The sequence below is a fragment of the Neolamprologus brichardi genome, chromosome 4 (genome assembly GCF_056152115.1).
Source record: "Neolamprologus brichardi isolate AB-2024 chromosome 4, ASM5615211v1, whole genome shotgun sequence".
NCBI classification, from domain to species: domain Eukaryota; kingdom Metazoa; phylum Chordata; class Actinopteri; order Cichliformes; family Cichlidae; genus Neolamprologus; species Neolamprologus brichardi.
The window spans coordinates 4,091,013-4,212,908 of NC_142107.1; the positions used below are offsets into that span (position 1 = coordinate 4,091,013).

Below are 121,896 nucleotides of genomic sequence, written 5' to 3' on the forward strand. Positions count from 1 at the left end.
AGTTAGAATGACGATGCACAGAGATGACACAGATAGTTTAGTTGCGACACTTCAGCTGACCCACTGTAAAGTGAAAACGTTGCTGTCGCCGTCAGATTTTTAGAGAATTAACACTCCGGTCACATGACAAACCGACCGGTCCCAGTGGACCGGGGGCGCGACAAGTTGCCGGTGTAAAAAATGTTGAACATCTGGCGAACTCAAGAGACTGCTTGAAGTCTCAATTACGTCGACATTCCCCACGGCAAAAACCACAAAAGTTTCTGTTCCTTGTGCTAAATGTGCTGTGGTGACTGTTAACAAATGAACAGTTTCATCTCTCTGCCCTTAGAGCCACAATTTGACAAGACAAGAAACAGACTTGACATCTTTTCTTTTTTTGTCCTGTTTCCTTTGCATGCTGCTGAGCAGACAGCTTGACCAAGGAGGAGTTTCATCTAAAACAGAACGTGGAGCCCTTCATTCACTACAAAGAGAAACAAGCCACTTTTGAATGCATCACCAGAGAAAACATAGAGGCTGTCGCTGCAAAAGTGAGTTTATATTGTGTGTGAAAATGCAACATCTTCTAATGCGTTTACTCCTTTATAAGCGTTACGGGAACACTTTAGTCAAAGGGGAGTGCGGAAGACTGACATGACTCCCGTTATTGTGGGAATGTTATTCCAATGTAATTAATCAGATTTGTAAAGTTAATAATGATCGAGACAACCTGACACTAAAAGACATACAACAAATGTAACCTGCGGTAAACCTGTCATATTCACAGGCCTAATTATCGCACACATAGAAACTATAAGGCTTTATTTGTTAACTTTACACTAAAGTGTACACTGTGTGTGATGAAACTGAAACAAACAAGCCTTAAATGTGCTATCATCCTAACCCCAATCATATAACTTACCCCTACTCCTCACCCTTTAAGAAATAGCTGTAAAAATGTAGTAAACATGCTATAGTAATGTAGCTGTCTATGTGATTACAGTGGAAATCCTGATGAATATATTAACAGCAAGATATATATATTTTTTGAAATATTGTTTCTTTTAGTAAGCGCACATATTTACAGGAATTCAAAAGTTAAGTTTAACCCTTTAAACCCTAAACTAATTTATCCTTTAAGCCAGGGGTGGGCAACTCCAGGCCTCAAGGGCCGGTGTCCTGCAGGTTTTAGATGTGTCCTTGATCCAACACAGCTGATTTAAATGGCTAAATTACCTCCTGAACATGTCTTGAAGTTCTCCAGAGGCCTGGTAATGAACTAATCATTTGATTCAGGTGTCTTGACCCAGGGTGAGGTCTAAAACCTGCAGGACACCGACCCTCAAGGCCTGGAGTTGCCCAACCTTGCTAAAAATGCTAACCGTCACCGGTGACGGGTTAGGGTTTAAAGGGTTAAATAATTCATTTATAAATATTTTGCTTGTTATTTGAGTTATTTTGTGTTTAGTGGTGCAGTGGTTAGCACTGTTAACTCAAAGTAAGAAAGGCCCGGCTGGTTGGAGCTGTATGGACTTTGCATGCTGGGTACTCGAGTTTCTAAAGTGGCTAAAGGCATGAATGACTGTCGTCTGGCTCTCTGTGTTAGCCCTGTGACAAACTGGCAACCAGTCCAAGTGTACCTATGGCTTTCTTAGGATAACACTGATATACTGTCATAATATGAAAACTTAAAAAAAAATAAAATAAATTGAGAACATGAGAGTCGCAGCATTTTACAGTAATAAACTGTTCATAGAGATTACAGGGGGGAACTAAAATAATAGTATAATGGTAACCAAACATCCTACAATATAGTATTACATATCTTTTATTCTATACAGCACGATTATTTAAAAACATATAAAAAACAAACCAATATTACAGTTCAGTTTTACTTTTATTTGTCATGTGTGATTTACGACAAACAATGAAATGTGTTTGATGAGATGAAAAACAAGATAATTAAGATAAAAGAAGTAATAAATAAGGTTAAAAAAGTAATGAATAAATAAATGTACATGGGATGGGGAGGGGGGGGGGGGGTTCGATATGAAGCATGTTGCACATGAGGAAACTGACAACTGTAAGCAGCAGTTGGGTGTTGTTGTAGAGGCGTCTGATGGCTTGATAATAAAACGTGTTCTTTAATCTGTTTCATCTGCTGTAAAAAAACAGTTAAAAGCTGGTAAATCCAGTTCCTACATCCAGACACACAATATTAAAACACAGACACACAATAAATAAATATGCAAAATAAGGAAACATTAAAGATGTAAAGCATAGTTGTTCAGTGCACGTCTCTGCCTTTTTTCTTCTCCTTTAAAAAAAAAACAAAGTCAAAGAAAGTCAACTGCTCTAAAAATGACATCGTTGTTTGTCAGTCCTATTCATACCTTTTGAAATAAAGTGGGTCAGTTAAGTGATACCCCCCCTTCCCTCATATGTTAGTGTGAGAATAAGAGGTGGAGGTTCAACAGTATGTTTTGGTTTTTCTGCCTGATAAAACAAATGCTGCTGTAGTAAAATACCCCCCCCCCCCCCAAAAAAAAAAAAAAAAACCCAAACAAAAACAAAACAAAAAACAAAAACAAAAAAAGAACCCAAAACAAAACAATAAAGCACATATTTTGATGTTGGGTAGTGAAACAACAGGACTTATCTTTTACTTAATTACTTAGGTTTAGTATGAATAGCCATGGAGGAGCTCTTTATCATTAGGAAAAGCTGTAAAACTTATAGGAATATACAGTTAAAAGTTAAAAGTCTACTTCACATACTCTAAAGGTATTCAGTGGGCTGAATGGAAATCTGTGCCAAATAGACTGATAAGACTATCATTAGTCAGTAAGCGGAAATGTAAAGCAACAAGCCTGGCTCTGCCAGAGTGTACCAAGCCCAACTAGTGGGATTTGTGAAGCTTCCTGACTGACAAGATATTTCTGTTTTGATGAGTCTATATCAAAGACAAAGAAAGAAAGATTGTAGCCGAGTACTGGCTTGCCTTATTTCTGTACTCCCACAGTAATGACAGTTGAATAAGTGGTGCAATTTCCCAGGTGAATATGCTGACTGACTGGCTGTAGTCCCGAGGTCCAAGTAGTGCTAGTTTGTCTGCACCTGTGCTTCATATGCCAAGCACGGAAACACCTGTAATACTCGAAGCAGGGGAGCTAAAATGGAAAAAGTGTGTCCAGTGGAAATGGGGTGCAGGCTTCTCAATCACAATGCTTCTGAGGGAAGTGTGAGTCAGAACGCAGGCCTGTAGGAAGCTAGTGCCCTCTGAATGAGCTGTCACCGGCTGTGGCTAATTAAAAAATAGACGTTATCTAAAGGCTAACCACAAGACACACATTTAGGTCTGATGAGCCTGTGGTAGGCCTACCTCAGCTGACAGCGTCTTGCAGTTAAAGGCCGAAACACAGCGGTGTCAAGATGTTAAGCCTTCAAGGCCGACCTCATTTAATTTATTCGTAGTGCAGAGAAATCAGGTTGCAAGACCAAGTCCTCACCTAACTCCTCAAAAGAATGAATAGATATATATGTGAAAGCAGTTAACTTTAAAATCTTTTAATGAGACTTCCCTGTTCATGTATGTACGTAGTAGATCTGTATTTGTCTGTAAAGGCTGTTTTTTTCCACCCGTCACCAGGGCAAACACTGCCTGCTGGAGGCTGAGCTGAGCTGCGTCAAGGACCTTCTGCGGAGAGAAATCTACCCAATCATCATCTACGTCAAGATCTGTGACAAAAATGTCAAGAAATTAAGGTAGACCTAGCAAAGCTTGTTTAATCTTGCATGTTTACCCTGTGACTCAAACCACACAGCTGCAAACCGCAATTCTTTTTTTCCAAGAACAAGAAAAAAAAAACAGTCCCTGATATTTTGATATATTGACACCAGATAAGAGTTGGCGTTGAGCCGAGGATGTCAGTTTAATGTTGTTGTTGCTTTTGAACTTTTAATTGTAGCTGGCTGCAATTACCTTTCTTTTTTTGTGTGTCCTGCCCAGAAAGGTACCAAGATCTAGATCATTACTCAAAATATCTGTGTGCGTGATACCCTCAATTGTCCGTTACGTGATTTTAAATGAAGCCAGGTGTTTGACGTGTGTTATGGTGGATTGTGTCTTTAAATAGCAGTCCAGCTCATGAACCCATTACCGTCAGCCTTATCTTTCTGAGAAGAAGCATGCAGACCGCTGTTGCAGACTGTCGACAGGATCTCATCAGAAACACTGGGTTCTAAACCACACTCACCACCTCATCGCTGCTTCCTTCCTGTTTCCTCTCCACACAGGAAGTTGCCTCTGCGCGTGGAGTCAGAGGAAGACTTTGTGAAGCTGTGTCGCGCAAAAGAGAAGGAGCTGGAGGGCATCCCGTGTCTGTATGCCACCCTGGAGCCGGAGGCCTGGGCAGGGACGGAGGACCTCATCAGGGTGATCAAAGACCGAATACTGGACGAGCAGAAGAAAACCATCTGGGTGGAGCAAGACCTGCTGTAGGCAAACACAGATACATGCAATAGCCTGTACACGTGGCGTTAAACACAGTAAAACACAAAAAGCCTTCTATATCATGCTTTCCTGCGTTTATATTTATGGTGAATCTCAAAAATGTAAGTGTGGAAATTGTTAAATAAATAAATGCATTATATATTTTGTAAATATGTCTTTTATTTAGAAAAATAAACAGTTTGAAAACATGAAAAAGAATCCTTTCTTTGCCTTGAATTGCATGTTAAAAATAAGATTAAAAAATGAAACTGAGCTGTGCTTTCAATAAGAGTGAGACCGGACCTACATGAGATTGTGCTGCCCTCTAGTGACTAAAATTGGAACGGCCCGATAAGCAGCTTCATTCATTTAGCATGAAAATGATCCCAAACGCACTGCCAGTGGAGTAAAATCAAACTTGGATAGAAAAACACAGAGTGGAACAGTATGAGTCATGGATTGGCCTCCCCGGAGTGCAGATCTCAAAATGATTGAAGCAGTGTTTGATCATGTTGATGGAGAACAGAACAAAAGGCAGAAACATCCAAAGAAAAGCTTCAAATGTCCTTTACGAAGCCTGGAGAACTATTCCTGAAGACTACTTAAACAAATGACAAGTAAGCTGCCTAAGAGAGATCAGGTTGTGTTGAATAATAATTACATCTGCCGTAAAACTAACACAGCAAAAGATCATCAGCAACAGTGGAACATGGTGGTGGTAGTGTGATGCTTGTCGTGATTGATGACAAGCAGCCCCTGAATGAATTCTTCTCTCTACCAGAAAATCCTGAAGGAGAACGTGCATCCATCACTTTGTGTCCTGAAGCTCAACCGTGCTTCACTTATGCAGCAGGAAAAACATGCCAGAAGGTCCGAGTTTGGGCTTAAATCCGATTGAGATGCTTTGGCATGACCTTAAACAGGCCGTTTATGCTTGAAAACCCTCCAGTGTGTCTGAATTAAAACAATTCTGCAAAGAGGAATGAGCCACATCCACAGTGATGTGAAAGACTCACTGGCAGATATCACAAATGCTTGATTGCAGTTTTAGCTGCCAATTGTAGCACAACCAGTTATTTGGATTAAGGGGCAATTGCTTTTTCACACAGGACCAGATAGGTTTGAACAGATTTTTTATCGAATATGAAAATCTGTTTGATGATCTGAAACATGTAATTGTAACAAATTGTAATGAAAAAAAATTAAAAGCTTTCTTGCCAACTAGAAAGACATAAAGAGTGGCTCTAGACTTGCTCACAGGTCCACGTGAAAAGAACTTCTCTTCTTTAACTCACTGGATGTTTATCATGTTATTTTCTAAGGCTTAAAATCAGTGTCTGGATGTTTTGGTTTTTTTTTAATGACCACATTTGGATTCAATCTAGTGAGAATGAGGCTGCCAGAAGGGGATTTAGAGTAAACTCTTTCATATGGATGCCGGATAATCTCCTCATCTGCGTGAAAAGACATGCTTGTGTCCACAGTAATGATCATAACGGGCACACATTGAACATAACAAGCTCACCAGACTTTAACTCCAGTGTATAAAATACATGCACATTATAAAATGTATAGAAGGAATACATGGCTTGACATGAAAATAATAAGGATGGATGTGCCCCCACCCCTTTCTTTTTTTTTCTTATAATCCACATCTATCTGTTCTTAGGAGTGATGTTATATATAATCTTAGTTGTGTGTATGCGTGTGTCCAACGTATAAATACTGGCAGAGTACAGAGTACAAGGTTATATTAAGTACATTTATGAGAACACAGGGGCCTAGGAGCAGGGTGAAATATGTGATGCTGATTGAAAACAGATGATTTTGTGTGTGTGTGTGTGTGTGAGGGGGATGCAAAGTGAATCAGCTGCTCTGTGGGGGCTCCTTGCTACGTTGGAAGTCACAGGATGAAAAGAGTTCACAAATAACTGGATTTTAACCGCATCAGCCCGAGGCAACGGAAATAATCACACGTACCCACGAACACATTTACTTAGGATCATTCTTAAGTGTGTTTGAGAGGAGGGTGACATTTAGGATTGCAGGTACAATATGTTATTTTCAGTACTCCGCTCCTGTGGGAGGTTGGGAGGGAGGGTGGAGAGGCTGTCTCCATAAATCATCCCCGAGCAGAGACACGGTATGCTGGAGCTGACCCAGAAAAGTGAATTTTCCCTTCGTGCGCTCAATCTGCAGAAAGCTCAGCTTGTGAACTCTCGCGGTGCTTTAGGTGCTCGCGCTCCTCCAAGAGGACAAAACAAGAAAAAGCGGCTGGCAGCACAGACAGGTTCAGCTGACGCGGCGCTGGGAGCTGGTGGACACAGAGCGAGGTGAGAAATGTGTGTTTTTTCCACGTCGTTCCTGTCGTTACATAGAAATCTTTAAAGTAACGCAACGTGTCGGCTCTTATTAAGCAGCTAAACAGTTTTGCGCTGACCTTTTCTCCAACGCCGAGGACTACTTTCACACCAAGACACACCGCTAGGCACACTATCAGCCCGTATTGATATACCCACAGGGTGTACGGAAGCTCGTTGCTGCCTTTGGCTTCTCTTCATTATTTCCCACGAAAAAACCCCATAAAGGACAAACAGCTGCACGCGACGCTTTAATTAACCGAAACCCCCTCGCGGAGAGCTTCCCGGCGCGAGGAACAACCCGTTCCCGCGGAGCTGCTTCGCGTCAAAGGCTACATTGTGTCCGGTCTGGCATCCGCTGGAGGCGGCTGCGGACAGGACGGAGTGATTTATCTGCCGCTCGGTCTACCGGCACACGGCTTTGTCTTTGGTTTACACCGGCGGGGTTACACCGGCGGGGACGTGCCGAGAAATAAAACGAACGCGAAAGAGTTTTGAAGCGACTGTTTAAATCGCTCAGAGGAAATGTTTCCAATAAGTCCGTCTAAAATCCAAAGCTTCAGCCTCCTGTCCACGGATAACAGTGCTGACTTGAATGAAAGAAATAACCACACATATTTTTCATAAGTTTTCTTAGACTTAACCAACTTGTTTACCATAAAAATGAAGGAAATACAATATTAAAAAACAGATTTGGGTAGTTTAAATAGCATAAGCTTCATATGTGAGTTCTTATATGGAAATCGTGGCCTCCTTGATATTCAGTATCTAATAGAAAAGATTTGGTAAATGTACTCATATAAATGTGATGTGATGCTGTTTGAAATGCACCAAAAAAATTCCACACAAACATACAGTGCAAGAAGATGAAGAAAATCCAGCGGATTAATTATAATAATAATAATAATAATAATAATAATAATAATAATAATAATAATAATAAAAAATAATCACAACGTTTACAAAATTCAGAGCAAAAATAACGCATATAATGAGTAATATGACTAGAAAAGTAGGCAAGCTAGGAATATGAAAACTGTATGAATATATAACAATAATAATGGACATAACAATACATATAAAATTAACAAATTATCAAACAAAGATAGTTAAGAGCTATTTCTTCTATTATTATTTAGTAATGATGATGATAACCCTGTGTGGCTTATTAATTTATGTGCTTTTTTGTGGGAGCAGGGTTTTTTCTAATGTGCTCGATCAGTTGTGAGTTTTTTTTATTTTGACCTTTATATATTTTTGTGTGTCAGATCTAGACTTAGAAGTACTGTAGCTGTGGTTTCAGAAAGTGTGCCTCTGATATGTAGTGCAGCAGAAGTGAAGTGCTATGAGACAGAAATACTGATTGGGAAAAAGAAGAAGTATGTCAGAACTGTACTTATTTAGCGGAATTAATGTACGCTCATTTAGTGACTGATGAACTTAATGCATTTGGGCTTATGATGTACATTATAGAACAGCAGTTAATTTGTTTGTGCACAGAAAAGTGCCATCTGCAGGCCGCCGAGTAGGCTGATGATGACTTTCCATGTCAATGGACCCCTCTTAGCTTCAGGAAAGAGGAAATAATATGAGGACTGTTGCAGAGAGCTCCAATTTTAGACGTGCGTAGGAATGGAAAGTAACGCCCTGCGACTTTTAAACTGAACATGAAGGAGCAGATAGACTGGCGGTGGATTAAAACACATGAATTGCGGCTGAATTAAGTCACGGGGAGGACAGATCCTTTATGTATTCCATCACTTCCAGGCTGTTTTTTTCCTGTAGCTATAGAAACAAACCCATTTTGTGCATCACTTGAAGACATAGGGCTTCAGTGTGTTTTGTATAAGCAGACTACATCGTGGTCGGGTGTGTAAAATATTTGGTGTTGACCTTTTTCACTGTGGGCTTTTACTTCATTACTTCACTATTAACGTGCTGTGCCCTAATCAGCTGGAAAGCTGCTATGGATACAGCTGGATACTTGTGCAGTGCAAAACTTTTATGGCGTGCAGAGCCTCCTAAAATGGAAATATTTGACAACCACTCGTGATTTTACTGCAGGGAGTGGGAGTGAGGTCAGCTCCGAGCACTGACAGAGAGATTGAGTGCACGCCTCGTCAAAAAAGCGAACTCAATAAACTGTCATGCTCGCTTGAGTTTGCTTTAGATTTCAAGTTCTTACTAATAGGAGAACCAGAATACCTTAGTAGGTTGTCATTTTACTTTAGCATCAACGTGTATGCTGTAGTAGGTGCGCTTAAATGTGGGGAAAAGTGGAAAAACGGTGAAAAGAGAGACAAAAGGAAGGGGATTATCCTATGAAAGATTTATTGTTTTAAAAAAAATTGTCAGATTTTTTTTTTGTCAGATACTTTGAATCTTTTCACTGTATGAAAGTAAAATCACTAGAAAGCTTCTGTCATCCAGACTGCGGTTCTGTGCTTTTTAACCAGACTTATTTTTTGAATTTGCAAAGCAACAAAATAATTAATTTAATAAATTATTGTGTCTGTGTTAGTGTCAGAACAGGTGTTGAACCCTGTACTCCAGCTGGAGATGAAAGACATGACTATGCTTTCTGTGTGTTTGTGTGTGTGCAGGTATGACACAGGTGAGTTTATTGATGTTTGACCACTTCTTCTCTTGTGCAGCGCGCTCCTGCAATGCACCAGCACCACAATAAGTCTGATGCTACCACAGACTCCGTGCATCTATCGCCATGGTGAGACAGAGAGGGAGAGAGAGAGAGAGCGCGCTCCTGGACCTTGACTCTGTTGCCATGGTGACCCTGTAGCAAGCAACAGTCACCATGGGAACGTCCAGGATGTTCCGCATTTTTGTAGTCCTGGGCTCGGCCTTTATGATCCTTCTGATCATCATCTACTGGGACGATGTCGGTGCCTCCCATTTCTATTTGCACACTCCTGTCTCCCCGGGCCCCAAAGTCCCGCACCCTGTTCCCCAGAAGAGGCCACAGACCTCTCGAGCCCCGTCCTTCCTGTCGGACATTGATGCCTTTGTTAACCAGTTCTTAGAGCCGGGGACTGGTGAGCCCACTGACGCTGCCCCGGCTGACACAAGCAACCAGTCAGAGAAAGCAGAAGAACGATATATACCGCGGCGGGAGTGGAAGATTCACCTGACCCCACTGGCTCCAGAGCTCCGTGACAGACAGGTTAACTCAGTTTTTATTGTTGTTAGTAGTAGTAAATGTTTACTAGTCGATTAAAAGTTTTACTGTTGACATTTTGAGATGTCTTAACAGGAAAAGCACAGTTGCTGCATAAAAAAATGAAATATTCTGGGTGCCGGTTTCTTGCTTCTTCAATGAGATAACTTAAATAGAGTCACTTAAGTTGTTCTTATTTCCACCTGTGTGCCTTCTCTCTGCTCCAGCACATCCAAATGTCTGTCATGTAACAAAGTCCAGTGAAGAAATCTGTACTAATGAGCAGAACTTTCACATTTCTGGGCTGTGAGTAGTTGACAGGAGCAGAGCCTCTAATTGAGACAGTGTTAACCTAATCGCAGATTTAAGAAATTCAAACTGGCATTAAAGAAAAAGAGCCTGCCATAACTCTAATCACGTGTGACAGCGGTAACCTTAAGGGCACCCACAGAGGCCTTTAACGTCAGGAACAAAAACAGTTACTGGAAACCTGTTGATGCTCCTTGCTGTAGATATAATTTTGGTTAATATCCCTAAGTATGTAAATGTGAGCAACAGTGAGCAATGTCTGAAAATGAAGTATTTATAACCTCGGTTGGTAATTGTTAATTTTCCTGTGCTTCACGAATGGAACGATAGGACCAGAGGCGGAGGTTGCTTCAGGAGATGTGCGCCAATGACAGCATCTTATTTCATGGCAAAAACCGTTCATTTGACGACATTCCCAACAAGGAGCTGGATCATCTAATCGTGGATGACAGGCATGGCATTATCTACTGCTATGTTCCCAAGGTATGCAGACACATGCTCCTGTAAAACTTAATAAGGCACATGTAACAACGGCATACATGGTTCCCTCCTGTCAGTGGTCACACGCTCATAGACGGTGTGTATCTGCCTGTTTCACTGTGACATCTGAGTGGACAATAAACTTTCCCTTCTCAGGTAGCGTGCAGTAACTGGAAGCGCATCATGATAATTCTCAGTGAAAGCCTGCTGCAGGAGGGCGTTCCTCAGAGAGACCCCCTGGCCATCCCCAGGGACCTGGTCCACAACAGCAGCATGCACTTCACCTTCAATAAGTTCTGGAAACGTTATGGCAAGTTTGCAAGGCACCTCATGAAGGTTTGTCCAAATTTCCCACCCTCTTGTTTTCTGTATGGTAGTAAAAAAATATAATTTAACTTGGTAAATGTGCTGTTGATTTCTTTTTTTATCTTTTGATGAATTTGCTTCGAGCTACCTGGAATGTGTTCTGAACCTTCTACCTCAGTTAGATGTTTATTTTTTTTTATATAAGTCCCTTCAATGTTATGGGGATGCATGACTGATCTCTCACAGAGACATTATTGATGCAGCACAGGAAGATGAATACTGCTCTCTGCTCTGTTCTTTTTTTTTTTTTTTCCACCTTTACAGTTTTGAAATACACATGTGTGTATTCAATAATTGAATGTTAAGAAAACTGTAATTTATTTTTCCCAGGTGAAGCTGAAGAAGTACACCAAGTTCCTCTTTGTGCGCGACCCTTTTGTCCGTCTCATTTCTGCCTACCGGAATAAGTTTGAGCTACCCAATGAGGACTTCTACCGACGCTTTGCGCAGGTCATGCTGCGCCGCTACGCTAACCAGCCAACGCCTCCTGCTTCTGTGGATGAAGCCTTTTCTTTGGGTATCCATCCCTCTTTCTCCCACTTCATCCAGTATCTCCTGGACCCTCAGACAGAGAAGGACATGCCCTTCAATGAGCACTGGCGGCAAGTGTATCGACTTTGTCACCCATGTCAAATTCAATATGACTTTGTGGGACACTTAGAGACGGCAGAGGAAGATGCTGAGCACTTGCTGCGACTGCTGAGGGTAGACAACGTGGTGGAGTTTCCCACCTCCAGCAGGAACCTTACAGCCAGCAGCTGGGAGTCGGACTGGTTCAGCACAGTTCCAGTAGAGGCACGCAGGGAACTGTACAAGCTGTACGAACCTGACTTCAGGCTGTTTGGATACGAGAAACCAGACTCACTCCTCAATGAGTGACTCGTGATTCTACTGAGCTGATGGAGCCACGCAGACAAGATGTGTTTTTTTTTTGTTTTTGTTTTTGTTTTTGTTTAATTAAATGTTGCCCCGAACCACAGTGACACATCCCTCCTTCTTCTGGGTTGTGCAGATGTTTTCTCCAGTGTTGCTTATGCTAAACTAAACGTGAAAATGATTAGAGACACTCAATCTTCTGAGGAAGCACACTAATGAGTCAAAGCCATTATCAGTTATGGTTTTTCTTAACAAAGCTAACAAGAAGCACAGAGGTTAGACATGAACAAACAGATGAAGTGTGTTCAGTGTAGTCCTTAAAGAGGACCTATTGTGTTCTCTCCTTATTTTCTTTCATATATGTGCTGATATGAAACGTGGCCAAAGTTTCAAACCCTTTTCAAGTCCTAATGTTTAATTTCAAACTGTGTTTTTTTTTTTTTTTTTCTTTCTCTCTTTTTCCTACTTTTGAATCTGAATGACATCAGTGGAAGCAGCTATTCCTAATGTTGGTTGTCTCATAGCCAGCTGCTCCACCCCTCTGCTGCTCGAACCTCCTGTCTACAAAGGGGAAAACCAATCAGAAGAAGAAAGCTGGCTTAAAGGGAGGTGAAAGGAGGTGAACAGCAGATGAGCTGAGGTTCTTCACCGAGGCCCAGTTTTTTTTTTTTTAAACTCTGAATCGTGTGTAGTTGTGGCAGTAACATGTCCCCTTTAATTCAAAACTCCATGCTGCGTGTGCTGCAGTCTCATCTTTGATGTCCCCTCCATGCCTGCCATTTGTGGCCACAGTTGTGTTGTGACTAATTGTGATGATCAGAGAGGCTTCTGTAGTGCGACGTTTGAAAGATCCCACCTCTGCGGGGGCACGGAAACCATGCTCGTTGTGATGCTAGCACGGCTGCAGCAGTTTTGGAAATTTTGGCCTGCTTTAAAAAAAAAAAAAAAAAGTCTGCTTGATTAGTTTCAATTGTAGTTTCTTTAATTGTTGGTCAGCTTATTTATTTCACATTGTAAAAGTGCAACGTTTATGTTAAGCATGAAAGGGATTTTTCTGTTGAAAATGCATACTAATGACAGTTCAGTTATACCTCATACACGGACACGAAGAATATGTTCATGTTGCTAACTCTTACAGAGAAAATCCTGCTGCGTTTTCACACCTGGAACATTTGCATGGCCCATTAAATGATACCAACAGTTTATTTTGACAACATTTTAGCTGCTTGCTTTATTTTAGCAGTTTCAAAGCATGATGTAGCCTCATCGTACAGAAGCACAGCAGCTCCAGTAGGCAGCACAGCAGGGAGATTAGTGGGATTTGTCTCAGCTTGTCTTTTAAAATATAAATCCCTGGCGTGAGGATTTTTTTTTTTTTTTTTTTTGGGTCTTCATGGTTGTACTTGTTCAAACGTGCCTATGTGTATTTAAACAGTTTGTAAAGGGAACATTTTCTTTTGTTTCATGTTGTTGCCATCAACACTTGCTTGGTGTTTCCATGCACAGTGTACAGTTGTTTAACACTTAATTATGCTGGGTAACCCTGAAGACTGCAACAGTGCCATAAAAGGCTGATGGGGTTGAGGGGGGTAACCGGGGTGGTGTGGACACCCAACTTTGTGAACACGAGGCAACTTAGGAATTTCAAATTGATACCATAGGTGATAACTGACCTCTTCTAAGGTCAGAGGTCAAGTTTTCTGAAAATCTTGTGAATGTGATAACTGAAGAAGGATACCATAGGTGCATCTAATAGGAGGCTGAGGGGTAGCATTGATAGGCAGTCATTTATTTACATTTTTTAAAATCTAAGGGCAGAATTTTCATGGGATGCATTGTTTTTGTAGCAAATGAGCTGAGCACATTATATGAAGCCAGCAAAACACAGTTTTCAGTTGTGCAACGGTACTGCGCTGCTGTGAGATGCATCGAGTTGGTTTGATGATAACATCAAAGTACAACTGTAACGTATAATGAGGCTATACTCGGCACTAGCTGAAAGGCGAAGGCGTGAACATGGTTAGAATTGGAGCTTCGCAGCGTGAGGCTGGGTCAATTTTAAGGGGGAAAAGTGCAAAGGGAAGACAGTGCCTTTGGTTGCAAAAGTTTACACAGCAAAAAAAAAAGTATTTTTGTAGGACTTAATTTTTACTTAAATCCAAATACAGTAAGAGCTGTATGAAGCCACAGCAAAGTATGCTTGACGTGCTGGCCTGTGTTTATCGTGTGCAATCATCATTTGGGGGGGAAAAAAGTAAACACAGGAGCCCTTTAGGAGAACCGTAAATGTCTTTATGTGTGAATTTGTATGGATTTGTTTCTCTCCAGTGTGCCTGTGTTTGGTTCAGACTGTATGTGAGGTCATGCTCTGTCCGACATTATTCTGCACGTTCTTATGTGTGTGTGCACTCACAAATACATACACACTGAGTCAGTGTCGTTTCAATGCTTTTTGGTTTGTTTTGTGCAACTGTGGGGTGTTGTTACTGTAAAAAAAAAAATTAAAGATCTAATGTCATCTCAACACCATTGTTCTAAATATACAAAAAAAGACGGTTTGTATGAAGATAATGGAAAAAAAAACTGCATTTCGTTCTTTGGTCTTTTTTATGTGAGTGTTCACATTCATTCAGTTAACAATGATATTTTTCATTTCTGTGAAAGTTCAAAGAATTGACTTTTATTTATTGGCAGAAATAAAACTCATGAATAAATACTGCTTTCTTTTTTCAAAGGGAGCCTTGAACACTTTGTTTAAACTGCAGTGCAAAAACCACAGCCTACTTCATCTCAACTGATGTTAAAAACACAAATGTCATATTTGAACTTCATGGCACATTTTAGAAGTATTCATGTAGCTGGAATTTAGAGAAATAATGTTGCGGGGCAGGAAAGGTTAATCTGCTCTTCTTTAGTGTGATTATGATACAATACTAACATTAATCTACCAGACTGCGAAAGGTTACGCAATGTAACGCACAACTATCACTTGGAATGAGAGCTGAGAATCGTGGTGAAAAATATATGGCTTGTAGGAGAATAACAGGAAACCAGTGCAGCCCACAAAAATGTTAACAGGAAATGCTGACCATGTCTCAAGTGTGAACACTTCAGCTCGCCGCTTGCTTTAGTTTGTTTATGCTTGTATATATTTGTGATTCATATCACAGGTGGGACAAAAATTCTAGTCATCAAGAATGTAGTTAAATATCAAGCACCTCTCCTTTTATTCCTCAAGGTGTCAGCGTGGACAAGTTTATCACCATCTTCCAGTCATTTTGTCGTGGCTGGCAGTGCTGATCTGGGCACCTATATACTAGAGCAAACCTAAATAATCGTGCCTTTAGTTCAAACTGAAAAGACAAAATGTATACCTTAAACATTGCATGGCTTAAACATGCTTCCTGACTATGCCCAGTAGATTATGTCAGGCAGGTAAGGTGCTGTGATGTAAGTGTGATTGGCTGGAAACCCATCTTGATGATATATCCTGACAACAAATCAACAAATCTAAGTTTAATGATGCAAGTTCCAGCTGAAGGACTGACCCTAGGGACACATGATGGTAATGTGAACAAGTGAATGGAAGAAAATAAATACTTTAGATGAGTAGAAACAAATGAACAGTAACCCTTTTTCTGCTTCTTTCATTTATTTTATATAACTCATGTCAGTCTGTGGGGACTGACATGAGTGGACATGAAATAAGAAGGGCTCACAGTGAGAATTACATTGAACATGTGTCCAAAAAGACGTTCTTATCATTATTGTTGCTGACTACTATAAACAACATTCACTTTTTATTCCAGTCACGGAATAACCAAAGCTGGATAAGGAGTCACTGCTGTTAGAGCATCAACGCCACGACCTTAAATGTGGAACAGACTGTATATAAAAGATGGATGTAACCCCCATGACGTCACCCATGGTGAGTGAGGGTCATGCTGCGTTCCATTTGTCTCAGAAGTGAGAACTGGGAGTGATTTGACACAAGTGTGGAAAAACAGCACAACGCCTGTTTTTGCTCTTCAAAACATCACAGCATGGATATTGGCTGGTCAGTGCTCTATGTATGGCTAATTTAGCGAGTCACAAATACACAACAGTGTATACACAACTTCAAATGGAGCGCACTGTTAGATTTAACCATGAAACTGACTTGTGAGTCGTGAGTATACGCTGATTTATCCTGTTTTGTGACTCTAATAATGGTCATATTTACAACGTGAACCCAACTGTGACCTGAAATTAGTAACTGAGCACATAAAGTCATAATGAAAATGTTTATTCTCGTCACAGGGAAAGGAAAGTAACATTACTTATTTTCTTTTAACAGCCTGATAAGTCTCCCTCTGCTGGCCATTAGGAAGAATGCAGGTTTAAAGCAATATGGCAATGGCTCACTTTTTAGTGTATACAGTTTAATTAATGCTTCACATTCTCAAATATTACATTATGTATCAATGTTTGGAGTGCTTTTAATAATCAGATTAGTATTTGTGTTTTGTGCTGCATTAAGCTCTGCAGTCCATGTGTGATCTTTAGTGTAGTTTCATTTTCCTTCACAGCTTTAGTGACATAACTTTGTCGGGCTGTGTGTCTGCACTTTCTTTGTAATATCTCACGAATGCTATCAGGGAATTTCCTCAAACTGACACAAATGTTTATGTGGAATCCAGGACGATTTAAAATGTTTTCAGTGGTTAGAGGTGAAGGTTTACTCAGATGAAATGATGACATCATAAAGGTTAAACTTCACCCTGACATCGCAGTTTTGCAACAAAAAGACTTTTCTGGCTGTTATTTATCTGTTATTAATGCACGACTCAGGATTAGAAGGTGAGAGTTATTCATTCATTCATTCATTTGCGGTTGTCTGGAGAATCAGTTTTCTCACTCGTTAGAGTATCGAGTCATTTTAAACTATGACTGCCAGAGGTTAGCTATTTGTGTTTTGAATTTATTGGTTTTGCATGCATAAAAGATTAAAGTTAGCTGAAGATGTAAATCTTAGAAGGAAAGGAGAATACTTTGTAAAATATACATTTCCCAAACCCAAATTCAGCAGGAGTTCAGTTAGCACCGCGTTTTAGCAAAACTCACTAACAGCAAATCTTCCCAGTGAATGTCATATAAAATGCTTCTGAACACCAAATACAGATAATTTTTCATGTTAAATAAACAGATTGAGCCTGCATCTTTGTAAAGTTAATGCTTTGTTTAATGCATTTAGTTTTACACATCAGGGGCAGGAGTGATGGATTCCAAACCAAGACTTATTTGATATTTGATGGTTTAAAAACATGTCCGTGATTGACAAACACAATGAAACTGCTTTGTGGGTAAAAAATGTTTTTTTGCTGTGGGGTTCATAAGAATATATTTACCTCTCTCATTTGGCAAATATGAAACTACAGCTTAGCTCAGCACAGTGGAAACAGTCCCCCCCACCTTTAGGTAAGGGTAACAGAATCTGCCCACAGTCACCTGTAAAGCTAACTAATGTGCATGTTTCACATTTGTGGGCAGTCATTTTCCCCTTTATGAGCACAGCTGAAAGCAATGAATCTGTTTGACTGATGCTGGATCAGTGTATAAGAGTCATTGGTGCAAGAAGGTAATGCGACTGATCGTCTCCGTTTTCCAGAGTCAGACTGACTTTGGCTTTGAGCCCCCAGCTGAAGAAAAGAAGGGCTTATGTTACACTCCTGTCAGAAGCTCAAAGCAGACCCTGCAACCTTATCCTGTGATACCTGTTAAAATGAGAATCTAATCTAAAGGCAGATTTCAGGGCCTGGCTATTGCACACCAATTGTTTGATGTATCCTGTTTTAAATGGTTTTATTTTTTCCTCCCTGAGATAAAGATATTTAATTCAAGTTTTTCTTTTTTTTTTTTTTTTAAATAGTGATACAGAGCATTGCCCTTGTAGAGACCAATCTGGTGTGGTTTTAGGGTTGCCAAACCCTGTTTTTCTCTTTGCTTTTTTTGGTTCTAGACCGGCGATATCAAACTCATTTTATTGAGCCACATACAGCCCGCTTTGATCTTTGGGTCAAAGCAGTCAAACATAATTGTGTAAAATGTAAAATAAATGTAAAATAAATGTAAAATGTAAAAAGTAAAATAATTGTGTAAAATGACACAAAATTTGACAATAGTTTATTGCACACACTGTCCTATAATTATTGTTATTCATTTAGAGTGGACTTAGCGGAACAACAGGAACTTTTCCTGTCATTTAATTGTTTATCTGTTAGTTAAAAACTTTTCTTATTGATAAAGACTGCCCACCCCCATTGGCAGTCTTTATCAATAAGAAAAGCTGTAAAACTTATGGAAATACAGTTAAAAGTTAAATATTTATGCACTCCTTACATTTACTAAAGCCGTCCAGTGGGCCGGAATCGAGTCTTCGCTGGGCCGATTCTGGCCCCAGAGCCTTATGTTTGACTAGACAGTGGAAGCTCTGCAGAGAGCTGGTGTGGTTTTTCTCACTGCTTCTTGCATGCAGTGTAGTAGATCTAAGCGGTAGAGGCCACTTGAGACTTCTTGACAGATCTTGCTGCTTTTTTCTGTGCAGTTGACGTGTGAACATGTGGTGATTGTTTTTTTATACTTACTGCAGAAAGCACACTGCCCATTTTATTTAGTTAGGCCACTCACTGCTGTGCAGTATTTAAATTATTTAATATTTAACTCATTATTTGTTGATTTCGTTAAATGTATTGTTTTGTTTTCTTAAATCGGTGACGACTTCATATTTTCTTAATATTAATATTGAAATTTTGAATCTGAATCATTTTTTTCAGCCCACCAGGGAAATCTGGTAAAGCTAGGAGTCTTTCTTTTTATATAAACATTTTTATCTTGTTGAGTATGTGTTTATCTACAAGGACGGTTTTGTGGTAAATTGCTTTCGAGCTCGACCGTGTACAGTAATACTCAGCCGATTCATTCCTTCTCTTCACTGGGCTTGATGAGGTATCCACTGAACGTTATGTAGATATCTACATCGTCACTGTAAATGGCGTTCTCTCTCTCCCTCTTGTACAGGCGGACCCACACCTCGTCGTTCAGCTCCAGCTCCAGCATCAGGCTCTGACTCTGCATGATTGAGCGGTCGCTGGGCTGAGCGTACACAATCGCCCGCTCTGTGTCGTTCTGCATTATGTGGAGGTACGTCTCCTTGAAGTTCCACGTGTGGATGTTGACGTTGAAGAAGTAGATCCCTGGGATGTGGCAGACGAATGTTCCCTTGAACATGTTGAAGTGGTCGTCGAGGTTAACGAAGACTGTGTCGAACACAAGCCCTTGATAGGAGTCCAGGCTGTGAAGGGATTTTCGACGGCCGACGGAGAAAGCAGAGTACTGGACTTTGCAAGGGTCTCCTGGGAGACCAGCCTGACCCTTAGAGCCTTTTGATCCCGCTGGCCCAATAGAGCCTGGAGGTCCTTCAAGTCCAGCTTTGCCTGGTGTCCCTCTCTCACCACGGTCTCCTTTGTCACCTAAAGTGAAAATAATTACACGACAGTATGAGATCATTTTTAAAAAGTCCAAAACCAAGAACAATCGTTGAAAGAGCTTTGCAAAGAAAGCTGGTTTAAAATTGTCTTTGAGGCTGTCGGATAATCATCCAAAACCTGCAATACGTTCTGCGAGTGGTGTGATGCTTCCTTCTGATGCCAATGACCAGCTTGCTTTATCATAACAAAGAGCATCATATTAGCTGATGTCTGTGCTTGAAAAAATAAAAACAAACAAAAAACAGGTAACTGGATTTATTTAAGTTTTTGAAGACTTTTCACCTCTAATCTAAAAACTATATTTGCTGATATTTTTTGTTGAATAAAGTATTGAAATAAATAGTTTTCCCTCTTCGTCCATCATCTTTATCTATAGTCTCAAACACGACCAAATACTTCAGCACAGCCACACTTTCTGTTTTTGCACATTATACAGTGTAGAAACACTGGGCCTGTTGTGTTGTCTTTGGCTCGGTTGTCCAATGACCTGCATGGCTCCATAAACATGTTGCCTTCACCCTTTTTTGTTGCCATAAATTCCATTCCAACATAACTCTTTATAAAACAAGACCTCTCCTTAAATTTCAAATGCACATATGTTTAAAAGTGTTTTTTCCCCAAACAATTCTGGCTTTATTGTGAAAACCTGTGAGTCTGCAGATGTTCTACTACATATATTACACAGGGTCACACAGAAAAATGATTTGGTGCTTGGTGACTTGACCTCAGATGGCTGCTATAGATGTGTTACCTTTCAGAATGGTCATGTTGATGTATGTGCGGACCTCTGGGGCATAACTCCTTGGCTGGGCGCCGCTGCCCTCTGCTGGCTCCAGGTGATCACAGCAGTGTCTGCAGGGGACTGGAGGAGGCACCGTGGCCACCAGGCAGGATAAGGACAGGAGCAGGAGGAGGATGCCCGACATGGCTGTAACTAAGGTGAGAGCAGAGAGTTAATATCTGCTGAAAATGGACTCGAGAGACTTTTCTATATTATCTGGAATTTGTGTGTCATCATCCTGGTGGTGTCCTGGTGACACTCACTGTAGCAGAGTTTCATCATTCAGTTTCCCAGACGCATGTTAAGTCTGCTTGTTGGCTCAGACTCAGCAAAGACCTTCAGCGAGAAAGGTTTCTAATCCTGGATTATTCCACGTCTGGGAACTTGAGCCTGCACTTCTAGCTATCTGTCTGCTTTCTGAACACGATAAGTCGCACAAAGCATGTAAGATAAAGTCATGAAACTTTACCAGTTTGTAGCTGAAATCAAAACGAAACCCAAGTGGTGTAATCACATAGTGAGATGGCCTATATGTGGAGTCAGTTGTTGGACAGCTGCTTTGAAAGTGAGATAATGATGTCAGAAGCTGGAAAAAGAAAGAGGAATCTGAAGCAGTGAGCCAGCAAAAACATGCATCAACCTGGGAAGAGAAATCAGGAAACTGGAACTGTGGAAAAAAAAATCAAGTAAAGGTTTTTTGTTTTTTTTCAAGACAGTCAGTAAGTTTGAATATGAGTTGACCAGGTAGCCCAGCGGCCTTTTAATGGTCAATTAAATGTGATGCTGAGAGTATACCTCAATAATAATAATGCTAATAATAAAAAACAAAACAGGGCTTTCTGATATATTCATGCCAAACCAGATGTTTCTCTGGCCATATTTTACCATGACTGCACAGCCAGCTAGACAGTGGCCAACAGGAGTGTGAGATGGGCATGCTGGTTTTGCCTCATAAACACCTGCTCCTCTTACCTCCTGCGTACTTTACTCACTTCTTCTACAAACCAATCTTTGTAGCTGGTTTTTATTTCAATCTCACCATCCACAGCTGCAGAATTTCTCTTGAAAAAACTCTATTCACAGACTGACCTACATATAAAGAGATGCAGCAGGAACTACGACAGACACTGTTTGCAGTAGTTGCTGCTACAGTGTGTGTCACCAGAACCAACATTTTTCCTCCATGACAGACTCGCAAATGAGAAAATGAATAAGAACCAGCTGCTTAACCTAGTCAGTGTGTGTTATCCACAGAGATTTAACATTGCAAAAGGAATCTGGACTGCAAGGACCATAAATCGCTTGAAAAATGACCCTGGGCTTTTTTTGTTTTCAGATAGCAAACTCTGGAGAACTGGGAGATAGGTGATGGCCGTCTGCCAGACTCTCTGTGTTCAGAACAGGGAGTACTGCTGTGTTTATAGGACAGCTGAGTCCATACCCACAGTTGCATCCTTTACGCACAGGTGGCTGCTCAGCTAAAGACCACGAACGCAACTTCTGCACACTCTTAAAAATAACTTGCTCTTGTTGTTTTGCTATAATCAAGAGAAGAAACAAAGTAAGAGCCACCATGAAACAAAGTAAGTCTGTAATGCGCCGATATTTTCCGAATGTTTACTTGGCACCCTCAGGAAAGGGTTCTCGTGTAACGCTGTATCACATCGTACGGGTTTTCCTGAAATGTTACATTCACATTTATTTGCATATATCTATGGGACATTACTCTTAATAATCATAGGGGCAAAATAGAGGCGCAACCACAGAGTACTTGAGAAATGCCATCAAAACATCAGGACACTATCAGGAGTCAAAATTGTGTATAAAATGCATGTTTTTAAGGTGAAGACTTGGATTAAGACTTCACAACAAAAACAGGATTTTTGTAAACGGAACTAATAATTTGAAAATGGTATTTAACCCCCCCCCCAATTATTTATTTATGTTTTTGCCTTGAATTATTCCTGACAAGGACTTAGTTTTCAGGATTCAGCCATGTCTAACTCTCTTTCCTTTTCTTTGACAGTCCATTTCAAAGGGACACTTCCCTAAATGAGAGAAGCAGGAGGTTTTCTGTGTCCGAGTCATATTTTAGCACTTATGTGTCCACCTTTGTGCTACAGACAGCTCTGAGAGGGTTTGAATGGTTGAGTTGCAGTTGATTCAAACTAAAGGTCATCTTTTTTTGTTCACCAAATCCAAAAAGTAACAGAGTCCAAGGGTAAAATGATGAAAACACAAGAAGAAAAGAAGCAAAAGAACACGGAGAACAAAACAGGAACAAAAACTGATGACACGACAAGAGCAATAAGGAGGACAGGGCTATTTATACACCGAGGACTAATTGGGAGAAGGTAAAGAGGGGAGGGTTGATTAATGTAATCAAGACAACCAGGACAGACTGGAAGTTTCAGCCAAAACAAGATGACTCACTCTAAACATGAGACAAGCAAACACTGGAGGACAAAAGTTAGCACAGAAAGATGAGCAGAGAAACACCAAGGACACTCAAAGTACCCCTAATAAAGATCAAGAGCAGAAGCAGAGCAGATTAGACTGTGAGCAGTCTAATAAAACCAATAAAAACCATCCCCGTGGTGTGAGGTCAGCTGACTTCAGGAGTTCTAACAATAAAACTATGACTCCACCCTACAGTTCGTCTGTCTGAGGTGCAGAAAGCACCATATGTTTGGAGCAATTCATGGTTATGTAATGCTAATCAGGGGTTGGATTTAGTGCATGTGGGTAAAAGTGCACTGTTTTGCAGATCTTTAGGAGTCTCACATAAATTCTGCTGATCTGCTGCTGCAAATTAAATAAAGTAGAAAGCAACAAAAAACAAAACAAACACTCCTTTCCCAGGTTACAGGTTACATTATTGGTCATTTGTGCTTAAACTTGAATTTATAATAATTGATTGTGACCACCCTCACCCCGACTGCCTGAATGGTGTTTTCTTCCTTTCTCACAGTGGAAATGTGCTGCTTGCTTGTATTCGGGTCCTTCTGGGATTTATCCAGATGTTTGACATGGCTCGCGCTCTGACCAAGGGTATTACATAAGATTTTCTCTTTCTTTCTTTCTTGCGGAAATCTCTACTTGAACTGGAAACTTGTAAATCAAACGGGATTTTCTCCTAATATCATGATGAAAGGCATCTTTACATACTGATGCTTCTTATTTCATAGCATCCATAAGTACATGCAGTTATTCTGTTGGCTGTGTAGTCCACATTAAAGGGTTTTCTGCAGCATTATACAAGTTAAAGCCAAACTGTAGTTAGCGAAGCCTCCGTGCTTTCTAGCAGACTGTCATGCATCACAATCTCACATCACCGCCACAGCGCTCCCATGCAGCCGACTGATCTCTATCTGAATGACTCACCTCGTTCACGTCTGCGCTGCCGCTTCACACCGCTCAGAAGATGGGGACGGAGGAGGGGGAAAGTCCTGAGTCAGCAGCTCCCTCCCTCCTTCTCTCTCTCTGTCTCGACCTCTGTGTGAATTAGATGTGAAAAGTTTCCTATAGAAAGGAAGTCCTTCTTTTCTCCCTGACCCCTCCTTCGTGGAGCAAGTATCAGTCCGTTTATCTGACAGTAAAAGATGCTCAGTGATCCGGATCTGAGTTTTTTTCCCCCCTGAAACATAAAACTGATGAACACGTGAAGCACCTAAAGCCTTTTATTTGCTCAGAGTTGTATCCCCAATCTGCCAGATGCTAATTAGGATCAAACAACACGCCTTGTTAAAGTTTAGCAGCACAACTTAATGATGATAATACCACCACCAGCAGCTGGTATGTTTTGAGAACACTCTTCATATCCTCTAGGGTGTGAGCTTCCGCTGCTGAATATCTGCAAACTTCCAGACCTCTCATAAAGCGCAGCTGCCAGAAGAAAGAGAGCTGGAGCAGAGAGAGAGCAGGAGTATAAAAAAAGAAGGAATGTCCTAAAGCTTAAGTAACCTACCCTCATATTGTGTATTATATCACATGAAAGGGCACGGAGAGAGCTGTACAACACACTTTTTATATATTCAACTTTACAATGACACCAGAAGGTTTTTCAAAATTACACACGGCATGAATAGATCTTAAAGTCTCAAGTTTTTACAGCTTATAGAAGCTAAAGATTTCAGCCAGTCCTGCTTTAATCATATGGGTAAAGATAATAAAACACACCATTTAAGTATGTAATGCTTAAAGGTCATAGGTCAAAAAGTCAGACATCACCACGTTGTTATAAAAACAGGCACAGTTTGTGTTTCTGTTATCTTTATAAGGACCAAGAATAACAAAAACATCATAAAATATAACATTTATCAGGTACAAGCAGGTGGATTTTGCAGTCTCTGGACAGATTGGATTTATCTGCCAGAGCCAGTTCACTTTCTGTCAAGACGAATCCCAGAAAAATGGCTGCAAAGCCCGGAGGGCGCTGACCAGAGAGTCCTCAGTGAAGGAGTGACTGGAGCTAAAGCTTAAAATAACCACTTTGCTGTTATTTGAAGTTGTTTTTTTAAATATAGGATTGATTTAACATTCAAAGTGAAATGAAACAACACTTTCTTCTTTCGTCTTTTTCATCATTTCATGCGCACAACGAAAACTGGCACCAAATTTAGAAAATGATTACATGTTTGAGCCTCATTCTTCAGCTTGGAAACAAGTCCACGTCCCTTCAGTTTCAGACGACATGCTATGTTACGTCAAAGGTTTTTGTTTTTTAAAATACCTTTACAGCCAATGCAGCTCATGGTGATTTATCACTGAATTATTTGTGTTTATTTTGTTTTTACAGTTACTCCCATGGAGTCCCTGAAGTACCTCAAGGTGATCTGTTTTATGTTGAGCACACATTAGCCAAAGACAAGGATGCAACCCAGAATTTCAAAGAAGAATGTCTTTGTCTCCCATTAACTTCCCCGCTATGTGCATTCAACCAGGCATTTAGCCACTGCATAGCCTGAATACCAATGCCTTTATAAAAACAGTGATGGCAGTAATAATAATACCTCATTATCTATTGTAGCAGATGTGGAGGAGGATGAAACATCAGCACCTTACTGCTGTTGCATTGGTTGTATTTAGAAGTAAAGTCAGAGGAGGTTAGGGATGGTTTGTGCACATGTGGCATGAGAACAGCTGTTGAGCATTACTGCCTGTGGGGCCCGAGGGTTGAGGTAGACTGTTCTTCTGTGTTGGTTACGCCCGCAGAAAATTCCTGTGCTTTTTCCGGCCACTGTTGACTGATAAAGAGCGACATCTGAAATCAGCCGATGCATCTCATTTAGTGTCTGCAGTCTTTGAGTAATCAGACACTGACATCCCAGCACAGCTCACATTTCCTCACTTTGGTGTCTCTCTGATAGCTGCATCAAGTATTTTCCTGTAGACTTTTTTTTATAGAGAATGTTTTATTTGGAAGCATCTGGTCTTAAATAAAAACTCAAATTTTTCAAGCAGCAGGAAGAGCATTTTAGAAGCAGCATGCTACTGCACACAGCTTATCCTCTAAGGAGCTGTGGTGATAAATATCTTATGTCACTGACGTTTGGCCTTGCAGGTGAACCACACACACCCGGGTCTAAGGAGCTTGGAAAGAAAAGCGTCTGGACTTCTTTGAGTTGCTTGAAGACGTTTCACCTCTCATCCGAGAAGCTTCTTCAGTTCTAAGGGTCAAATGGTGGGGGGAAACTCCCACTGGGTTTAAATCTGGGACTCTCCACCATTTGACCTTAGAACTGAAGAAGCTTCTCGGATGAGAGGTGAAACGTCTTCAAGCAACTCAAAGAAGTCCAGACGCTTTTCTTTCCAAGCTCCTTAGACTACGATGACCTGGATGACTGAGAACCTTCACAGACACACACACATATGGCTTTAAAATATACTTTAAAATATGAAAGATACTTAATTTGACCTTACTGCTATTTTGCTTCCTAAATGTTGATGTTTTTGCAATGAGGACTTTATGCATTGCAACCCTACTTTCCTCTCAGTGTCACGCTTACTAGTTACTAGCAATTATTTGCAAATCTCATAAACCCATCATTTATTGATGATAGCAGATAGAAAACGCGTCAAACGTTTAAACTGCAACAGTTTAAAGAAAAGTACCGGCTCATGTTGAGTTCGATGGCAGCAACAAGTCTCAAAAATGTTGGGACAGTCCCGTGTTTACCACCGTGTAGCATCGCATCTTCTTTTAACAGTCTGTAAACATGTGGGAACTGAGGAGGCATGTTGTCTCGTTCATGTCTGATGAAAGATTTTAGCAGCTCAATATTTTTTAATTAATTCCATAACCTCCATACCATCAGAGATGCAAGTTTTTAAACCGAGTACTGACACCAAACTGGATGTTTTTAGTCTGGAGGACGTGGAGTCTACATTTTGCAAAAATGATTTTGATTTGTTTGATTTATTTTTACTCATCAGAACTGTTTTCCACTTTGACTCAGTCCATTGTAAACGAAATTGGACTCAGATAAGATGGCGATGTTTCTGGATCATGTTGATTTCTTCTTTGCATGATAGAGCTTTAAGCTGAATGTGTGTAAATCACAAACAGTGATTTACATAACAGAATAATTCCTGTTTTTTTTTAAGGCCAGACGATCACAGACATCTAATGATGATTTTCAGCCTTTACTTTGCGCACAGAGATTTCCCCAAATTCTCCGAATCTTTTGATGATACCACGCAGTGCAGATGATAAGATGTTCGGTCTTTGCAAAGTCATTTTCTCACTTTAAACATTTGATATGTTTTACATGTCTGTATATGTGAGTAAAATATGGGTTTGTGAGATTTGCACATCATTGTATTCTGATAATATTTACATTGTCCACAGTGTCTCTCCCCTTTGCTCTTTTCCTCTTCGTCTCCTCTCCGCACAAAATCCAAATCTGACTGCTCGACGCTTTCATCCACAACACAGAGCAGGATTAAAAGCGTGCAGCTCACCTATGTGGAAGCACCTGCATTTGTTTTACAGCGACTGCAGTTGTGTAGGCAACCAGGAAGATGACTGCAAAACCTGTTGTTTCATTCTGACATAATTATGGGGAACTGCATTCAAATATGAAAACCAACAGAGAGTTGAAATTTCAGACCTCAAAGCATTCTTGTGGTTCAGCTCAGGAAAAACAAAGACAGTTGGTGACAAAGCTCACTTTTGCTATTTTGAACAAACCCCTATTGATTTATAAGAAGACGCTTAATCACTATTCAAAGTGTTTTTTCAGATTTTTTAACAATACGGGGAAGCAATTTTTAAAAAGCAGGAGTGCAATGTTGCTGTGTTCGTTTAACGGACGACTTGTATTTGTTAAGAAAGTGTTTGGCCTCGGACGTGATCACGACTCCTGTGCATTTGCTGGTTTCTGTTGCTGCTTCGTGAGGAGAGTGAAACCCATGGTCACCTCGACCTTGCACCCTCCCATTTCACTGTGGCTTAGATCCAAAACACAAAACAGCCTGTGGTTTTTCAGCAGAATCTACAGTTCTTTTTCAATCTCTCGGTTTATGTTTTTGCACACATCTCGCTCTTCTCTGTTACTTTAAAAAAAAAATCTTGGCCAGCTGAAAATCGAAACTTAATGAAGCGAGGTGGATTTAAACGCATAAAGACTCCTAGCTGAATGCCAAATGGATACTCCTGGCATACTCTGCACATAAAAATAAATTTTGTTTTTTAATAAAGTGGAAAAATCAATGAATAACGACAAAGACACTTTGGAAACGATAAAACCCAACAGACTTCAAAGGAGAGGAAGGAATCGCTTTTCTTTTTTCGTCAGTTTTCTAATATCAACAAAACACTTTGGTTTTCTGTATGACTTTATCAGGTTCCCACATCATTGCTGAGGATATTCGTTCAGTTTATTAGCGTTCAGACTCAGGTTGAAGTCTGGACCTTGACAGGCCCATTGCAGCACCTTGATTCTGCTGTGAGAATGACTAAAGGTGTCCAAATCATCACCCCTCAGCCACCGTGCTTAACAGTTGGTGTTTGTGCTGATGTGCTGTGTTTGGTTTTCCCCTAACATGGTGCTGTGTGTTATGGCCAAACATCTTCACTTTTTTCTCATTTGGCTAAAGGGCAACGTTCCAGAAGTCTTGTGGTTTGTGCAGATGCAACTTTGCAAACCTTCAAAGCTGTTCTGCCATGTTTTTTTGTAAGGAGGCTTTATCCATGCAACCCTTCCAAACAAGCCACGCTTGTTCAGTCTACTGTCACGAACTTTGACATTTAACACGGTAACTGAGGTTTGTAGAGTCTGAGATGTGGCTCGTGGGAACAGTCTGACCTTGTGGTGAATTTGCTCAGACGTCCACTCCTGGGAAGATTGTGGGATTGCATTAACACATTTCTAAAATGCTCCAAACCAGCAGATTTGTTCATACTTCGCATCGTGGCTCAAGAGTTGGGAGTTCGCCTTGTAATTGGAAGGTTGCCGGTTCGAGCCCCGGCTTGGACAGTCTCGATCGTTGTGTCCTTGGGCAAGACACTTCACCTGTTGCCTACTGGTGGTGGTCAGAGGGCCCGGTGGCGCCAGTGTCCGGCAGCCTCGCCTCTGTCAGTGCGCCCCAGGGTGGCTGTGGTTACATTGTAGCTTACCATCACCAGTGTGTGAATGTGTGCGTGAATGGGTGGATGACTGGATATGTAAAGCGCTTTGGGGTCCTTAGGGACTAGTAAAAGCGCTATATAAATACAGGCCATTTACCATTTACTTGCTCATGATCAATTAATCAAATGCATTTGATTGGTAACAGCACTCGGCTGCTACTTAATCTCTTAATTTCCATGTGAGGGTTCAAAGATGCTGGTGAAAATTTATTTTTTTACACTTGACTGTAGATGAGAATTGAAATGCATACTAAAAATAAACTGGGCATAAATCTTGTCAGCATGCACAAAGTCACTGGATATAAAACTACTGGGTAACCAGTATCAATTCAATGAGCTGTCCTGTTTTACCCAAGCATTAGTGCTGTTTTCTATTGTTCTTTGATAATTATAAAAAAAAATGGATGTGCAACTGCGTGTCTTTATGTAATGCTACTAAATCATCACATATTGTGACAGTTTGCCTTTTGTAATGTGTGTGAAATACCTTGTAATTTGTGCAAATACAATATGTATGAGTATTTGCCTCTAGCGTGTCTGTATCTTCACCATAGATTGGATGCTTTAGTTGCATAATGAATTACTGTTGGTCAGCATAACAGGCTACCTAATAGCGAGCAACACTAAAAACATACAGACACAAATTGCTCTTTTTAAAACAACTCTTGCTATTTTCTGTGTATTTTAATCAGGGGGCTCAATGTAATTTATCCCTGATATAATACGTTTGAAGCTGCTGTGACTCTGAGGCAGACAAACTGGCGAGGAGCAGAGTCTTGCAGCACTGACATGGCTAAATATTGTAAATTCTGTGTGAGGTGAGCGGATGTTGCTTGTTGTGTCAAAGTTAAATGTCAAACCACACTCTAATACACACGCTCACTCACACAGGACCACCTGACAGGACATGTAAAAACTCAAAAGTACACACAGGCACACACACACACACATATATATATAGAAACGTGCAAACACACAGGCTGTCTCCCACACTCTTTCTCAAGTCGGTACATGCCCACCCCTCAAACCTCATTCCACAGAGACACAGGAAGTCAAAGGGTGACCCATTTCTACTAGAGCTTTTACTTTGTTTGGCGTCTGTACAGATGCCACTGAGTGTAATGGAAACATACTGCACGCGTAGAGGCAAGGCGACATTTTACACTGACCTCAACGGCTTACACAAATCTACAATGAGCAGTCCAATGAATTTAGCAGATCTGCTAAGCGTGTACTGTAAGCACAAACACAATTACTCACTCTGTAAAGTTTATTTAGATTTATTGGCAGATGTCAGCCCTGAGTGATTATAAATGTTCATCATTACAGACAGAAGAATAAAGACTATATCAGCACAATAGCAAATACACACTAAAAACAACACAGAGGCAAACCAGCTGCCTTTTTGTTTTTTTTTTTCAACAACAGGTCAGTGTTAACTCGAATCAACATAATGCTTACTGTTGGTGTAGACTTGGTCCCTTCCCTTTTAATTTTATGCAGCCGAAAGGCATCATGATTACCATAATAAGCACACACAATACGTCATCAAAAAAAGAACATTTCACTACTTCAAAAGTTCAAAATCAACCTGCAGCAACAAATCATTTTCTGTCTAACAACAAAACAAAAATAGAAGTAGCTTTAAAGCACTCTCATACTATTTGATTATTTCGAATTCATTTAAAGTAATAAAAAGCAAAAAGGGCATTTATGTGTTGTTGCTTTTTTAAAAAGTGGCATTTATACTTGTTTAAGGCTCTTTTCTAAAAGTACGACATGATGATGAGATGCTAAGTATGAGGCTAAATGATGCCCCCGCTGCAGCCTACATGCTGGTTAACTGTGCAGCGTTGTACTGCTCTCAGGAGCAGGTTGCTGGTTAGCATGCTCTGTCAGAAACACTGATTTATGTGCATATTTTTCTTGCTACGATACCAGTTATAGGTTCCAAACCATCTAAACAAAAGGCCAGAAGTGTGAAAGTGAAACCTACATTAACCGATTAGCATGTAAACAGGAAAGCTTCTCTACGTTTATAGCAACAGCTGATTAAATGACTATATATAAAATTGGCCTTTGTCATAGTTTACTGGCAAAGAAATATCACTGGAGTTCCCCTTAGACCTATGTAGCTTTTTTTCTTTAGTAATGTTTCTTAATGCCAAAACTCAGATCAGCTTGCTGAATGGGAACAAAAATACATTCACCACTAGCATTCAGCAGCTATACAGCTACATGTTTGATGGAAGGAAACGATAGAAAGAGTAATTACGCTCGCTTTCACCATGATTACACTGGGTGATTGCCGGCACACTTGCCATAAAGCTTTATAAAGTAACGTTTTGCTTCTGGAAGCAAGTCTAAGCACTCAGCAGCCATGCTGAAACACATTCAGGCACTTATTTAGGCACTTGTAATCAAAACTGCACGGCGATCTGCCGTGTATCCCGCTCGTGCTCAACATCTTTGTTGATATGTCAATTTTGCATTTTCCGTTGTGCTCTAATGTCTGCAAAATAACTCGTACACGAATAAATCATGTAGGCGATCGTGGAATTCGTTTCTTTGTCAGACTAGAAGTTACACTTTGTTTGTTGTGTAAACAGAAGAAGTTTTAATTGACTGCACAGAAACTCTAATCGCAACTTTTCAGATGGATTTGTTGCTGAATGTTGCCTGCAGCTCTTTCAGTGTCAGGTAGCCGGTTTTACCGGGCTCCACGGGCATGGAGGAAGATCTGCACATGGCGCCAGGCACGAGCCAGGCTGAAGAGCTATCATCGCTAGCAGCTGTCATGGGTGTATCCTCCTGATGGCTGTCAGAGGACATCTGTGGTTCAACAAGGAGGCTGGGAGGTGTTGGAGGAGAGAAGGCGGGACATGTGTGTGGAGGAAAGCGTACAGGAAGGATGAGGAAAGGGATGTTGTGATCATCCAAGAGAAATTGCTCTCCTCCTTCCATGTACTTTTCTTCCTCATTGTCAGCTTCAAGTTCGATTCCGAAGCCCGAGTCTGGGCTGTGCGGCTCCCTCTTCAAACTCTCGTAGGTTGGAAAACCGCAGAGCGAAGGGCAGAGGGACGGGTGAAAATCACCGTGGTAGGTAAAGTAGGCCGGGGTTGGGTCAATGCACGCAAAGCCACCGGAGGAGCTGGAGGTGAAATAGCTCCGGTTGGAGAAGATGGACGAAGAGGCGGAATTGTTGACGATGCCGCTGGTGTCTGAGTTCTGGAAGTGAAGCAGGGCGCTGGTGGAGCTGGAGGAGGGAGAGGTGGATGGGACTACATCAAAGTCCTCACACACCTCCACGGGGGAGATTTGGTCGATGGGCTGTGCTGTGAAGAACGACTCTGAAACTGAGAGCGGATTCAGCCATTTCTGTGGGGGGAAAAACACTCAGACTATAATATTCACCCAAAGAATCACACAACAGTATCAGAATGTGTGTATGTGCGTCACACTCTGCATGAACTGAAAGGTGAAGTAGCACATTGCATAGTAAGGACAGGTTTCAAGAGTGAGCTTAAGTGCATTTTTAGAATATTTTGCTTGAACAAGGGTCAAAATCACGGAGCAGGAGGGATTAGGAAATCTTATCTTTTGCTCCCACTGATGCAGACATTAACATCTGTTCTAATTTACCCCTCACATTATTTGAATTTCACATTTTCATTGCAGAAATTAGGCTGTCCACTTAACAAAAAGGCTCCAAACCAATTGCAGTCCAAGATTCTTGGTACCTGCACTCACTGTTTAAGCATATGTGTAGAACAGACAGACAGTTACAGCACCATGGGGAAAAACTGCTCTAATAATAAAAATGCTGTTCTCGTTTTGTTCAGTTTGAGAACAACTGTTAAAAATGTCTCATTCTTAATGATCCGTATGCATCAATGATTATTTTATGAAATATGGTGCTTTTTGGAAGCTCAGACTCACATTTATTTAAATGCTATATGTATTTATGAAGTTACTTTGCTCAGTAGAAGTTTGTGTGAGAATATGCAGAATTTAAGTTGTGCGTATGTTTCTGTGATGGTATTACTCGTTTTTTCCCATAAAAGGATGTCAGCAGTTCTCTTTTGGGATACCAGCCTTCCAGTTTGTATGATGTAGCCCAGAGTGAACATGCGCAGTGACAGTTTAACTGGTTGAATCTTGGCGAATGTGCCAGAAAGCAGAAAACTAGAACTTTACAAACTATTTCAGGTGTGGCGGGAATCCAAACCCATCGCCACAGACAACTGACGGGAGTGCGGTTCAGGTCTTTCTCCCTTTGTTGTGGGCTGTGGGGATCAGAGCCTTTGATGAAGAGCTAACTTTATGACATTTTATCATTTTAACCAAACTTCATTGTCTTCATTTAATAAACATTACTGAGAAGGAGAAGCAGGTGAGAAACTAACACCATGGCCTTTGCATTATATGCTTATATGTTGTTTTGATCCACGTCTAAAGTGAACAAATTTAGCCAGCGAACAGCGCCTCACACTTAAACAGTTACAGGTCCCATGAATACCACATAATATACTACAAAAAGTTGTGTTGTTGTGTGTTGACACCTTTGCAGTGAAGCGGTCTGTGTTGCTTGCGGCTGGATATTTTGATAAATGGATTGTTAGTTGAGAACATTTATTATTTTTACCTTTAGGTTTCCTTCGTGGACAGAGTGCAGCGACTGGAAATACTTTGAAGGGTTCGGTACTGCCTTCCCTTCGAGCAGCCTGAAACAACACGGGGTTGAGCGCATATATCAGATATACAGTGTGTAGATATACACACATGCATGCAAACATATGCGCACTCCGATAACAGCCAAAGTCACAGTTTACCCACCCCCTGGTGTTGCATCTTTTGTAAACGACCAGCACAACAACAATAATGAAACACACGGTGCCGAGCAGTCCCATCTTCACCAGCGAAGACAGACCAATTCCCTCTGAAACAGAGAGCAGACACTGTAAAATGCACATATTCAGTCGACCTTTACTTTGTTGCCTAGACAACGAAGCAGACTGGATGCATCCTTTTTTCCAGCTGCACTTATTCCCAATGAAAAAGTTGAACTCTGATGCTTTTAAGACTGATGAGAGATAAGCAGAGTTTTCACCAAGCTCACCATTAAATACACTGTTTGTGTTGTTACCAAGATTGTCCGATGAATTCACTTTCCAGGATGACGTTGGACTCCAGTGGCTCCAGTGGCTGTTATATCCAGATTTTTCAGTTTTAACTCTCACTCTGACGTCCCCATGCCCCTTTAGTTTAGACAGAGCTAATCTCAGCTCTGTGTCTGGTGTTTTGAAATCTCTGGCCTCCTGAAAAATAGAAAATTCAAGACAGGGTCAAAATAAAGGTGTGTCTCCAAAGAATTTTGCTTTAACCGAAAGTAGAATCAGTTATGAGGTATTTGTATAATTCTAACCAGCTTGAAAATCTGTATTTGGTACGACCACCTTTATTCTTCATAGTCTGATCTCTCTTAGGCAGCTTTCTTGTCATTTCTTTAAGTAGTCTTCAGAAATACTTCTCCAGGCTTCTTAAAGGACAATCAAAGCTCTTCTTTGGATGTTTGCTGCCTTTTATTCTGTTCTCTGTCAGGATGAGGTCCGAGCTCAGGGGAGGCCAATCCATGACTGATGCTCCATTGTGTGTGTTTTTTCTATCAGGTATGTTTTTACTGCATTGGCAGTGTGTTTGGGATCATTGTCATGCTGAAAAATCAATCAGACACTTTCCAGGTGGTGTTTGATGGTGAATCAAACCCTGATGGTGGTTTTCTTTGTTGATAATTCAGTTTGACAAGATCTCCAACACCATGGGCTGAAAAGCAGCCCTAATCCACGACAGAGCCTCCTCTGTGTTTTACAGATCACCTCCTCCATACATCCTTTTTGAATCTAAAAAATTCAAATTTTCTCCCTTTTTCCTTTTGTTAAGGATGTCTTCATCTACTGCAGATAGTATTTAGGCCTGCCAACTTCCTCTTTTGTCCTTTGCTTTTACACGTATATCAGTTTTTTAAGCTTATGGGTTTTTGGAGTCTTTGTTTTTATTCTTGTCCTACCGTATTATCTGATGTGTTTTTGTAACAGGGTGCTGGCAACAACGTGCCTCAAATACACCATTTAAAACGTTTTTTTTGTGCCAAATTCATCTGAACATGATCAAATACAAGGACTGGACTAAAAATGAATGAAGGAGCAGCAGATGTCCAAAGCAAAAGCCTGAAAAATCTTGAGAATGCCTGGGAAACTTTGCTCAAGTCCTCTTTAAGACCCAACCCACCAAAAAATAGCCAGAATGTTATCATGTTAATAATCCTTATAACAAAATCTACAAAACATTTTTTGCTGTATCATGTTGTTTATGATATATTTTTTATAATTTATTTATTATATATTTTTTCTATCGCATTTCATACATTGGGCATTTTTAGCAACATTTCGTTAAGAACAATGTTAATTTTAGACAAAAAAAAGAGTTTTGTCCATAACGTTTTGAAATCATGGCAAGTATTGATCATGTTGATGAGATAGAGGTCTCAGAAACTGATGAACATGTGGCAAATATGATACAAATGGCATTATATGGTTAAATATGGAAAAAAAAAGTATATCATTGGATGCCATGAGGTACTTTTGCACATGCTTTATTGATTTACTCAGTAATTTGTGTAAAAACTCTGTTACTACATGTATGTAGATGCTCACCGTCCAATCTTGGTCACTGGTTTTGGTCTGGATATGGAAGTAAAGGGGTGACAAGTGATTTGAGATTTTTTCGCCTGGGCTCCACGTTATGTAGAGGTCCGTGCCGTTGATGCTGACATTGGGAGCACTTGGAGGATTCAGTATAACTGCATACACAGACGTATAAACAAGGCAGATTATTAAATGTTGGTAATTGTTGCAGTTATTAATCCATCGTTGTAACTTATTCCAACTGTGCGTGTATCAACAACAATTTGAATAGAAGTCAGAGCTACTCACTGCAATCTTTTGGGCGATAGTTTATTAGGGCCTCCACTAACACTCCATTACAATTCACACTAAAGTTCAGTCTTTTAAAAGGATTTAAAATCTGGAAGAAAGCAATAAACCATTAAACAATGAGGATAGAACTTGCGTGAGTAATCCAGTTTGCCATGTTTGCATGTGTCCGATACTTACTTTGTTTTCAAAGACAATACTGCAGCCAAACAGAGAGTTCTCATGTTGTTCAAGCTTGCATTTTTGGCTAGATGAGAAAAGGACAAAAAAGGGCAAAAACTTCACTAAGCACTGATGTTTTGTAGCCAAACTGTGACCCATGATGTTTCTTTTTGTAAAATTAAAACCTTTGTCCCCCAACTAATCCACACAGTTTTCAGTATGTCAGAAATATCTTACGTATACAGGGCAGGACTGCTATGTTTCCAGATTATCGTCACACCCGAAAGCCAACAGTCTGCACCGGGACCCACGGCAGAGCTGTTCAGCGTGCAGCTGACATTTTTGTAAAAGTCATTTGCACAGGAAAGTCCTTGAGTAACAGAGACACAACAGAAAACAGGAGTTGGGATAGTGTTGCTTTATCAGTATCACGAGACTTTACATTCAGATTAGACTGAACTCTGTGTGCACTCAAGTTGCAGATATATACACTCATACCATGTGAGAGTCTGTGGGAGTGGGCTGCATGCACTGAAATGATAACTATCAGGAGGTGTGAGCACAGCAGCACCTCCATCGCCGCGAATGTGGTATGACTGTAGGCAGAGAAGAGCGGTCATGCACTGTGCGTTAGAAGGGCGAGAGGAATAAAAAGTTGTAAATACACCAGCTTAGACCTGGAAGTCAGCTAAATATAATCACCACAAAGCTTCTAGGAAGTGCAACATTCACAACTTGAAAAGCTGTGGCAATATATCAACTGTGTTTTACAGTAAGGACCTCCTCTAAGCCATACTGTTAATGCAAGCAACACCTTATTTAGTTTACAGTAGCTGACTTCATGTGTGTGTGGCTTTATGCTAATGAAACAAATGAGAGAAGATGAACAAACCAGTCTAAAAAAAACCTCGGGGGAACATTATGTGACCTGAAAGAGATGAATCTTCCCATCACGCTGTTTTGACTCCAAAAACTCACTAAAACTATCCAGTACAGAAGAAAATCATCAACTCCAAGCTGAAAGACACACTTGTGTTTGTGTGTCTGTACTTTAAAGTTATTACATCAGCAAATGATTGTTTTTATTAATTAACATAGTAATTCCCCCCCTCCCCTTAAACAGGACTAATAAAAAATGTTTGAAGAAGTAATAAATTACCTCATGAGTCTTGGTAGCAGGTGGTCAGGAAACACATTGTTGCTTCCTCTTTTGGACTGACGAGAAGATTTCCTTCTGTTCCTTTCTATTTGAACATCGCCGTCTTTTCTGGTGCTGTCGTTCTGTCACTCACAGTCATCCCTCTGCCTCCTCCTCCTCACCCCTCCCTCTTCTCTTAAGTGCCCAGTGATATTTTCCACTTGAAACCACAGCTTGCAGGGGCTTACAGGAAGCTTCGTGCAGCGGTGAGTGATAATGAGAGACGATGGGCCGGGGTGGAGAGTGAGATGATGATGGTGGTGGTGGGGGCGGTGGGGGCTTGGCTTGTTGTACAACACCTCCTTCTGCTCGCCACCAGCTGCAACTGCTACCTGAGGCCCCGTTGCCTTGTTTAAGGTAATAATAATTGTACCGAAAACAAGAAATCCAACCACATCCTGTTTCAATCACAATTGTAAAGTGGGTTGTATAAAGAGAAACTCGCGAATTGCTCTATGAAGTGGTTTATGTCAATGAAACTCATCTTAAAAAGGACATTCAAAGGATTATATAGGCTAAAGCTACCCGATTTAGAATCGTGGGGTTATTTAAAAATGCAAACGCGAGAAGCTGTGCATGAAAACCGCTGCTGTTACAGCCGCAACCGCTGCAGACACATACTGAAGTACTTCCAAAGAGACAGAGAGTAAAGGAGGTTGAAAGTTAAAGCAGCAGACAGCTCTTCAGTCAGTGGCCACCAGGCATTTCTGTAGTCAAAGGCCACCTGTTATTCCGTCTCACTGTGTCAAATGTTAACCCTTACAGTGAGGGCTATGTGGCAGTTGTTAATGGTGATATGGGGCAAAACGGTAGTTTCTAGAAATACTAAATGACGAGCTGGAAGGGCATCACTTGTTATACAGCACAATCTGGATAATTTGCACCTCAAAAGTTTGTCACAAGAAAAGTGACCATAAGAAACCAGAATTTGTCTTTGTTCATATTGCCAGTAAAATCCGAAATATATAAAAACAATACCAAACAAGCTAAACGTGATAGGTAAAGTTGAAAAAAAGAAAAGAAACACAGAATCTCCTGTATAACAAGACACACAAACTTTTGTAGGTTTGTAGGTTGCGAGCACAGTGATTGTGCAAACCAAATCAGTGAGATCAATTTAAGTTTGCAGAACGTTTTTGTTCATCTTTGTCTTAAAGGTCATTGGAGGCCATTGTGTAACTTGCCTTTAGACTAAACATATAGGCCTACAAACCACACGCACAAAAACAACTTTCATGCTGAACATTACAACTGTTGCGACACAGTGTTTTTGAACTCAGCTATACTTTGTCTGCCTGAGTGGGCTTAGGCCTGCAGTAGTAGGCCAGAGGGTGATGGCGTGATGCAGCCGCCACGGGTTCCTGCAGTTAGTTAGGTGTCGGCATCAGTTAGAACCGGCGAGACGAAAGCAGGGGAGGGTTTAAATGTGCAGAGGAGCGGGGGGGTTGGTGAGCGTATATGACACTCACTGAAAGGTCAAAGTCCGCTGTGCCTGTGGCAGGAAGTCGTCGAAAAGACCATAGAGTTGTTTGTGCTCGGAAGGCAACAAAATCATCATACCACAACCATAGTGGGGAAATGTTCAGTGGCGAGAAGGTGAGAAGAATAACAAGGGAGGGTATACTCATAATATGAACGCTACAGCTCTATAAAACAAAGCACAGTGCTGCTCTTGAAAACTACTGGGTTAACAAGATTAGTTCTCCTAACTGACAGAAATACATCATTTATTAATTCCCCCCCCCCCCCCCCCCCCCCCAACAATGAGACTCAACTAATATAACCCCCCCCAATAAAATTATGAATTATCTTGCATAAATAGGCTGTTGATTTTCTTTACTCATTTCAGGTATTACCAGCAACCAGCAACATTTCAGGTATTTACCATGCAAAATAGTTGCATGTTTGATCATCTTGGAATTTACCCAGATGTATTTATTTATTTAGACAGAGATCTTGACACCCCCCCCCCCCCCCCCCCCCCCAATGTTCAGCACAAAGTTATGCAGATGCATACATTCATATACAGCATTGTTGTACATGCTTTAACAGAGCTAAACTCACCAGTTAACCTAACTGGTGGGCTGCGGGAGAAATATGGGATATTGTTGGGACAGGGAAAAAATGCAGGGTCCATGCAAAACATCCCCAACTAACAGATGTTTCCAGACATTGATGGTAAATGTGCTGCAGCGTTATTCAAGCTTTGGACTATCGACTTCGCTGATGAACAACATCAGCGTGTGGGGCCAAAGACTAGATAAGTTGCAAATGTTCAAAACAAATGTGGTAGATAGCATAAGTGCCATCTTATCTGTATTTCTATCAAGTGAACAACTCAATGTGTTGGGCCAAAGATAGCACATTCCTGTCAGAATTCATGCACTACAAATGTATATGGTGTATATATGTGTAGTTTCCATATATACAAGTATATATATGTGTGTGTGTATATACACAAAATTGATATGCAACTTAAAATAAACAGAGAAAAAACAAACTGTAAAACATGTTAGCTTGCTGTGATAAACCAGAGCTAGCAGCTAGCAATGCTGGATTCGCTGTAAAAGGGAACATGGCACCACAACACGGAACTACACACTGAAAGCATGAACCACTGGACTTTTAATTCATCATAGTGAACTGATGACATTTTGTATCTACATTAAACTTCTGCAAAAACATCAAATTAGTTTGACACAGGCTTCATAACAGATGAGCTCAGACATGAAAGCTGCACTATCTGCTGATCAGTTCACACTTAACACATTCAGCTAGAGCTGAATTTGACAGTTTATGCATTGTCTAGTCAGCATATGCAACTTCAAAGAGACCCCTCCACCTCCTATCTTTGTGTAGTAAAGGATCAGATTGCTACTACAGATACTTATTATATAGGTCTGGGTTGACAGGAGAGGCAGGAGGTTGTGACAAAAACACAAGTTTCAGTGGTTTGTGTTGAAACCACCTCCATTCTACTGCCTTTACACATCACACAAAAAGGCAAATAACCGCTTTAGCTACTACTGCCATTTACAGACTCAGTTCTCCAAGTTATAATATGAATTGGGATCGCATTTTATAAAAGCGGTTATTTTATTCATTCATTTTTGTTTACTTTATGTGCACATGAATCATATTGCTTTTGTTCTGTAAACTAAAAAAACTTATGTTAATTGAGCGGGATATTACAGAACTTCCCCTGAATAAGCTTTTATTTCGAGCGCAATATTTATCTCTGTTTTGTGCACGCAAAAAGTGCAAGCAGCACCATCTCCAAAGTAACCTACAGTGAGTCATAAGACTGGTGTGTGTGTTGTGGTATCAGAGTAGGAAACAGGACCTCGTTTTGCAGTGCCCTTTTTTTTTTCCTTTTTACCATTTTCATCACATGTTTGGTGAGCTGCTGTTTCTTTCTGTTATACAGACAAAACAAACGATATATTAAAAATAGAAAATAGTGTAATAGTAGACCAAAAAAATTAGAAAATTAAGGTCAAATAAATATACGTTAAGCGACAAAGTAGAACAGGAAGAGAATGTCTCTACCGACTTCATCTGTCTTGTGACGCTACCACAGATGTGGTCTGCCAATCACAGGGCAGTAGCGAGGAGTTACTATGATACAGGGGAGTCTAAGGACAGAATATTTTGTGTAACATAATTAAGAGAAAATCTGACTAAGACAGTCATTTGTACCTGTTAGTATTTTAAGTGTATGAGTAAATGGTGACTTAAATCTAAGTGACTCTGGATGCAGGTGGTAGTATAAAAATATTTTCAATAATAATGTATTATTATCTTATAAATGATAGTTATAGGCACCTTTCAACACACTCAAGGACATCTTACATTAATTAAATACCAAACGCACAGTATTCATAAATTAACAACAATGCAGAATCAAACAGAATAAGCAGGCTTCAAACTCCTAAGACCTGAACTCTTCCACGACATGCATTTTTAATTTCTCTTTGATATCTGGGCATATCGGGGCCCGATGAATGTAAAAACAAAGAATTACCAGATTTTTTTTTACCTTATTTTTGTTTTTAAGAAAAATAAGAGCCACATATGAAGATATTTGTTTAAAATTTTGATAGAACAGTAGCAGTATAATGTCCTCGTAAGTGGATATCAGGCCCTTGTAGAGCAAAATTGACTATTTTGGTCTAAATAACCCAAAATGTGATGTCCACTTATGTGGACGCCAGGTCCTAGGAGGTTAAAGGCTTGCCTTTAAAGCCAATATTGTAAATGTGGTGCAGGACATGCCACTCAGCTGTAAAGCCCACAGTGGTCTGGTAAGAGGGCAGTATAATCTCAGCATACAGGAAGTACGAGTGCCACTGTGCAGAAGATCAGAGAGATATGAAGGTGTGAGGTTACAGAGAGACTAAGTAAGAAGCAGACACTTAAAATTAATGTGACATTTATCACACATATGGTCTATGGAAGAGGGTCTGGTAACACAAGCAGCCACATACTTTGAACCAGTTTTTTGTGCGGTAACCCAGAGAGGACAGAATAATATTAATCAAGTAATGCAGAGCATGAGTGAGAATAGAGGCACTGTCATGAATGGGTGAATTAATATTATGTAAGTGGAGATATTGATGCGTGCTTCATTAAAGGAGGAAAGAAGAAGGAGAGATTAGAAATCAGAATCAGAATCAGGAAGACTTTATTTATCCCCAAGGGGCAATTAACATACAACAGAGCAGCATGACGTTGAAGATAAGGACATGGCATAAACAGGCAGTAGGGGTGAGATAATAAATACACACAATATAGAGTAAATACACAGTTTTAAAATTACACAGTATTAAAATTAAAGTGATTGAAAGGTGAATAAATAACTGTAAGTGAGTAAAAGTGAGTAAAGTGTCGGCAGTATAAAAAGAGTGTAGAGTAGTTTATGTTTCTTCAGTCTGTTCCTCTTCTGAAGGTTGAGAGAGTGGAACCAGAAGGTGATGGAGAAGATCATGATGCTTTCCAGGAAGGCATAGTAAAAAGTCATCATGATGGGTGTGCTGACTCCAAAGGAGCTGAGTTTTCTAAGGAGGTATAGCCGTTGGTGGCACCTCCTGAGAATCTCCTCAGTGTTGTTAGAGAATTTCAGGATGTTGTCAAAGATGGTTCCCAGGTATTTGCACTCCTCAACTACCTTCACTGGCTTCCCGAGGATGGTGGTGGTGACTGAAGCAGCCAGATCCCTCTGCCTACTGGAGAAGGTCACCACCATCTCTTTGGTTTTCCTCACGTTCAGTTCAAGTTTAGAGCTGTCACACCACTCTACAAACTCCTGCAGAGCGGGCCCGTGGTGTTGTGAGGGGCCTGTCAGCAATGACAGGAGAACTGTCTTGTCAGCATTTTCACCAGGTGACAGTTGGGCTGTGTGGATCTGCAGTCATCGTTGTAGAGGATGAAGAGCAAGGGGGAGAGCACACAGCCCTGGGGGGAGCCAGTGGAGGTGGAACGGAGACCGGAAAGAGAGTTGTTGACCCAAACTTTCTGAGTCGGTCAAAAAGTCCAATATCCACAGGATTAGCTGATCATCCAGGTGAAATCAGGAGGAAAGTTTAGTGGCCAGAATATGAGGCTGCAGAGTGTTGAACGCTGATGAGAAATCAACAAATAGAAGTCTGGCGGAGGAGTCAGGGAACTCCAGATGTTTGTGGATGGAGTCCAAGATGAAGATTTTTGCATCATCGACACCTCTGTGTCCACAGTAAGCAAACTGAAAAGTCATGCACGGAGAGAATTTATCACATATATCCCAAACAGTTCCTACCAGAAGAACCTCTATTTCGTCACTGTTTAATTTGACAACCACAATTTAATCTTCTGTAAACATTCAGTAAGAGAATAAGGCAGGAAAGTGGAACTAGACTTAGTGGAGAGACAGAGCTGCGTGTCATCAGCATAAGAATGAAAAAGTATGACAAATTACCTACAACTGTGAACTAAAGGTAAAAGAAATGATAAATATAAGGGGGACCAAGGCAGAGCCCTGTGTAACACCACTAAAAACTAGTCATGTGGAATCTTATGACATGGATATAATTTGTGGTCGAAACTCTGAAATGATTGAAGGTAAAATAGCAGTTTAGCAGCCTTACAAGCAGAAAGCCATTAAGGATATTAACTAACTTAAAAAATATTTGTGTTCCATCAACGTGTATCTAAAGCTTGAGGACTGAAAAAATATCAACTGGTAGGTTGTTGAATTTGGAAATTCACGTATATATATCCTACACCTAAAGAGATTTAGTTCATTCCATTGAAACGTCGGATTTTGGCATGTCAAGATATTAAGATAACAGTATTTGGAAGAGAACCCGGAGAGAAGCAGAAGCAATACATTTGTGTGAAAAGTGGAGAGCCAAGGAGTAGAGTTAGTGAAGCTAGATCAGTTTAAAAACCTGGGGTCAACCATGCAAAGCAACAGTGGGTGTGGGTGGAGATGAGTGTTAATATGAGGATAGCAGCAAGAGTGAAAGCAAAGGTTTAAAAGATGGAGCCCTTCTGTGATGTATGGTGTGGCTCTGACAAAAATACAGAAAGCCGAACTGAAGAAGATGGAAGAAGTGTTTGGATAATTTTCTTATGTGTATTAAATCCTTAAATTAATTTCTGCAAGCAAACATTACAAGAAAAAGACAAATAATGTTATTTCACCATCTTCTGATCGTCTAGGAGTGGTAAACGGATCAAAGTCTCTGAAATTCAAAGGACTTCCCCCCCACCACCACCACTATGGTCAGCACAAACTGCTAACACTAAACAAACCTTGGAGTTCAACCTCAGTTGAGAAAGACCGCACTCTTTTGCTAATGTGTTGGGGTTTTTTTCTAAATGCTGGTCAAACATTAACATGGATACAGGAAAACAAATGAGTCATAAGCAAGTGTGTCAGGCAGTTCGGTTCGTTGCACATTGCAGTGGACACGTCTATTCTGATACTCATACAATGGTGTGAAAAAGTACCACCTTACTGCTTACACGGGAATTAAGAGGGTGAGTAGCAGCCAGATGCTGCTAATCAAACATACTTGATTAGCAGCAATCATCAGCAAGCGGAGCGCCTCTGTAAAAGCAGAGGGTTCAACAGTTTGCTGTTCTGGAGCATTCAGGTGTGTTAACAGGGTGAATGTCATGCTCCCGTGTTGGTGTTGGTCATCATAATGCTGATCCAGGATCAACATTGCAACTGACCAATCATGTTGGCTTTGCAATGTGTGTGTGGTGTCTGTTAGTTAGCTAATGTCTTGGCTAATGTTAACAGATTACACAGTGTCCTTGGTCAGTTTCTCCTGGACCAACATTGTTATGATGTGGAAACAACACCATCACCATCACGGCTGTCAACTGTGTTGACAATATGGCTAGGAGGCTAGGAGGAAAGACATCGGCCATGATTATAGAGAAGCAACTCTTACTGCCCATCATCGCAGGAAAGGTTATATGGACGTTTCCAAACAACGTGAAGTCGGTCATACTGTAGTGAGAAAGATTATTCACAAGTGGAAACACTTGACAGTTACCAATTTTTCCAGCAATGGACGTCACAGCAAATTCAGTCCAAGGTCAGGTTGTGCAATGCTTAGAAGTTAACCACGTAACTGGCAGCAATGTGCTTAACATAAATTTAGCTCAGATGTGAAAAGACCTCTGGTAGTTGAGAATGCATTTCAAAGCAGGAAAGAAAGGCGCAAAGTGGTCCAAGCTGCCACAGGCGTGATGACACGAGGTTGATCCAGGACAAATTTGGCGATGTGATAACAGCTTTCAACTTTTAACTGTCCTAAACCTGTAGCAGTGTGGTCAGAAGAAACAAACGAGAAAACAAAAAAAAAAACCCCGCTTCGCAACATTTTGATTCCTTTTTTGGTCAGATGAGATCATGCAGAGATAAAAAATTAAAAAAAAAAAAAACCACAGCAGAAGGGAAGCAAAACAAAAGGTGTTAGATTTCTTAAGAATATCATGCAAGACATCCGAGGACATTACACCCTTTCACCTTCTGACGATAACAAAAACACATTGGTCTGCAAAGGAATTGTGCTCCAGATTCACTTTGAACTGTAGTGGTAACGATCATTGCAAGCAGCAATGAGCCCGGAGAACCAATGAGACGGGCTGGAATCTGTATAATCCCTTTAGGCACTTATTTTCAAATCTCCAAAGAACAACTTTGACTGACAACTAAAGCACCACAGCTCAGTTTTTCCTGATCATTTTTCAGTAGACTGCATTTTTCTTTCAGCCTATGATGGTTACAAGCTAATCCATGTCTGGGAAATGGCTGCAAAGGTGTGCAAGGGCTCAAAGATCAACCTCATGCTGAATTTTCCCTTTACTTAAAGCCGGATGAATACGAATTAAAATACTAGTAAATAAAAAATTTCATGAATACGGAGACAATAAATGGCCAGACACTCCCGTTCCCCGAAAAACAAACAAACAAGAGATCTGCAAAAGAAATGTTTTTCTTTGATTTTATTTCACAATTTGATGCATTTAATGTGTCCTTTGTTATAATACCACACACAAATGTCAACTGGCTAAAACAATATAAAACATAACTTCCACAATTTTCCGTTATTTATATTATGTACATGCACTCATATATTTAGAGGCAAAGAAAGAAAAATATCTCAGGCCATCTCTCACTCTCAAGTGCACTTTCATTTATCTTCTTTGCTGGCTGAGAGGCCATTCCAATGAGGATCCTTCAGCTTCAGTTTTTCCACGTGGACTTGAGTTTGGACTTTTTTTTGTGAGCACTGTGGCATAAAATAACTGGGTGGACGGGGCCAAAAACAAACACACAGCAGTAGTTTATAACCTTTACGATGCAACTTTTCTACACAGCATGTTTGGAAGGTGATGACACACTGATGTCAGATGGGCGTAAAGTTTGGTATGGTGACAGTTTCTCTTTCAGGTGTTTGTTTTTTTTTTAAACACCATGTGGTTTCACTGCAATAAAAGATTATCAAGGCTCAAGGGAAGAACCAAAGGCCTGATTCAAGTGTCTTATTACTCCAAAGTCAAGCCATGGAGGTTATGTTTTCAGTGTTCAACAGGAGGTATTTGATCCCTATCAAACTTGTTTTGGGAAAGCTCTCCAAATACTTTTAGTGGCCTTGGTGGAAGTCTGCACTCTCTCCCCTCCTGTTGCTTCTTGTTACTCTCCTAAGTGCACAGCTTAGCTGAGCACATAAGAAATGCCAGGATTGTCTTTTAGGTGCATTTACGTTTAGATGGTTTTTGATGGGTCACTGTCAGTTTTCTTTAAGTGCTTTGTGCCAGATGGTGTGCCTGTGTATTTGTCATGATAATGAAACAGCGGGCAGAGAGAACAAAGGAAGAACAGACAGACTCCTGTTGTGCTTCTGCTTTGTCACAGTGAGAGCCCACATTCATGAAACACTATCTACAGTACTCCTGGCCTCTGATGGTTTGATAAAGCGTGTAAGGTTACCAAAAGGGCAAATCTCTGCTGAACATCACACTGAGTGGGTTGGGCATGGTGTCTTACTTTTACAGCTCTGTCAGCACATTAGTCACACGCAGTTTTATTCGAGGCATGACCAAAACTGGATATGGATATGTACACATATTACAAATGTCATACTGACAGCAGGATTATCAGTTATGCACTGAAAATGCATAAAAACTGGATATTTTTTTTGAGGACAGGTAAAATGTATGATATTACTGAATTGTCAAAAGAAGGGAAAAGAAAAACAGGCTCACTTGTAGCCTGTATCAAAAAATATATTTAGAATATATTTAGAATACTTAAAAGTGGATTCTTATTGGAGTGGTCCTTCAGGTGCTGCCTGCCACCTGTTTGTGAGCTCTCGGTTCAGGCTGCTCAGGCTGGGTCGAGGCCACCTCTCCGCTCTATGTGGGGGCAAACTTCTTGGCCTGCGCCCTTACCCTCTTCTCGTAGTCCATCCTGTTCTGACTGAATGATCAAACGAAAAGAAAGTGATACAACAGCATTGCAACCACACTAATAACCCATCACTGTTTAAAAAAACAGGTGTGATTTCCCCTTAAAGCTTATAACAGTGTTAATATATTAATTTTACCTTGAATACATAAGTGGCCTTTGGCAAATAGAGGCCTGTTCTTCCTGTAAAGAGGCTGGTGCAGTTAAACGTGCACACCTGATAATGTAGAGAGCTAGCATTTCAACTTCAGGCGACTTTTGGCTTTACAAAGGGTCGCCACAGCGGGTAGCTCTCTGTGTTTGATTTAGCAGATATTTTTACGCCGGATGCCCCTCCTGATGCAACCCCAAAAGAATGTCTATCTCTGGGGATCAGTCACTTGTTAGGCTAATTTGCAAACCGCAATCACGTAAAAAGCAAATGTGGTTGTTAGTAGTTATCATGTCGCTATCGAATCACATGACATTACTTAATAATATCACAACATTGCTTAATAAAAATAAATCATTTCCTTCTTGATTCTTTTTTTGTAGGATCCACTGAGTAAATCAAACAACCACACTTACCAGTAAATTGTGTAAGCTTCCGCTTGTGCTGGATCTTGAATGTTGGGCTCATTCAGCAGCTCCTGGATTCCCAGAAGAATCTAAAAAACACAGCAATACAACCATAAATACATATAACTTAAAAGCAAAGCAGCCAACTCCAATGCCATTACATTGAATCATTACTAAGGAACAGAGGGCTGTATAGAGAAATTACAGATGCCCTCCTTTTATGCTCCAACACTGTGAAAGTAATTGGAGTAGTCACAAAATCAAAGCTGCATTCGCGGTGAAGTATGGAGGACGGGACTATGAACACAGGAGCCTTCAAACCTGTTTGATGGTGATAGCAGGTCTCCAGTCTTTGTCCTCCTCCAGGATGGACAGACACACAGTGCCTGATGGGTAGACATTTGGGTGGAATATCGGTGGCTCAAACTTGCCTGAGGACAAATTATTGAAGACAAAGTCGTACAATGAAGCAGGGGAACACTGACGACATTGACCACAAAATACATTAGAATCACTATAAGAAACCATCATTAGTTGGAACTAAAATCACAAGAGGCTGTGCGAAAGTGAATTTACACAATAGTGTTATTTTCCTTTAATTTTGTCTCAGAGATCAAAAACAGGCCTTTGAGTAAATCATGGGATTGTAGTGCTATCGTAGCACTGTTTCCTAACATCAGAGAGGGAAATTCAGGCATATAATATACAACATGTGATTCAAAAGTTAACAGTACAATGACACCAGGGAATTCTGGGATTGAGCTTTGGTTATACACTTTCAAATCTCATGTTGTGACTAAAAACATGACGCTGTCTTATATATGTAGAGATGATAGTTATTTATCTTAGAGTCATGCTTTGACCAAAGCAGTTTACTGACTACACCGGCTTCATAGCCCGACGCTGTTTTTAACGTTTCTGCTTCTGCTGTCTGTAACTTTCCAACATCAAACATTACACCGAGCCCGTCCTTTTTCTAACCATGTATCTTTTTCATTGTCCTAATTGATTACTTCTGCTACAAAAGCGTTTATATTTTCAAATAAAGGAAAACTACAAGTTATTTTATTTGTTTGCAGTGTTTCGTGCCATCGCTATAAACTTTCCTTTAATCCTGTAAATCCTCTTTTTGTCTCTAATGTGTGACTTTCTGTATGAATTTAATGTTCTGCTTTTTTCACTCGCTTCTGTAAACCCTGTTTTTAAAGGTGCTGTTTGAATAAAATTGTTATTATTATTACATACCGAGAGTGGAGAGAAGAGATAGGAGGTACTCACATTTGGGTGGAGATGAAGGGTAGTCATCCTTGAACAGCATTCTGAGTTTATACAATCCTCCTTCCCACAACGTCTAACGAAGAAGAACGAAAACAACTGTGTAAGCAAAGTAACTAACAACATTCCAAGGTTATTTAACAACAGCAAAGGAGCGTTACAAAAGTAACTGCATAAACAAAAAAATTCTAAACTGGCGTTTTCGTTCAGCTCATCTTTTTATCCACATTCTTTGGGAGTACAAGAAAAATACATACAATGTTTTAAAAGCATAATTTCCTAGATGTTAACACTAACTTTACCATCACAGTAATTGTCGCCACTACTTGCAATACTCCTGACTGTAAAGTTTTGCTATTAAAGCTTGTGAAGAAAAGCAATGTTACTTTTTATTTGAGAAAAGAGTGGCTTGAAGTTGTTTTGATGATTTAGCCTATGTGTAATACTTCCAAAGAGAACCTCGAATAGAAGCACATTACTCCGTTTTTGTGTCAAATGTATCTGATCAGCAATGAAGACATCCTGTAATTTAGCAGGTTTCTGTCCTGCATACAAAACTGTAGTTATACTAAAGCATAGCACAGATTTCTACTTATCAAAAAACACAAGAACATGTAGAGATTTCAGACAAATAAAAGAGGAGACTGTAATTGCTCTCACTGAACTAGGATTCCTGGTGCTTACATGCATGGGCACGTGCAAACGGCTCAGTGTGATCCTGTTTAGTACTAATGTGCAGACAGGTTGGGTAATAAAGTTGCTGATGAAAATGGGGTTTGCATTTTATGTGTGCCAACAAAGTTTGTGCTTAAAATCCAGCATCTTAGAAGGCCTCCTGCTGGTTATTTCCTACTCTACATCCAGCTCCAGGTAACTTACTCCTTTCTTCCCTGGGATGGCACACTCCCAATTCATCAGGTTCATGGTCCCATCTGGATTCTTAGTGGGAACAGCAACAAATCCCTGTGTGGTTTACATGACACGCAAAACATCAGCTGCCAACCCGAGTCTGGTTTGTGTTAGAAACACTCACAACAGTTAGTTTCAAAAAACACTGGACATGAAGTTGCTGCAGATGACAGATGCTTACAAAAGGGTGGTCTTTTCTCCAGGCTTTGCGCTCCTGGGACAGTCTGCTAAGAGCGATGCCAGACATTGCTGCTCATCAACGCCCCCCTGTGGAAAAACAACCCCAAAACAAATTGATTAAAGGCGAATCGTTAACAGGCGGGTAATGTCCTTGTTTCTACTACAACGGCGACACATGTTTAGCTTGTTATTACCACAAGTATGACTTGTTTATGAGTCCTGCTGTAACGCAACGCTAAGTACAGGTGAGCTCCCACAATGCTAACAAACGCTACAACTCGCCTGAATCACCTCGCATTACTGTGGGTCCACTGTCTAATAACATCACTTCTAGTAAACTCACCTCGTGTTTTATTTGACTAAATACCAAAAGTGAAGTTATATAAGTCTCAAAGGTGGCTTGTTTGCTTCGCTAATGCTAACGTTGCCCCCGTTACGACGGCGACCGAAAAAAAAACACACCCTTCGACGGTAAAAAAGAAAAAACAAATACAACCGGGCTAGCTAGGCTACTAATGACAAAACCGGAAGAACCTTTTCTTTTATCAACATTACTAAAAACACTTTACTCAGATTACACTGAAGGAATTTTTCCCACAGTTTTGTAAAACAATGTGAGTCTGAAAACCGTTTCGACTTGCTAGCCTATCGCGAGGAAGGACCCCAATTTGTTTATCTCGTTAGGACCTTCAGGCAGCATAACGGGCAGCCTAGTGACACACGTCAGAGATGACGTGATGCGTAGTTCACAGCCGTCTAGTGATTTAATCCTTTTGAGTCACGTCCAAACCCAAAATGTATCACCGGTCACGTCACAATTTTATATTTACTTTAATAAAAACCCACCTTTGTCTGACTGATATTCATATCACCTGGATAGCATCATTACTATCAGTGATAGTTTTATTGTGCACCATTCCATCATTCATATCTGCTTATCTGATGCATGATAAGCAGGGTATTGCAGATGCACCTTTCCCAGTTTCATCTTGTGTGATCCGAAGATCCTTCCAGGACAGGTGAAACCTGCTATTTGTGTCTCTACCTGCTGGTTTTCATAAATCTTTACATGCCCAGGAAATGTCCCAGGGAAAGCTGGCACCTTTCAGTGCACAAGCTCTTGAGTTCCTCATCCTATGGACAAAAATTATGCTTATGCTTCAGCGGGAAATATATATTGTAAAATGTAAAATCTAACCTAAAGTGCACCTCCTGAAAAATGTAACTACAGTTCCAGTTAATACAGCCCAGAACTACTGTGATTGGCCTGTTCAGCATCGTTGACTTCTCCTGAGCATTTCCAGCTTGTAATTTGCTGCAGTATGAAGAATAATCATAGCATTGATAAAAGGACTCACAAATATCAGATTCCTGGAGGGAGATTGCTGAAAGATCCAGAATGCACATGAAGGAAGGTACAAAGAAGTGGAAAAACCTGACAACCGCACAATAATTAACAAGTAATGCACCACACATGAACATAAATGAAGACAAACACGTCCGCCACTTAGGAAGTTGATTGTAGGCTCTCCAAAGACTCCCTGCAGAAATCCAATTAGCAAATTTTGTTTTCCTTCCTTATGAATCTTTACAATAGATTCATTTAACCTTCATATGATTGCATGTAATCTACATCACAACATACCTTTTAGGTCAATATATATTAATGAGGGTCAAAATAAAGAGCAAGAGTGATGTATCTGCTGCCAGTTGCAGAGCGGAAAGTTTGATTCATTTTTAGACAATGCGTTCAGCTGCTGCCTCATCTGCAGCCTGAGAAGAATCATTTGAAATGAGCTGTTCGTTCCTTTTCGCCCAGTTGGAGCGCTCTTTTATTCCGGACTTTTTTTTTTTTTTTTTTTTTTACCTCAATGAGACATAGCAACAGCTGACATCATGCAGAGTGGCTAAGATTACCCCTTTGCTACATTGTTAATGAGAAACAAAGTGCTACTCGAGGAAGAATAGAATTGGAATAAATATATACTCTGATCAGTTTTTTATGAAGCTTTCAAAACAGCAGTCCTCATGATTGATTTACTGATTCTTTCTCAAACTGTAAATGCGTATTAGTGCACTTACACTTCCTGATGACCTACATGGTGTGCACAGAACAGCTGCACGTAGCTCATCCTGGCGTGAGCGTTAATCCATAAACTTTATTTTGGAAATCGGGCATCTTTCCAGACACCTCATATAAAACTGCAGGAACCGGCTCAAACTGGTTTCCATTTCCTCTGTGTCAGCAATCCATTTTTTTTTTTTTTCAAAAACGCTGTGCATGTTTTGGAAAAAGTGTATTAAGTATTTTTAATTCGATTTTTATTATTATTATTTCTTGGGGGCACAATAACAATGAATTACAATGACTTACGTTTTCAAAACTTGCAACTTTTACACAGTCCCATGAAGTGAAAGCAAAACATAAAGACATTTTAACCTACCCCCCCCCCCCCCCCCCAAAAAAAAAAAAAACCAAAAAAACCCCCCCCCAAAAAAAAAAAAAACATGATCTGAAACAACATGTTTCCTACAACCCTGCGAGGTCACCTGAGGGAACTATATCTGATCAACAGTGAATTTTGCCCTGTGTGGCCTTCTAACAAAGCCAAATATTTACTTTACTGGTTACCCAGTTACTGGTTTCCTCCACCTCGTGAGCTAGACTTACTTTTAAAAGAAAAAGAAGATACCTGTGGTGGTACCCCATCAAAACGGAAGCACATAACATATTCAGGTTATTGTAATGGAATTCTAATGCATCACTTTTGGTTAAAGAAAGAACCAAAACAATACATATGAAGTGAAACTTTACAATGTTACATTTGCTTAAAACATTAATTATTCAATTATTTGAAAGGTTTCTTACAGCTGAGGAACCTTACAACCTGTAGTGTGTATAATATACTCAGGGAAAAAAAAGGAGGTTAAGGCGTAGGTTTAAAGTTCAGGCACAATCTGCTGTCCCCGTGTTGGTCCTGTTCCTACAGCATAATAATGCATGTTTTTTTTGGGTTTTTTTTCCCCTTATCTTTTATTTATTTATTTATTTATTGTTTCCTGTTTTGCTTCTTTTTCTTTTCTTTTTTTTTCCTTCTTCTTCTTTCATTCTTTTTGTATGTATGGATATTTTAGTTGTTTAAATATAGAAAAAAAAAGAAATATATGTAGTGACAAATTGCTGAAGTTGATGGTATTGTATAGTGATTCCAAAATGTCAATTAAAAAAAAAAAAAAAAAAAAAATATGCATGTTGCTCGAGGACCATCAGCGCAAGTGACCAGTTACAGCTCTGCGACTTTGAGAAATAAGATGGGGGAAAAAAAACAACATTTTTTATTGAACTCTAACCTTTAAAACTGTGTAAAACAAATATGGGTGTGTCATGGGGGAGATGCAGTGGTTAGAATTGGTGCCACATAACAAGAAGGTCCTGGGTTTGGACCGACCTCCTGGGGGGAGTTTGGGTGTTATCCACCTGTTTTTGTAGGTTGTCTCCAGCTTTCTTTTACAGTCCAACAGTCCTAGGCTAACTGGCAATTCTAAATGTGCCGGTGCGAACATGACTGGTCGTCTGTGCTGCTTAGCCTTAGACCTATCGAGGGTGTTCCCTCCGCTTCTTGTCTTGACACCTAGGCTCTTGTTAACCCAAAGCAATTTGTCTCCCCTAACTAAACAGTTCAAGCCAACCAACTTGCCAGATTGCTCTTTGGCTTTCAAAAGTCATGTGAGGTGACAAAGTCTGAAAGCAATCACCTCACACATCTATGCAACTGGTCATTTGCGATCACAGTCCTAGAGCAACACTGTGATGCTGTGGGAGAAACACCAACATGGTCAGGTCAGATACACCTGTAGCTTAGCTCCCTCTAAAGAAGTGACTTTCCCCTCACGCCTTCTTTCCCTCGCCCTCTGAGATGATAAGCTCTGGCGATGCCTTTTGAAACCACTCGCACCAGGAACCATCATAAAGGCAAACCCCGGGATGCCCGAGCAGGTGGGCGGCCAGAATGACTTGACACGCTGTGACGCCTGAGCCGCAAGAAGCCCAGAACGGTCGCGTCATGTCCACCCCTGCATCCTTGAAAATCTCAGCCAGGCTCTCGGTATCCTTCACCTTTCCAGAGGGATCCAGTAAAGTTGTATATGGTATGTTGATCGCTCCGGGGTAATGTCCAGGCAGTATGTCTGTGACCGGGAGAGAGAAGAGTGAGAAATTTAGGGGACGTATCAACATGTGACAGGTTTTTATCTTAAATTTCTTCCATAGCATTTAGCAGCATCTCCTGGACATCATCAGTGGACGTTTGCTTCAGTGAGAACCACCAAGATAGAAGCTGAGCACACAGTATCTGCTGGTTATCTGCACGTGGCTCAAGAGCTGTAATTAGCAGCTGAAATAAAATTTGGGTGATGGTTTTCTACACGGCTCACAGTTTCTATCAGCAGCTTTTTTGTGTCCCAGCATCCCTGAGCTGAGGCAGCCACGTCAACCCAATCAGCTATTTTATTCTACTTTTTCCAATGAGTGGGCTTTAGCCTATCCCAGCTGTCACAGTGCAAAAGGCAGGGTGTGAGGTAACGGTGCTAACCACTGCTCCACTGTGCTTATGGCCACACCTCCCCAAGCACATGGATCTCATCTGTTTTTCAGGCAAAGCTGAGCAGGGTCGGGCTTGAGAATATCACATGTTCTAAGCTCAGCAGTGTCAGTGAAGGTTAAATTTGTGCCTATCACACAGTGTATCCAGGTTATTATAGTTTTGTGGGCGAGATTCAAGAAGTTAAGAAAAATATTAAAGGACAAATGGGCACTTTAGTCACAGTCGTGGAAACATTCCGGGTGCCGATTAAGATCCATCTGCTCATCTCCGCAGTAACACTTTACAGTTCCCACCATCCCAATGTGTACCCAGGCAATAGGGGATATAGAATCTCTCCAGCTGATTTTGGGTCTGGGGTGTCCAAACCAGGTGGAGCAGCGTTTCTGGAAAACTTCCAAATGGAAAACTACAGGATCCCAACCAGCTGCCTGAAACACCCCAACTGGCTCGTTTTGGCACATGCTTACTTTGTGCAGGTGTAATAAAAAATAAAAAATAAAAAACCTACAGAGACTCTTCAATAATATTTATTTTTTAGTTATCAATTATCATTAGATTTTTTTTCTTTTCATTTCATATTCCGTACCTACTTCAGATTTTACTTTAGTTTAAGTTCACTATAGTAACCTTACTGAAGAGTTATGTTCAGTGACAAAAAGCAGGAGCAGAGGGCAAGGCCACCACAGGACACGGCCACAGGGCACGGCCTTTGATAACAGCCAAAAGTTTTCAAGATAACAGCCAGTGTATACAGAGTACCTTAAAAACAAAGTACAAGTACCTCTAAAACTCAATGCTGTTTCAAAGGCAAAGAGTGCTGAAGCTAATTTCTTTTCCTGCACTTTATGTAAAAGTAGCTATTATATAAAAAGTGCTGATAGTAGTATTTTTTGAAAGCATGTTCACTTTGGAGTATTGCACACAGCACTGTGTACACGATAAATGACAGCAGCAACATGTGAACTATGCAAAGCAGTCTCATCTTTCTTGTTTTGATGCAAAACCCTACATGTTGTATCTTATGCTCAAATCTGTTTTTAACCCTTGGAGAACTAACACGACTGACAGATAAACAAACTTGGCCACTTCTTAAGTTTAAACGCTTAAAGTCTGACTCACCCTCTCGGGGCTCTGGCTCAGTACCCTTGAACCTGCCAGGAGACCTGGCGTCCACAACCTGGACCTGCTTGGTTCTGATGTTTTCCAGCACGTCCTCGTAGCTTTTAACCCACGACGGGTTCAGAGTGGCCTTAAACTCTCTGCTCTCCGGCTTCAAGTACTCGGACGTCACTGGATAGCCGTCAACCAGCCAGTTCTTGAAGCCACCATCCAGCAGCGACACCAAACTGTGCCCGAACAACCGGAACATCCACCACACGCGGGGCGCGCTGTACGCCCCGGTGTCGCTGGTGTCGTACACGACAACGTGCGTGTCATTCCCGATGCCCAGATCACCCACATATTGCGAAAAGTAGCTGGCAGTTGGCAACATATGATCAAACGCAGAGTTCTTGTCCGAACATTCGTCCAAATCGAAAAAGGACGAGCCCGGGATGTGCTTCTGCGCAAACTCCTCTCTGGTGTTCCGTTTGGTTTTCGGCAGGTACCAAGAAGCGTCGAGAACGCGAAGCTTGGGACCGATCAGGTTATTTCTGACAGCATTTGCCAGCCACTGACCTGACACCAGAGCACGGGTCTGAGCCGCCATGACGAGCCTCTGCATGAAATACAAACCCGGAGCGCTAGAGGGAAGTCACTGTGCACTTTTGTTTTTGAGGAGCGAACAAGTTCGCCACGTAAAGATCCTTTTGAGAATAAAGTCGCAATTTCGAATCACAGTCCAGATGAAGACGGTTAATTGAGACTAACCGCCCGTTCAGCTGCTCATTAACGGAAATATCTAATCATCCAATCACATGGCAGCAACTCAGTGCACACAGGCATTTAATGTAGACACGCTCAAACTAAGCCAAATGGGGATGAACGTTTAATTCAAGTGACTCTGAACATTAATGACACACTGGTTGGTCTTAGTATTTCACAAACTGCTAATCTGCCCACCTGAGTACAGTTGCTGACCATGTCCATTTTTGACCATAGTGTACCCACCTTGTGGCGACAGCAAGTAAACGCACCACATCACAAACCCGAAATCATCTCAAACTGGTTTTTTGAACATAACAATGCATTAACTGTACTCCAAAGTCATCACATCCTTTGGTATGTGGTGGAACGGGAAGGTCACATCATGGAAGTGCGGCAACGTTGTGACACTATCATGCCAATAAGGACAAAAAATCTGGACTTAAATCAAAGAATTCAAAGAATCAGAAGTGTCGTAACTTTTAAATTAGAGTGGTGATGCGGTGCTGCGTAACACGATGGTCCTCCCATAGAAGGTCTGCTGGGCTGAGATCTACTGACTGAAAAGCCTAATTTTCATATTCATTAAACCACTTCCTGACATCTCGTGCTGTACCTGTTGAAGACATTGTTTCCACCAGGATAGAAATGATTCATCATGTAAGACAAAGACGACCGCTCAGGACACCTTTGCATTGATTTGCAGTCACCCCTTGCTGTTAGGTAAGAGTGTTAATCATTTTAGATCACTGGCTATATATAGCTCAGTTTCATCTCAGGTAGACTGGACCAGTAAATCATTTACTTGATAAACTATATTTAAAAAAGCAGTAAGATTTTTAAAAGGTTAAGCTGGATGTACTAGTAAAAGACACACCCCTTACCTCACTTGCCTAAAAATTACCAGATGCTAGAAGATGTAATTAATTTCTTTTAAAAGTATTTTTCTTATTTAACAAGTAGTTCATTGAGAGAACAGAAGATGGAGAGCCTGAGATGTCTTAAGGAACATCTTTAAGTGCACTTTAAAAAATATATAAGCCACTTTTTCTACTGTTACAGCGGAAAGGTGGAACCTCTAAATTCACATGTAGAGTTTCTGCACTGAAACAACAGTATTTATATAACTTATTTAGATACAGACATACTTTTCATTGAATCAGTTCTTATAAATACTGGCATATTAGTACTTTTTAGCAATGCAATTGATTCAATGATTCGACTGCATTTTTCAAACTTTGCACAGCACTGTCATCAGTGAGATTTCCCCCCCTTTGGTGGGACAGTTTCTTCTGTTCTCTACATGTTTATTCACTTTAAATCTTTCTCTTTTGAGTTATGAATAAATGTCTTTATCAAGCACAAAACGTCTTATGTATCTAATATTCATGTGAAAATTGCCCAATAAGTACTTTCTTGCTTTCTGAGTTTAAAACCGAGGTCACAATGAACTAAAGAACCTCAGAGTCAGATTTGTAATCAGATTTTATTTTTATCATTCATAAATCACAAATAAAGATGATAAACATTTCTAAATAAAGTTGTGTCACTTCTTTTTTATCCTCAAAGCTTGCTTTTAGCCTCTGAGAACCTCTCAGAGGAGGAAATACACGATGGCGCTGGCATCATGTGAGCAGCCAGCATCATGTGACAGGCCGTCACACTGGAGCCACAAAGCAGCTCACTCAGGTCCACCTGTGACCTCAAAGAGCTGCTTTAGCTCCTGCGTGGAAAGCATCATGCGGTCACTATCAAGGCAATTGGAAAAAAAAATGCATGAATTTGGAGTCTGGGATGCGACCTGGTTGGACGCCTGTAGGATAAAACACTAGTTTACATTTCTGCACACATCTGTAGCGCTGTTTAGTCAGGCATCCACACACTTTACATTTCCTGTAAACTCTTTTTCATAATCAGCATCACATGAAACAGTTTATGGTAGCTCCCCTTCCAGAATGTCTCACAGTCTTGTTGAGTGTTGATATATTGTAGGTGGTATTGCTACAAAAGTGACACTGCATCTGTTTTCTTTTTACATTCAACAGTAAGAGCTCTGAGTTTTAATGATAAAGAAAATTTCCATCACTCATGTTCTGAACAGTCTCCAGAGTTTGGTGACTTTGTTGGGACTCTCTCTTTTTCTCATAGGATTGATGCTAGTGCAGCATTAGTGTCTTTATTCAATAACTTAATAATACTTCAATAATCTCAGACACTGCAGGTGACTTTTTGTATTATTCTACAGTTTTTATGCTTCAGTCTTTGTTTTTAGCCATTTGTTACATACAGGTCATCCACAGGTTCAGTCCTGTCTGCTGTGCTGTATGTATTTAATTAAAAAACGGTCTAATTAAATACATACTAAAGCATGGCGAGGGGATGTATTTAAAGCACATTTCATTGAACCTTACTGCAATGAAATAATCCATAATTGTGCATGGAAATGCTGTCTTTGTGAGATTATGGCAACATAGACAGTAGTATGTTTCTGTTACTATCCTTTTTTTTAGTAACATCTATGCTGGCTTCTTAACAGTGAAAGAAATCCAACAGTTTCTCTGGATCATTTCTATCCAGAAGATGGAACTCTTCTCATGCAAACACATTTTGCGCAAAGACAAAAGTCATCGGACAAAACGTGTGATGATAAAACGTCTGGTTTGTCATGCTGTAGTTCTACCTGGTGACAAAATTGTGACATCTTGTCTGGTGAGAAAATGTCACTTTTTTCAAAAGCAGATTTTCTCTTATAATTTTCATTTGAAAGGAGAAAATCAGAGCTCCTAAAACTCCTAAATTTATAAAGATTGATGGGGATGATGATGTACAAAGCAAGCAAAAACACGATCTGTAAATGTTTAGTTGCATTAAAAATATTCTCACATTATTTTCACATGCAATATAACAAAGTGGTCATATAACTTTTCCTGTAAGCTTGACTATACGTGATCATTTTTTAATCTGTACTGATTTCCCAAACTCTACTTGTCACAAAATATTTATGATCTACAAAAAACTGCATATATATTACATTCGTGTGAACAGAAAAGTGCAAACACACACACACACACACACACACACACACACACACACACGCACACACACACACACACACACACACACACACACACACACATGGCGTAAAGCAGAAGTTGATCCCGGTATAAAAAAGGGGCACACCGTTAATGCAGATCTACTGTTGTCTGCTATACTAACACAAACTGCTGAATCTCTCACTTCCTAAGACGCTACCTGATAAAACTCCAGGAATTACTTTCCTGAGTGTATTTGGCAGTTTTTGCTGCATTGTGAGGGTCCAAACTCTGTGAGAGAGGATTTAAAAAAAAAACACTAGAGAAGAACCACTGAGGGCAGAGAGCACGAGGACGACTGAGTGAGAGGCATTGAGAGGTGGAGAAAGGGACAGGCAAGAGACTAAATTGCTTAATTGGAGTCACAGCCTGTGTGTTATAGACAAAGCCTTGTCTCTCCAGTCCAACCAAGTTTTATTTCCACTGAGTGGTCTTCCACCCTACCAGCTGGCCAGATCTCGAGACATCTTCATAGTGAGGTAAGTTTATTTTATTCTAAATAAAACAGGTGAATAAAGGTAAAGGGTTCATGTTCTGGTGTTTATGGAGCAGTTTTCTACTGTCACTGCACTCAAAGCCCTTCAAATATGATGAGAAGATAATGATTCGATTTGTATTGATGCAATTACATGCACAGCATACAACATACTAACGTCTAAGGTGAATTGAAGATATTTCTGAAGTACTGACCCTGGCACAGTGTCTGTGATCTTAATGCACAGACTTCAATATTAAGAAATGTTATAAAATCAATTTTTTGTGGATCATTTTTTTCAGATAAGCTTTTGACAACTATTTCTGTGGCATGAGTTTTGTACGTTTTTGGAAATAAATAGTGCTGCAGAGGCTTTAAAAATATATTTTTAACACAATTGCAATAACCTTTGTTATATTTTGGTTTCCTCTGCAGAAATATTAACAAAATAACACCCACCAGCTCACCAATGAGATGTTTAAGGCCATGGTTAGGTTCAAGTCTAGCCTATATGGGGACTTTTTGCCCATTTGGCATAACCAAATGAAAATCTTATAAGAGATGAACTATAAGGCCAAAATGTCTGTAAGTGAGTTGATCTGAAAAGCAACATTTTCTAGTTTCTTAAACTAAACTAAACTGTGGTTCAACTGAAATCCAGGCCCTGCCTCTAAGAGCTTTGCTGGTGACCGAGTATGTGATGAGGTTAAAATAATAGATTTTTTTATTCTTAATTCGTTTAGATTTTTTCAAAAATTATGTTACTGTTGCTTTATTGTCCATCAGTTGGCTATTTCTACTCTATGATGTAACACACAGTAATAGTTCTGGTAGCTGAACTTTTGGAATCACAAGACCTTCTTCCCTGCAGAACCCAAATCCATCAGATAGAACACAAGATTTGGATAAAGGACAGACAGCCAGCATTGTGTGGGTGATTCAATCTGATGGGACCAATCAGGAGAAATCTAATTTCCCAAAAAGTCATTTGGCGAGGGACATGTTTCCTTGACGACCAGCAACAAAAAAACCCTGGCCAACTTAAGTTAGGGAAAGGGAGTAACTGCTTTCACGTGTGAGCAGATGAGCTTAGTTATGAGCTATAACAAGGGTGTGTATAGCTGTAGAGTGCTGGGGGCATTGTCTAATACAGAAGTAAAATCTGGATGCATTCCATTCATGTTCACCTCATTGAAGCACAAAGAAACCCGTGTTTCACTCAGCAGGCTCGTAAAAATAAATCAGATAATTCACTTACAGGCTCCGGTAATGTGAGAATGGTTGGACATCATGTGAGGAAACCGTAAAGGGAAAATGTTCTGTTATACAGTAGCTATATGGACAAATACACTGCGGTGTGCCCGTTTGTGTGGTTTGTGTTACATGTGAGATCTGAGGTGTAGTTTGCCAATAAAAACTGTGGAACAAAACAGCTGTTAAAGTGAATTGTTAAATTCACTTTAACAATTGATGAATTCCTTTCATCACAGAGTTAAAACAATGTAGAGATGGTAAGCATAAAAATGACAACATTTAACAATTCACTTTAACAACAGCAGTAATATAGTAATATATTGGAATATTATAATATATAGAGTAATATTTTGGAATATTCATCATTCTATGTTGATAAGCTAACATTTTCTAATCAGTACAAACACAAAAGGCACAGCTTAGGGTACAAGCTCTATACAAAAGATGCAATGTCACGTATTTGTTTGTCAAGCTCTGATTAGAGTTCCTAATTTTACCATTATGGATGCTAGCTAGCTTTGATAGACGTTACATCCATAGCAGGGCCCTCGAATGGTAAGAGTTATGTCAGGGGTGGTCACGTGGTTCATGTAGATAGTTCCCTGGAGTGCTTAGCAGAAAATAGGAACATGTGAATATAGAGAGACAGAACTGGTAACTGGTAATTAATAATTATAAATACATTGATCTACAAATGTTTTAATACCACATGTGTATGTAGTTAAATGTTGTGTTAGAAAACCTTACCTGATTACATATTTAAGGTGGTATTACCCCACGTCTTCAGTCTCAGCTGACTGCAAGGCCAGCACCCAAGGAACTGACCTCCCAGTCCATTGTTCCCTCAGTGGTGCTGGTTTCAGTCATTATGCAAATTTACTGTTTATAAGATTGGGGAAACCTGCAGTCAGCTGAGACTGAAGAAGTCACTTGGATGAGTGATGAAACGCTTCGCCCACAAAACGCTACGTCCAGATGAACAGAATCAACTTTTGGGGATTTACTTACCTGGATGATTGAGCATGCATCAATATGTTATCCAACTGCCTCTCTGAGACCAATTATAAGATATTCAATGTTTTTTGGAGAAAAGCAGAAATGACCTCTCTTTCTGTCTTGCTCCTGTGACCACATTTTTAACATTTTGATGGATCTGAATCTCCTCTTTCTGTCTCTGATTGATGGATACTTTTACAACTTGTCCTTCTCTCTTAGACTGACAGTTGAATATGATTCTAGAGCTCTCCTTGAAATGAATCTACACACATTTTCACCCTCTTTAAACCAGTTCATCCATCTGCATGTCATTATCCTGAACTGTCTGAGATTTTGCATTTGAGGTTACAGTATGGGAACAAAAACATACTTTTAGGACAGTTATCCCAGGTCAGGTCATACTCCAGCTTAAACAAATCATCACAGCTTCAAGTATTTAAGCTGCTGTTCCCAGTTTTAAATTGTCTTAATCTGCCAATTTGTTAAACACACATACTGAAGGTCTGCTGTGTGTTGCTGGAGAAGTCCAGCAGTAGCAACAATTCCCCTACAGGTTCTCCAGAAAGTGCATAGTTTAGTTACTTTTACAAATATCTAGTTATAAACCAAACCTCTAGATCCTTACAAAATGTGATTTAAAAACTGCTTTTGACTTTTGACTGTCATATTACTTAGACATACTCTATTACAAAGTAACTGTGCTGCAAGAATAGTGTTCTACAGCTTTTACGTCAGCCCATTTGTTTAAAATAAACCCATCAGTCTTCTGACTTGATAAATGTGCACAAGTATTGGTATCTGGTTCTTTTTGTCTTGGTTCTTTGCATGCTTGGAAAATCTCACAAAGTACCTGGAACGGTCATGGACCTTCTCTCTTTTTCTTTCTTTTTGTCAAGCCTCCTCTGTATTAACAGGATGACCCTTCTCGACTACCCCATTCCAGATCTGGATGTTACCTTGCAAGAAGTGAGCCGTGTTCTGCAGCTTACTTTAGGTCCCGATCTTTACCCAGAGTTCAAAAGAACGTTGCAACAACAAAGAGAGCTCCTTGAAGAAGCCCAGCAGAAATTAGCAACCAGTGCTGCAGGCCAAGAGAACTGGGTGACAAAGCAGTTCAAAAGAGGTCTGTTGTCTTGTGCTGACCCTCTCCCCATCTCCACAGCACTCCCTGTAATTCTTCTTCCATCTAAAGCAAAGAAATGTAACCAGCTTAGTAGAGCAGCTGCTCTGCTCTGGGCAGCAGCAAAGCTTTACAATGAGCCCGTCTTATTGGAAGGCAATATTCCAATGGAGCACACCCAGCAGGCTGAAGTATTCGCTGCCACCCGTATTCCTGGGAGGGTTCAAGATGAAATTAAGGTGAGATTAATAGCAGTACAACTATCTTGATGAATCCTAAAAGACTTTATTCTTTATCTATTGATGTAATAACCTACTGAATGTATATCAAATATTTTCTAATCTTTCTTTGTAATTGCAGATCTTCCCTGACAGCCTCCATGCTGTCATTACCTGTGTTGGCGGAGTGTTCCCTGTTGACATACTGTGGCGACCGAGCACTGGTGGGCCAGTTTCTGCGCGGTCATTTATTGACATCTATAACCAGCTTGCTCAGGTGATGGCTCAACCCAGGGCAGGGAAACAAAATGATCCTTCATCCATTTGCAACCTCACAGCTCTGGAGCGTAAGACCTGGGCTGCGAGAAGGGAAAAGATCCTTGAGGAAGGAGGAACAGCACTGACATCACTAAGGCTGATGGAGAGTGCTATACTTACGCTCTGTCTGGAAGACTATGATGCACCCTCTGAACTGGCTGATATCCTCAATGCAGTGAGGCTGGGAGGAGGAGGACACAATCCATCTCTGAGATACTATGACAAGGTAATGGAGGGAAACTAAAACAAGCTTAGTTCAGCTGTATCAGCTCTTTACCGCGAAACTTTATTATAGTTTTAACAACTGTTAAAAGATTTAAAGCCTCAGAGTAGTAATTAAGAGTTATAATTAAATAATTTGTTTATTGCTTGTTGATTTGTAGAGGACATCCATCCATCCATTTTATACTACTTATCCAATTCAGGGTCAAGGAGGGCAAAGAAACCCAAAATAATCCCTTTCTTTTCTGTGTTTTTTGACAGGTGTTGAACCTGGTTGTGTTCAAAAACTGCACAGCTGGAATGGTGTTTGAGCACAGTGCTGTGGATGGGATGGTGGCTGGGCTTGTGACTGAACATGTGTATGATCTGTCGGAGACTGTTGACTTAAACCCACTGCATACTGGCACTGAAAACATGACTGGATCTGTTGCAGTAAACAATATTAATTCTGTTTGTCCCCATCCTCTACCATTCCCTTTACAGGGTGTAAATACCCCCCAACAGAGCCTCGATTTAAAAACAAACCACCCAGTTCTCACCTTTGACATCTCCTCCTATCCTGATGTCTTCTCTACTCTCAGAGGGCACAGAGGTCTATATGATGCCTGGATCAACTTCTCTTTGCAGCTCTCCATGAGGCAGACCTTTGGGGAAGCTGCTTCAAATCACATACTTGTCACACCTTCCCATATGCGCCACTACAAACATGGTCGTTGTGATCCTACATACTCAATCACCACGCATTCTCGTCAGTTAGTAGGTGCCCTGGCATCCTGCATTGGTCCAGATAACGCCATCCAATACACTACTGACCTACTGCAGTTGTTCCATGTTGCATTTCTGGAGCATAAGAAGCTAATAAAAAACACCAAATGTGGTCAAGGTGTTGGCCCCCACCTAGCTGCTCTGCGCCGAGCTTTGCCATCTGAAAATCCCTTGAAAAGGTTCCTGGACCCTTTTGGGTGTCCGTCTGTGTATCTGACAGGTACAGATCTCATGGAAGGAGTAGAGTGCGGAGTAGGAAATGTCTATGCTCAAGATCAGTTGGCTGTAACCTACCTTGGGAAGAGGGACAAGGTTCGCATTGTGCTTAATGGGAAAGGTAGCTTTGCTCTTGCACTAGACAAGCTCCAACAAAACCTCAAGATGAACCTGAAGTTATTGATGCTTCTAGCTGTTAGATATGCCATTGCAAGCGAAATGGGAGCCCTTGAGTGTCTACTTCAGCAGGGTCAAAAAGAGAAACTTAATGGAGAGAAAATTCATTATCCAGAGAGCACAGACAAAAGCACTGCTGGTAGTACCCTTGGCATGAGTCCAGACTACACTCTAGTGATTCATGGGGGTGCTGGAGAAGAGATAATGCTGAACTCCCAAGTAATAGGGGTCATTGAGTTTGCTCTACAAACAGCCTTAACTCTCGGATCCCAAGTGCTTCAACAAGGTGGCAGTAGTCTGGATGCAGTTCAGAGGTCAGTGGAAGCTCTGGAAGACTGCTTTCTGTTCAATGCAGGTAAAGGTTCTGTATTTAACAAAAATGGCAAAAATGAAATGGAAGCAACCATTGTGGATGGCAGTACAAAGAAGTCAGGATCTGTTGCCTGTGTGCAAAGTCTAAAGAACCCAATAAAAGCAGCCAGGTGTGTAATGGATAAAAGCTCACATGCACTGATCGTGGGAGACGGAGTTGAAGAGTTTTTTGAAGAGCTTGAGGAAAAGCAGAAGCCCGTTGGCCCTGAGTATTTCTACACTGATGTACGTCACAGAGAGTTAACTGCAAAACTCAGTAGTGGAAAAAACTCCAAAAACAATCATCCACAGACAGTTGGTGCTGTGGCCTTGGATCGCTGGAATAGATTGGCTGCTGCAACCTCTACAGGCGGGTTGGTAGGAAAGCTGAAAGGGCGAGTTGGGGACACAGCAGTAGTAGGAGCAGGTATATATGCTGATGACAAGTTAGCCATTACCTGCTCTGGAGATGGGGATGTTTTTTTGAGGAACACAGTTGCTCAGAAAATAGCAAGTCTATACCATCATAAAGGCCACAGCCTTAGGGAAGCGTGCAGAGAAGTGATAGCTGAAGATCTGAAGGAGATCTGTGCTGGAATCATTGCTGTGGACGCTAAAGGTGATGCCGTCATTGAGACAAATGCTGGTGTGATCTTTGTGGCCTCAATGATTTGTGGCATTTCACGAGTAGAGGTCCTCAGACCCCTGAGAGATCCCCCTAATGTTATCTGGGAAACAGATGAGCTTGTTGCTTATCTAAATCCCAAACCCTGGATCCCTGGAGCAACGATTCTGACTAGAAAAACTCTTAGTGGGGCAAGCAGCATCTTCCACTTAGCTACAGCTGATTTTGTTGCTATGCTACAAGGAGCAAGAGTTGTCTCAAACTTGCTATGTGAGCGACTGGGAGTGCAGCGTTGTGCCTTGGTATTCAATCCAAGTCCTGGTGAGCCAGCACAAATCAGACTTCTCCCTCTTCATGGCTTAGAGCCAAAATGGCAGCCCCATCTTGCTAGTGAAGAAGAGTTCCACGCTTATAATCCTGGCTATTGCACCTCAAAAAGTGGTCCACGCTGGGATAATGAAACACTGGCTCGGGTTCAAGATAAGGTTAGAAGTGCACTGCCAACACCAAATGCACCTTTTTGCTATGATTTTTTGGGGGACCTATCCAATGACAACCTTTTCAGTCGCATTGTTCGTGGGGAGCAGCAACAGTGGAGAGTGTGGGAAGACAGTGAGTTTGTTGCCTTTCTGACACCTTATCCAAACAGTCCTGGTCTAACTGTTGTGGTGCCACGCAAACCTCTGTCCAGTGACATCTTCAAACTGAAGGAACCTGACTACACAGCACTGATCTTGGCCACTTACAAAGTTGCTCGACTGCTGGAAGAGGGGATGAAAGCTCCAAGTGTTGCACTGATCTTTGAGGGATTTGAGATCGACTATGCTCATGCCAAGTTGATCCCTCTGTTACCTTCACCAGATGGCACTAAACCTGCTGAGCTGCAAACAGAATGCTTCCAAAGCTACCCTGGATATGTTTCATCACTGAATGGTCCACCCGCTGACTCTGAAACCCTCAAAACCATCCACTTGAAAATTACCCAGTGCAAGCCTGCTCGTTCCTGGACAGATCCTGACTCTCACTCCATGGCAGCCATCAAGAGCCAGTGGTATCGAAACCTTTTCAAGATCCAAAACACTCTTTTCCACAGCACAGTGGAATACTTCAACAGTTCCTGCCAGTACTCATATGCTCTGACACCTCTCACCACTGACACCATCTCCTCACCAATGGGCCTGGGTTCTGACTCAGAGCCAGTTTCTGTCAATCTCCTGGGCCAGGGTGTGTACCTTGCTGACTCAATGCAATTTGTCCTGGAATACTTCCTTCGCTTCCAGGAAAACCTGCCAGGGACCTACTACATATCTCCCAGCTTCAGAGGGGAAGATCCTGATGCCACACACTTAAACCAGTTCTATCATGTGGAGTGTGAACTGCAGGGTGACATGGACAATGCAATGTCCATAGCAGAGGGATACTTGGTTCATCTCACCAAGTCCATGTTGAAGAAACACTCAGATATAATCCTGAACACTGCTGGGACCCTTGCACATGTCACAGCTCTGCTCAGTAAGCTGGAGGGAAAATCCAGACTTTCAAGAGTCTCTCTAGACCAGGCCATCCCCATGATGCCCTCTGCTGACTGTTTAGAGTGGGTCCAAGATGGTCAGCCGAATTTTGGCAGAAAGTTAACACGTAAAGGAGAGCGGGTTTTAATCGAGAAATATGGTGGAGCTGTTTGGCTGACCGAGATGGACCATCTGGCAGTTCCATTCTACCAAGCATATGTGGAGGGCACTGGGCAACGCAAAGCCAAAGCTGCCGACCTTTTGCTGGGGCTGGGTGAGACTGTAGGTCTTGGTGAACGCCATTCAACTCCTGAGATCGTACAAGAGGCTCTGAGGCATCATGGAGTGTCAGAGCAATCTTATAAATGGTACATTAACATGCGCCAAGTGAAACCACTCCTCACCAGTGGATGGGGTATGGGGACCGAGCGCTACTTGTGTTGGTTGCTCCAGCATGATGATGTCAGGGATATACATATCATCCCCAGGATGAAAGGGGTTAAGTACATGCCTTGATTATGAGTTTTCCACATTTTTCAAGCCATTGAAATTGACTTGAAAAATGGCTATAATGCATGTGGAATTGTACCATGAAAATGTTTCAGTAATCCCTAGATTACTAGAATTTTCCTCATATGTCTTGGACAGAAGAAATCTCTTAGAGCTCCCTTAGTGCAACCTGGTCATTGACACTCTGCAAATTTTTACAACTCCAGCAGAAGCTGTAAAAGAAAAAAAATATGTATTTAAATGTAGAGTGGTAAGATCACAGCATTAATGTGTGTGGAAATGCATGAACCATTAATCGATTTTGAATTATGTATACATGTTCTTGTAATGAGACTGATTCTCACTATTGACAAAATTCTTATTTACTGGGTTTAAATTGTAGTAAATATATTTTAATTGAGTGATAATTTGACAACTTTACATAAACGTTGTATACTATTTTAAGTGTCACTTCTTTATATTTTTCATGATGTCATATTTTTTGTTGTTGTTGTTGTTTCTATCACATTACCTTTTTATGTAAATGTTTTTGCTGAGGTCAAATGGATTGTGACTCACTGATGTTTGCACTCAGTATTATCGATATTCAAAAGAACTATTGGATCCAAAATAAATATCAGTGACAGATTTGTATGATTACTGATGTATCCAATTGACCCTTTTCATAAGAGATCTACATTCTTGAGACTAAGAGATATATGTTTTCATGCCATTGGAGTTTATCAGAATAAAAATCAGAATACGTTAATAATCCCGTTTAAGATAGTTTAATGATATATATCAGCTGTTTAAAATGATAACAGTGTCAACTGCCTCAGTGTCATTTGGCAAAGTTGGTTGGTCACCGATACTGCAAATAGTCTCACATTGCTCAGAGCTATTTGGTTTATTGTTGATTTAATAAATGTTTGTTGATGCAACTAAAAAGATCATGACTTTGATGTTCTTATAAAGTCTTACATACACATACATATTATATTATACATATATACTGTTCTCCACAATAGAGAAAAATTACAGAAAGTTCTTTCTTGATTGCATTAAAATTGATTGTATCAGTTTTCATCTTTAAATATTAATTAAATGTTTATTTATTTGTCAATTTTAATCCATCCTTCCAACAAAATGTATTAGAATTATAAGTGACACTTGGACAAAAAATTATGCTACATGCATTCACAATTTTAACATGAAACAGCAACCAGTCCTCCAGACAGAATTCCAGAATCAGCAGTTTAGTATGAAAGAAAGAAAAGTATGAAAGAAAAAGTATATCTTTGGCTTAGACTTTTGAAAAACAGCCACGGCTGATGTTTGTCCAGGGTCTCTCTGGAGGGTAATTCCTGAGTTTTAGTGCAATGATAGCAAATGCATGAGCTCCATTTGAAATAAGCTTTAAATGCGGGATGCATATCCACCACGTTTGCAGGTGCGAGACCATTTAAGGCTTGAAACACAAACAGTGCCAATTTATACCTGATTCTGTAACGTACAAAAAGCCTTCCAACACCGGAGTGATGTGAGCTCTCTTTTTTTGTCCCAGTCAGTAATGTGGCTACAGCATTTTGGATAAGAAATGATTGACTAGCTCTGTGTACAGTGCATTACATTACCCGTGTTTAGATACAACAGACATATATATATAACCCTTTTCCAAATCAAGTTTAAGAAAAAGTTCTTTGTCTGGAGATTGCTGTTCCTTACCACAGCAAAATAGTGAAAACATCACCTTTTTGAACTTTAAGACCTCAGTACTACACAGGTATCAGCCATAACCTTATTTCAATATAGATTCATAGTATTAAATTAGTTATTATTATTAAATAAATAAATTAAAAATAAATAAATAAATGTTGTGTCTTTGTGATTTGGCGCTATTTTAATAAAATAAAACAATTTCTTAAAAATATAATTTGACGGACAATGTCATTAAATCAAAATAAAAGCGTAAAAAAAAAAAAAAACACTAAAAACTGACCCGGATATAGTGTATGAATAGCAGACTATTTGTTTCCGGTTTCCACTATCGACTCTGACCCCCGGTTAGAGCAGAGGTGTGCTTCCCCCAGAAGACAAACTATCTTTGGTCCTTTTTTCCTGAAAAGTAGGTGGCTTAGATTTGTTTTGTTGTGTCTTTGTGTGGCTCGTTTATCCTCGCTCGCACAAACGTTTCAATGACCATATTTTGTCCATAAAGCTGGCTGAAAGTAAGGTCAGCGCTTGCTTCGGCAGCTAGTTAGCGTGTTGTGCTACAAAGAGATGTGACTTGATCCAGCCATTTTCTAAAGACTAGTGAGCCTCGGTATGTAACACGGCAACGCTTTCTTTTCGCTGATGAAACGATCCCATAACCCGTGCTAGAAAACAGACTGCGAGCTTTAGTGTTTACTTGGTTAGGTTTACACAGAGGCTAACGTGGCAGTCTGAGCTGACACTGCAGCTGTGTTTTTACAGCGTGTGGCATGTTTGGTTTTACACTTTAAAGGCTGGAATTTTACACGGATGAAGCCATTTCTAACTGTCACTTCAGTCCTCTAATCATCTACCCTGTGCTCACCCTTTGCACAGGAGCAAGGGTATCCCCCTCCTCTCCATGTGTGATCCCTGATGGGCAGCTGGTCCCGCAGTGCCGTGCTGGAGCTCTACAGGGCGCTGCTCCGGGCAGGCCGACACCTTCAGTACACAGACCGGAATTACTATCGCCGCGCCGTGGCTCGCGAGTTTCGCCGCTGCCAGGCACTGACGGTCCCGGAAGATAAGGAGGAGGCCCTGAAAAGGGGCCGGTTCTTTCTCAGCAGCCGACTGGGTGGGCTTATGTAGGAGGAAGGGGATCAGGGGCCATCAGGTGGTGGGTTAAAGGTTGTCCGAAGGTCCATCTTCCAGGTGGGTTTACACGTAAAACGTCAGGAGTAAACAGACGTTCATTGTAATGGTTTAGTTTGTAGGAAGTGATGTAAACAAGATCACATGGTGATGAGCTATCCACTGATTTCTCGGCTCTTGCCACCCTAGGCATCCTGACTCCACTTCTTTTTTTCCCCCAGTGCCAGGATGGCGGGGGTGAACGGAGACCGAAAAGGAAAGAAGGATGATAATGGGATTGGAACAGCTATTGACTTCATGCTTTCAAATGCCAAACTTGTGCTGGGGGTGGGAGGGGCAGCCATGCTTGGCATTGCAACACTAGCCGTCAAAAGAGTGAGTACTATCATGAAAAATTTGTTTGGGGGGGGGGGGGTGGACTAACTAATACCAATACAATGAATTTTATGTGCAGATGTATGATCGTGCCATAAGTGCTCCCACCAGCCCCACAAAGATGGAGCAGACAGGAAAGAGAAGCTGGGAGGAGCCTGCCTGGATGGGGTCGTCCCCGAGGGTTTTAAACCATGACATGAAGTCCACAGTTAGCAGGTCGCTGCAGTCTCTGCCCACTTCTTCACATGCTTTTGAACCAGGTGAGGGGAAGCAAATTGTCCTTTAATATATAACTTATATATGAGGTAGACTATCGGCCAGCTCTCATCTTTTTTTTAAATGTTTTTGTTTAATCTGCTGACAGACAGCCTGTTTGGAGGATTCTTGCTCTTCCTTTACAGTGGGTGCTGGCTCGTTTAAGTTTAGATACCCAGCTGTTTTATACTAATCTTTAATTGTAATGTTATAGAAACTGTAGAAGCCCTTTCAGTTAGTCTTCATAGATTTAGTTCTTAATATTCAAATATTTAGGGAACATAACCGTGCCACTCCCATCCTATTACACTTTTACCCATCACTTCCTCCTGAAAGCGCAGATGAGGAAAGCTCACAAAATCCTGCTGCACTTATTAAAACAATGCATCTGTAACTTGTTTTCTTCCCAGACTGTCTGCGAAGGGCTGTGGGTCGAGCTGCTGTGGGAAGAAGCGATGCCACCCGGTCAGATATGATGCGGGCCCGGATGCGTCTGTCCTTGCAAGAACACCTGTGGGAATTCTACCAAAATAATGTCAACATCCCTGCTGAGGAGCAGGCCATGGCCAGGAGGGCGGCGCTGGACATCTGCGCTGAGCTCAGAGTGTTCCTTCACGCCAAACTGCCTGACATGCCGCTCAGAGAGATGTACCTCAGTGGCAGTCTGTACGATGACCTTCAGGTAAGAGCGCTTATTTTTGGGGATTGTTTTTTTTCATAATGACACATTCATTTAATTGGAAACCATTCTCCCTGTTCTGCCTCCAAGGTTGTAACAGCCGACCACGCCCAGCTCATGGTGCCTCTTGTCTTGGAGAAGAATCTGTGGTCGTCCATCCCCGGAGAGGACACCATCATGAATGTCCCAGGTTTCTGGCTTGTCCGTAGGGAGAATTTGGAATATTTCCCTCGGAGTAGCAGCTATTGGGACCGATGCATGGTCGGAGGTTATCTCTCCCCGAAATCAGTGCTTGAAGTCTTTGAGAAGCTTGTTGCAGGTTCTATTAACTGGCCAGCTATAGGGAGTGTCCTCGACTATATCATCCGTCCCGTGGTTCCCGCCGAAACGCTGACTCTGGAGGTACAGTACGAGACGGACAGGAAGCTGTATGTGGACTTCTTGCCTTTGCTCGTGATGGAGGATGGAACCTCACTGATTGCCAAACCGCACCGGTTTGCTGCAGAGCGCCACGAAAACCTGTGGCGGCAGAGCTTCCGCGTGGCAGAGACCGCGCGGCTCAGGGCACTAGATCAGGAGGATGGCGGCTGCCGCTGCACCTGCCTCAAAGTGGCGAAGGCTGTGTGCAAGCTCAACCCTGCCCTTCACAAGCTCAACTCCAGCCAGCTCACTAATACCATCCTGTTGCTCAGTGAAAAAGAAGGTGACTGGACTCAGGAAGCGCTGGCCGACCGCTTCCTTCAGCTGCTACGAGCGCTAGTGGGGCACTTGGAGGCTGGGAAGCTGCCGTGTGCCCTTAGCCCTAAAGTGAACTTGTTTTGTGAGCTGACTGATCAAGAAGTGGACGAGCTAGGGTATACCCTCTACTGTGCGCTGTCTGATCCCGGGGGGCTGCTGAGAACTGCTGCAGCACAGCCACCACACCTCTGAATGGTAACGCTGAGCTGTGACGAGGTTGAGGGAATAAAAACATGTGCATGGAATAATCCTCTCTTGTGCAACACATGGTCTCTTGATTAGTCATGGCCTCCTCTACATGCAGAGGCCCGTACACACAGTAGCAGTTACTCAAATGTTGGGGATATGTTAACATTAAAGACGTATCGTTGTGATCCAAATATTATTTTAATCTCAGAGAACAGAGGTGGTTTTTTGGTGCTGATGGCTCTCACTGAGGCCATTGTATTAATGAAGTTAAGAATGGATACACCATTATGGTCGAGTTCCTGCAGAAGACTTGAAATGTGTTACACTTGAAGTCCAGTGTTTTAGGAATACAGACGTGTCCGATGCAGGTCAGGGTTACATGAACTGATTGCTAACTCAGTTTTTGGGATTTGATTCAAAGAACAGAGTGTAATGCTGCGTGTGTGTATGCCAACTCAAAAGTTAATAAATCGTTAATCATCCTGAATGACATCTGCGAGGAATCTTCATTAATACAGTGGCTGCTTTTTTTATTGTATGCTTTACGTTACCTCGGGTATGTGAAAACAGTCATTAAGTGTGTGTTTGGAACGTCTGCTGCTTGCATGTGTTAATATGGAACAGGTTTAAATACACAGAGTTGTATGTCCATGTCTTGCTCCACACCGTTCAACCAAGGTAACTGATTTAAAGTTTACTATAAATAGAAAGAGGACATTTCTGGGTAGTCGCTGGTTGATGAAATTCCCCAAAAGGAGAAGTAAAAAAGAGGATTCATGTGATGATTGAATACAAAGTTGCTCTTTGTTTGCTTTTGCTCATGTCCAGACTCATGTTTGCTGCTTTAATCCACAGGTCTGATATGCTTTAATCCTAATTTTGTTCATTTTCTCTCATTACTATAAAAATGTGTAGTGTCCTGCTGTGAATTTGGAACAACGTTAGGCATTCAGGAGGACTGAAAGCGCTGTATCTCTTGGCCTTTGCTTTAATTTCCTGCTATTGCTCTAAACTATATCCAGTATGTGTTGCATTCACTTGCTCCATCTGGGCCTCCGTGTCTTTAGTAGCAAGATGGTTCTTTTGTGTTGGCAGTTTTTCCGCCGTTGTCCCCGTGCAATTTGAGAGTTAAAGAACAACAAACATGGTTCTAACCCGCAGGGGGTTTTGTTTGTCCTTTTGGTGTATTAGTCTCAGTATTAACTGAAGCCTCAGATCACAGTCAGAGTAGAGCCTGTTGTCTTTGTGTGCTTGCATATAAACCCTGATTAACTTGTCGGTGCCAGTCTGTTGTGTAAGTTGCCAGACACGGATTAGAGCAGCGCAAGTCCACATCAAGCAGGTCAAGAGGACGACTACTGTTTATCAGTACTGCCGCTGTGACACATAACAGATCTGTCAGATCGTCCTATATTTGACTAGATTACAGGTGCTAATGTTTTGGCTCATGATCTGATGCACAGGGATCTACCCATAGATCTTCAGTTATGTAACAGCAACTGTAATAGCCAGGGTTTCTAAAGTGAAATTATTCTATCAGTTCATGGTCAGGTGACCGGTAGAGTAACTATTATAGCTGCCTCACTGGCAAGTAGTGTCTCTCAAAAACAGTATTCAAAATATGTCATCCAAATAATCACATGACCGCTGTCTGCCGTCACTTTTAGCCTTAGAGTGAAGAAAATGCAGTGATATGGAGTAAGTGTCCCCTCAGTCCCCATCCCACTATTTGTATTGTGTACATAATGGAGGGGTCGTTTATAGTTCCGTTATGCGTCGAGTTAATGACCACTTACATGGTGATGATGATGATAACAGTAACGGGGGAAAAAATAAATATTTTTGTATTTATTGTACATTTGTAACCAAAAAGAGCTTCATATTTATTTGCACTGATGCAGGTTCAACATGTAATGTACTCCTTGTTGTGCTTCATTAAGTGCTTTGATCTGGATGTGTGGACAAAAAAAATGACTACAGTAGATCTTCTTTCTCTGCAAATGAAGTGTCTTCCTTTGCTGACCTAGTTTATGCTATAAACAACTAGGGGAGTCACTGTGCCACGTTTGTAATGTCGTAAACAAAACCCAAAGTAGATCACTACCTCTACCTTGTGGAGTGCATATTAGCCATAAACCATGTTGCATGCTATGTACTTTTCCCAGCTGTTTTTTTTTTTTTCCCCCCAACCTCAACATTGAACAGTGCAGCACTTTGTATACTACATTAAAAATGAAAATGACATTCTGCGCCTTGTTGTTTTTGACTTAAAGCATATTGTGGTTCCACACTGATGGGTTACAAACTAATAAACATGTCTCCCAAAAAAGTGACAAAATATTTATTTATTTATTTTAAAGTTTTGTTTTGTCAAAAGTCAGTAATCAAATTCAAAAATGCATGTTACACAAATCCTCATATACACTGTATGGACAACAGTAGTGGGCCCCACCTTAAAGCATGGTGCTGTAATAGGATGGATTGGCTACCATTGCAACAAGGCAGCCTGGGGAATTCTTTCCTCCTAAATATTCTACAATCAGTTATAAGCGGTATTGCAAAGTGGAAGTGTTTAGATGCCACAAAGAGTCAAACCATATAAAATTATAGGATGGGGTCACTGACAGCATTAAAGTTGCCATTGCTCTCCTGGCTCCGTAACTGTAGAGGTCCAAACCTCTGCTGGTGTTAACATGGGCACCAAAATTGTAAGTTGGGAGCTTCACGGCATGGATTTCCAGCCGCTCCTGCAGGAGTAATGTGTAGGTAGCCCAGTACTTTTGTTCATATTGTTGTGCTTTTTTCTACAAAAGGTGTCGCACACTTCAAATCACACAAATTTAAACCATCCAAAGACATTGAAATGCACAGGTTTGCATAGTATTCTATAAAATATGATATGTTAAAGCTAAAAAAATCAAAAGTATTTAAACAGACAAGTGTAAGAAATGGGTTGTAGTAGTCCCTTTGTTCACATCACTCCTTTGATTTGTGGTCATTAATGTAGCGTCCCTATCAGCTCACTGCAAATCATGTAGGTGATTCATGAAAACCTCATTTCTGCATGCAAATGTCAGATATCTCTGCAAATCAAATAAAGCAAGACTGTCGATGAAATGTTGCAATACGGGACTTTTAAAGTGAAATTACTGCTAAAAAGGAGAAGAGCAGTATATCTTACACAATGTTTAATTGTCTACTTGGTAGGGGCGAACCCCACGCGATCAGCATTCCTGTCGAACACTGTGTAGTACTTCCCAATGAATACATCTCCCAGGATCCAGAGGGGTCCTGCAGGAGGCGGGATATCCATGGCCATAAAGCCTGACAGACAGATAGTCACACCCAGCTGAGACTCCTGCAAACAAGGGGAAAGATTTTACTCCTTACCCTCAGCAATCATCCTCTTTGACCTCACTACCACTAAAGGACATGTGACAACTGATGATTGTTTCTTACAGTTTTTGGGCAATAATTACAAAAACTGTCATTAGATTTTATTATGACTTAAAAACACCACTTCTTATTGGTTTAAGTCAATACCTTCACGACATAATCCTCTCCGGTCAAGTTGAACGTCTTTCCTCCAATGTCGAAAGAGATAACGGGGAGAGTTGGAATCTTATTACACTCGATCATGGCCTGAAGGGGACAGAAAATGTATGTAAAAATTAAGTTAAAAATCAAGGTGGAAAGATGCAGTGGGTGGCATCTTTACCTCTCCCATGAGCAGGGGGATCGCTCCAATGGCTTTCTGCAGTGCCTTGACTTCCTCCTTAGGACCCACAATTAGGGACGTCCCTGTGTCAACGATAGCCTGGCAACCGGCTTTGCAAAGAGTCAGCTGATTGCCAACATCAACTCTGTGGGGACGGTAAGAAGGAACCAGCATGGTGGGACCAAGAAAGAAGGGGCATGAGCTTATGTTCGCTATCTGCTGTTCACCACACATTTAAACCCAACTTTCATCCGCCTACACATCCAACTGACAAATCTCACATATGTCACACTACTTATACTGCTTTAACTTACGCACAGCTGCTGCCCCTCTGCAAGCTGTGTTGCTACCCACCTGCACCCTTCTATTCCCTATACCCTTAATGCATTTAATGTGCTCAGATCCACACTATGGAAACATATATTTCTGTAGGCAGAAATAATAACAATCTAATCTAATCTGAAATGGCTTTTTCTTGCATGCACGCTCACTTTGACGTCACGGATAGTATCCATGACAAACAGGGAACAGAAAGTCTGTCATGTGTCATGTGGACTATTCAACTTTTAAGAACAAAGCCACTCAGGTTCCTTTTCACCTGTTCATCCCGATCTGCCAGTAGGCCTTTCGTGTCACATTAACATAGTGCAGGTCTCCAGTGTAGTACTGCGGGTCTGTCCCTCCCAGCATCAGCTCCCCTCCTACTTCTGCGGTCGAGTCTCTGGTGGAAGGTAAAAGTAAAAAGCACCCATCATGTTAGCAAAAAACACCAAACACATTTTCACAGCTGACTTCTCTACACAGTTTAAATAATACAGCAGTGTAAGGCTAAACTGTCAATTGCAAACCAACCTGCTAATGTAGAAAGAGAAAATGTTCTGGGGGAGTAGCTTGGCAGCCATGGCCGTGTCAAACACCGGCACGACATTAGCTACAGATATTGAGGGGTAGCCCATGCCCAGCACCCCATCGAATCGCGCAACTGCAAACGTGATCCCGGGCTGCTTCACCGCTTCTCCAAACTGCTGCCCAGACACAGACAGACCTGCAACCTGCAATCCATGCCAAAGGAATAAGAGGGAATGGTCAATACACGATAAATGTTTCGAAGGAATGCCAGGAATGGTGTGATCACCAAAACTGAGAAATGCAGTCAAACAAAGAGCTTAGTGATAGAGTGACTGAGTGTTTCTCAAACTCACAGTGACAGTGTCCCCGCTGATGAAGCCAGACAAGCTGCCCCTGCCATACTGGATGGAGAACTCTGTGCCATTCTTGACGTATGTGCTCGACTTCTTTGAGTTGTAGCGGTGATGAAACCCTGATAAGAGAAAACCATCAATCATACTTAAAATTCATGGATTTGTTGGAGTTCATACTCCTGAATACATGGGGAGCTGCCCAGTGAGCTGCTCCCAGGCCCCTGAGAGGCACCTGCCATTATCCACCACATATGCTGTCAAATCTAAATGAGGATGTGGTTCCAGTAAGTCATTAGCACTCTGTCTCTGACTGTTGAGTGCTATGTAAAAACCACACAGTGTATTTTCATAAAATCTTGTGGAAAGGTGGTGCACAGGGCAGAGAAAGAACCCGTCAAACTTTGGCATTAAAGTTACTAAAAGCTTTTGAATCTGAAGTCCTTTTTTCAAAAATAACAAATAAATAAATATTCAAACTCACAGCAGGCAATATCCAACAAGGAGCAGTGAATGGAGGGGACCCACAGGTTGGAGGAGCCAGTGTCAAACAGCACAGTGAAGTTCTGTGGTGGGGTGCCAATACTTATAATCCCATAGTACTGAGACTGAGGAGACAAAACCGGGAAACAATGCAGTACCGACAAAGTTAAGCAGGATCGTGCAGGAGTTACTGCCAATATAACAGTTTGCCTTTTCAGCACAAAATTAATCTTAGCATTAATCTCAGACTTTTTTTCCCATCCCCCAAGTTATTTCAAATACAGGGCAAAGAAGAAAAGGGGGAAAAACATGTGTTATCACAGGTGCTTAAGTCTAATATTTACTTAATTTAAAATCTCTCTCTCACAGGTTAAAATATGCGATTGACCCTTGAATAAGACCTGCACACTAACATTAGGTGTATTTACGCTCATGCATGAACTGTTAATTTGTAACTTTTAACTGAAGTGTCCTGCAGGTGATACATACATCCAAGAAGTTGGTCAGCCTTTCCACGGGCAGCTGTGGGGATGGAGCGCTGTCCGGTGATCCGGTGCTCTTCGCCAAAGCCCGCAGCTCATCCACGGACAACCCATTATCGCTCATCAGGCGGCGCAGGCTCCTTGTTTTATAAAGAGGAACTCTGCCATAACAAAACAAGATTTAATTAAAGGATGAGCGCCTTAGTCACGCGCGCAAAGATGCAGCTTCCTGATGCCGTCCACACGGAAACCCTTCTCACACTGAAGCCTCTCAAGTGGACAAAACTGGCAGTAAATAATATTTTTAAGTACACCTGCGACAGGCGCTGCCTCAGACCGGAAAGGACAACAGCACGCGAGCATTCATGAATCCTTATTTAAAGTCAGAGGGACGGACGGCAATAGTAGCACGCGCAAGTTACATCACTACTGGCAGATAAATGTTATTTACCTCAGGATGGCGGTGCATTGTGCTAGCAGCAGCACCCCGGCCACACAAAGTATCTGCAGTCGACTCATTTCTGACCTCCAGAGTAAAAGTCCACTTAATTTCCGAGGCTAACGGACGCAGAAACGCGGAACCGTCTACTTCAACTGACGCACTAAAGCTGAGTGAAAGTACTTCGATAACATCCGCTCTCACTCGACTTTGTCCGCTCTGCGGCTCCGCGGTTGGAGGGCAATAATGAAAAGGAAGCTGCCATTGGTTGAAGAGTGCGGCCGTCACTCAGAGCTACAAACCGGCGCACTAGGTGTGTGACGGGTCACGAGTTCTACTTTGCTCACTGCGCATTGCACAGATGTGTTAAAATAACGGAAAACGTCCCACAAAGAGCTCGGTGAATATTCTGTAAACATGCAGTTTGTTGCTGGCTGTTGGTGAAAGGCTGCTTTTGATGAGGCTCCTCAAACACAGACCTGACTAAATAGAGTTAGAGAGATGTGTGTGTCAATTGAGTTTCAAAAACATGGGCTCCTGCTGCAGTTGCATCTTTGGTAAAGGCACTGGTGTTTATAAGATAGTTGGTTTTTACAAATGCTTGAGATGGCGAGTAGTATTGAGCCTGTGGTTTTTGATAAAAAACGGAAGTACCCAAGCCACAAGGACTCGATTTTTTTCTTCTTCTGCTGCTTTTAGAAAGTAATTCCACAGTGTCCAAGTGACTGACCGCTGCCTTTAGAAGCTCACCATATAAAGCCCTACTCAAATATGAATATGCACATTTGCACTTTTGCACTTTTGGCTTGTTTTCACTTAAGACTGTTACCTCACAGTTGAAATTGTTGGTTGGATACACTGTTTTAGGTATGTTCAAATATATTAAACATCCATGTAATTATTGGAGTAAAAGGGTAGCATTAGACACTTATCCCTACTGTTTATATAGGCAGGGATGTGATGATGTGTGGTGTAGAGTGCCCAACAGCACGTCATATGACAGATAATTATATAACAAAATGGAAGTAGCTGTAATCTGTGATCTAAACACGAATCCTAAGGTGAACAATCCAAAAACCAGGGGAGGCAGGGAAATGTGCAGGAGACAAAGAGACCTCGTCCAGAGACAACTCAATATAGAAAGTGAAACACAGAACACTAACCACTTTATTAGGTACACCTCACTAGTATCAGTTTTGACCCCCTTTTGCGTTAACTTAATTTTTCATGCATTCAACAAGGTGCTGGAAACCTTCCTCAGAGATTCTGGTCTATATTAACATGACAGCATCACACAGTTGCTGCAGATTTACCAGCTGTATGTCCGTGATGTGAATTTCCCATTCCACTATATACCAAAGATGTGCTATTGGATTCATATCTAGTGACAGCTGAGGCCATTTAAGTACAGTGAATTCATTGTCATGTTCAAGAAACCAGTTTGTGATGATTTGATTTGAGCTTCATGACATAGATATTCAGCTGGAAGCAGACATCAGATGATCGATACACTGTGTTGAAGAAGGGATGGACATGGTCAGCACACTACTCAGTTCAGTTTAACTAATGCTCACTTGGTGTTGTGGGACTCAAAGTGTGCCAAGAAAATATCCCCAACGTCAAAAGGTAAACCACCGATGATATATATGATTCCCTGCCCGCCGGGGTGAGCGGGGAATCATATATATATAAATTCCCCGCTCGACCCTGTGGGCGGTTTAGCCTTCAAGCTCAGGTCCTCTACCAGAGTTGTGGGAGCTTGATGGTCCTGCGTAGTATCTTAGCGGTTCCTAGGACTGCGCTCTTCAGGACAGAGATCTCTGATGTTGTTCCTGAGATCTGCCGGAGCCACTCGCCTAGTTTGGGAGTTACCGCACCTAGTGCTCCGATTACCACCCTCCACATTTTCTCACACTCTTCTCTGAGCCTTGGTACTTCTCGAGCTTCTTGTTTTCCTTCTTTCTGATGTTGCTTTCATTGGGAACCGCTACATCGATCACTACGGCCGTCTTCTTCTGTTTGTCTACCACCACTATGTCCGGTTGGTTAGCCACCACCATTTTGTCCGTCTGTATCTGAAAGTCCCACAGGATCTTAGCTCGGTCGTTCTCCAAACTGGCAGAAATCTGAGAGATCCCACGATGAAGCATGAGAAGCAGTTGCTGTCAAAGCAGGTGCACACCTGGCCTGTCAAACAAGTTTTAGATTAAATCCCCTGCACGGACAAGTGTCTTATCGACTGACAGGTATACAGACATGGAAAAAAACTCTCTCTCTCACACACACACACACACACACACACACACACACACACACACACACACACACACACACACAAACAGGTTTGAAAGTTGTCTTTAGGTTACTATCCAATTTTTCATCTATCTAGAAACTGGATCCACCCACATATTTGTGCCTCCATCATGATGCTGGTGGGAGGAGCAGGCACTGTGGCGCGACAGGTGCTACCAGTACAGCATCCAGTGTGTTAAAATCCTTTAACACACTGGAGTCATGAAGGAAAATACAAGGACTAGCAGATAAAGTTACCTTCTAAACGGGAGCACGGTGGTAAGAATGGCCTTTTCTTGTGTTTATTTATTTTATTTTTATAGAATTAAAAGAATATTCTATAGACAATATTAATATTATAGAATATTAAAAGGCCTAAAAGCTACATAATGTTACAAAGAAAATGTCACCATCACCAATAGTTTGAGCATGAGTTGAAGAGCTATCGCCTATATGCTGTCGCTTATACAGTTAAATACTCAGTTTAGTGTAAGATATAATAGATATAGTAAAACATAACTGGATCCCATGTTCCAATTATGTTTTGGAACATAATTGTTCATTCAAAGAAGATTTCACACATCTTTTTAACCAGACTGCAGATGTGTTTACAGGTGTCGCACGCTTCCTGCAAAGGCTTCTGTTAGGAAAGACACATTAGTTTTTATCAGCGATGCAAGTCACACATAAGCTAACTTGTCATTGCTTAGTGCTTAGGAGTTGGGTGTTTGTCTTGTAATCGGAAGGTTGCCGGTTCGAGCCCCGGCTCGGACAGTCTCGGTCGTTGTGTCCTTGGGCAAGACACTTCACCTACCGCCTACTGGTGATGGCCAGAGGGGCCGATGGCACAATATGGCAGCCTCGCCTCTGTCAGTCAGCTGTGGCTACAACTGTAGCTTGCCTTCACCAGTGTATGAATGTGAGAGTGAATGAATAGTGGTATTGTAAAGCGCTTTGAGGGGTCCTGAAAAGCGCTATATAAATGCAATCCATTATTATAAAATAATTACAGGAAAGCCGCTGTTTGCTGCAATTTGTCTGTAAAGATGGCCAGTTACAAGTAGACTGGACTTGAAAATAGCTTTGCCTGAAACAGAGCTAATAAAGTCAGAGAAAATCATCTAAAATAATGTCTAATGCCATTATTAACAGCAGTGTCAGGTGTGGCTGAACATCAGGTCCTTAAAAATATGACATAACAAACTCTTTCATCTCTAATCTTGACACGTGTCTTTAAGATTCTCGCTAAATCTAGAATGAAGGCCTTCAGTGGTTCACTGCTGTTCTTATAAGTGTGTTTTCCTGAGATATCAACTAACCAATAATCCTGGAGAGGGCCGTAAGTGCATAACTGGCCCATGATGGCTGCTAAAATCCATAGACAGCCACATACTATCATATGCACATGTGTAGTCTTATATGTTATAGAGGTGGCACTGGGGAAAGGAAGGTATTAAGTTAGGTTTTTGAAAGATTGTCAGGAGATAAAATGTATAGAAACTGAAATATTAAAAAAAAGGTTTAAAAAATCCCTTCCTAGCAGTTCCTGGTTAACAGAAGAATTTCTTGTAACATCTAATTATGAGTTGTTTTCCTGACACATCAACTAAACAAATAGGCATTCTTTTTTCCTTATCAAAAAGAATGAGTTTTTTTTTTTTCATTTCTGTCACACTTTAAACCCCAAAGTCATCCAGTCCCTGAAGGACAAATGACACGATGGAGTCAGCCAGCTCAGATGAAATCCAACAGCCTATCTACGAAGACCCGGACGCTTTACTGGTAAAAACTGATTCACATTAACCTCCCGAGTCTTTATTTTTTGGGTGTTCACACCTCTAATTTAAACATTGTATCTATTCTCTAGAAGAATTCTGAACATTTATAGCGGTATAAAAAATGGAATTTTAGGCCTTGTATGTGAATAAACAAATCTTTCAGCTTTCCTTTAATTAAACTCAATATTATTGTAATTAAACTGTTGCTTGTACAGAATGCAATGATTTGCAAATTCTGTGAACCCATATTTTATTCACAAGAGGGCAAAGAAATAATTTCAAATATTTAAGGTGAGCTGTCGTACTATATTGCGTTTGATGATAGAAAACTATCATTTCTGCTGTCTTCTCTGAGGCAAAGTGGAAAACCTTTTTGTGGTCAGACGAATAGAAATTTGGAATTCTTTATGGATAACGTGGATGCCGTGTTCCCTAGACTAAAGAGGAACAGAACCATCCGCCTTGTTATCAGCACTCAGTTCAACAGTCTGCATTTCTAACGGGTTGCATTAGTGCCTATGGCGTTGGCGGTCTGCACGTTTAGAAGGACAGCGTCGATGCTGAACGGGATGCACAGGTTTTAGAGCAACATATGCTCCCATCCAGAGTTTCCATGACATTTCAGCAGATAATGCTGAGCCACACACTGCATCTAATAGTGCACCATGGCTTAGTAGTAGAAGAGTCCTGGTTGTGAACTTGCCTGCCTACAGTCAGACAACGTTTCGTTCCCAAAAGTCTAGCAGACGTTTATGAAGAAGAGGAGCTGGTAAAAAACATGGCGCAATTTTTTTCTTAAAAATAGTATATTTCTCTGTTTAAACAGTTTGAAAAAGTTTGAAAACAATTTGACTTTATGAGATTTCTCAATCATTGCATTCTGCTTTTATTTGCATTTTACACAGCGTCCCTGCATGTTTGGCACTGGGACAGCAGATAACAAAATGCTAATTGCCTGCTATTTTTGACAGCCTGATTACACACATGAAGCTCAACCAGAAATTAAAGTCAAGCCTGTACCAGCGCCCAGGTTGAAATTATATCAACAAACCAATAGCACCAGTAACAAAGCTGAGTCCTCCAATAAGGCTGGAAGCATAGCACCTACTGCGGTAAGTTGAGCTCTTTTTTTCACTTAATCACATATCGGCTCATAAAGATAGCAGATACTAATAAGTATGTATTGATTCATTGCCTCTTTTTTGTAACCAGACTTCCAGTGGATCCCCTGCGGGCTATAAGAGGCCTCAGCCTGCTCGTCCTGCTCCCAAACCACCAACCGATACTAAAAAAAATGCTGAAAAACCAGCAATTGCAGAAAGTGCTTCAAATGCTCATTCACCCATGATGGTAGAAAAGTACTTTTATCTTTAGAAAGAATACTTGGGGAATTATGCATCCTTGAGGGTTTTGTGACAAGGAAGCTAATGCCTTTTCATGGTTGTTAGACAAGTGAACATAAGACAAAAACACAAACTAAATGTGAACTTCTCAGAGTTGTGCTGATGTATTATATATAACAGGTCAGTGTTAAAACCACAGACCATATAGAAGAACAGGTGTAGCCATTGTGACATCAATTATTAGTTTTATTTTACTCCAGCTGGGGCCAGAATTGATCAAGATAGATATCATGCACTGCTGGTAAAGACCAAAAACTCAGCTGGGAGGTGTTTAATGAGGTCACTGAACAAGCAAGCATCTATTTCTGTACATTTTCATGCCTTTTTGGAACCACATTAGTCACCACATGCAGACCATGTGTTGTATTCACTTTTCAAACTCACGGCCAAGCCTAACTTTTACATTCATTCTGTGCTAGTTACAAGAATCCAGAAAGTCACAGGAATAACTAATGGAGAACACAATCTGCATTTGATCAGGCCAAACCTTTGTTCCATTTATTCCTTTTCTCGCTATTCGTTTGTGAATTTGGTAATTTCTTTGAATGTTTATCCTGTTCAAAGGTCCTCTTCTTCAATACGTCTCTGATATGATCCATAGCTGACTCAATGACTGGAATGCTCTTCCCACTAGCGATGGCTTTTCCACAGCATTCCCACATAATCACAGATGTATCCTGTGATGAAATTTGGAGTTTGTGGAGAGTGTATCTTTTTAATTCAAATGATCTGACTGACTTTAATATTCCTGCCAGTCCAGAAAATTGTTTGAATTTTATTGCTAAATGCTACATGTATAATTTGCATAATGTATAATTTATTTTTCTGCCACAGACTCCAGATCTACACACTGAACAGGCTCCTCCTCCCCCTCCTCAGCCTCATCATTTTCCAGCTTCCCACAGCAGTTGTGGCCAGACGTGTTCATCAGCGAGTCAAAGATACGAGGTAAGGGCTCCATCCTCATCAAGATATTTCCCTCAGGTCATAAACGTAGAGTCAGACTTCTTTTCAACATCTGAATGTGCAATATATTATTTTCTAAGCTGGAGTTAAATTGTTATTGGAACAAAAATACATGCACGGAACCTGAATCTTTGTTGAATCAAATAGTATTATGCATTTTTGTTTTCTTTCTTTCTTTCTTTCTTTCTTTCTTTCTTTTTTTTAAAGAACACATCAGATCATCAATCCAGGCCTTCCTCTGCAGGCTCCACACATCTAACTGTTTTGCCAGCTCTTTCTCAGGAATCGCCAAACGTAAGTAAGCAAACTAAACCACAAACTTAAAGTGATGCACTACAGACAAAGCTTCTTCTCTGAGCTTCTCTGAACCTATACAAGCAAACAGCGTTTTCACCGGTTCATTGATCTGTTCTTCATCTCCCTCCTGCTCCCCCATGCAACTCTACAGCAGCCCATTAAATGTATGGGAACATTTTTGAAATTTGGCACAACAGCTGGCGACCGTCCCCTGATTAATTTCTCCAAGTTTCGTGTCAGTATCTTGAGCTACCAGCCAAAGCTGGTCAAACCTGGACCTGTATTTATGCACATCCCTTTTGAAACAAACGAGTTTCAGTTTGACTAAATTCGAATGAATAAGGTGGAGACACCCTCACACAGGAAATGAGATTATATTTCAGCAACTGTTTACATCTCTTGCCACAAAACTTTGTTTCTTGATTACTGGCTACAGTTGCCACGTCAACTTTGACCGGCTAAACTGCCTGGCTATTCACTGTTGCTTGCAACTATAGTCGAGATAATATTTTACCAGAGTTTTAGTAATATTGTGGTAATGTTGGTCCAACCCAGCAGTAAACAGCAGGAATACTCAGCTCTATAAAATGTTGGACTACACTCAGATTTTTGTTCATACTCAAGTACATCATGCAACTACAACTTGAGAGGTAGTAGGTCGTTGATTCTCAGACCACATACCGGACTAACAAACGTTTCTTTTCATCTCATCTCCAGGAATTCCCCAGCAGCAGCAGCACTATCTCAGGGAGAAACTCTTCGCCTTTACGGGTATGAGAGTTGGTACTTGGATGCATGCCATCACAGCGATTAACAGTGCAGAAAAGCATGCGCTCATCATTAAGAGATGGAATGACAGATAATAAAGACAAGGTCAACCCACAAAGGGAATTTTTGGGATTATTTTTAAGCATTAAGATTAGTAATAAAATATTTCTTGTCTGTAAAAAACCTAACATGCCACTGATTTCAGAAATGACTTCCTGATCCAACCTGTTCCATTTATTCCTTTTGAAAAATGCTTTTTTATTTCCATTAGTTCTGTTTTTATTCACTTTTCTGGATTTGGTTTTGTCTTTGGAGGATTAATCTGTTGAAAGATCTGCTTCTGGCTAAATGCTAAATAAATGTGTAATTTGCACTTTATTTTTTTGCCACAGAATCCAGATCTGCATATTAAACAGCCTCCTCCTCCCCCTCCTCGGCCTCATCGTTTTCAAAGTCCCCCCCAATATTATGAAACACAGTTTTCAGCGAGTCAGAGATACGAGGTAAGTGCTCCATGCTCAACAAGATATTTCCCTCAGGTCATAAATGTAAAGACAGACGTCTCTGAGACATCTGAATGTGAATTGTAATATTTTCTAAGCTGGAGCTAAATAAGTATTACAATAAGAGGACATAAATAGGACCTGACTCTCTCTAGTTAAAATAGTATTATATTAAATATTTGTCTTATGTTAACTTTTTGTGTGTGACTAGAACAAGCCAGAATGTCAGTCCCCACCTTCCCCTGCAGGCTCCACGCATCTAACTCCTGTCTCACAGGCTCGTTCTCAAGAATCACTGAACGTCACTGGAAACAACTACAGTACACGGGTAAACTGCACATTAAAAGTCATGCAATATGGATACAGACTTCTCTCTGGTTTCACAAACTAATGCTACACAGTGTTTATATGTTTTTACATTATCTCCCTCCTGCTCTACCATGCAGGTCCATAGCAGCTCACATATTATTTTGTGAGTTAAAATTTCTGAAATTTGTCACAACAGCTGGTGACGGTCCGCTGATTAACTTGTGTCACAGTCTGGCGAGGGCAGACTGTAGGGGTTGACAAAAGGACCCAAAATGCAGACTCCAAGGAACAGGGAACAGAACTTGAAATGTTAACAAAAAGCGAGCCGTTTAATATGGCTGGTAAAAAAGGTACAAACAAAGGGCAAGGCAAACTGAAGCAAAATGAACACAAACCTAAACTGGGAAATCTAAATAAACAATAAGAAAACCTAGACAAGAAAATTGGAAGCATAGCATGGCATAGGAAACATGGCGTGGACAACAGACGACCTGACAATGACACACTGAAAACAGAGGACTTAAATACACAGGAGGTGATTAGGGGAAGTGGGAACACATGAAGGAACAGCTGACTGACATGAGCCTAATGACAGGACAAGGGAAGTGAAACTAAATACAATGAACAAAGAACGCACGACTCCTTCAAAATAAAACAGGAAACATGAGAGAGACATGATAATACAAACTTGATAACATAAGACATGCAGCATGAAACACAAAGGGAGGGAAACTTAAATACAGGGGAAGAAAACACAAGGAGTCTAATAACCAAATGAACTTCGCTAATCTAATGAACTTAAACATAAACAACATCCAAATAAACTAAAACTTAAAACGCTGGGTCAACAGACCCAGGAACATGACAACTTGTCCAAGTTTCAAGTCTGTACGTTGAGCTACCAGCTGATCACTTTTAAAAAATATCTCTGTGTTTCATCAAGCTATGAAGTCACAGTTTTTTATTGAATTTCATAAGCCACAAATTCTTTTTCAAGCAACTGGCCTCTTTGAAGAAGTGGGTTTTCTTTCATGATCTGTACTGTTGAAAGGCCTGCCAGTCCTGAACACCAAGTCATTTTAAAACGAAGGCACTTGGATTTTATATCTAGTAGTATATATAAAATCTTCTTAAAAACGAAAGGTTTCTCCCACGCTAAGTCCAGATGAACAGAATCAACCTTTTTGGGACTACACCTACTTATCTCCCTAATTTGGACCCATTGTATAACATCAGTGACATAAATGTATAAACCCTGACATAAGAGGAAAAATCAGTTGGATTGGATTTCTCCTCTGTGTACCATGTCTGTGACTAGCAATAACACAACTGCGAGAGCCAAGCGGCTTTCACGGCTGGAAAATTTCCGCAGCAGAGTCACCTGTGAAACTTATGGGAATAATAATGATCTTGAAGTTGATTATAACAATTTCCAGCTATGGAAATGGCTTATTTTATTTACCTGAACTGGAGTATTCCTGTTATAGGAAAGCTGACAACCAAAATATTATGTCCATTACAGAACAGACCACCACAGCTTCCACTGAACCCACCATCATCACATTCAGTGTCTGGAGGATCAGTGCACTCTGAGACACCTCGGTACCTCGAGATCCTTCAGGATGATTCAGATGAGTTGGTGAGAGAGACAGCGCACTCTGCAGTTATACGACACACACACTTCATAATATACACATGTATTAAAGTTGTCTTTTGGTTACTGTTACGGTAAAAAGGACATGGATGTAAGTCAGTTCATTGTTTTTACAAATGACAATGGCAAGTGCAAATGCATGACAAAGATCAGGGTTTTCTTGTAAAGTCTACTTGATCTTTTATCTAACTGTGATTTAGTACAATGTGATCTTTCCCTCGTCAGCGAGTGATTTTCATATAAAAATGATCTGTTTTCCTCAGGACCTCAACGGGCTATTGACCTGGTTCAACAGAATAATAAGTAAGGAAAAAATTTGTTTCATAATTGCCTTGAAAAAAGGCATTTTTATTCTTTCTTTTATTCCAAGAAGTAGTAATTAATGTAAAAAACATGAAAAAGATTTGTGAAAAATGAGCCTTGGTAACACAGAGCATTATTATATTGTTACGTCCAGTTTATCGTTTTCATTTCTGTGCAATCATTTCAGCGTCCTCTGATTCGTCTTTGTCACTCTACGGTGTCAGCAAAGAGGATGAAATGAGGTAACCAAAAACATGAAAATCTGCATAAGCATGATGATGGAAGTCAGCGAGATAAGCTGTTGTGTACCTAATTACATGAGCTACAACTTTTTGTCTCTTCTGTCACTGCTCTTTGCAGCTCAATCAGTCAGAGATCCATGAATGTTGCAAAGGCTTGGCGTCTCTACAATCTTCTAATGAGTAAACGAAAAGAAGACCTGCAGAAGATCATCACAGATTTCAAATCCATCTGTGAGAAGCTAAACAAGATCAAGAAGAACAACAAAAACATGGGTATTGCCGGAGGGACCACGGCTTCTGTGGGAGGGGTAGCTGCAGTGGTGGGGATCGTCCTAGCTCCGGTGACCATGGGTGCCTCGCTGATTGCGACAGCTGTCGGCGCTGGCATGATTGCATCCGCTGGAGGTATGGGCGCTCACGCCGCTATAGTCAGCAAGAAGACGGTGACGAGGACGGCAGTTGAGAAACTGGTAAATGACTACATGGAAGGCGTCGCTGATCTGGAACGCTGCCTAGATTATATTATCTTCACAGTGATGGAGCTGCGAAGGCACGGCATTGCTAGGTTAGAGAGTGCAGGTGCTCATCTGGATGCGGTGAGGATGTTATACATATTATGTGATGGAAAAAGCAACACAGACATTCATGGGGGGAGAGCTGCACAACCAGGTGGGACGTCATCTGAGAAATTACTTCAAGCTTTTACCAAGGAAATGGATCTTTATTTTACAGAAAAGAATGGTCAGAAGCTGAAGAAGTCAAATAAGAGCATTTTTTCGGGTAAAGTTTGCCTGCTGGTTGATGGTCTACAGGAAGGACTGGATTATCTGATTGACACGTGGAAAAAGTTATCTTGAATCAAAGAACACTGTGTTTGTCCTTTGTGTGTGTGTGTGTGTGTGTGTGGGCGCGCGTGTGTGTGTGTTAGTGTGACAGAGATGTGAAGTGTGTTTGACTTGACTTCTTTTTGATTGATTTGAAAGTTCCTGTACATTTGCGTCACTGTAAAAATGGAAATGCTTATGTTGGAGTCACTACTGAATTTCCTGATAACAATTATGATTAAATTATATAAATTAACAAAAGTTACTCTTGTATGCATTTAATCGTGGGGTATCAATAAACAGTACTGCATCACCTGCAAAGTTGAGTATCAGTAATTACTTTTTATTTTTTTAGGACACGAGTCAGTGACAGTGGCTGCAATGCAGAATACAAACAATGGCAGAAATCATAAGGATATGCTGCAGAAGGATATCACACTCCTTGCTTTAGCTTTAGCTTCACAACATACACCTTGTTTTCTTCTCCTCGCTACACCTGTGTTATGGTAGAACTAGAAAAAAGATGAATGTTTGACTCATTAAGCGCAGCACTCCCTCAGAATTCGGATAATCTCAAGGAACTTGGGGTTATTCAAAGAACCTTGTTCCCCTGAACCTTTAATAGCTCAATTTAGGAAAAATAAAAAGGTTACTGGAGGAACCTCTATTAATGCTTGAGGGGCTCCTGCAGGAACCTTATTAAAATGCTTACATCAAGATCCTATTATAAAGTTCAGCGCAGCGCTAACTGATGCTGAAGAGGCTGATAGTTGTATAGTTGTAATCATTCAAAATATAACAATTTCAAATCTCAATATTTTCATAATATAGATCATATGTGCATTATAGTGCCAAAAGCATTCACTCATCCATTGGATCACTGAATTCAGGTGATCCAGTCACTTTCATTTTCATAGGTGTATAAAATCAAGCACCCAGGCATGCAGACTGCTTCTTCAAACATTAGCTATGTTTGCAAATGTAATCATGGTGTTGGGTCGTTTTTCAGGAGTTGGGTTCGGCCCCTTAGTTCCAGTGAAAGGAACCCTTAATGTTTCAGCATACCAAGAGATTTTTGACAATTTCATACTCCGACTTTGTGGGAACAGTTTGGGGATGCTCCTTTCCATAACTGCGCACTAGTGTACAAAGCAAGGCCCACAGAGACACGGAGGAGCAAGTTTTTGTGGGAGGGCTAGAGCCTATCCCAGCTGCCATAGGATAAGAGGTAGGGTACATCCTGCACAGGTCACCAGTCTGTCACAAGGAACCCCACAGATGAGTAAATACTTTTGGCAATATAGAGTACCTTTTATGCTGACATAATACATAACAGCTTACTAGCTTTAGGTGGCACACTTAGTTGAATGTTATGAGAAGAAAAGCATTGTCATTAACACCAGTGAGACCAGATAATTGATCATAAACGTCCCACCTGTGGGACCTACACCATGTGGTGAACACTGTGGAATGGTTGGAGCTCTCACACCTAGATATTTACAACAAACATCTGAGGAAGAAAGTCAGCAGCATCATTTCAGACACCTCAAACACTATCCATCTGAACTTTTTTGCAACCACATAGACACACAGCTACCGACTAATACAATTTAGCACAAATAGAGTGAGGAACTGCTTTTCCACTGAGCTGTGGCCTCCAGCAACCCTCACCCAATCCCACATACACTATAATAACCGTCAGGACTGTTATTACACTCTATAATCACGCACTCTGGCATAATGATGTTTTTATTTATTTGTTTTGGTTTTTTTGTTACTATTTATTCTTTTTTGATGGGTATAGGAGGGATGCCAGTGGCACTTGTGTAACAACAGCACAGTTCATCCTTTTCAATTCTGTTAAAAAAAAATTAACCACCCAAAAGTAGTTCTTTGAAAAAACCTTCCTACAGGGCTGTTAGAGGAACTTTTATAATAAAGCTGTTGCTAAACATGTTATTATAACAATTAGTCAGTTAGTCACTATCTATACAGATAAATGGCAGTTACGCTTATATATATATTGAAAGATGTGGTATTAATAAATACTGCGTCACTTTCAGAAGTTTATTTTCAGTGACTACTTTTTCAGACAGCCAGCAGACAGTGGGTGTGACGCGGATTGATAATGTGGGCACGGCGGATGGATATTGCCACTCCTTGCATCAGCTCTATATCGCGAACTGCTTACAACTATCGCCATTTTCCCTCCTGCGGAACAGACAACGAGCAGACATTGTTGGACACCGCGCTATTTGCCGAAATGGCAGTGTGAAATTGTGCCGCGACCCAGCAGCAGCCAACAAAACAGTGCATCCAGCCAGTGCACTGAGTCACTTCTAATTCAGCAAAAATGTCGTAAGTATTATTTTTAACATACCAGCTGTCGGGGACAACCGTGTGGCCTGGGAGCCGGTCTGACGAGTCTGCTGTTATCTTTTTAAATATATAGAAAGTGTGAATATATATATATATATATATATATATATATATATATATATATATATATATATATATATATATATGCCATACAGTTATTTAATAGAACGCTAAACACCTTTGTTTGAAAATATATTAAATCAAATGACGACAAAACTGAAGTGACGCAACACGTGTTATTGTCACGATTTGTAACATTTGACGCAGTTTTCGCAAATAAGCTCGTAACACTGTACCTGTGAAAACGCTAAACCCTCTCTCACACTGTGATTAATCAAACTTTTGTTCTCATGCCGGCCTCCAAGCGCCAACGTGGCACTCAGAAAATGGTTCGTTTCCTCTTTGTGTCAAAATGGCGGCTATCTGTAGGCGGACTGAGAACAAAAGTGTAGCTGTTTTGTTTTTTTGTGGGGAGGAAGACGGACTCTTTGACCTCGCTTACTAGCAGACTTACGTCAGAGTCATAAGACTGGGAGCTGCGCGGAAACACGTGATGTAGATCACTGGTATTGCAGTCTTGGGGGCAGTGTTGGTAAAAATTAAAAGAATTTGACTCAGGATGATTTTGTTTATACTTGGAACATACTTTTCTGTAATAAATGTGAAGGGGGTGTGTTTGTCTAAAATGGTGTTCAGGCATTCAGAAACATTTGTTCATCTTTCTGTCTTCAGGTCCTACTTGGAAACCCTCAGCACTGCTGCATTCGACAGCATAATAGAATTCGAAGCTACCCTAGCATTGTCACGCTCCCCATTTGTGACCAACAACAGCCACTATGACCATGATGATGACCAGCTCACAGTTTGGCCAGGAAGACATGGAGGCCCTTCTCTGGGGGCCTTCCTCTCCCATGGCTGACGCCATGGACTCGCTGTTTTTCTGCCCTGACAAAGTACAACAGAAAGGAGGAGGAAGCTTGGAGGGGGATGCTGAACCTGCTTCCCCCCTCACCTCCTCATCGCTGTCGTCTTCCTCTTCTCCTCCGCCCTTCTACTCCCCTCCTCCCTCTCCGCCGGCCCTCCTCCTCCATGGGGACAAAGTCGGGATGGAGTCTGATCTGCTCTTCCCTTTATTGGCCCACCCAGGTCAGCTGACGTGTAGCCAGGCACTCTCAGGTGACGGCAAAGGTAACGACTTACTGTTGAGCACAAATATCTAGTGACACCTAAAAGTTCAGACACTTGATGTCAGAGTGTAACAAAGTATAATAACTTATTTATGTTTTGCTTGCTCTGCCTCCACAGAGGACGCGCTCAATGACTTGGACTGGATGGCTGAGAAGGTGGATCTTAGTGACCTTGACCTGGACTCACTGATTGGCTCCTGCAGTCCTGCTGAAGAGTCTCACAGCTCTCCAGAAGACCTCCTGGCCTCCTTTGATTGCCCCATGGAGCTCGACTCCCTCCCCCTGCCAGCTCTCTCAACTCCTGTGCTCATGGATCCTCCCTCTGCTTCTCTTTCAAGTACACCGCCCCCTTCATCTTCCACTGTCTGTTCAGATACTGCTGTCATCACTGTGGATGATCCTGAATCCTGCATCGATGGGCAGGAGGTTCCTTCTTCTCCACTTTGTATCCCAGAGCCTCAAGAGGAGCTCGAAATCAAATCAGAGCCTACTTCCCCAGACCCTGAATCCCCCGTAGTAGAGTCTCCTTCCTCCCCTACCTTTACTCTGGACCTTGGCAGTGAAGTGGATGTGTCAGAGAGTGAGGTGAAGCCAGTGGTAGCCACTGTGGTCCCTCAGGTCCCAAAGCTTGTACTCTCACTCTCACCAACTCGCATCGTCCTCGTGCTTGCCCCGAAAAAGGAAGTCGGGATCACCACGGCCACCACGTCAAAGGTCATTTGTTGCTCCCCACCATCCTCCCCTCCAAAAACACCCTCCAGAAGCAGACCCTACCCGGAACCAAATTACAAAGCTAGTCCGCCCTCTCCTAGCACCACCAGTGTCAAGGTCAAGTCCCCGCGCGGTGCAGGTGGACCTGAACGTGCAGCTTTGAGGCCTCCAAAAGACAAAAAACAGAAGAAGATGGAGCAGAACAAAACTGCTGCCACGCGCTACAGACAGAAGAAGAGAGCGGAGAAGGACGCCCTCACTGACGAGCACGTGCTGTTGGAGAGGAAGAACCTAGAGCTGGCAGAGAAGGCCGAATCTATGGCCAGAGAGATCGAGTATCTCAAAGAACTGATGGAGGAAGTTCGAATGGCAAGGCTCAAGAAGGGTCTGAGTGCTGACCCCTAATGGCAGGACCTAGCAGTGACTGATCATGCGTGATAGGAAGTGATGACTAGAAAGTGGGCTCAGTGGGTTTTATTTTTTATGTTTTTGAAAATAAATATCAGTATAGTTGAAGTTGCATCTGCACTGCATGACTAGGATGCACAAGAAAAGAAGTGTTTGTCAGATGATCACCTTTTATGTATCCAACACTGGTATTAAATATTGAATAGTCACTTAGAAGTAGAAGCAAGTAGTTGAAAATTAAGTAATCTTCTCCCAGTATAAACATATTTTATTGTATGTATTTGCGTATATTTGGACCTTGGTAACCTAGGAACTGACTTTTTAACCTTTCAACTTGTCTATATTATATCACAACCAGACTACATGTATTCTCTCAATAAAGAGTAATAAAGTGCTTAAATGAATTGTGGCAGTTTTTCTTTTTGCATGATGTTGACAAGAGAATGCTTTAACATAAACCAGATGTTGAGTAGGAACTGGTGTTGGTTTCTGAGAATTCCTTCGTTAGTGTTTAATGAGTTTGACCCGAGTCAGAAGCATGAAAGTAATGTGGATGAATACTACAAATATGAGCTTTACTGTAAATTATCTGTTATATAACTCCAAACAAGGCTGGTAGCTATCTCAGGGTTTTCTGTGAAGCAGAACTGAAGATAATGGGGCCCACCTGATGGTCATGTTGTCAAACGCATGATTATTCAAGTGACAGTCATGTGAAGTTAATTCTATTTATAAGTACACGGTAAGACAGTTTCGCATTCACAAACCCCCCCCCCCCCCCCCCCGAAAAACATCTGGATGCTGCTTTATTTCCCAGTGGATAACAACACGTTTGATTGGGCAGATTTTTCTACATTGGATACTCTTAATGATACAACCCCAAAAGATGTAATAGTATGTTCAGTCCCTCTGCAGCTCATTAAGGTGGTTCAAAAGTTTATGCTGGTCATGTAATTGAGCATATTTTTATTTGTGTTAGTGTACAGGAGAGTGGGAGAAAAAAGTGAGAGTGCTGACTGGTGCTGACCTAGGCACAACTCGAATAATGTTACCCAACAGAAATGTGTGCATTCATCCTACGACGGGACCTAGGTGTGCGCTCTGTAATTGGCCTGGGCTCGTTTCCAGATAGCTCAGGGACTATTTACCATACCTCTCTGGACAAGCGCCAAAGTCACAGCAGTTCAGCACTAATAGGCAAAATATTCCTTACAGGCAAAAACCTTTGCTAACTTTGTGTAAATGCCCTCATTTTTCAAGAGTGAAGCAAGAATTATTAGGCTCTCTTTTTGTCTGCCAATGCAAAACAGATCTGAAATTACCTTTTTTGCATTATTTTTGGAATAATCTCCTTTCCCAGTAATGCAACTATTACTCAAGTTGAAACAAACCGTTCCAGAGCTCATTTTTATCTGCCTTCATCTTCACATGCAGTATTTTGCTTACTACACTGCCACCTAGTGATGCTATCACCACACTACCAGATCCTCTCAGAGGTAAAACAGTGAGATCTTTTGTCTTCAAAGACAGGAATTGCATTCAAATTGAAATGACAGTTAAATAATAAGACGAAAGCCAAAAATACACAATATATCCATATATTTTATTATCATTGTCTCAGGATGAACAAAGTACTGATGTTGCAATCTCCACATAAAGAGGGACCACAGAAAAGGACGTCACTTTGGCTACAGTAAAGTGGTAGAACTTACACAGTGCAAAAATGCTTCACTAAGAGCCTAAAATGGTACATCATTTTACACTGTTTACTACACTTTTGATATACTGAGGTGGTTTGGGACTCGCGGGACGTCCTCGTATTAAAATGTGAAAGTCATGCGTGTCACACTTAAGCGCTGCCGGTGGCCTATGTGGCTAGATGAAGCACAGAGGTTGCTGAAGCGTTGAGAGGGAGCAGTGCTGCGGATTCATTTACAGGCTACATCATTTGTAGAAAATTCCATTTTACAGCATGGCAGTGCTATCGGTCACATATTATGTATTTGTTTTTATTTCAGAGGGCGAATTCTATTTTATCCCCTCCTTTTTCTTCTTTTCTTTTTTTTTGCAGTTGTAACGGTAGAAGGATGTGATGTGATACCAAAGAAATCGCTTATTCAAGCAAGAAGAACGAAGTGAGGTTGCCTTCAGCTCTATAGGCACTCATTTTTCCACATGCTTTGTCTTAACATGCCTCTGATGGCTGTATATATTTATATATATATGTATTTTTTTAAACTACTGATGTTTGATAGCTCAAGGATGTAGAAAAAGTTACAAGGTATTAAGAGCCCTATGAGAGCTTGAGTGGTTCATGAGGTTATGCTGTTTCTGTAGCATGCGAAAGCTTGATGTAGCCTATAGGATACTGCCCTGCTGCTACTGCTGCAGGGTGTGCTCCTGCTGTCTCGCTTTGATGCTGAGGCACGTAGCTGAATCTGCCTTGTCAATACACGCACTGAGTGCATGACCATAAGCAGCCAAGCAGAGCTGGCCCGGGTGCTCCACGGGGATCTGAGGCTGCGCTAAGTTTCGACACAGCCTTCTTTAAACTGTCTTCCCAGCTCCTCTTGTGCATGAATGCAGAGGTGTGATAAAAATGACTTACGCTTTTTAGTTGGTTCTTAAAAACTCACTCCCTTTAAGCTCCCGGCAAACTAAAACAAACACTCGGAGAAAGGCCCAAATTTGGATTAACATGTGACACACGTCCACACTTAAGCAATCAACATTAATCTGCGTCTCTGTGGCTGTGCCAGATTTTGCCCCTTTTTAAATTAATCCAACTCAGACTCCCTGAGCAGCAGAGACGAATGCATTTTTAACGGAGATCATTTCAGTCTCACTAATGTGAGAGGCAAGCGTTACAACCTGTTTTTAACATCTGAAGGTTGTGCGTGCATTTCCAGCACACTTTGTCCATGTTTGGATTTGGTATTAAGTAGCTTGCTTTCACTTGAGCTTTTTTCTTTTGCTTGTAAATCCTTTCTGATTCAAACTGATTGACATCAGAGGGAACAATCTTCCAAAACTTGCTAATGACACATGTGATCCCACCCTCAAATCTGACCGGACATTGCAGGTTTTTTTGTTTGTTTTTTTAAACGTGTAGCTTTTTTGGTTTGGATTTTGCCCTTTTTTTGCAACACGTAATACAAAGTTGATCAGTGCGGACGGAATAAAGATTTACAAAGATTAGCAGCAGCTGACTTCTGTGGACATGCTCGCAGGCTCGGGGTGTGTTTTTGAGCTCAGGTCGCTCGAAGCAGGACATCTCTCCTGCTGTTCGGCACGAGGAGCTCGTCTTAAACGTCTCACTCTCCAGACCTACTCATCTGAACCCTTTGTTGTCCCTGAAACTCTTGAGAGTTAGAGAGGAATATCTCAATGAGGTTTTAGTTTTATAAGGTGATGTTCATGCCCCGTTAAAAGGCTCACAAGGAGGAAAAAGACTTTTCCCTTTAGTTTAATTGTGTCACTGTAGCTGGCATCCCCGGCAGTCGTCCTCTGGTTCGGTGTTGTCAGAGGAGTAGGAGCTCTCCTCGCTCACTGTCAAATGCAACATCACTTTATTAGTGTACATAATTTTCATAAGCAGATGTGTTTTTCAACTGCAACACGAGACAAAAGCCATTGAACATTAGCTATCGTTGCAAAATATATAGAAAAAAAGGACTTACACCACTCTGTCTGTATGGGAAGGAAGGCCTTGTCGCCGTTCTCTCTGATCATCTCTTCAATCTTATCCAGCAGGACCGACACACTCCTGTCTTTGCCAGGCGTCTTACTGTCCAGTACGTGGTAATAGTTCCCACTGTATTCCAACAGTCTCTGCAACTCGCGTCCGCCTCTGAGGATGTGCTCCTCGATGGGCGTGCGTCCCAGCCAGTCACCACAGCTGAACAGCACCATGGTGTGGAGGCACGCGCTGTCGCCAAACAGAGTCTCTATGTGCGCCACAAGCGTTCGCCGCTTCCTGGCGGTGAGGGACGAGACGACGGGGAGGACCAGCAGCAGGGTGTGGGGTCCGGGCCGCAGGAGGGCAGCCCCGCGCTGGGACTCCTGCCGGATTCGCTTAGGGGTTCGCCTCACCGAGAACCAGTCCCAGCCCGGCGTGTCTACAATAGTGACCCGACGACCAGACACGAGCGCCTGCCGCCTGAGGCACAGCTCTGTCTCTTGTCCTGATTCAAAGTAGCGGCGGCCCAGGATGCAGTTCCCCACAGAGCTTTTTCCAACACCCTTCCAACCCAGCAACAGCAACCTCAGTTCTAAACAGAATGACGAGGACAGGATGAGAAATAGAAGAGTAGTCAGATAAACAAAGCGGAGAGAGTGAAAACACTCTGAATAAAAAGCAACGCAAGCTCAACAGGAATGAGTAAGCAATTTGCTACAACACCATTTCGTGGGGTGGGGGTGGTGGGGGGGGGGGGGGGGGGGGGGGGTGTTTTCCCTAGGGTAGAATCGTGACACATGTGAATTCAACTCGCCTTCACCTCATGACTCACTCAATTACACACTTCAGCACACACAAACGCTCGTACCTCTGGGAGGTCCTCCGATCATCTGCTCCCTCTGTCGAGCGTGCTCCTCCATCCTCATCCTTTCTTCCTCCAGAGCTCTCCGGGCTTGTTCTTCCTCCAGCAAAATCAGCTCATTCACCTCAAAGTACCATCCTGCATGAAAGCACCGATAAATTATTCACCGAACTGTTGTGTGTCAGCTCTTAATACACATTAAATAAACAAGCATGAGTGAGGAGGAGGGGAATATTAATGCACATTGCACATCTGGCTCTGTTACGATTATATCCAGGGTTTGAAGCCACATATAAAGCCATTCAAGCATTTTCATGGGAAGTCCATGTTATTTTCAGCAACATCCCAGAATGCCGCTGGCAGAGACCGGTGTTAAATGAACCCGACTGCAGTTCTGACCACAAACATTTGTGGTATTGTGAACAAAATACAACAAAGGAAACTCTGAACAATAAAACGACGGCAGTTCCTTCCTCAAACATAAACACCACAGGATACTGGTGAAATAATCGGTGTCGTCTTTTATTTGTGTCGCTGGCTTCAACAATTAATATAAATTCATGAAAAAACAAAACATAAACGTGTTTCATTTCCAGCATTTGAGATGTTTCCCTACTGTTTTTAATTAAAACTACAATTAAAACGCTTCTCAACTCATGAACTTTACATGGTCTTTACTTTAATAAATCCTGCCAAACCTTGGTTGTCAGTGATCATTTCCTCCACTTTTTCCATCAGCTCGGGTACTTGTGTGTTTTCTTCTGTTTCTTTTCGAGTGTTATCAAAGGCGTGGTACCTGCAGGGGGGAAACCAGCTTTAAAAGGGGCATGACATTAAATTTATTTAGAACTACATAACAACTGCAGCATACAGTTTCCTTTTGCCCTGAAAGAAACTTTCCACAGTTTTCAAAAATGTCAGAATTGTTGTCTTACTGACAGCGTTGCTGTTGGTTGGTGACAAAACTGAACTGAAAATCAGGAACCTTTAGATCTTGAACCTTACATTCACTATAAGCTAAGCAGTCTCTGGTGCTGCCAGTTTGATGTTTAACACCAACTAACCAATCCAGTGTGAACAGATGCAGACGTTTTAGCGTGGCACTCATTTATGTGGAGAGTTAAAAATCCACCCTGAAGCTTCATACACTCAGTTTTATTGTTATTGAAGCTTGCAGCCAAAATTGACTGAAATGATACTGCTGGAGATGTTATCAGATTTGCACAACTGTTTTTTCCATAGGCGGCATGTTCAGCGTAAATCAGGTTTGAAGCACAACATCTGCAGCCGTTTCCCTTTAGGTTATCTATCAAACTCCTGCTGCACAGTCTAAACATTAAGTATCTTTTGAGAAACCAGAGGAGACACTGGGAAAAACAGGAAGATAGCAAACTGACGTTATACCTGCTTCCACATCTCTCCACCAGCCATTGCAGGGCCTCTCCGGTGTTTGCTATGTGCTCCTCAATAAAAACCCCCTTGGGCAGCTTGTCTATCCCGGTGAACAGGACCATGGAGTACCTCCAGGTCCCTCCCCCGAGGGCGCCGAGCTGCTCCTCCGCAGCCCTCCGCTCAGTCTCGGCGAAGGGCTGGGTGACCGACACCACCAGAAGGATAGCGTGCGGCCCCGGAGGGCAGAGAATGGCACCCATGCACGGGCCCTCGCTGTCCAGGCTCGGCGGCGGTCGGTGTGGGCTGTCTGACTCGGCCCCCGCGTTGTCGTTGTTGTCAGCTTCGGCGTCGTCGCCCGGGTTGGCGGGGATGGCCCACGGCGGGGTGTCGACCACGGTGACGCGGCGGCCGTAGATCTCAGTGTGGCCCACGTTGCTGTGTGTAGTCTCCGTCGCACCATCAAAGACTTCATCTCCCAGGATGCTGTTGGCAGTGGAGGTCTTACCGGACCGTGGACCCCCGAGGAGCAGCAATCTGCGCTCTGGGGGATGGCGGCCCCGGGGGTCTCCTGTTGTAACACAGTGACATCAGAACGGTGCTTCTCTACTCAATTTGAGCACTTAAAACGCTTTCTTACAACCCATTCACACACACAAGTGCTTTTTTTATAATCTGACATTGTCACACACATATGTAAAAGCGAATTTTGCCAAAGTGCTTAAAATACTTTTATAAATTACCTTTTTTTCTTAAAGAAATCTACCAGATCATGTGTAAATTTCATTGCAAATATTAATCGCATTTAAATTAAAAGGGGATGGCAGCGAAAGCTCTGGTGCTGCGATGTCTCTTCTCGGGAAGTCCGAACTCCTGTGTGAACTTCCGAAATATGGACTATCAAGTACGGACTAGCGTACTCGATTATTGAGAAACAGCCATAATCTGATGGATGCATCAGAGGCAACTCGGGGTTCAGCATCTTGTCCAAAGGTGAAGGAGCCAGGGATCAAACCTAGGTAGAGGTATATACTTTTAACATTCTGTCTGAATAGATTTTGGATCTTAATTTGTTTAAACCCACTATTCAGTTGTCCTACTGTGTTTTGGAGATGACTGCACCTCTGCATCCTTCACACTGCAACGCAATTCTACATTCCCCCCTTCTTTCCTGGCCTCCCTCCTTCCATTCCCTCTCTGCTCTAATCTTATCTGAGAAGCTTGCTACCTTATACCTCGTCTCTTTCCCTGGCTCCTCGTTCATTCGCGTCTCTGACCCGCTTTGGCTGATCTCCCAGCATCCCTCATCTCTTCATCTGTCCTCAGATTTCAGAAAAACAGAGGCAGACACACCACTCAAAACATGACGCACTCTGAGTTTCGATTCTTCTTTTTTTCAAAGGCATCAGAGAAGTATTTGAATATCCAGAAGATGCTCAGAGGAGTGATGCGTGCTCCATGAGGAGGAGGAGACGGAGGAGAGTATGAGATGCAGAGAGAAGTTTATTGATTAATGATGCTCACTGACTTTCCATGTATGCCACCAATCACAGAAGTTGACACGAGCAACAGTTTCCGCCTCCAGCCGACGTTTGAAAAAGGATGCTGCTGTTAAACTAAAGGTGATGATGTCGAGCTCGCTGTGAGGTGTCTGGCAAAATATTAAAAAGCCACTTACCAGTGTCAGAGGCAGAGGACACAGCAGCCATCTTGTGTGTAGAACCTCTGGCTTCCTCCTCCTCAGCCCCCCTCCTCCGTCTCCGTCTCACCTCCACGGTGCCTTCTTTTTTCGTGTCTCTTCAGAAAGCCACGGATGCGGAGCTCAAATGCTTCCCAGCTCTTGCTTTCACTCTAACCCTCATTCTGCTGCAGTGTAGTCACTCTATCTTCAGTTTCCTGCCCCTGCCACTTCCTCTCTTCATGTCCTCGTACTTAAGCCTCTCCCGTCCTTCTTTTTTTTGTAATCTGTTTTCTTTCACACCCCCTTCACCTCACCGTGGCTCTTCCTAGTCTTTTCCTTTATGGATACATACATATATATCCCCTCCGCTCCCAGTCCTCCTCCCCTTCCAGTCCTCCTTTCTTTTGTCTTCTTTATCTGTCCGAGCTGAGGGAAAAGATTGTGCAATGCAGGAGACTGGAAGCCAAATCCACCCCTTCAGCAGCTGCTCCAATAAGATGTCTGTTCATTTTTTTGAGGGAAAACAGAGGAAGCTGTGCCTCCCACTCGCTTGTATCAGCCGACAGCAGCAGCAGCAGCAGCAGCAGTGTGGCACTGTATGCAGACTGCAGTCAGGTGGACAGACGGAAAGATGGATAGACAGAGAGAGAGAGAGTCAGTACTTTGTGCTCGGCTTACAGCTGGATGTGCTCCCCAGATGTTGCATCATGCATGAACACAGCTATTCATAATATATATGACGCCTCTAGACATGAGAGTATTGTGCGAGGCAGGAAGTGGATTTATGCTGCATGAATACATTTAAATTTGATACAAGAAACGGCTTACATAATAAGTAAGAGCTTCTATAAATAGCAGATGACTGTAAGACGCTGTCCGATCGCTTTGGAGTCAAATCTTCGCCGCCTTAGAGTGGATACTGCCGGAAGAATACGACACGTTTAGCAGAAAAGTCATCCTGAATGTCTGAGCTCATTCTTGGCTCCTTACCAGTTGAATTATGTCCGCTATATGGGGAGGTACGTTCAGGGGACCTAGAGAAATCACGGAAGTCAGAAGGTTAAAAAAGAAGAAGCAACATTTGCTGTGTGGGTGACAGTGCTAATATGACTCCAAACTCTTCGCTGACGTACTCGTGTTTATTGCAGCGATCATAACACGTTTTAAACGTTTTGTTGACGTCTTTTCATGTATCGAGGCAAAGTTAGCGCTTCGACGTCCCAGCGTTTTTGAAGTCTGTACAGTCACGTCACACATAAAAAAAGGGCACCTTCCACTTGACCACGTGATCCTACCAGAAGTCGGCTATTTAAAGGATGGTGATGTTCAAAGCATGAGATTAAAAGTGAACAGAGGACATTCAGACCCTGTTTTTTTAACAAACAAACAAAAAACAATTATTATAATGTGGAGAGAAGGATTTATCACCATATCTGTAATCTGGGTCGAAGCAGGCTACAGATGGATGAGGGGGGACTGACCTGTCTGGAGTAATAAACACTATAAATAAGTAAGGTGAGCTCGTATTTAAGGAAATAAGAAAATGGGTTGGGATTTTCACTTTTTAGAGATGATGAAGAAATTTAGAGTTCGCTTACTGAAACTGTTGTCACGGTCCGGGTGCGCTGCTGGTAAATTACCACTGAGTTCCATATTCTCCGATGTCCGAGCTATGACCTCCTCAGATGTCCAACTCACCTGGAGCTAATCTGGGGCAATCTACTGAGGGTATTTAAGACCAGTTTTGCTGTCTCTGTGTCAGCTTACCTAGGTAGGTAACAGGCTCTTGCGACTCATGAGCGCCCAAGTCTATGTACTTACCTTTTCTTCTTTGTGCTACAGCCCTCTGGTTCCGCCACTCGGACACCGGATCACACTCACTGGATTAATCGCCCAGCTTCACGCTCCCTCTCCCGGCAAAGATTTTCAATAGCGATGGCCAAATGAAACTATCTGAAGCATTAGCACTTATGTTGAAAAACTGTTCATTACTTGAAGCTTTTCACACACAGTCGTGTTTGGTGACATCTGGTGGTCAAAAATATGAAGAGCCGCTCGAATCTACAGCAATAATGAACTGCTTTATTATTGATTGCCCACATTACAGAGCTGACAGCTTCTGTTTGATATCATGTGATATCCAAATTATGTTATGTCTATTCTAATAATAACTAATTTTGTATAATATGCTATAACTTCTACAATTATAACTATATGTATCGTCGCAGTAGCGGTTTTTGATACAGGCGACACGCCCGGGGCGGCGTCATGGTGGAGGGCGGCATCACGGGCATCGGCAAAAAAAAAAAAAAAAAATTACTCGTACTCATCCTGCCCCGACATCATGCCAGCGCATATCGGGAATGTCGTAGGCACCGATTGGGTTTGCTGGGAGTAAGGGCGCCCTCCTTTTGCGAGGTGCGCCTGCTGTTTGCGGCACAGGGAGGAGAGGGCGGGGCGGCGGGGGATTCTCTGGCTGGCTGGAGCGGCATCTAATAACCAACTCGCAAAATAAAACAAAATTAAAACAAACCAACAAACATGAAAACACCAGACATTATGATACAGACTTATAATTTGCACAGATGTTTTTTCAAAATTCTATACGCGAAAAGTGAGCGCGAGAGCCCTCGGTGCGCCTGCTCGCTGCTGAAGTCAACGTAAACTTTATTGTCATCTCCGCTACATACAGTACAGCAGTGCACGTAAACAAACAATAAATATAAGAAGAGTAATAAAATAAATATACACTTTAGGACTCGGGATAAAGGGATCAATAACAATTTAAAATTTATAATTTACAGTTTGATGATTTAAAGTCTCACACACAACCCGTCGAAAGGGGAGAGGGGCCGGCTGCTTCCAAATAGAGCACATTTCACTCATAATGATGTAAATCCAAGTCCATTATGGATTCATGATTTGAACCCTGGATTGTACGAAATCCCAGAAATAAACCCTAGACAAAGCAAATCTGTGAACTAAGGTGTAGGTCTGTTAGGTTATGTTGTGGTGATCCTCGGGTTGGGGGATGGAGGGTGTTCATACTGGAGTGAACAAGAGAAGTTCAAAGCCATCAGGTGCTCAGTTTAGAAAAAAGAGAAAAGAAGAGGAGGAGAAACGAGCAAAAGATTCAGGTAAACAGATGTGTCGTTGGATCAGGTCATCCTGAAACAATCAGAATCAGAATACGTTATTAATCCTTAAGGAAATAATGTGGATTACAGTTGCTCCAAGAAGAAATGGTAAAAATAGTAACAGTAACAGACTAAACTCCAAACAGTACCTTATGTTACAGATTTTACACATTTAAGAAATAGCACTAATATATACAGATCACTTAATTATAAATATCAAGGATTAACAGGGGTGGTTATAAATAAGTGAGAGTATTCCAGAAAAGAGCGTGTGTTCAGCACAATATTAATTAGTCATTGTCAATTCTTTATTTGTCCTGTTCATTGTATGGCGAATTATGATGGCTGTTTGGTAGCCGTTTACGTAGGAATAGGGCGTCACCTCTTCTTGGCTCCGTGTCTCTAATTATGTCGCACACTGGTTCGCCACCACTCGCACAAAATCACCACCAGAACACAGCATAAACCTCGCCAATGACTCCGTTTCTTTTAAACCATTGAACCAGGTACAGAATCAGTGACGTGCCGAACGAAGCTTCGGAAGTCATTGATCACGTGACGTTGTTCAGCCGAACCAAGCGTCGGTGTTTCTGAAGCAGAGTGTTGATTTTTTTTTTTGACACATATGCCGGAGCTTCAGCTTCAAACATTTTAAGTGTAAATCTCTGTCAGTTTTTTGAAGGAAGTTGTAGATATTTGAAATACTCTTGATTTTCTTTAGGTGACACTTTGAGTTTGCATATATTCTGAAGTAAAGTCTGCAACCTTTATAGAGTCCTATCAAGTATCTTGGTCTTAACATACTGTTAGTATACATTAAAAAGAAATGGTGTATAAGTCAGAAAATATTCGGCAGTTCCAGAGTTGCATTTTATTAAAATAATAATAGAAAAAATTAAGGAACCCTGTATATAGCCTATACAACATAAACAGAAAAATATAATGAAAAATTGAAAAATAAAATGCATGAAATTGCATTTTTGTGAATGTTTTAATATCAGATAAATGCAGCTGATAACCACAGATTTTTCATGATTCTTAAATGCTCGGGACAGCTGTCTTTCCTCTTCTTCAGGTATAACACGGACATTTGCCAAGTTCTCAGATGACACCGCCATCATGGTGCCGGGGGTCGGAGGGAAACGAACTGGAATAAGGGGGGGGCATCAATGATTTTGTCAGCTGGTGTGAACAGAAGCATCTTCGCATCAACGCCAGCAAGACGGAGCTGGTGATTGACTTCAGCAAGAAGTCACCCCATATTACACCAGTGAACATCCAGGGTTTGGACATTGAAATAGTGGAGGAGTACAAATACCTGGGTGTTCACCTCAATAACAAACTGGATTGGTGCACGAATACAAATGCACTTTGCAAATAGGGTCTAAGTTGTCTTCACCTGCTACAGTGGCTGAGATCATTTGGGACGAACAAGACTCTTTTAAGGAGGTTCTACCACACTCTAGTATGTGTGTGCTTCCTCACGTAGACAGCACGTGATGATCAAAACTGGAGAAAAGGCAAGCAGACAGGCATCTGGGCCAGCTCTGTCCTTGATTGTCTGCTGAAGTCTATCTAGCACACACACACACACACACACACACACACACACACACACACACACACACACACACACACACACACACACACACACACACACACACACATCTCTGTACATTTTCTTATCTGTACAAAATTTGGTCTCCAATTTAGTGAGCCTGACCTCCAGAGCTGCAAAAGGGGGGAAGGGGGGGGGGGGGGGGGGAGGGGAGAAGCTGAAGACCTCGTTATTTTCACGTTTCTAGCAACCATGGCCGGAGCAGAAGAGATGAATAAGTATCGCTCACCTCTGGTGTCCAGATACGCCAGCAAAGAAATGAGCTACAACTTCAGCGACAAAAAGAAGTTCACCACCTGGAGGAAGCTGTGGATTTATCTCGCCAAAGCTGAGAAGGTTTGATATAACGATCTGCTGATTTTTATATGTTCCACAATTCAGTCTCACTGTTTTTGTGCTAGAACCTTTAGGCTTTAAAACTTTTGATTTTTCTACTAAACAAAGCTACTTTACTTTATATACACACTGCAAATGTGCTCATACGATTTGGCACTACGTCTGTTGAACGTCGAAAGCTTTGTTCAGCCTGACTGTCCGGACTGATATATGATATATTGAGAGTGATTATATATAGTGCAAAGAGTTGTTAGCAACACGCTTACACACACAGATAATGTGTTTTCTATAAGTCTCTGGGTCAGAGAGTCCGGACAAGATATTCTGAACCAGAACTTAGAATCAGTAGAAGAGCAACGGATAATAACATAAGATTATCAAGGCAGGGCAGGGAGGTGTCTTTTTCTTCTGTCTCTTACAGCGGATGGAGCAGATACCAGACAAGGTCACAGATGTACGAGGAGTGAGAATGCCACATTCTTGTGGGAGCAAGATAGCCAGGATAATCTTTGTTTTCGTAAAGCCCGTTTTAAGGTTATTGTTTTTGTGAACCAGACCCTTGATTTCACATGAAGGCCCACAGCGCTGTGTAAACTTGTAATTTCAACTGCCAATGCAAATTAAATCTTATTAAATGACAGAACATTCTCCTGAAATTCCTTCTGAAAAATTTGAACACGACAGAACTTGCAGTTGGTCATAATTTAAATGAACATCTGTCAACATTATTATGAGATTCTAAAATTGAAAATCTGCAGTTTGTATTTTCCCATAACAGAGCCACGTGAACTTTGACACGCTCCTCGTGCAGAGTCATTTAGAGCCGCTGCTGCTGTGTGAAAATAGAAGTGAATGTTACTGTGATGAGAAAACAGCTCTTCCAGTGTCAAAATTATTAACAGTAACTCTGGCGAAATGCTGTTGTCTTTGTGGTGTCTTCGGCACTGAGGTTTGTTTGACCTGCTTACAGTCTGACCTATGACCCTTTTGACAGGAGAGAGGTACTTATTTGGCTGGAACCAATCTGTAGTGAGGTAGGAATCACGTGACTACGGTGTCCCAACAGAATATAGTCCAGTCTAATCAGGATATTGAATGCCTGTGCCTCCTCACGAGGACAGCACGATGATCAAAAGTGGAGAAAAGACATGCTGACAGACAGACTAATGACTAATAAACAGCAGGCTGTTTGCTATCAGCTTAGCAATGCAAGTCACTGTGTGACTTTTACCCAAACATCCTTTTCATCAACAGAAGAGCCAATGCTGCAAATATGTGCATTTATAATAAAACTTGTATCTATATAAAAACATATTTGTATTTGTAACTGTTGATAAATGAATATCTTAAAAGTAAAGAACCAAGCTGCTGCTCTCTCGACAGCTAATGTTACTGTGATGAACGAAAAGCTCTTCAAGTGGGAAAATTAGCAACAGTAACTCTGGCTAAATGCTGTTGTGTACTAAGTACGTAGGAAGCAGCTTATAAGTAAACTCTGAAAATGAATGAAACCCTGCAGGAAATGGTTCAAAATTCATTCTGTAACTACAAACACTTTTGTTTTGCCAGCTCTAAACTTTACGAGTTGCTTGTAGGAACTCTTCCTGTTTGTCATCATGTCTCTGTGTTCAATGTTCTCCTCCTCAGGATCTGGGTCTGCCCATCACTGATGCTCAGATTGCAGAGATGGAGAGCCATGCAGAGGACATTGACTTTGCCATGGCGGCTGAAGAAGAGCGAAAGCTGAGGCACGATGTCATGGCGCACATCCACACCTTTGCACACTGCTGCCCCACAGCTGCTCCCATCATCCACCTCGGAGCTACGTCATGCTATGTGGGAGACAATACTGTAAGTATGACTATTGCACAAATAAACCCAGCAGTGATGAGTTTTGACTCTTTAAAGCTTCTCATGTTTGTCGTTTGTCTTCTTCAGGATCTCATTGCGTTGCGTGATGGCTTCAACATCCTCTTGCCTAAGGTGAGGCTCACCTGTTTGTCCAGAAATTCTATGAAAACAGTGCAAATGAATATATTAATATCAAACAAGCTTGTCAGCTAGTTTTGTTTTTACAGTGAGTCCATTAAAAATAATAACAGGAGATTTTCATTGAATTGAATTCCTGAAAAATTATATTTAAAGATTACAGGACAGGCTATGCAACATATTGGTCACATTTATTATGCATCTTCACTGCTTCTGGGAGCTAAAGATCAAAGTTGGCTGTTTGTAGCCCACGATGTAAAATAAGTTTGACACCCTGATTTGCATCATTAAAGGCTTGTTTTTCCTGCAGCTGGCCAGAGTCATCGACCGGCTGGCAAACTTTGCAGAGGAATACGCTGAACTCCCCACGCTCGGCTTTACACACTTCCAGTGAGTCCGACTGCAGCTGCCGTGTTTTCATATGCCTTCATCAGGTTGATGGCGCTGTCTAACTCTGATGTCAAACACACTCACTGTGCCCCTCTCCTCCTCTCTGTACAGGCCTGCCCAGTTGACCACAGTGGGGAAGCGAGCGTGTGTGTGGCTGCAGGATTTGGTGATGGATGTGAGGAACCTGGAGCGAGCTCGCGATGATCTTCGTTTCTGTGGAGTCAAGGAGACCACAGGCACCCAGGCCAGCTTCCTGCAGCTCTTTCAGGGGGACCATGACAAGGTATAAACAACCATAAGAACCACGTGGGTGATTTCTGAAGTCCCACAGCACCGTATTGTGATGACTTTTTAATGTCAGTTTTCCTTTTGTGCCACCAGGTGGAAGAGCTTGACAAGATGGTGACAGAGATGGCTGGCTTTAAGAAGTAAGTATCAAACTCCTGTCTCCAACATTGACTGACATATATTTTTTTAATATGGTCCAAGCAGGAACAGTTTGAAACACGGGCTATAACTAATTTGTTCCATTCTTATCCAGAGCCTACCTGGTGACTGGACAGACGTACAATTGTAAAGTGGACATAGACTGCCTGTCTGCGCTCGCTGGTTTGGGAGCTTCTGTGCACAAGGTGAGGAAATGTCTCAATTTAGTGGTGGTTAAAGAAACTTGGGTCTTGAGCTTCAAAAAGCTGATCTAACAGAGTGTACACTTTATGCTGTTATCTGCTGTAGATCTGCACAGACATCCGCCTGCTGGCCATCCTAAAAGAGATTGAGGAACCTTTTGAGAAGGAGCAGATTGGTACGTTCGCTCATTCAAAAGCACTTTTTAACTGTAAACTGTGCCTCAGCCTAAAGCTTTGCCCGCTCCTCTTCCAGGTTCCAGTGCTATGCCCTACAAGAGGAACCCCATGCGTGCAGAACGCTGCTGTAGCTTGGCCCGACATCTGATTGCGTTGATGGCCGGTCCCCTGCAGACTGCCTCAGTCCAGTGGCTGGAGAGGACACTGGATGATAGCGCCAACAGGTCAGACCACAAAGACACACTTACACTGCTGTGAATTTGATATGATGCAGTTCTCCTCTGTGAAGTAGATATCACAAAAATGTAGAAGCGTACAATATGTAGTAGTGAACAATGATTCTCAGTTACGAGTGTTGCTTCTGCATCAGCAAGGTCTTCTTGTTAAAAAATTAAAGACTTGAGAGGAACAAAGAATCCTATAACTGAGAGAACAAAAGCTTAACATTTTACAATTGTATGGTAGTATGGAAGAAGTAGTCAAAGGAGCTTGCAAAGAAAAGCGTCTGGACTTCTTTAAGTTACTTGAAGACGTTTCACCTCTCATCCGAGAGGCTTCTTCAGTTCTAAGGTCAAATGGTGGAGAGTCCCAGATATAACCCTAGTGGGAGTGTCCCCCCACAGAGGGACAAAAGGACCCCCTGATGATCCTCTAATCGCCTGAGCCAAGGTGTGGAACTGGGTGTGGGTCCCAATCAGCCAGAGTTTCGGGTGGGTTCATTGTGAAACCTGGCCCCACCTTATCATGCGAATTCCTGAGGTCAGATGGCCCAGGGTGTGAGTGGGCGTTAAGGCGTCTGGGAAGGGATCTCAAAACTGGATTATAGATGGCAGAGAGTTGGTGTCGTAAACCACCGCCTCTGTTCAAAGATGGTCGCTCACAGTGGACATAGATGGCTTCTTTCACTCCTCTTTCAAACCATCTGTCCTCTCTGTCCAAAATGTGAACATTGGCATCCTCGAAAGAGTGTCCTTTATCCTTAAGATGCAGATGGACAGCTGAATCTTGTCCTGTGGAGGTCGCTCTTCTGTGTTGTGCCATGCGCTTGTGAAGTGGCTGTTTGGTCTCTCCAATGTAGAGGTCTGGGCATTCCTCGCTGCACTGTACGGCATACACCACATTGTTAAGTCTGTGTTTTGGCGTTTTGTCTTTCGGGTGAACCAGTTTTTGTCTGAGTGTGTTGCTGGGTCTGAAGTACACCGGGATGTCATGCTTGGAGAAAACCCTCCTGAGTTTCTCTGATACACCGGCTACATAGGGGATGACAATGTTGTTGCGCCTGTCCTTCTTATCCTCCCTCGCTGGTGTCTGATCTTCTTTTCTGTGCCTCTTTGCTGACTTTAAAAACGCCCATTTAGGATAGCCGCACATTTTGAGTGCTTCCTTTACATGTGTGTGTTCCTTCCTTTTCCCTTCAGGCTTAGAGGGAACATGTTCTGCCCGGTGGTGTAGGGTCCTAATTACTCCAAGTTTGTGTTCCAGAGGGTGATGGGAGTCAAACAGGAGGTACTGGTCCGTGTGTGTGGGCTTCCGGTAAACTTCGATGTTGAGGTTGCCATTCTCTTCAATGTGCACAGCGCAGTCCAGGAAAGGCAAACAGTCATCCTTCGTGTCTTCCCTGGTGAACTTGATGTTTTTATCCACAGCGTTGATGTGCGCAGTGAAGGATTCCACTTCTTGTGTCTTGATTTTGACCCAGGTGTCGTCTACATATCTGTACCAGTGGCTGGGTACTCTTCCTTTGAAAGAGCCAAGAGCCTTGCTTTCCACTTCCTCCATGTAAAGGTTGGCTACAATAGGTGACACGGGGGAGCCCATGGCACAGCCATGTTTTTGTCTGTAATAGCCTTCGTTGTGTTTGAAATATGTAGTGGTGAGGCAGAGGTCTAACAGTGTGCAAATCTGATCGGGTGTGAAGTTGGTCCTGTCCTCCAAGGAGTTGTCTTCTTGTAGTCGTTTTCTGACAGTCTCCACTGCCTCCGTGGTGGGTATGCAAGTGAAGAGAGAGACTACATCAAAGGACACTATGGTTTCATCTGGATCCAGAGTAAGTTTCTGGACCTTGTCAGTGAAATCGGTGGAGTTCTTGATGTGTTGTGGGGTGTTCCCCACGAGAGGAGCAAGGATGGTAGCAAGGTGTTTTGCAATGTTATAAGTGGCTGAGTTTATGCTACTGACTATGGGTCTGAGTGGGACAGCTTCCTTGTGGATTTTTGGAAGTCCGTAAATGCAGGGTATGGCATCCCCTGGGTAAAGGCGGTGATAAGTAAGGCGGTCAATGATTTTGTCCTTTTCCAAGTCTTGAAGGCAAGCTATAACTTTCTTTTTGTAGCTGCTTGTGGGGTCTCGCTTTAAGGCTTCGTAGGTATTGTTGTCACTGAGGAGAGTAGTGATCTTTGTATGGTAATCTGTAGTGTTTAGGACCACGGTGCATCTTCCCTTATCCGCTGGTAAAACAGTGATGTTGTGGTCTTTGCTCAGGGAAGCGACGGCCTTCTTTTCCTGTATTGTGAGGTTGGACGGAGGGACTTTGGCACTGGAGAGGGTGGCTGAGACTTTCATCCTGATTTGCTCTGCTTCTGTCTGTGATAATTTATTAATCCGAATGGCAGATTCTGTGGCTGTGATGAGGTCCACTATGGGCAACTGTTGTGGAGAAATGGCAAAATTGAGACCTTTGGCTAATACTCTCTTTTCAGGTTCAGTGAGATTCCTGTCTGAAAAGTTCTTAACCCATTTCTCCTGACTGTCTTCAGGTGTGTTTTCTTCTATGGGTTGTGTAGGTTCAGATTCAGAATGAGGAGTGTGTGTTTTTGAAAGCAAGGTGTGAAATTTCCTGCGTTGTCTTTCTTTTCCTTTCGAGTGTTGGGCCCGCTGAGCCTTGTCCACAATCTGGAGGGCATCTATAGTGAAATGGACCATTTCACTATAGATGCCCTCCAGATCAAGATCAGCCAGACTCTGCAGGAACTGGAAACCCTTCTACCCTCTCCAATCTTAGAAGAGGTTTACAAGTTTGTGGACAAGGCTCAGCGGGCCCAACACTCGAAAGGAAAAGAAAGACAACGCAGGAAATTTCACACCTTGCTTTCAAAAACACACACTCCTCATTCTGAATCTGAACCTACACAACCCATAGAAGAAAACACACCTGAAGACAGTCAGGAGAAATGGGTTAAGAACTTTTCAGACAGGAATCTCACTGAACCTGAAAAGAGAGTATTAGCCAAAGGTCTCAATTTTGCCATTTCTCCACAACAGTTGCCCATAGTGGACCTCATCACAGCCACAGAATCTGCCATTCGGATTAATAAATTATCACAGACAGAAGCAGAGCAAATCAGGATGAAAGTCTCAGCCACCCTCTCCAGTGCCAAAGTCCCTCCGTCCAACCTCACAATACAGGAAAAGAAGGCCATCGCTTCCCTGAGCAAAGACCACAACATCACTGTTTTACCAGCGGATAAGGGAAGATGCACCGTGGTCCTAAACACTACAGATTACCATACAAAGATCACTACTCTCCTCAGTGACAACAATACCTACGAAGCCTTAAAGCGAGACCCCACAAGCAGCTACAAAAAGAAAGTTATAGCTTGCCTTCAAGACTTGGAAAAGGACAAAATCATTGACCGCCTTACTTATCACCGCCTTTACCCAGGGGATGCCATACCCTGCATTTACGGACTTCCAAAAATCCACAAGGAAGCTGTCCCACTCAGACCCATAGTCAGTAGCATAAACTCAGCCACTTATAACATTGCAAAACACCTTGCTACCATCCTTGCTCCTCTCGTGGGGAACACCCCACAACACATCAAGAACTCCACCGATTTCACTGACAAGGTCCAGAAACTTACTCTGGATCCAGATGAAACCATAGTGTCCTTTGATGTAGTCTCTCTCTTCACTTGCATACCCACCACGGAGGCAGTGGAGACTGTCAGAAAACGACTACAAGAAGACAACTCCTTGGAGGACAGGACCAACTTCACACCCAATCAGATTTGCACACTGTTAGACCTCTGCCTCACCACCACATATTTCAAATACAACGAAGGCTATTACAGACAAAAACATGGCTGTGCCATGGGCTCCCCCGTGTCACCTATTGTAGCCAACCTTTACATGGAGGAAGTGGAAAGCAAGGCTCTTGGCTCTTTCAAAGGAAGAGTACCCAGCCACTGGTACAGATATGTAGACGACACCTGGGTCAAAATCAAGACACAAGAAGTGGAATCCTTCACTGCGCACATCAACGCTGTGGATAAAAACATCAAGTTCACCAGGGAAGACACGAAGGATGACTGTTTGCCTTTCCTGGACTGCGCTGTGCACATTGAAGAGAATGGCAACCTCAACATCGAAGTTTACCGGAAGCCCACACACACGGACCAGTACCTCCTGTTTGACTCCCATCACCCTCTGGAACACAAACTTGGAGTAATTAGGACCCTACACCACCGGGCAGAACATGTTCCCTCTAAGCCTGAAGGGAAAAAGAAGGAACACACACATGTAAAGGAAGCACTCAAAATGTGCGGCTATCCTAAATGGGCGTTTTTAAAGTCAGCACAGAGGCACAGAAAAGAAGATCAGACACCAGCGAGGGAGGATAAGAAGGACAGGCGCAACAACATTGTCATCCCCTATGTAGCCGGTGTATCAGAGAAACTCAGGAGGGTTTTCTCCAAGCATGACATCCCGGTGTACTTCAGACCCAGCAACACACTCAGACAAAAACTGGTTCACCCGAAAGACAAAACGCCAAAACACAGACTTAACAATGTGGTGTATGCCGTACAGTGCAGCGAGGAATGCCCAGACCTCTACATTGGAGAGACCAAACAGCCACTTCACAAGCGCATGGCACAACACAGAAGAGCGACCTCCACAGGACAAGATTCAGCTGTCCATCTGCATCTTAAGGATAAAGGACACTCTTTCGAGGATGCCAATGTTCACATTTTGGACAGAGAGGACAGATGGTTTGAAAGAGGAGTGAAAGAAGCCATCTATGTCCACTGTGAGCGACCATCTTTGAACAGAGGCGGTGGTTTACGACACCAACTCTCTGCCATCTATAATCCAGTTTTGAGATCCCTTCCCAGACGCCTTAACGCCCACTCACACCCTGGGCCATCTGACCTCAGGAATTCGCATGATAAGGTGGGGCCAGGTTTCACAATGAACCCACCCGAAACTCTGGCTGATTGGGACCCACACCCAGTTCCACACCTTGGCTCAGGCGATTAGAGGATCATCAGGGGGTCCTTTTGTCCCTCTGTGGGGGGACACTCCCAGTAGGGTTATATCTGGGACTCTCCACCATTTGACCTTAGAACTGAAGAAGCCTCTCGGATGAGAGGTGAAACGTCTTCAAGTAACTTAAAGAAGTCCAGACGCTTTTCTTTGCAAGCTCCTTTGACTACAATGACCTGGATGACTGAGAACCTTCACAGACATATGGAAGAAGTAAAATTGTTGGTTAAACATAATGTAAAAATAGCTGAAATATTAAAAAAGTTGAATAGTTCAATAGTAAAAAAAAATAAGATAAACCAAGGTGAAACAGTTGTGTTCACTGCTAAATTAGTGCTAATATGATATCCTTCCTCGCTAGTCTCAGTAACCGTGGATCGGTCCGTCCTGGTTTCCGCCCTTGGCCACTGCCTGGAAAACACTGCACCTGACCCCTAAGGTGCCTCCTGCAGGTGGTGGGCCTAGAGGAGGGTGGGTCCATTTCTCCTCTTCGGGGTGTGCCCAGCCGGGCCCCATGGGCCAAAGCCCGGTCACGAGACACTTGCCCTCTGGCACCCTCCCCAGGACTGACTCCCAGGGTGGGGCTCCGGTAACCCTAACCTGGGCAGGGAGAACTCTTCCCTATATTTTTCACTCATTGCGGTCAGCCGGACAAGGGTGGAGTGCCAGGGTCAGGGATGAGTAACTGCCCAAAGTGGATGAGTTTAAGTATCTTGGGGTCTTGTTCACTAGTGACGAGAGAGGGGAGCAGGAGATCGACAAATGGATTGGTGCTGCAGTGATGTGGGAGCTGTAGCGGTCACATGACCAGCTACCATCTCTAAGGGTGGTTGGTCTCTCCCTTAGAAATAGGGGTTTCAGTTCGGCCATCCAGGAGGGGCTCAGAGAAGAGCCGCTGCTCCTCCACATTGAAAGGAGCCAGTTGAGGTGGTTTGGGCATCTGACAAGGATGCCTCCTGGGCGCGGTGTTCTGGGCATGTCCCACCACGAGGAGGCCCCTGGGCAGACCCAGGACACACTGGAGAAATGATATCTCTCAGCTGCCCCAGAATAAGCTGGAGGAGGTAGCTGTGGCCCCAGATAACAAGAAGATTAATGGATGGATGATTTTCCTGTTAGAAGTTGCAGCTTAATTTAAATTAGGCTAGTGTCGAGAGCTATCTGTTGGTAACAGGCCTATAGTTTTTGCCCACAGTAGCTTTTATGGAGTGCCACAATGACTGCCCACTTTTGTAAGGACTCTGGTTTTAAAAGTGGATTTCTCCTTCATTTTTTCCACTGACACTTCAGGAAATCTTCAAGAGTTTTAGGCCTTGAACCAAGCCAATCAGCTAAGACATGAATCATGGCCATAAAGCCAAAAAAAAAAGAAGAAGAAGAAAAAAAAGAGAACCTAAAGGGAAAAAAGTAAAGAAATCAAGAGTAAAAGACTATGTACATAATTGTGTTTAATGGTTACATTACATTACATTACATTGTTACTCAGGATTCAGTGGTTGAGTAAAAAGCTGTTACTTGTTGTTACTGATGGTTTCTTTCCTCTCTTCCCTGCCTTGCTCCTGTGCAGGAGGATCTCCCTGCCCGAGTCCTTCCTGACAGCAGACATCATCCTCAGCACGCTGCAGAACATCACAGAGGGTCTTGTGGTCTACCCCAAAGTCATCGAGAGACACATCCGCCACGAGCTGCCCTTCATGGCCACAGAGAACATCATTATGGCGATAGTGAAGGCAGGAGGCAACAGACAGGTAGGAGAAAATACCCTGTGAGGAATTCTCCTCTGAGTCAGAATGGACACAATAATAAAAGTTTTGACCATAACTGGATGAATGCATTTTTGCTTGATCAGGAGAGATGGTTTACTGGGCAGAAAATGCCAGCGGTAACCAGAAAAACAGATGACTGAAGTGAGATCATCTTACTGACTAGTAACCAGTGTTTTGACCATGTAAATGAAGAAGCTGATTACCAATAACCAAACTTGACATGGAGACCTAACAACATGGCTGTTAAAGTCAGCTCCACCTTAATGTTTCTGTTTTTTCCTGTGTCTCCTTCAGGAGTGCCACGAGAAAATCCGTGTTCTCTCCCAAGAGGCAGCAGCTGTGGTTAAACAGGAAGGTGGAGACAATGACCTACTGGCCAGAATCCAGCGAGACCCCTACTTTGCACCCATTTTAGGGCAGCTGGATGCTTTGCTGGACCCCAAGACCTTTATTGGGCGTGCTCCACAGCAGGTACAGCATGAACAGCCTTATTTTTGTTCAGTCTGACAACAGATGAATGTTTTCAGCCAAGCCTTGATGATAGTTTCTTTTCTTGTTCCTGCTCCTCTTCTTCAGGTGAAAACGTTCCTGGCTGAAGAAGTACGCCCCCTACTGGAGCCGTATAAGGCCAATATGGATGTCAAGGTTGAGCTTGTGCTTTAAAACATCAGTGATGTCTTAAGCTGGTTTTATGGTCAAGCAGAGTTTGCTGAGTGCATTAAAAAGAGCATTAAAAACAGTAAAATGTCCACTGCAGCCACTGTGTTTTGTTTTTATCTTTGAAGTTTACACAGACGGGCCATGAGACCAGCATTACTCACACTGACATGAGAAACACTTTGAGTGGCAAATTTTGCAAATATTCTGAAGTAAATTTTGTGACCTTTAAATGGCCCTATCAAGTCTCCTGGTCTTAATAGACTGTTAGTGCACAGTAAAAAGAAATGGTGTACAAGTCTGGAAACACTCTGCATTTCCAGAGTTTCATTTTATTAAAATAATATCAAGAAAAAATCATAAGGAACCCTGTGTATACCCTATACAGCAATACACTGAAAATTTGAAAAAATAAAATAGGTGAAATTGAATTTTTTTGGGTTTTTTTTAATATTAGATAAATGCAACTGATAATAACAGATTTTTCATTATTCTTATATGCTTGGGTCAGCGCTAATGGTAGCAAAGCTATCTTTCTCTGCAGGGGTGTGGAAAGGATTTTCCAGGGTGCGGAGCTGGGTCTCCAATTCAGTAAGCCTGACCTCCAGAACCGTAAATACACAACTTGCCTTACAAGCATCATTATTGCCTAACGAGGCAGAAGTAGCAAAAGATCTGACACAGAGATCACTGAGGAAAATACAGAAACAACAAGTGAAGGAGCCACTGGCTCAACTACAATCTATGATAAGCTAGAAAATTCAAAAGGACAAAGTGAATGAATAATGTGAATATAATTACCAGGTGATTCAACGAGTTTGACTTTTTGCTGGCAACGTGGACCAAGCTCTCATAACGTGCCAGAATATCTCTTGGAGCGACCCCAGAGCTGTGGCATCACTCGGCATCTTGTGCCATCATTTCATGGACTCACCATAAACAGCTGTGAGAGCTTGTCAGCTTGGTGCTGAGGCCACAAAGAAGAAGCAGAGCCGTTTCACATAGAAAAGTCTAGGAGATAAAGGCTGACTTGTTGGCAAAAATGGATTAAAATTACCCGAAATAACACGGAGGTGTTATTTTTTTGCAGTCCAGTACAAGAGCACCTGGCTGCAGCCACTGGGGAGCGCCATATTGCGACTGCCACACTAACCGGAAACACGTGACCTCCACACTAACTGGAAACACGTAACTTCAAAATAAATTTGGTTCTAAGTGTTTGTTTTTTTTTTAAACTCTGGGTTTAATAAATAAAAAAAAATCACCATTCCTTCAGCTTGTTCGTGGCCAAAAGTATCCATGTGTTATGTATTTGTTTTTTTGCTACATTTACTGCATAAAGGTTGTTTCATAAATATAAACTAGTCATTACTAGTACAATGCACTTGTTTGAAGACAACCTCAAAACTCACCATTTCATATATCAGCAGTGCTACTGGAAATTATTGTAGTGGTCCCTCACAATAACGCGGTTCACCTTTCGCAGACTGTTTCAATTATTATTATTATGTATTTTATTTATTTTTTTACAGTAGCTAGATTGTGTTGTGCGTTGTGATTGCTGTAGACCATTGTCAATCAACCTAGTACAGTCTCCTGTACAGCAGCGGTCCCCAACAGGGCCACGGACCAGTACCGGTCCGTTGAGTTGGTTTCCCTGGATCTTTTCCCGTGTTGTGGTCGTGTGTCTTATTTTGAAAGAACTATTTACGCGTTACCATAGCGACCAGAGAGTATCAAGAAGCAGAGAGGAGGACGTTACTCTCAATGTTGTTGGCGCATTTAAGGAGGATGCTGCTCATAAAGTTACACAATTACACAGCCGAATTCGCGTTTATTATTGTATTTACAAAATACCACCGTTTTTGTCTTTGTTTGTATCATTTTATTTTGTTGTATTTATCTGCACCACCTTAAAGGCCGGTCCGTGAAAATATTGTTTGACATTAAACTGGTCCGTGGTGCAAAAAAGGTTGCGGAACACTGCTGTACACTACAGAATGCGTTTAGCTTGTCGAATTTATATAAATCTGCCCACGAATTTTGTAATGCTGGACTTATGTTTCTATGATGGGTTGAACTTTAAGAGTGTTTAAACAAAAGAGAAAAGTGTGAAAATGTTCATGCATGTCTGAGAAAAGTGTAGCCTATAAAGCATGTAGTCAGTAGCGGTTTTTGATACGGGCGACACGGGCGGTTGCCCAGGGCGGCATCGTGGTGGGGGCAGGGGCGGATCTAGAGAAATTTTCTTAGGGTGGCATGAGGGTGGCAAAGAAATCAAATGGGGTGGCAAAATCAAAGACTTTTTTCCCCCCAAACACATATGCAGGTGGTTACATATGGTTAAAATGATTCAAATGCAGTAAGTATACACGTTTTTCATGTA

The 121,896-nt window shown here is 41.8% G+C and overlaps 14 protein-coding genes and 1 long non-coding RNA gene across 18 annotated transcripts in view; 9 read left to right on the plus strand and 6 right to left on the minus strand.

The window, feature by feature from the left end:
- The window catches only part of card11 (caspase recruitment domain family, member 11), a 20,402-nt gene extending 15,740 nt beyond the window's left edge, over positions 1-4,662 (plus strand). Inside the window, exons 23-25 of the mRNA XM_006797996.3 lie at positions 412-533; positions 3,632-3,747; positions 4,279-4,662. Of these exons, the coding sequence (XP_006798059.2) occupies positions 412-533; positions 3,632-3,747; positions 4,279-4,483 (443 nt within the window). The 3' untranslated portion in view covers positions 4,484-4,662. The remainder of the gene's footprint in view (positions 1-411; positions 534-3,631; positions 3,748-4,278) is intronic.
- Positions 4,663-6,735: 2,073 nt separating this feature from the next.
- chst12a (carbohydrate (chondroitin 4) sulfotransferase 12a) lies at positions 6,736-12,402 on the plus strand. Its single transcript, XM_006797997.3, has 5 exons — positions 6,736-6,807; positions 9,489-10,012; positions 10,646-10,798; positions 10,952-11,131; positions 11,492-12,402. Exons 2-5 carry the CDS (start codon positions 9,647-9,649, stop codon positions 12,038-12,040), a joined length of 1,248 nt encoding a protein of 415 aa, XP_006798060.1. The 5' UTR covers positions 6,736-6,807; positions 9,489-9,646; the 3' UTR covers positions 12,041-12,402.
- A 3,796-nt stretch (positions 12,403-16,198) lies between these two features.
- c1qtnf6a (C1q and TNF related 6a) lies at positions 16,199-23,894 on the minus strand. Its single transcript, XM_006798000.3, has 3 exons — positions 23,729-23,894; positions 20,315-20,497; positions 16,199-19,545 (listed from the first exon to the last, which is right to left on the minus strand). Exons 2-3 carry the CDS (start codon positions 20,487-20,489, stop codon positions 18,992-18,994), a joined length of 729 nt encoding a protein of 242 aa, XP_006798063.2. The 5' UTR covers positions 20,490-20,497; positions 23,729-23,894; the 3' UTR covers positions 16,199-18,991.
- Positions 23,895-30,240: 6,346 nt separating this feature from the next.
- il2rb (interleukin 2 receptor, beta) lies at positions 30,241-37,530 on the minus strand. 2 transcript variants are annotated; one of them, XM_006798001.3, is made up of 10 exons: positions 37,290-37,530; positions 36,629-36,726; positions 36,368-36,500; positions 36,149-36,215; positions 35,969-36,059; positions 35,690-35,835; positions 34,096-34,294; positions 33,813-33,915; positions 33,622-33,700; positions 30,241-32,354 (listed from the first exon to the last, which is right to left on the minus strand). In XM_006798001.3, the coding sequence occupies exons 1-10, from the start codon at positions 37,292-37,294 to the stop codon at positions 31,629-31,631; spliced, it is 1,647 nt and encodes a 548-aa protein (XP_006798064.2). In that variant the 5' UTR covers positions 37,295-37,530; the 3' UTR covers positions 30,241-31,628. The 2 variants fall into 2 exon arrangements, with proteins under 2 accessions (XP_006798064.2, XP_006798065.2); XM_006798002.3 differs by having other exon boundaries at positions 36,629-36,753.
- An 8,285-nt stretch (positions 37,531-45,815) lies between these two features.
- On the minus strand, positions 45,816-50,904 carry LOC148102899 (SUMO-conjugating enzyme UBC9-like). The gene is made up of 7 exons (XM_087839648.1): positions 50,561-50,904; positions 50,219-50,304; positions 50,008-50,091; positions 49,132-49,204; positions 48,175-48,284; positions 47,863-47,942; positions 45,816-47,307 (listed from the first exon to the last, which is right to left on the minus strand). The coding sequence occupies exons 2-7, from the start codon at positions 50,282-50,284 to the stop codon at positions 47,244-47,246; spliced, it is 477 nt and encodes a 158-aa protein (XP_087695774.1). The 5' UTR covers positions 50,285-50,304; positions 50,561-50,904; the 3' UTR covers positions 45,816-47,243.
- A 1,804-nt stretch (positions 50,905-52,708) lies between these two features.
- mpst (mercaptopyruvate sulfurtransferase) lies at positions 52,709-56,742 on the minus strand. The gene is made up of 2 exons (XM_006798003.3): positions 55,941-56,742; positions 52,709-54,405 (listed from the first exon to the last, which is right to left on the minus strand). The coding sequence occupies exons 1-2, from the start codon at positions 56,542-56,544 to the stop codon at positions 54,107-54,109; spliced, it is 903 nt and encodes a 300-aa protein (XP_006798066.1). The 5' UTR covers positions 56,545-56,742; the 3' UTR covers positions 52,709-54,106.
- A 3,458-nt stretch (positions 56,743-60,200) lies between these two features.
- LOC118454737 (uncharacterized) lies at positions 60,201-68,878 on the plus strand. Of its 2 annotated transcripts, XM_087840253.1 has the most exons (4): positions 60,201-60,255; positions 63,398-63,860; positions 63,982-64,383; positions 64,641-68,878. In XM_087840253.1, the coding sequence occupies exons 2-4, from the start codon at positions 63,417-63,419 to the stop codon at positions 68,538-68,540; spliced, it is 4,746 nt and encodes a 1,581-aa protein (XP_087696379.1). In that variant the 5' UTR covers positions 60,201-60,255; positions 63,398-63,416; the 3' UTR covers positions 68,541-68,878. The 2 variants fall into 2 exon arrangements, with proteins under 2 accessions (XP_087696379.1, XP_035766726.2); XM_035910833.2 differs by lacking the exon at positions 60,201-60,255 and having other exon boundaries at positions 63,327-63,860.
- Positions 68,879-70,554: 1,676 nt separating this feature from the next.
- Positions 70,555-71,354, plus strand: LOC148102900 (mitochondrial ribosome and complex I assembly factor AltMIEF1-like). The gene is made up of 2 exons (XM_087839650.1): positions 70,555-70,638; positions 71,103-71,354. Exon 2 carries the CDS (start codon positions 71,142-71,144, stop codon positions 71,352-71,354), a length of 213 nt encoding a protein of 70 aa, XP_087695776.1. The 5' UTR covers positions 70,555-70,638; positions 71,103-71,141.
- A 231-nt stretch (positions 71,355-71,585) lies between these two features.
- Positions 71,586-75,910, plus strand: mief1 (mitochondrial elongation factor 1). The gene is made up of 4 exons (XM_087839649.1): positions 71,586-71,732; positions 71,812-71,992; positions 72,398-72,669; positions 72,757-75,910. The coding sequence occupies exons 1-4, from the start codon at positions 71,586-71,588 to the stop codon at positions 73,594-73,596; spliced, it is 1,440 nt and encodes a 479-aa protein (XP_087695775.1). The 3' UTR covers positions 73,597-75,910.
- Positions 75,911-76,177: 267 nt separating this feature from the next.
- On the minus strand, positions 76,178-80,123 carry napsa (napsin A aspartic peptidase). The gene is made up of 9 exons (XM_006798005.2): positions 79,927-80,123; positions 79,483-79,636; positions 78,995-79,118; positions 78,514-78,632; positions 78,164-78,363; positions 77,910-78,032; positions 77,312-77,456; positions 77,137-77,235; positions 76,178-76,951 (listed from the first exon to the last, which is right to left on the minus strand). Exons 1-9 carry the CDS (start codon positions 79,992-79,994, stop codon positions 76,790-76,792), a joined length of 1,194 nt encoding a protein of 397 aa, XP_006798068.1. The 5' UTR covers positions 79,995-80,123; the 3' UTR covers positions 76,178-76,789.
- Positions 80,124-82,364: 2,241 nt separating this feature from the next.
- LOC148102901 (uncharacterized) lies at positions 82,365-86,282 on the plus strand. Its single transcript, XR_015719012.1, has 4 exons — positions 82,365-82,485; positions 83,896-83,988; positions 84,956-85,096; positions 85,197-86,282. It is a non-coding gene; the product is annotated as an uncharacterized LOC148102901 (long non-coding RNA).
- A 906-nt stretch (positions 86,283-87,188) lies between these two features.
- On the plus strand, positions 87,189-91,565 carry LOC102792105 (uncharacterized). The gene is made up of 8 exons (XM_087840404.1): positions 87,189-87,207; positions 87,368-87,429; positions 87,811-87,921; positions 88,133-88,249; positions 89,753-89,869; positions 90,148-90,187; positions 90,375-90,429; positions 90,548-91,565. The coding sequence occupies exons 1-8, from the start codon at positions 87,189-87,191 to the stop codon at positions 91,284-91,286; spliced, it is 1,260 nt and encodes a 419-aa protein (XP_087696530.1). The 3' UTR covers positions 91,287-91,565.
- Positions 91,566-93,428: 1,863 nt separating this feature from the next.
- Positions 93,429-96,342, plus strand: atf4b (activating transcription factor 4b). The gene is made up of 3 exons (XM_006798006.2): positions 93,429-93,611; positions 94,365-94,820; positions 94,938-96,342. The coding sequence occupies exons 2-3, from the start codon at positions 94,469-94,471 to the stop codon at positions 95,933-95,935; spliced, it is 1,350 nt and encodes a 449-aa protein (XP_006798069.2). The 5' UTR covers positions 93,429-93,611; positions 94,365-94,468; the 3' UTR covers positions 95,936-96,342.
- A 1,180-nt stretch (positions 96,343-97,522) lies between these two features.
- Positions 97,523-104,672, minus strand: si:dkey-110g7.8 (GTPase IMAP family member 8). Of its 2 annotated transcripts, XM_087839651.1 has the most exons (7): positions 104,378-104,672; positions 103,547-104,154; positions 101,884-102,439; positions 101,178-101,275; positions 100,486-100,617; positions 99,619-100,209; positions 97,523-99,487 (listed from the first exon to the last, which is right to left on the minus strand). In XM_087839651.1, exons 2-7 carry the CDS (start codon positions 103,575-103,577, stop codon positions 99,414-99,416), a joined length of 1,482 nt encoding a protein of 493 aa, XP_087695777.1. In that variant the 5' UTR covers positions 103,578-104,154; positions 104,378-104,672; the 3' UTR covers positions 97,523-99,413. The 2 variants fall into 2 exon arrangements, with proteins under 2 accessions (XP_087695777.1, XP_087695778.1); XM_087839652.1 differs by lacking the exon at positions 104,378-104,672 and having other exon boundaries at positions 103,547-104,349.
- A 3,812-nt stretch (positions 104,673-108,484) lies between these two features.
- On the plus strand, positions 108,485-119,575 carry LOC102790866 (adenylosuccinate lyase-like). The gene is made up of 12 exons (XM_087839653.1): positions 108,485-108,640; positions 110,288-110,491; positions 110,579-110,623; positions 110,940-111,019; positions 111,131-111,302; positions 111,401-111,447; positions 111,561-111,651; positions 111,755-111,824; positions 111,902-112,049; positions 118,655-118,835; positions 119,148-119,324; positions 119,430-119,575. The coding sequence occupies exons 1-12, from the start codon at positions 108,497-108,499 to the stop codon at positions 119,514-119,516; spliced, it is 1,446 nt and encodes a 481-aa protein (XP_087695779.1). The 5' UTR covers positions 108,485-108,496; the 3' UTR covers positions 119,517-119,575.
- The last annotated feature ends 2,321 nt before the right edge of the window (positions 119,576-121,896 follow it).

Bases quoted from the DNA above. Each gene is read 5' to 3' on its own strand.
- si:dkey-110g7.8 (XM_087839651.1), bottom strand. From the start codon at position 103,577: ATGGCTGCTGTGTCCTCTGCCTCTGACACTG. The intron at 101,276-101,883 runs GTATAACGTCAG...TCCCCCCTGCAG, and splicing joins GTGGAGAGATGTGGAAGCAG to GTACCACGCCTTTGATAACA. The intron at 99,488-99,618 runs GTAAGTCCTTTT...TGCATTTGACAG, and splicing joins TCCCATACAGACAGAGTGGT to TGAGCGAGGAGAGCTCCTAC.
- atf4b (XM_006798006.2), top strand. From the start codon at position 94,469: ATGACCATGATGATGACCAGCTCACAGTTTGGCCAGGAAGACATGGAG. The intron at 94,821-94,937 runs GTAACGACTTAC...CTGCCTCCACAG, and splicing joins ACTCTCAGGTGACGGCAAAG to AGGACGCGCTCAATGACTTG.
- LOC102790866 (XM_087839653.1), top strand. From the start codon at position 108,497: ATGGCCGGAGCAGAAGAGATGAATAAGTATCGCTCACCTCTGGTGTCC. The intron at 118,836-119,147 runs GTAGGAGAAAAT...TGTCTCCTTCAG, and splicing joins AGGCAGGAGGCAACAGACAG to GAGTGCCACGAGAAAATCCG. The intron at 119,325-119,429 runs GTACAGCATGAA...CCTCTTCTTCAG, and splicing joins TTGGGCGTGCTCCACAGCAG to GTGAAAACGTTCCTGGCTGA.
- LOC148102900 (XM_087839650.1), top strand. From the start codon at position 71,142: ATGGGCAGCTGGTCCCGCAGTGCCGTGCTGGAGCTCTACAGGGCGCTG.
- mief1 (XM_087839649.1), top strand. From the start codon at position 71,586: ATGGCGGGGGTGAACGGAGACCGAAAAGGAAAGAAGGATGATAATGGG. The intron at 71,733-71,811 runs GTGAGTACTATC...TTTTATGTGCAG, and splicing joins CAACACTAGCCGTCAAAAGA to ATGTATGATCGTGCCATAAG. The intron at 71,993-72,397 runs GTGAGGGGAAGC...TTTTCTTCCCAG, and splicing joins TTCACATGCTTTTGAACCAG to ACTGTCTGCGAAGGGCTGTG.
- LOC102792105 (XM_087840404.1), top strand. The intron at 87,922-88,132 runs GTAAGTGCTCCA...GTGTGTGACTAG, and splicing joins CAGCGAGTCAGAGATACGAG to AACAAGCCAGAATGTCAGTC. The intron at 90,188-90,374 runs GTAAGGAAAAAA...CAATCATTTCAG, and splicing joins CTGGTTCAACAGAATAATAA to CGTCCTCTGATTCGTCTTTG.
- chst12a (XM_006797997.3), top strand. From the start codon at position 9,647: ATGGGAACGTCCAGGATGTTCCGCATTTTTGTAGTCCTGGGCTCGGCC. The intron at 10,013-10,645 runs GTTAACTCAGTT...ATGGAACGATAG, and splicing joins CAGAGCTCCGTGACAGACAG to GACCAGAGGCGGAGGTTGCT. The intron at 10,799-10,951 runs GTATGCAGACAC...TTCCCTTCTCAG, and splicing joins TCTACTGCTATGTTCCCAAG to GTAGCGTGCAGTAACTGGAA.
- il2rb (XM_006798001.3), bottom strand. The intron at 35,836-35,968 runs GTGAGTAGCTCT...CTGTGTATGCAG, and splicing joins CTATCGCCCAAAAGATTGCA to TTATACTGAATCCTCCAAGT. The intron at 33,701-33,812 runs GTGGGTAAACTG...GTGTTGTTTCAG, and splicing joins AAAAGATGCAACACCAGGGG to GCTGCTCGAAGGGAAGGCAG.
- mpst (XM_006798003.3), bottom strand. From the start codon at position 56,544: ATGCAGAGGCTCGTCATGGCGGCTCAGACCCGTGCTCTGGTGTCAGGT. The intron at 54,406-55,940 runs GTGAGTCAGACT...TCCCGGTCACAG, and splicing joins TGAGCCAGAGCCCCGAGAGG to ACATACTGCCTGGACATTAC.
- LOC148102899 (XM_087839648.1), bottom strand. From the start codon at position 50,284: ATGTCTGGCATCGCTCTTAGCAGACTGTCCCAGGAGCGCAAAGCCTGG. The intron at 47,943-48,174 runs GTTTGAAGGCTC...TGTGTTTTTTAG, and splicing joins CTGCTATCACCATCAAACAG to ATTCTTCTGGGAATCCAGGA. The intron at 47,308-47,862 runs GTAAGTGTGGTT...TTGATCATTCAG, and splicing joins GAAGCTTACACAATTTACTG to TCAGAACAGGATGGACTACG.
- napsa (XM_006798005.2), bottom strand. From the start codon at position 79,994: ATGAGTCGACTGCAGATACTTTGTGTGGCCGGGGTGCTGCTGCTAGCA. The intron at 78,633-78,994 runs GTGAGTTTGAAT...TTCTCTTATCAG, and splicing joins CTTGTTGGATATTGCCTGCT to GGTTTCATCACCGCTACAAC. The intron at 77,236-77,311 runs GTAAAGATGCCA...TGTCCCCTTCAG, and splicing joins TCCCCCTGCTCATGGGAGAG to GCCATGATCGAGTGTAATAA.
- c1qtnf6a (XM_006798000.3), bottom strand. From the start codon at position 20,489: ATGTCGGGCATCCTCCTCCTGCTCCTGTCCTTATCCTGCCTGGTGGCC. The intron at 19,546-20,314 runs GTAACACATCTA...TTTTCACTTTAG, and splicing joins CAACATGACCATTCTGAAAG to GTGACAAAGGAGACCGTGGT.
- LOC118454737 (XM_035910833.2), top strand. From the start codon at position 63,327: ATGCTTGGAAAATCTCACAAAGTACCTGGAACGGTCATGGACCTTCTC. The intron at 63,861-63,981 runs GTGAGATTAATA...TTGTAATTGCAG, and splicing joins GGGTTCAAGATGAAATTAAG to ATCTTCCCTGACAGCCTCCA. The intron at 64,384-64,640 runs GTAATGGAGGGA...GTTTTTTGACAG, and splicing joins CTCTGAGATACTATGACAAG to GTGTTGAACCTGGTTGTGTT.